The 144179-nt window shown below is 42.9% G+C and overlaps 1 protein-coding gene and 1 gene segment (V, D, J or C); both read left to right on the plus strand.

Annotated features, from left to right (window-relative positions):
- The first annotated feature begins 6697 nt into the window (after positions 1–6697).
- Positions 6698–108806, plus strand: LOC311103325 (immunoglobulin heavy constant mu). 4 transcript variants are annotated; one of them, XM_084144877.1, is made up of 8 exons: positions 103620–103805; positions 103949–104022; positions 105493–105792; positions 105960–106244; positions 106375–106692; positions 107031–107348; positions 108243–108397; positions 108739–108806. In XM_084144877.1, the coding sequence occupies exons 3-8, from the start codon at positions 105525–105527 to the stop codon at positions 108748–108750; spliced, it is 1356 nt and encodes a 451-aa protein (XP_084001003.1). In that variant the 5' UTR covers positions 103620–103805; positions 103949–104022; positions 105493–105524; the 3' UTR covers positions 108751–108806. The 4 variants fall into 4 exon arrangements, with proteins under 4 accessions (XP_084001002.1, XP_084001003.1, XP_084001001.1 ...); XM_084144876.1 differs by lacking the exons at positions 103620–103805; positions 103949–104022; positions 105493–105792 and adding exons at positions 6698–7002; positions 7974–8273; XM_084144875.1 differs by lacking the exons at positions 103620–103805; positions 103949–104022 and adding an exon at positions 104465–104548.
- LOC311103326 (immunoglobulin heavy constant mu-like) lies at positions 9659–11322 on the plus strand. The segment is given in 3 exons: positions 9659–9896; positions 10786–10940; positions 11282–11322.
- Positions 108807–144179: the final 35373 nt, after the last annotated feature.

Raw genomic sequence — 144179 nt, forward strand, 5'->3', positions numbered from 1 at the left:
GACACAACTGTCTATCACTGTGTCAGATATAATTACACACAGTGGTGTGAAGCAAAGCATGACCTGTACAAAAACAACAAAAATGTATATTGCAGGAAACCATCGTTCCTTAAGGACAACACAGTTCATATTGTCACAGTCAAAATTGACACTTCCTGGGAATGTGAGATAAACTGTCTAAGCTAGCTAGCTAACCCACCACCGGGACTAGCTGGCGAGTAGCTATTAGCAACGGTATAGTTATGTCACGCCTGAGAGTGCCTGTAATTACGCCAGCTGGCTGCCTACAATAATTACATACAATAATTGCCTACCATTCAGCTGTTTCCTAACCTCATTGTCTGAACCGTTAACGTTAGGTAGCAAGTGGCTACTGTGCTTGAAATATTAGCTAGCTTGTTGCTACCTGGATAGCTACTAGTAAACAATAGCTGGAACGACCGTGTGAACAGACGCGAACTGGCTGAGTCAATTCAGTGGCTAGCTTTGCACTTGGCTAGCTAACAGTAGCTGCTAGGGGTAAGTCATAACCTACATTTGTTTAGTTTTTTACATATTGATAGCCCAAGTCGTTCAAGGAATTTGGGACATGGGTGACTAGTTAACGTTAGTTTGGCTCTCTCTGTGTGTTCGTGCCGTGAAAGGAGGGGTTCTTCTTTGTCTGAAAGCAATGGCTAGCTAGTTTGCTAACTATTCTAGCTAACTAACTGGCTGAATAAGTTGACGACGGACTCGCTCAAGCTGTCGGGACTAACCCACAACGTTAGACACGGACACGGACGATCTGCTTGCGTGTTGATACACTGGTGGTTTGTTGTGGCAGAGTATTGGCGCTAAACCGTGTTGCTGGAGTCCGGCATGCTAGCTGGCTGTGGCGTCATATGACTTGATTCCCGGACGATTTTCACGGAATAATACTGCACCTAGTTAGCTAGCTGAATAAACTGAGTAAGTCTATTCCTAGAAACATTGAACCGCTGTAGTTTACAACAATTATAGTTTCTGAGGTGGAAGTTGGGAGAGTTATATTTGGGAGTTGTGCTGAGGGAGGCCCCGCTCTCTCCTTTCCCAGATGTTTAGTTCATTTCATTCCGATCTCCTCTGCATTATTGTAGCCATTTGCTGCAGCCTGTCAACTATGCCTCTGCCTATCCCTGTTCTCTCCTCTCCGCACAGGCTACACAAACGCCTCACATCGCGTGGCTGCTGCCTCTCTAACCTGGTGGTCCCTGCACGCACCACCCACCTGGAGTTCCAGGTCTCAGGCAGCCTCTGCAACTGCCGTTCTGCTGCCAACAAGGCAGACTTCATCCCAGCCTATGCTACCCTCCCGTCCCTCGACTTCTTGGCGCTGACGGAAACATGGATTACCACTGAAAACACTGCTACTCCTACTGCTCTCTCCTCGTCTGACCATGTGTTCTCGCATACCCCGAGAGCATCTGGTCAGCGGGGTGGTGGCACAGGAATCCTCATCTCTCCCGTGGACATTCTCAATTTTTCCCCTAACCCATCTGTCTATCTCCTCATTTGAATTCCATGCTGTCACAGTCACTAGCCCATTTAAGCTTAATATCCTTGTCATCTATCGCCCTCCAGGTTCCCTTGGAGAGTTCATCAATGAGCTTGACGCCTTGATAAGTTCCTTTCCTGAGGATGGCTCACCCCTCACAGTTCTGGGGGATTTCAACCTCCCTATGTCTACATTTGACTCATTTCTCTCTGCCTCCTTCTTTCCACTCCTCTCCTCTTTTGACCTCACCCTCTCACCGTCCCCCCCTACTCACAAGGCAGGCAATACGCTTGACCTCATCTTTACTAGATGCTGTTCTTCTACTAATCTCACTGCAACTCCCCTCCATGTCTCCGACCACTACTTTGTATCCTTTTCTCTCTCGCTCTCCTCCAACACTACTCACTCTGCCCCTACACAGATGGTAATGCGCCGTCGCAACCTTCGCTCTCTTTCTCCCGCTACTCTCTCCTCTTCCATCCTATCATCTCTTCCCTCTGCTCAATCCTTCTCCCACCAATCTCCTGATTCTGCCTCCTCAACCCTCCTCTCCTCCCTTTCTGCATCCTTTGACTCTCTATGTCCCCTATCCTCCCGGCCGGCTCGGTCCTCCCCTCCAGCTCCGTGGCTTGATGACTCATTGCGAGCTCACAGAACAGAGCTCCGGGCAGCTGAGCGGAAATGGAAGAAAACTAGACTCCCTGCGGACCTGGCATCTTTTCACTCCCTCCTCTCTACATTTTCTTCATCTGTTTCTGCTGCTAAGGCCCCTTTCTACCACGCTAAATTCCAAGCATCTGCCTCTAACCCTAGGAAGATCTTTGCCACATTCTCCTCCCTGCTGAATCCCCCCCCCCCCTCCCTCTCTGTGGATGACTTCGTCAACCACTTTGAAAAGAAGGTTGACGACATCCGATCCTCGTTTGTCAAGTGACACTGCTGGTCCTGCTCACACTGCCCTACCCTATGCTTTGACTTTTTTCTCCCCTCTCTCTCCAGATAAAATCTTGCTACTTGTGACTGCAGGCCGCCCAACAACCTGCCCGCTTGACCCTATCCCCTCCTCTCTTCTCCAGACCATCTCCGGTGACCTTCTCCCCTACCTCACCACGCTGATCAACTCATCCTTGACCGCTGGCTATGTCCCTTCCATCTTCAAGAGAGAGAGAGTTGCACCCCTTCTCAAAAAACCAACACTCGATCCCTCTGATGTCAACAACTACAGACCAGTATCCCTTCTTTCTTTTCTCTCCAAAACTATTGAGCGTGCCGTCTTTAGCCAACTCTCTTGCTATCTCTCTCAGAATGACCTTCTTGATCCAAACCAGTCAGGTTTCAAGACTGGTCATTCAACTGAGACTGCTCTTCTCTGTGTCACGGAGGCTCTCCGCACTGCTAAAGCTAACTCTCTCTCCTCTGCTCTTGTCCTTCTAGACCTGTCTGCTGCCTTTGATACTGTGAACCATCAGATCCTCCTCTCCACCCTCTCCGAGCTGGGCATCTCCGGCGCGGCTCACTCTTCGATTGCGTCCTACCTAACCGGTCGCTCCTACCGAGTGGCGTGGCGAGAAGCTGTCTCCGCACCACGTGCTCTCACCACTGGTGTCCCCCAGGGCTCAGTTCTAGGCCCTCTCCTATTCTCGCTATACACCAAGTCACTTGGCTCTGTCATATCCTCACATGGCCTCTCCTATCATTGCTACACTGACGACCCACAACTAATCTTCTCCTTTCCCCCTTCTGATAACCAGGTGGCGAATCGCATCTCTGCATGTCTGGCAGACATATCAGTATGGATGACGGATCACCACCTCAAGCTGAACCTTGGCAAGACGGAGCTGCTCTTCCTCCCGGGGAAGGACTGCCTGTTCCATGATCTCGCCATCACGGTTGACAACTCCGTTGTGTCCTCCTCCCAGAGTGCGAAGAGCCTTGGCGTGACCCTGGACAACACCCTGTCGTTCTCCGCTAACATCAAGGCGGTGACCCGATCCTGTAGGTTCATGCTCTACAACATTCGGAGAGTACGACCCTGCCTTACACAGGAAGCGGCACAGGTCCTAATCCAGGCACTTGTCATCTCCCGTCTGGATTACTGCAACTCGCTGTTAGCTGGGCTCCCTGCCTGTACCATTAAACCCCTACAACTCATCCAGAATGCCGCAGCCCGTGTGGTGTTCAACCTTCCCAAGTTCTCTCACGTCACCCCGCTCCTCTGCACACTCTACTGGCTTCCAGTTGAAGCTCGCATCTGTTACAAGACCATGGTGCTTGCCTATGGAGCTGTGAGGGGAACGGCACCTCCGTACCTTCAGGCTCTGATCAGTCCCTACACCCAAACGAGGGCATTGCGTTCATCCACCTCTGGCCTGCTGGCTCCCCTTCCTCTGCGGAAGCATAGTTCCCGCTCAGCCCAGTCAAAACTGTTCGCTGCTCTGGCACCCCAATAGTGGAACAAGCTCCCTCACGACGCCAGGACAGCGGAGTCACTCACCACCTTCCGGAGACATTTGAAACCCCACCTCTTTAAGGAATACCTGGGATAGGATAAAGTAATCCTTCTAGCCCCCACCAAAAAAAAAAAAAAAAAAACAACAACATTGTAAAGTGGTTATCCCACTGGCTATAAGGTGAATGCACCAATTTGTAAGTCGCTCTGGATAAGAGCGTCTGCTAAATGACGTAAATGTAAATGTAATGATTAACAGACTTGTACATGTAAGTTCAATACTGTTTAATGTTTATAAGCAGGTTATAAGCAGGTTTTTCTTATAAAGTGATACTATGTGTTTTCTTCGTTATTTTAGTGATAGAAATAATGAATATCCAAATGCACCAAAGGGGCTGGAGTGCCTAGTATTAAACAGAAAGGTTAAACCATTCATTCATAATGATGCTGACTAAATAACAACTATTAAAGGTTAAACCATTCATAATGATGCTGACTAAATAACAACTATTAAAGATTAAACCATTCATAATGATGCTGACTAAATAACTATTAAAGGTTAAACCATTCATAATGATGCTGAATAAATAACAACTATTAAATCTTAAACCATTCATGATGACGCTGACTAAATAACAACTATTAAATCTTAAACCATTCATGATGACGCTGACTAAATAACAACTATTAATGGTTAAACCATTCATAATGATGCTGACAAAATAACAACTATTATAGGTTAAACCATTCATGATGATGCTGACTAAATAACAACTATTAAAGGTTGAACCATTCATAATAATACTGACTAAATAACAACTATTAAAGGTTAAACCATTCGTAATTATGCTGACTAAATTACAACTATTAAATGTAAAACAGTTCATAATGATGACGATTAAATATCAATTATTAAAGGTTAAACCATTCATAATGATAATGACTAAATAACAACTATTCATGGTTAAACCATCCATAATGATGCTGACTAAATAACAACTATTAAAGTTAAACCATTCATAATGATTCTGACTAAATAACAACTATTATAAGGTTAAACCATTCATAATGATGCTGACTAAATAACAACTATTAATGGTTAAACCATTAATAGTGATGCTGACTAAATAACAACTATATTAAAGGTTAAACCATTCATAATGATGCTGACTGAATTACAACTATTAAATGTTAAACCGTTCATAATGATGCTGACTAAATAACAACTATTAAAGGTTAAATCATTCATATTGATGCTGACTTTGTAACAAATATTAATAAAGGTTAAACCATTTATACAAATTTTGACTAAATTATTTTGAGTGAGTTGAAAATTAAAATATTATAAAGCTCATTAATAAAAAGTCTCATAGATGTTTTTAAAGGTTGTAAAGCACTGTACCTGCAGGATTTAGGTAAAATGTTCTAATTTTAAAGAATACTTAAATCATGTTATAATATATAATATTTTAAAATATTCAAAAATATTTGAAGAAATAATAGATATGTGTGTTATTACCTATCCACAACCATCTGAATGTGTTGCTATCCTCATAGAGCAGGTGTGTGGTACTGGTGGGAGGTTTTTGCTATGGTGTGTATCACTGTGACTATACAGTTATGGTTTGGGTCTACGGGGGCCACAGTGATATTACGCCGTACAAAAACCCCTTTGCTCCTGTATGGACACATCAACACTGAACAGGTCAAATAAACACCCCCCACGACAATGGTACCAATGTAAACCTAATGAAACCTCACCATAAACATGATTTGGCCATAGCCATGATATTGGATTTTGTACTGTGACATAAATCCATACATTTGCAAACAACTGTCACAAACTGACAATGGATACACCTTTAGTCACAAACAATAATAACAAACATTGAAGATTAATCCACCAACTCATGGAGAATATAATACTGTAAGAATCTGTAGTAATGCTACAATGTATAGTTTTAGCCATGGTTTTATGTTTCTTATACCTGACTGAGAGCAGACAGAGTCATATGGAATCCCTATGGAGATGTGAAGGAGGTGTTTTTGTGCTGGGGTATATCACTGTGATATGGGGTGGGGTACACAGTGAAATGAGGCTGAACAAAAACCTCAGAGACAGAACTTGCATTATATCTGCCTGAGGATAGGGAAAATGGGGAGAAACCATACAATATTCTTCAAATGATCGTCTGATATTGATATAACCCCATTGTAAATTGTTTTAAATTTTTTAAAGTATGTTTTGATGGAGTAAGTGATGTCATGACATGGACCTGAGCATCAGTTTTTAAAAGGTATACAAAACTGAATTCACAACGTATGTCCTTAAGAAATCAGGTGTATAATTATATTACGATATTGCGTTATATCTTCATGTCTGTTGGATTCAGTGTCATGACTTTAAAGCTGCCTATTGAGGTGCAGGGTTTTTGTACAGGCAGTGAATGGAGACATAGCACTGTGATGCTTTTGACTACTGGGGTAAAGGGACACAAGTCACCGTCTCAACAGGTAAGCAAACTTACATTTATTACTTCCATCAAATGTTTAATTTTCCCATTCTATTTTCTGTGTAGAAATAACATATGTAGTCTTGTGCGTTTTTCAGATGCAAAACGTCATTGAATAGACCTGTTCATGGTCCACTAAAGAAATTGTTTACTTATTTCCTTGAAAGTCAAATAGTTCCTAAATTTCTAGGTTCTGCTGTTGTAGAATAATGCAGAAGTTTGTTTCCTAAAGTCTTATAAATAGAAAACCCTTCGTTCCTTAGAAAAAAATGACAGTCTAAGAGAAAATGATCCATATTGTGGAAATATATTGTTGACCAAGTGTGACTATGTTAGAATGTAGTATCTATTTAGATTTTTTTTTACAAACCAAATTACTTTGGTTTAGTGATGAAGTTATCAAGATTAGTTGAAACCAATTGCTGTAAAGAGGGTAGTTTTTGTATTGCTTGGCATACGCCCTTGTCACACTGTGTTCAGCTACTTTGACTATTGGGGGAAAGGGACAATGGTCACAGTATCATCAGGTAAGCCATTGTTTTGTGTCTTTTTTACGCAGTTAAATTGCTATAGTTTGTAGATAAATCATTGTTTTATGGAGGAAAGTTAAAATTATGACTTGGATATTGTTATTAGCGTAGTACACCTAGGTAGGGCAGTATTGTTTGTTCATCTCCTCACATACTTCTTTCACTGTTTGCGATTGGTGTTGAATTGGTTAATTATGTAGGCTTTGCTTTAAGTCAAAAATGACCCTATGAAAATGAAAATGTGGGAGTCAAACACATAAACCAAATGAAGGGTAAGATAATATGAGCAGAGTTCATCTTAGCCCATATTGAATTGAGTGTTAATTGGCATCACCTTAGTCCATATAAATCATTTAATTAAAATGATTTCAATTAATTGGTATTAGAGGAACAGCATGTTTTATTTTATGGTTGTTTTCACTGGTAAATGTGTCTGCAATTGAATGAGTTAATGTGTACTTAATTGTTCCTTCCTGTATTATACCTTTTCAAAAATGTTTTTTCTATTCTACTGAGCCAGTTACTTAATGTTTGTATTCTTATATTTTATTATTTCTTATTGTTGTTGCATTGTTGAGAAGGAACCTGCAAGTAAGCATTACATTAGACGGTGCACACGATGTGTATCCTGTACATACGACTAATAAAATATTAAACTTAGTGGTAGTTATATATCAAAGAATACAAGACAACCAACTACATAGAACTAAATGGTGCCTTATAGTGCAAGATTAAATGAACATGTAGTTCTTAGGTTATAACTGTGTAATGACCATTTTACCACGGTAATTCCTAGTAGTTACCATGTCATTTCTGTACATTCAAATAAAGTGTTACATTTCTTTCTTTCTTTCTTTCTTTCTTTCTTTCTTTCTTTCTTTCTTTCTTTCTTTCTTTCTTTCTTTCTTTCTTTCTTTCTTTCTTTCTTTCTTTCTTTCTTTCTTTCTTTCTTTCTTTCTTTATTGCAGCAACCACAGCCCCCTCTGCTCTGCTCACTCTTATGAACTGTGGAACCCCTACTAACAACGTCTACAGCATCGGTTGTGTCGCTACCGGGTTTTCGCCTTCCTCACTCACCTTCAAATGGACAGACGCCAGCGGGAGTGCGCTGACGGACTTCATCCAGTACCCGGCGGTCCAGAGCGGGGAAACCTACACAGGAGTCAGTCAGCTCCGCGTGGATAAGAATGTCTGGAAAACCTCAACGACTTTCACATGTTCCGTGGAACATCCTGGAGGTGAAAAGACAGCAGACATCAAAAAACCAGGTAAGATGTGGTCATTATATTATATTGAAGTTGGCTCTATTTTTCTAAAGATTGCATTTGAATGTTTGTGATGTAAACTATTAATGTTTAGAAAACCTGCTATAGAATGATTATTGGTTTTTACCCTGGATTTCTTTGAAAATATCAGTATTATTTCAATAAGGGGTTAAACTAACATGTGCCCATTTCTTTTACCTCCCACCTCTCAGTCTTACTTCCAACAGTGTCTTTGCTGTCGGCGCCCATTGGAACCACCCAGTACCTGATGTGTATGATTGAACATTTCGCCACAACGAACGTCACTGTCACCTGGAAGAAGAATGACAAGGAGGTGGAGGGCCCGACCCCTACTGTAGGCCAACAGCAGTCAGGCCTCTTCTCAGCCAGCAGTCTGCTGAAGGTCATCAACACTGACTGGAACAACAAGGTCCAGTACAGCTGTGTGGTGCAGGACCAGGAACAAAACATCACCAAGACGATCTCCAAAACAGGTCTGTACATAGGAGTAGACTGTACTACAATTGATGTCATGCACACACACAGGATCTCTATTATTTAGTGTAGTTCCTCATCAGTAACATTAACATGTCATGCTTTCCCACTGCTTCCCTCCCCTTTCAGAACCACTGACGGTGACTCTGAACCCACCGAGTGTGAAAAAGTTTTTCTTGGACAACCAAGCAATGCTGGACTGTGTCATCACTGGTACAGACAAGGACACAGTGTCTGGTACCACTATCACCTGGCAGGTCAACGGACAGGCCACGACGAATGGCATCCATCTGAAACCTATTGAATCAAAGGGCAACCTGAACAGCAGGGTCAGCACTCTGACCATAGACCAGCCGAAGTGGACCAATGTGAACAAAGTCCAGTGTTCTGTCATGAAGAGCGGTGAAGTCACACCGGTCATTCAGGACCTCAGCTTCACCAAAGGATGTAGGTCACTGAGACATCTCAATGTGGTTGTGATAAGTGGTCACATGCTCCAGGTTCTGGAGTGGAAGCCACAGGATGTGCAGACTTTTGCTCCAGCCCAGCGCTAACACACCTGAGTCAGCAAATCAACTAATCATTAACTAATCATCACCTTTGCTTAGTTGAATCCGGTGTGTTAGTGCTGGGCTAGAACAGAAACCTGCACACCCCTGTGGTGCTCCAGAACTAGGGTTAAGGACCACTAGGTTGGATTTTAAACTGATATTCACACACTGGTTTTCATAGGTGCCTACACGTACATGAGTGTAACGTTTCTCCTTAAAATCAATCCTCTTGCAGGTCGAGCCCCTTCAGTGTCCGTCCACCTTCTCCCGGAGGAAGACACGAAGGAGGAGGTGGAAGTGACTCTCACGAAGGAGGAGGGGGAAGTGACTCTGGTGTGCCTGGTGGTCAGCCCGTCTCTCTGTGACGTCTTCATCATGTGGAAGGTGGAAAGCGGCGAGTACCAGGAGGGGCTCACCAGCCGTCCTCAGAAAACCCCGGAAGGCAACGACTCTGTTACCAGCGTCTTCACCACCACCAAGAATGAGTGGCAGAGAAACTTGCATTTCACATGCGCCGTCAAGTACGCCGGCTCGGACAACAACACCGCACCTAAGGAGAGGAGTGTGTCGAAGTCCATGGGTAACTCATGTGAAGACAAGTGATTTTAATCTGTGTGTGTTGTGTCGTTGTGTCTCCTTATTGACTCCTCTGTGGGTCAGAATAGCCAATTACTAGGTGTGTCCACTAATGTCATCTTTGTTGTCCTTGTTGAGTTAAAGTTAACATGTTAGTGTTGTCATTGTTTTGTTGACTGTAGACATGTATATTGTTTAATGTGATATTGTCCAGTCTATTGTGTTGTAAGATGTCAGTCCTATTGCACAGTCTTGTGTTGCCATTGTTGTCCTTTGTCATTGTTCAATGTGCCTTCCTAATGTGGAGGCTGGCTAATAAACAATATCGCATATGAGATCACATGGTTCCGTGTTCCTATATCAATTACTTCAAGTCTTAGAAAATATACTGGTCTATTGTACATATAAAACAGAATGAAGACAATTGTTTTGGCATGAAAAGACACAACAGTACTGAATAGCCTACATAGTAGTACTGTGCTTCCAGTAAGGTGGTCATGGATGTACTATTTTGTGTATAGGTGTAGTTTGACATAAATGTGAGAGGATGTGCATGTTAACATTAGGCCAAGATAGAAGTCTGCACAGCTCAGTTTCATGTGTTCTTTGTGTGTTGATGTGTGTGTCTGTGTGTGTCCATATAATTTGAACTCATGTAGCTGTATTTGTTAGAATATGATAAAGACTAATACAGGTGTACAATACACATACAAACATGAACACACACACACACGCAAACACGCAGACACACATGAACACACACACACACACATACGCAGATACACATGAACACACACACACACACACACACGCAGACACACATGAACACACACACACACGCAGACACAAGCGTATGTCCGTTCTTCACCACCTGTCTCTCTCCCTCTTCTCAGAGAACATCCTACTGACTGAGCCTGAGGCGGGCTTCGCTCTGAGCTGCACGGACAACGATGAGGATGAGTTTAGCAGCCTGTGGTCCACCACCTCCTCCTTCATCATCCTCTTCCTTCTCTCCCTCACCTACAGCACAGTGCTCAGCCTGGTCAAGGTACTGACACCGCTTATTTCATGTGATTGTAGACTTCTGATGAAGGCCATTGGCAGCTGAAACGTCACGATTTTAAATGAAAAATAAGGTATCAAGTGTTTAATTGAACACAAGCATTTCGCTACACCCTTAATAACATCTGCTAAATATGTGTATGTGACCAATAACATTTGATTTTATTTTATTTTATTGTGAGCGAGGGTTGCTCCTTTCTCTTCCAAATATGATTATATACACGGAGGAGAGGTGAGAAACTCTTTGTGGGCTAAAGGTAACCTGCGTTTTTCCACTTCGCTGTCTGTTTATTGTAATAACCTGTGTCTGTCTCTGCCTCTTTTCAGATGAAGCAGTGAAGAACACATGATGGACTGCAGAGATAGACGTGTCTAGATTAGAAAGGAAATGGTCTAGAATGGTTATAGCATAGTGTTCTTTAGTAATAATGTTATGTATATATCCAATACGTTATTGATTATGATTGATTAGTATTGTTGTTCTCGATATTATACAAGCATTGTGGTAATATGTTATTTTTCATTCATTGATTTATATTGTATCCTGTGTATCCTGTGATGTTTGTGTGTCCTTTTTCACTTTAATAAAGTCTAACTTTTAGTTGTTGTGTTTTTACCGAGACATCGACTGGATTGTAATTGAAGGACACATCCTATATCCAAAGACATTACTGATTTGAGTGTTTCTGCTTGGCAGAGTTATCTATGGAGCCAATTTACGGCTGTTGTCCCTCCCAGGACAGATGAAAACAACGTTGGGCTATATCTGTAATACTCAACTAAAACTTCAACATTCTGTTATCAGTTGATCTGAGGTGGTTTCTTGGTTCTCTAACTTGTCTAATAATAGTGTCGTGCAAAAGCAGCTTCCTCTCTCTCTATCCCCTTGATACCACACCTGTGGAACTGAAACTGTCCAGCAACTGCCAGGAACACAAATACACTTCCTTGAAAGAAGAGAAACACTGCTTGTATGAAAGCAACGCATGCACGCACACACCCACACAAGCACACACCCATCTACAGTATATAAATATATATATAAACAAAACCCAAAGTATTTTTGTGCTTTGATTTTCCTATGTATGTCGTATGGTCGCGTGAACATGGGTGTGTTGCTTTGTATTTCTATAATTGGGCTACCACGCACACAATATATATTATCTTATGTCATAAAAGTCATTAATTTCGTTCAAATGTAGGTTTCTTTTCTAAGTTGTTGATTATTTGGTAACTTAGATCAGTGGTTCCCAATCGATGTGCCGCCACACACTGGTGTGAGTTGAGGAACTCTCAGGTATGCTTAGAAACTTTTCCTAATCTAGTTTTTTTTAAATGAAACACTCAATAAATGAATAAATACATAATTTGGACTTAGGAGCACTAGTGGCGGTCAGATAATACATTAAATGGCACAGGGTTACATCTGTATCGTTGTTTCAAGTCCAGTGCCCTCTGGCTATTGAGGGGCAACCAACAAGGGCAAAGTCATTTGAATCATTTCACTTTGTCTGTGAAAACCATTTAAGCACAGGAAAGTATGATTAGGTTTAGCCAGAGTATTTTATTTCTATATGGCTCTGGGCTTAACTATACCACAGCCTCTGCCATAGATAAAAATGGAGCATGGCTTTAGGTACGTGGTTGTGCCTTTACAATGCAGAAAACCGCTTGTCTCTAGCTCAAACCATTCAAAACCTATTTTACTGGAGCTAAAAACATATATTTCAGGAGCAGATTCGTGGACACTCTTCACCCTAAAAGTTTAAGCCTTAGGGAGGGTGGGGGTGGGAGTGGGGGGGGTTCCACTAACATATGGAATTGTTTTAAGATGGTCATAACATGGATCATTTATCTATTTGATTTGGAATTTGAGGACCCCTTCTGGTATCAACAAAAATAAATAAACAAATTACTGTATTTCATAAAATAGTAAATTTGGCCTTTATAAACATTTATAAATGGCAAAACAGACAAATCTATCAAAAGTAATACGGTTTTTAACTGTCTATCCTATATCTAAAGATATGAGAAAGCTCAGGATATTTTATTTACAAACCGGTACCGGGTTTATGATACCACTGGGGGTTGTAGGACAAAACAGAGAACACCATTGTGTTTGTGAGAGTCTCATCCTGTTGGCCAATCCATTCAGACACTACAGAATTTCATGAGAAGACCGATTTTCGAGATGTCCCCTGGTCTGGCAAACAGCGCTGTAGCTCTGCCACTTTCCACCGCGGATGTTGAAGGCAGCCCATACACAAAACAGATATATCCCTAGCTTAAACTGACAGATTTAGATTTAGATTTTTGTTATTATTTTAGTTACGTTTACACGGGACTAATCAACGTTTAAGGACAAATTAACCATAATGAGTAAGAAAATCATTTAGTATGAAAAAATAAAAATAAAAGTGTATTACCTCATTAACTGTAAGTCGCTCTGGATAAGAGCGTCTGCTAAATGACTAAAATGTAAAAAAAAATGTAAAATGTAGTGGAAATCTGAAGTCACACCATGAAGGAAGTCTTTTTTACTGTAATAAGAGACGGGCCCTCATCTCAGCTATATATAATACAATAAGTATTTTTCAGAGAGAATGATGTTGAATAGTGCTGGAGATCAAACCAAATCAAAGTTTATTGGTCGTGTATATGATTCGCAGGTGTTATGGCAACTTTGATTTGATCTCTAGTGCTATTCAACATCATTATTTTTGAATATGGAATGAAATGATGGAAAATATGGAAAAGGTCTATCCTATGCAGCATTTGGTAATAAATGGTAAGTCTATTCAGTGACAGGTGTAGAACCTACAGGAGATAAGTTAAATAGCCCAGTGCCAGTTGTGGCCAACCTCCAGAGGGAGAGCTATGCTAACATACTTCCCTTCCCCTCTGTATATAAAGCAGCATGTTGCCAACTCATCACTCAACTCATACAATAGTTATTAGAGTTATATGACATTTCAGAAACCAGAATAATTTTGAACAGCTGTAGGTTTGTTATTTTCACACTAGCATGCATATAGGGTGAGTATGAAGCCAGTACATTTTCACCAGAAAAGTTACATCTGTTGAATTAATAATTTACTACATGAACTGGATAAGGCAGAAACCAGGCAAAGCTCTGGAGTGGATTGGGAGAGTTGACTCTGGTTCAACAGATGCTCCAGACTACTCAGACTCCCTGAAAGGCCAGTTCACCCTGACTGAGATTGTCTCCACAAGCACACAGTTCTTAGAGGCCAAGAGTCTGAGATCAGAAGACTCTGCTGTTTAATAATAATAATAATATGCCATTTAGCAGACACTTTTATCCAAAGCGACTTACAGTCATGCGTGCATACGTTTTTGTGTATGGGTGGTCCCGGGGATCGAACCCACTACCTTGGCGTTACAAGCGCCGTGCTCTACCAGCTGAGCTACAGAGGACCACTTTGATTGTTATTGTGCTTGAGAGACAACTTGACTGAAATTGCTGGGGCAGCTGCACCAAAACTACCCAGCCAAAACTATGCCACATACGCACACGCAATACCTCTGTGGCCCACCTAGGGGTCACTGCCCCGTCTTAAAATACCACTGTTCTACAGTATGATGTCCCAATACTGTACCATAATATGTAACACTCTCCACATTCTTACAAATTCCATTCATATTCCTGTAGTGCAAAGAGCATTTATTTGACAACCTAAAGAGATGCTGCATAACTCACTATAAGATGTATTATTATCCATGCTCATCTGTGCACTCTCTCCTTCAAACGCAACGGCCTGTGAGAATGGAATGGATTGGCATTTTTTCATATACACTCGGATTATAAAATCTGGCAAGATCAACTCTACTGGCTAAAGACACATTTCCAAGGTAAAAATAAGATCATTCATTGAATCAGAGAGACTTGTGATGACTCCAGGGAAATATGACAGGTCCCTGATAGATGTACTGGTCTCTGGTGTGTGGAGAGGTTTTTGTATGGGTGTGCGTCATCGTGATAACTAAGGGCGCACAGTGGTAAACGCCATAACAAAAACCACTGTGGTGGAATATGGCTACATACTTAGTCTCAAACGCAATTACAAGAGAAAACATTTAAACAGCTACTCCAATTATTGGATTCTGACAACAGAATGTATTTGTTAAAAATATATATACATATATTTTTCACTTTAAATAAGAACAAAAAATTAACTTAATTACTGTGTATAAAACTGTCCGCAGCAAGGTTCTTCAATCATTGTCATGGTCAAAATGCCTGACAGGTGAAAAGCTGAAAGCCCAAACTAATCAAAGAGTTATTAATAAGTAGTAAAACATAATGTTCATCAGATTAAAATCAATAGATAATGTTATGGTTGTTGTGAAAAGTTGCACATGTTTATTCCAGCTTTGGCCCTGCACAGAGTGGTGGGGAGGTTTTTGTACAGGGTTAAACCACTGTGCCATATAGCAGGTCACAATGATACAGTCCATGACAAAAACCTACCACCTCTACCAAGCACAGAGTGTGAGAGTGCTGACACCAAAGGCACACAGGCATATACATTCTGATTGTCTACAGGTAGCTAACCTAAATGTGCTTGTACGTTTCTACACATTATCAACTCAAACAAATGTCCATACTCTTTAGGCCTGTTTCAGAGAAAGAACTCTCATCATTAAAAACTTTAAAACAGACACACTGGGGAACAACTATTTTCGGTACACTGTAAATCATGTGATCTACAAATTAGCTTGAATTGAACTTCAATGGTTGTTGTAAATGACACAGGATTGGAAAATGCATGGTCCACATGGAGACATTGGAGGTTTCAGTGAGTTTTACTGAGAGGATACCGTGGCTGTGTGTGACACACAAGCGCTAGCACACACACTCTACACATACGTACAGTGTAATATTGTTGGATGGTGGTATTATACATTTTGTTTTGTAGATATGTAGTGGTGTAATAATGCTATATGATGTACTGCTTTATCTTTTGTTTTATATGTAATGTAAGTGCCTTAATGTGTTTGGACCCCAGGAAAAGTAGCTGCTGCCTTGGCAGGAACTAATGGGGATCCTTAATAAATACAAATACAAATACATCGGTTTTTGTAATGGCATGAGTCACTGTGTACCTGAGTGGCCACAGTGATAAACATCAATACAAAAACCTCTCCATGGACATGAGGGTTGACAGGATTTTACTCTCTGCACACTGCACACTGACTGCACTCTGGACCCATATGGGAGATAATTTCACTGCTATGAATCTGAATGTTCATATTCTCATCTCCATTCCATTATTGGTTGCTATTCTGCTATTGTGTCCTATGTTTCTGATTTCATACTGATTTCTACTGTGCTGTTTTTAGCCAAATTATTGAATGACAATCATGTTTATTTTTCTGACATTCCTGTCAACATAAATATTTAGTCTAGCACCCTTTCAAGGTGGTCTATCCTGACATTAAATATGTAACAATCAAGGTTATCATGTTGCCAGACATATAGCTTAATTTACAGGAGGTATTGACATTTTGGAACAAAACCCATGCCCTGTTAAGTAGAACCAATGAATTGTGAACATGTAGAGACTTGTTAACTAAACTTAAGGCCCAGTCTATCCTGTCTCAGGTGCCAGATTTATTATGGACAGAGCACTCCATCTTCAGTGGACTGTTACTTTTCAAACCGTTATTATGCTTTAAGACATGCAAATATACAGAAAATATGAAAATGCAGATAGTTTCAGCTACAGTTGTGGTCTGTAGCACCACCAAGGACTATTCAATGACGTAGACCCTCTGAGAAAACTCAACCAGGAGAACATTACCTTGTAAGAATCAGATTTTCTGGACCTGAGATATTGAAACTGTAATGTCATATTTAAGAGGTAAAATGTACAAGTAGCCAAATAGTCACAGATTCTGACCAAATTTACTGAACATATCAAAATAAACTGACTATTTATTCGTACATACTTAGAGTATGGAATAAACATATTTATAGCTACTTATGTCGTAATTATTATGCTTTAAGTCAGAGAAACAGCATCATTTCCATTATTTTGGTCAAACTGTATGAGAAGTAACTATTATTGCATCCATTCCATAGTCTAAGGGTTTATGTTTGATAATCCATTCCGTTCCACACTGTCACGCCCTGGCTCTAGGGACTCTTGTATGTTGATCCAGGGCGTTCGTTTCTTTGTGTAGTGTCTATGTTTCGTTTTCTCAATCAGAGGCAACGAGAATCAGCTGTTGCTTGTTGTCTCTGATTGGGAACCATACTTAGGCAGCCTTTTGTGCACTTGTGATTCGTGGGATCTTGTTCCGTGTTGGTTTGTGTTATGACCGAGGACTTCACGTATCGTTTTTGTTATTTGTTGAAAGTACCTATTAAAGTATGTACTCATATCACGCTGCGCCTTGGTCCGCTCATTATGACGATCGTGACAGAAGATCCCACCAATACAGGACCAAGCAGCGTGTCCAGGAGCACACGCAGGAGCTAACATTAGTGGATGTCCTCCTCGGTTGGGGGCAGATCACGGAGGAGGAGGCCGTCCGTTACCTGAGGGCTATGAAGGGGGAGACCCAGGCAGGAGAGGAGAAGCGGCGCCAACCGGGCCGTCGTCGGACAGGCGAGAGGCACCCCCAATAAAAAATGTTGGGGGGGGGGCACATGGCATGGACGATGGGGCTGCTGGAGGCAGATAAAGGGCGAGTTTGTGGACATGGAGAGAAGGCCACCAGGTTACGGGGGCCATTGGTCATTAGAGGGAAGGAAAGTGTAGAGGCACGGCGAGAGGTACTGAAGTGTGTTCCCAGTGCGGTCCGGCCTGTTCCTGTCCCTCGCACCAAGCCTGTGATGCACGTCGCCAGCCCGGCCCGGCCTGTTCCTGCCCCTCGCACCAAGCCTATGGTGCACGTCGCCAGCCCGGCCCGGCCTGTTCCTGCTCCCCGCACCAAGCCAATGGTGCATGTCGCCAGCCCGGCCCGGCCTCTTCCTGCTCCCCGCACCAAGCCTATGGTGCGGGTCGCCAGCCCAGCCCGGCCTGTTCCTGCCACTCTCACCAAGCCAATGGTGCGCGTCGCCAGCCCGGCCCGGCCTGTTCCTGCTCCTCGCACCAAGCCAATGGTGCGCGTCGCCAGCCCGGCCCGGCCTGTTCCTGCTCCCCGCACCAAGCCAATGGTGCGCGTCGCCAGCCCGGCCCGGCCTGTTCCTTCTCCCCGCACCAAGCCAATGGTGCGCGTCGCCAGCCCGGCCCGGCCTGTTCCTGCTCCCCGCACCAAGCCTATGGTGCGCGTCGCCAGCCCGGCCCGGCCTGTTCCTGCCCCTCGCACCAAGCCAATGGTGCGCGTCGCCAGCCCGGCCCGGCCTGTTCCTGATCCTCGCACCAAGCCAGTGGTGCGCGTCGCCAGCCCGGCCCGGCCTGTTCCTGCTCCCCGCACCAAGCCAATGGTGCGCGTCGCCAGCCCGGCCCCGCCTGTTCCTGCCCCTCGCACCAAGCCAATGGTGCGCGTCGCCAGCCCGGCCCGGCCTGTTCATGCTCCCCGCACCAAGCCTGTGGTGCGCGTCGTCAGCCCGGACTGGCCCGTTCCTGCTCCCCGCACCAAGCCAGTGGTGCGCATCGTCAGCCCGGTCCGGCCCGTTCCTGCTCCCCGCACCAAGCCAATGGTGCGCGTCGCCAGCCCGGCCCCGCCTGTTCCTGCTCCCCGCACCAAGCCTGTGGTGCGAGTCGTCAGCCCGGTCCGGCCCATTCCGGCCCATTCCGGCTCCCGCACCAAGCCTGTGGTGCGCATCGTCAGCCCGGTCCGGCCCGTCCCTGCTCCCCACACGAAGCCTGTGGTGCGCGTCGTCAGTCCGGCACAGCCCGTGCCTGTTTCACCGGTGCCTGGTCAGGTACCGGTCAGCTGCTCCACACCGGAGCCTAAGCAATCCGCTCCACCGATGTCCAGTCCAGCTCCAGCCAGCGGGACCAGACCAGGGGCGCTATGCAGGGGTTGTTAGAGGGTGGTGGTCACGCCCGGAGCCGGATCCGCCTCTGAGGCGGAATGCCCACCCGGCCCCTCCCCTGTTGGGTTTATGTTGGCGCGGTCGCAGTCCGCGCCTTTGGGGGGGGGGGGGGGGGGGGGTACTGTCACGCCCTGGCTCTAGGGACTCTTGTATGTTGAGCCAGGGTGTTAGTTTCTTTGTGTAGTGTCTATGTTTCGTTTTCTATGTTCTGTTCTAGGTTATGTGTTTCTATGTTGGCCGGGGTGGTTCTCAATCAGAGGCAACGAGAATCAGCTGTTGCTTGTTGTCTCTGATTGGGAACCATACTTAGGCAGCCTTTTGTGCACTTGTGATTCGTGGGATCTTGTTCCGTGTTGGTTTGTGTTATGACTGAGGACTTCACGTATCGTTTTTGTTATTTGTTGAAAGTACCTATTAAAGTATGTACTCATATCACGCTGCGCCTTGGTCCGCTCATTATGACGATCGTGACACACACAGGCCCTGCTCTCCTTTTATCAGTTGTGTCTGTTTCTCTCACACACCCCACCCCTCACTCTTCCCCTCTGTGACCCTCACAGCTGTGTGGCACCACGCCTGGTGAACTCCAATCTGTCACCTGAGCATTTCAGGGACCCAGTTTAGCATCTCTGATGATTCAGATAGACAGTTAAAGCAGTTAAGTAGCCCAGGGACTGCAGGGACTGTCCCTATAAACTTTCAAGATCTAATTCTCACTACCTTGTTTCAGTTGAGGAGAAACATCCTTTTGCATAAACCAGCTGGTGGCTGGTAACCATAAAATGTTTCAACCACATGAACACGATTTGCATTTGGTTTGAATAAATGGTGAGATTAATAATTTAATCACTATTTCATTTATATTATAGGCCATTGTCAACAGTTGTATTAATTATATTATTTAATATTCTCAGTCATTCACCGCTACTCATCACACACAACTTTATTGACAGACCATATTCATGGTTTGTGTTTGTAATAAATATAACACACTTTTCAAGAATTGCATTAAACAATGAGTCCTTCTCTAAAATAACAAATTCCTCTATGTGGTTTCTCATAGCTGTCCTGGGCACCTCCCCCTAAATACTTTAGTATGTCTTGATTATAATTGTTTATAGGGGAGAGAGTTTAAGAATGTGTTTTTATAAGGCATCTATCAAAATGAGTGTTGAGCGCAGTAGTTCAAAGCTACCCAAGCATGACTTCTACCCCATGATGCACCTGTACTCTGATAAATCAATTTCCCTGATATAGTATATTGATTAACCCTAAAAATGGACCAATGTATCATTGTAAAAGTGCAGTAACACATTTAAAAACTAAATAGATTCACTGTTGCTATCGAACTCATTCCAAATGGTAGGTTTAACAGCGCAAATGATATGTGACCATACTTTCATATGATAGGGAAGCTAATCAAAACGTTGCAGAGAGCCTTTCTCTTAGAAAAATATATAAATCATTGGAACCAAGATTTAAAAATAACAGATATTTTCACAAGATGGAGGGAATGTTGGAACATAACTAACGAGATTACAGTTAACTCAAATGTAGGCTTAATCAAGTATACATTAATGTATAGAATGTACAAAAATCACTAATTTTACAGCACAAGGGCAGAGTCATGTCTGAAGTGTAAAACTAATTATTCATGCCTTTTAGGAATGTTAAAAAGTCCAAAAGTTATGGGCAGAGTTGGAAAGATGGCTGTCAGAAGTATTACACTCTAAATGTAATTAAGTCTACTTATTTCAAGACATGGAAAATGAGGGTGCAGTGAGAGACCCGATGGGTTGGACAATACTTTACCCATCAATCACCTTAAAACAACTGTATACTTAAAAACTGGAAATCAACCAATTGTCCGTCGTTCACGCAATGGAAAGGTAAAATGCTTTACAATCATAAAATTGAAAGTGCGTGGGAGCGACGGGGAGAAACAGAATCGTGAAGTTTGAGGCCCTGTGGGAGAAAGTGATCCGGGAGCTGGAGATAGGGGTGAGGGCTAGTGGGTCTGAGCAGGTGTGACGTTGTTTGTATGTGTATGATTTGTATTTTTGATAAGAGATAACATGCATAGGCCATCTGCAGGTCTGTGGAGATCTTCACAATTGCACCAGCATTGATCACTTGCACCATGTATTTTTTATGTAATCTCAACTGCAATGAAGCACAGTAATATCACATTAATCTGTTGTATAAATAAGCAAAATATCTGACATTGTATTCCCATTTGAACTTCGCTATGCTTTTAGATGGTTGAAAGCATAGTGATTACACATTGGAAATTCAACTAACTTTTGGCTGTCTTTTTCAGAGGGTGAATATATGTTGTAATCTCATTGATCAACGTCTCAACCAAATATTACCCAATTCTGCACGTTGAAATGACGTAGTGCGCCCAGTCGGTTCAGTTTAGCCATCTAAGGCAAGTAGTTTGGTGACAGTTGCTGACCATGTGACGTTGAAACAATAGGAACACATTTCAGGGGACATTGCATCAGGATGTAAATTGTACTTTTTTTTGTCTTGTTTTATGTGTTTAATAAAAAGTTTAAACATTTTCAGGTATTTTCTGACTATTGAATAGATAGAGAGAGAGAATGACAGTGATAAAAGACAGAGAGAGGTTGTGTCAAAGGGCAGTAGGCCGGATTCAAACCTATGCTGATAACGTGACAAGATACCGCAATTTCTTTAAGGCACCACTTGTATGAATGTGTTTGTGATATTGTTGTGATAATATTAAAGTGCAATATTATTAAATATAAATTATTTAATGACTGTTCTTGATGTTAATTGTTGAAAAATACACAAAAAAACTACGACTTTACTGTCTGAGCAATACAGAAAATGTTTGCTGATCGACAGTAAACGCTGATGTCTGGCGTTGTCTTAGAATTGAATATTTACTTTGAAACCTCTTTTATATGCATGTGACATAATACCACCCAACCACGGTTGTCATGCAAATTATGTCTCCCAAGTCTGTGTACTTATATGATGTTTTCTACAATGGGTGAATTGTCTTCCAACCTGAAAAGATGACAGGCAAACTACACCTCCTCCTGGTCTTGCTGGGCCTCTGTAGTATGTACTCAATAATCTAGCAATTTATTGGAACAAAGTATTTTACGTATAGAGATAATGATCATATCCATTGAGTTAACATATTAGTGATCTATTGTCTTCATTCTCTTTTCTCTATTAGGGGTGTATGGTCAGAGTCTGGAGGCCATTCCCTCCAGTCCAGTCCTGAAAAAGCCTGCAGAACCTCTCAGCCTCTCCTGTAAGGGATCTGGATTTACATTTAGTAGCTACAACATGGCCTGGATACGTCAACCTGCAGGACGAGGACTTGAATGGATAGGCATTATATGGAATGATGCTAGTGGAACTGCATATGCAAAAAGTGTTGAAGGACGGATTGAAGTCACCAGAGACAATTCTAACAGCATGGTGTATCTGAAGCTGTCTGGTCTGAGAGCAGAGGACTCTGCTCTGTATTACTGTGCAAGAGACACAGTGGTGTGAGTGAGAGGAGGATCTGTACAAAAAACCCTCAGAGAATCTAACTGCCAGCAGAGTCAACAGAGGGCAGTAGAGCATCAGTACAACAGCCTGTAAAAACTGCACATATTCAACTGAGAACATAGCAACCAGTAAACCATCAACTAAACTACTATTAAACTGAGCATTGTCCTATAGGCAAGAGTAGAAAGTTAGAAGTTAGAAAAAATGATTAAAGTGTCACTCCACAATATATACTGATATATTAATTGATCAATGCCTGCTGACAGTTCCATCTGAAAATGATCACTGCACCTCCATAAGAATATCATGTTCATGTTGCTGTCCGAATCGTCTCTTGTATTTATTTCAACTTGCACATTATTTCCCCTTGCTTCCAGCCTAGCATTTAGTTTGGTATAGTTAATATAAGCCTAACTTTCTGCCTATCAGACCTCAGAAGATTTGTTTTACTTTTGAAATGCAAACTCCCCTGTAGAGAGAATGGTCGCGTTCCCCTGCTCAGACGTTGCATGCATCAACCAATGGTTGCGTGCCACATCATTGACTGTGTCATCGACTGACAGATTGCCATAGAGATTCTATCACATTTCTAATTCCTAGTTCTATGCAGATTGCAATAACACACAATGTGGTTAGCTGATAGGTAAAATACCTATCCAGGTGTTGTAAGATTTGGTAGGCGTCAGCAACGCCTGGGCTATCGCTTCGGGCCAAACAACGCCATTTAACTGTGACTGAAGGTAGCACATAGCACAGACAACAAGTCCCTTACTGCTTCATTACATCATCTATACACATGTATGCAGAAACAAAACAAAGTACAGGCTATGTGAGGTGATGCATCTTATTAAGCTGTGTTCATTCATGACATAATGTATAAATGTAAAACATAATCTTTTTTTGTAATGATTGATTTTGCTTAACTGCCTCCTTGGAGACATGTCGTGTGAATACTAGTGTACTGTTTTTGTCACCCATGCCTTTTATGTATATGATTTTCAATACTTTAATTATTTCCTTGACAAATGGATGTTTATACAGTATATGCCATTTAATTGAACCCGCAATAAATTGAAATCATGAAGGTTCTCAATATTTAGAAAATTATCATGTTCCCCACAGTTCCTCTAGTCCTTGAGTCAGTTATGTGTGTGGTGAGTAGGCCCTGGAGGTTTTTCTGACTAAGTGACCTGACCAGGAAAAACTCCTGGCACTACTGATGAGCCATAAATTGACCTCTGACCTCAGAGTAATCAGCCCCTCCCCCATGACATCATGATGTAAATCCAGATCCCTCAGAGTTCATATATACTTATGTTCTGCTGCTGACTTGTTGTCTTGTTGTCTTGTGTGGAGCAGCTGAGTTCATATCTCCACCCTCAGTATGACGGGCAAACTCTACCTTCTGCTGCTCTCTCTCTGTCTGCCCTGTGAGTTCTGCAGTCACCTACTCCTTTATCAACTACTTTTACTATGAGGAATGACTGAACATTGACATTATTTTGTTATAACCTCAATTTCTTTAATATCTCTTTCTCTCCATCAGGTTTAAATGGCCAGAGTCTGGAGTCCATTCCCTCTGGTCCAGTCCTAAAAAAGCCTTGATAAATTGTCAGTATCTCTTGTAAAGGATCTGGGTATACCTTTAGTGGCCATGGCATGCGCTGGATAAGACAACCAGCAGGAAAAGCTCTAGAATGGATTGGCGCTATATGGAGTGGTGCTAGTAGAACTGCATATGCAAAAAGTGTTGAAGGACGGATAGAAGTCACCAAAGATCATTCTAACGGCATGACACACTTGAAGCTGTCTGGTCTGAGAGCAGAGGACTCTGCTGTGTATTACTGTGCGAGAGACCCAGTGGTGTGAGTGAGTGGAGGATCTGTACAAATCCCCTCAGAGAAGTAGAGCCAACAGAGGGTAGTAGAGGATCAGTGTGTTCCATCCCCCCTCCACACACAAACTGCACACCTTCCCCTGAGACCCAAAACAACCAGTACACTACACCATCAACTGAACAACATCAACGCAAGGAGTACATTTTCCTGGAGAGTTGTTGTAAAGAGAGGGACATTATCATAAGTGGAATCGGTCATCAGACCCAAAACACGTTTTCATGGTACTTCAAGCTAGATGAAACGTGTCAGTGAGCAACTATTAACCTGGTGATTGGTGGGCACAAGGGGTTCCTCCCCCATGACATCATGTAAATCTAGATCTCTCAGAGTTCATATATACTTATGTTCTGCTGCTGCCTTGTTGTCTTGTTGTCTTGTGTGGAGCAGCTGAGTTCATATCTCCACCCTCAGTATGATGGGAAAACTCTACCTTCTGCTGCTCTCTCTCTGTCTGCCCTGTGAGTTCTGTTTGGTTTTACTCCGTATCAACTGTTCCTATGCTGAGCAAAGACATACGATTTTCCATTGTAACCTCTATCTCCTTCATGTTTTTCCTCAATATTCAACACTTCTCCTTTCTCCCCTCACCTTGTTTCCTCTCTCTCTTTCTCTCCTTCAGGTTTAAATGGTCAGACTGTTGTGTCCCTTCCTTGTGAGTCATCTTTTACAATGGCAAGGATTTTGCTCTAGCCCCAATCTAACTCAATTAATCAAATCAGCTGCCCATAAGGACCTTGACTGTCCAAATCAGATTTGTAAAAGCCTGCACACCCAGTAGCTCTCCTGGAAGAGGGTTGGCCAACCTTGACTTAACAGGATGGAACCCAGTGACAACCTCTGAATTGTGAAAATCAATTTTATTTAATAACAAAATGACATTTGACAACATTCCTAACTGAAGATAATGTAAGACTTTTTCATAATTAGTTGTGATACTCGAATTGAAAGAAGAGTGCTACGATTCTATAAAATCACACAGAAGTATTTGCTGAGCATGGATTCTACAGAAAGGTTTTTAACAGGGTGATCCTGGAAACAGTAAAAACAGTGGGGGATTCCAAACTCAGAGACCACCAAGCAGGGTTCTACCAAGATCTCTCTTGGAAATAACCTTCAGACAGAAGACACAGCTGTGTTTTATTGTGCTGGTGGCCACAGTGATACAATGCAGCACCAGACCTGTACAAAAACCCATTATCTGGGGATAAACTGTATAAGAAGCTGTTTATAACCACACAAACTTTAAAACACACATATTTTACGTACACTACCTACTCATTCAAGGGTTTTTCTTAATTTTTACTATTTCCTACATTGCAGAATAATAGTGAAGACATTAAAACTATGAAATAACACATATGGAATCACTTAGTAAACAAAAAGTGTTTAAAAAATCTAAATATTGTCACGCTCTGGCTCCGGGACTTTGTATTTTGAGCCAGGGTGTGTTCGTTTTGGTTGTGTTTTGTTTTGGTTGGGTGGTCATTGGTTTTGTGTTTCCCTTATTTGGTCAATGACTCCCAATCGGAGGTAACGAGTGTCAGCTGTCGGCTCGTTATCTCTGATTGGGAGCCATATTTAAACTGTCTGTGTTCACCTTGTGTTTGTGGGATTTTGTTCGTGTGGTTTCATGGTGTACCATAGACGTCACGTTTTCGTTGTTTTGTTCGTGTGTACGTTTAAATAATAAATATGTTCGCTCGTAACGCTGCGCCTTGGTCCTCTCTCATCGACGATCGTGACAGAAAATCCCACCAAGACCAGACCAAGCAGCGTGTCCAAGAGCCATCGCTAATAGATCTCCGTGGCAGCTTCGATTGGGTCAAGCCCATGGAGGAGCTGAGTGAAGAGGGTTGGAGACAGAGGAGCGAGAGATGGGAGAGAATGTTGGAGGCCTGGAGAGACCCCCAGAAAATTTTTAGGGGGGGGGCTCACGACGTCGGGACAGCAGGAGGCCGCTATGGAGTGGTCCAGCGGGGTTGCAGAGGAGGCCGCCAGGTTACGGGGGCCACTGGTAGAAGAGGGGATGGTAGGTGTAGAGGCACGGCGAGAAGTACTGGCGTGTGTTGCCAGTCCGGTCCGGCCCGTTCCAGATCCCGGTGTAGAGCCAGTGGTGTGTGTCCCCAGTACGGTCCGGTCTATTCCTGCTCCCCGCACCAAACCTACGGTGTGCGTCGACAGCCCAGCCCGGTCCGTTCCTGCGCTCCGCACCGAGTCTGTGGTGCGCGTCGCCAGCCCAGCCCGGCACGTTCCTGCGCTCCGCACCGAGTCTGAGGTGCGCTTCGCCAGCCCGGCCTCTTCCTGCTCCACGCACCAGACCTGCGGTGTGCGTCGCCAGCCCAGCCCGGCCTGTCCCTGCTCCACGCACAAAGCCTACGGTGTGCGTCGTCAGCCCGACCCGGTCTGTTCCTGCCACTCGCACCAAACCAGGGGTGCGAGTCGTCAGCCTGGTCCAGCCCGTTCCTGCTACTCGCACCAAACCAGGGAAGCGAGTCGTCGGCCTGGTCCAGCCCGTTCCTGCTACTCGCACCAAGCCAAGGGTGCGAGTCGTCAGCCTGGTCCGGTCTGTTCCTGCTACTCGCACCAAGCCAAGGGTGCGAGTCGTCAGCCTGGTCCGGTCTGTTCCTGCTACTCGCACCAAGCCAAGGGTGCGAGTCGTCAGCCCGGTCCAGCCCATTCCTGCTACTCGCACCAAGCCAGGGGTGCGAGGCGTCAGCCTGGTGAGGTCCGTTCCGGCTCCACGCACCAAGCCTAGGGTGCGTATCGTCAGCCAGGTCCGGTCCGTTCCTGCCTCACGCGCTAAGCCAGGGGTGCGCGTCGTCAGTCCTGATCCAGCCAGCTGGGTCAGATCGGATCGGGGCCGTTATGCGGGGATTGAAGTAGGGTGGTGGTCAAGCCCGGAGCCGGAGCCGCCTCCGAGGAGCAACACCCACCCAGCCCTCCCCTATTTGGGGTTTTGAGGCGCGGTCGCAGTCCGCGCCTTTAGGGGGGGGTACTGTCACGCTCTGGCTCCGGGACTTTGTATTTTGAGCCAGGGTGTGTTCGTTTTGGTTGTGTTTTGTTTGATATAATTGAAGTGTCAAAAGTCAATATGGTTCACAGAGTTTTCTGAAATGTTTTATTGAGAGGGCTAAGTTATTATGATATACTATTTAAATGTCCTATGGCTGTTTTTCTAAACATTCTATAGTATAGAGTTCCATCCCATAAGTGAAGCGTCAAAAGTCAATATGGTTCCCAGAGATTTCTGAAATTCCCAACCCTGTCATACTGTACCTGCCTTCTTATGCAAATTACCTATAGCTCCTCTCTTTCATCTCTCTTCCTCTGCCTTATATAAACAGTCTCTCTGTGTGAATCACATCTCTCTCTCTGAGTCCTGGAGAGTAAAGAAGGTAAACTTCAGCTTCAACACAAACCATGTTCCATGCATCCCTGCTGCTGCTGGCAGCTGCCTCCTGTGAGTCTCTCTGGATTTAAAGCAAGTTTATGATTAATAAATTGGCCCATTAGGTTAATGATTTTGTTTTGACAACATGTGTGCTTTCTTTCAACAGGTGTTCAGGGTCAGACATTGACTGAGTCTGGACCAGTAGTTAAAACGCCTGGAGAATCACACAAACTGACCTGTACAGCTTCTGGGTTCACATTCAAGGACTACTGGATGGGTTGGATAAAACTGGCTCCTGGGCAAGGACTGGAATGGATTGATTGTATACATGGTACTACTGCTTACTACTCCCAGTCAGTCCAGGGTAGATTCACCCTCTCCAGAGACGACTCCAGCAGTAAGCTGTACCTTCAGATGAACAGCCTGAAGAGTGAGGACACAGCAGTGTATTCCTGTGCCCGATGCACACAGTGAGAGAGAGCGGTGGGAGAGCTGTACAAAATCCACTTCCCCATTCAGCACAAGCGATCTCAGTTCAAAAGTTTTGAGCACAAAATGGTCAGCCATGGATATACACTTTCCATAATCCCTTGTTGGATATTAGGAATAGAAAAATGCAAGCACATATCCATATCATGTTATTCCCATAGGGTGTTTTTCCTAACAGTATTAAAGAGTTCCTTCTCCTATAAGAGTAGGTTCACTACATACAGATCCTATTAAATCACTAGAGGGGTTATATCAGATATCCTAAAAGTTCAATAATGGGGAGAAAATGGCAACCTTCTTGGTCAGGGAGAAATCCAAAACCAGTCTAATTGGAATGAATGGCAGTAGAGGCATAGGTGATGCATTTTCTGCTTTTACTTATGCAGGAAAATATAAGTAAGGCATGTGATGTATCATAAATTGTGTAATGGAATTATAGTCAACCTAAAATATTGTCATATTATCATAAATATAGTTTATATGGGGTTTATACGAACTGTCTGTATAAATAGCCTCTAAAAATATATATAAACAGAACATAAATGTCTCAGTTTTTGTTTTCTTGGAAAGCTGTGAGTGCTATTATATGATACAATATCAGTAGTTGTTGCATTTCCAACTTGTCTAAATCCTATCATTAACTGATTTGAGCCAGTGTATGGCTGTGGATTGACAGCAATGTTTGAATGGAATGTTGGCATATTGGCAGTTAATTTGAAAAATTAATGAAATCCTTCCTCTAAAACTGGCTGGTTCCAAGCTAACACACATACAGTGCAGATAAATTATTCACATTCATTGTTTTACAAAATATCTTATCACAGCACTGGCAAAACAAAGTTGACAAAGTCCTTGACCAACATGGCTGACCTGTGGCCCATCATCAGAAGGTTAATGTCCATTCAAGTATTCTAAATCCTAATGCTATGCTATGGTTCACTACCTCTCTGTATAGTTCTCTGTATAACAAAATATACAGGGGCCTTCTCACAATTCATTGTTGTGATACATATTGGAAAACTGTATGAAACATAGTATCAGTCAAAAGCCTCTAATCTAATATTATCCACCACCAATCATTTACAAGAGTAATATATTCAAGTGTTATTGTCAAAGCTTTTTCATTATAATTTTTTTATTCCCACTTTCATACCGTATGTGTTTCCTTTCCTTATGCAAATGTTCACCTCTATTCCTTTCACTCCCTCTCCCTTATAAACAGCCTCACTCTGTCTGTTGGTCCTAGTAAGTGACGTCTCTGGAGAGTAGAGAAGAGCAGCTCCCTCCAGTTCAGCTTCAACATAAACCATGTTCCCTGCATCTCTGCTGCTGCTGCTGGCTGCTGCCTCCTGTGAGTCTCTGAATTTGGGGGGAACAACAAAATAATTAGTGATGGCTTTAGTTTTGTTAAAACTCTATGATGCTATTGGGCGGCGCACAATTGGCCTAGCGTCGTCCAGGGTAGGGGAGGAAATGGCCGGCAGGGATGTAGCTCAGTTGATAGAGCATGGCGTTTGCAACGCCAGGGTTGTGGGTTCGATTCCCGTGGGGGACCAGTATGAAAAATAAATAAAAAAATGTATTCACTAACTGTAAGTCGCTCTGGATAAGAGCGTCTGCTAAATGACTAAAATGTAAATGTCTATTGCAATGGGTAATGTTTTAAATGCTTTGTCCACAGGTGTTCACTGTGAAGAGCTCACTCAGCCAGCCTCTATGACTGTCCAGCCAGGTAAACCACTGACAATCTCCTGTAAGGTTTCGTACTCTGTAGGTAGCCATTACACAGCTTGGATTCGACAACCTGCAGGGAAAACACTGGAGTGGATTGGAAGCATATATACTGGAGACACTTCCTACAAAGACTCCCTGAAGAACAAGTTCAGCCTCACTTTAGACTCCTCCAGCAATACTGTGACTTTAACAGGGCAGAACCTACAGACTGAAGACACAGCTGTGTATTATTGTGCCCGAGACTCACAGTGATACAAACCAGGGCCAGACATGTACAAAAACTCACTCATCCCTTAAACAGCTGGAGTTATGTGTATCAATCAGGAGGGGGCGATATTAACCTTCTGGCTGGAGGTAAGTAGGGGTTAGCTACATGTAGTGTTGAGTAAAGCTTAACCATGTATTAGATCGTAGGTAGGTAGTTAGCTGTAGTTAGGTATTGTATTTATTGTAGGTTAGTATTGTTGTTATTGTAGCTTTCCGTGGGTAATTTGTGGGTTAGTATCGAGGCATGAGGCTAGCTAGCTAGCGGGTAGCTATTGGTAACGATTAGCAACGCTGGAGAGCTGGTTCCAACGGTAATGTACTCCTACCCAACGTTTAACTTTTGCTTAACCATGTATTAGATCGTAGGTAGGTAGCTAGCTGTAGTTAGGTATTGAATTTATTGTAGGTTAGTATTGTGGTTGTAGTAGCTTTCCATAGGTAATTGTGGATTAGTATCGAGGCACGAGGCTAGCTAGCTAGCGGGTAGCTATTGGTAACGATTAGCAACGCTGGAGAGCTGGCTCCAACGGTAATGTACTCCTACCCAACGTTTAACTTTTGCTTAACCATGTACTAGATCGTAAGTAGGTAGTTAGCTGTAGTTAGGTATTGTATTTATTGTAGGTTAGTATTGTTGTTATTGTAGCTTTCCGTGGGTAATTGTGGGTTAGAATTGAGGCACGAAGCTAGCTAGCTAGCGGGTAGCTATTGGTAACGATTAGCAACGCTGGAGAGCTGGTTCCAACGTTTAATTATTATTATTATTTATTTTATTTTTTTTTAATTTTTTTTTTTTTTTTTTTTGCTGCGTTGTGAAGGGAACTCGACACGGACTTGAATTGTCTGTTTGGTGTGCTGACACACTCTTGGCAGTTTGTTGTGGCCAGGTGTTGATGCTAAGTTGTGTGTTAATGGATGCTAGCTTGCAGGTTGGCTACGGCGTCATAGCTAGGCTTCGTGGGTTGTTGTGGGTAGTTACTGTGTCTTGGCAGTGTCCTCGGCCGTGCCAGCTGTAGCACGAAGCTAGCTAGCTAGCCGTTCTTCAAACAGAGTCGACACAGTGGCCATTGCTAGCTACCCAACATGACCATTTGGCTGTACTGAAGTAGCTAACCACAATTTACTTGTCCTAGCTAGCCAACGTCTAATCATTGCTGCGTCATGTAAGGAACTTGACACAGACACGAATGATCTGTTTAGTGTGTTATCACAATATTGGTGGTTTGTTGTGACCAAGTGTTGGCGCTAAACGGTGTGTTATTGTTATTGGATGCTAGTCTGCTAGTTGGCTATGGAGTCATAGTTGGCTAGCTGAACAAAGTGGGTTGAGTCTACTCCTTTAAACATTGAACCGCTGTGGTTCACAACAATTCTGATTTCCAAAGGCGGAAGTTGGGAGAGTTTTTTCTTCGGGTGGTTCAGTGAAACAATTTTAGTTTCCGAGGTAGAAGTTTTGGTGAGGGAGGCCCTGCTCTCTCCACTCCCAGATGCTTAGCCCATTTCATTCCGATCTCCTCTGCATTTTTGTAGCCATTTGCTACAGCCTGTCAACTATGCCTCTGCCTATCCCTGTTCTCTCCTCTCTGCACAGGCTACACAAACGCACCACACCGCGTGGCTGCTGCCTCTCCAATCTGGTGGTCCCTGCACGCACCACCCACGTGGAGTTCCAGGTCGCAGGCAGCCTCTGGAACTGCCGTTCTGCTGCCAACAAAGCTGACTTCATCCCAGCCTATGCCAACCTCCAGTCCCTCGACTTCCTGGCGCTGACGGAAACATGGATCACCACTGAAAACACCGCTACTCCTACTGCTCTCTCCTCGTCTGACCATGTGTTCTCGCATACCCCGAGAGCATCTGGTCAGAGGGGTGGTGGTACAGGAATCCTCATCTCTCCCAAGTGGACATTCTCAATTTTTCCCCTAACCCATCTGTCTATCTCCTCATTTGAATTCCATGCTGTCACAGTCACTAGCCCATTTAAGCTTAATATCCTTGTCATCTATCGCCCTCCAGGTTCCCTTGGAGAGTTCATCAATGAGCTTGACGCCTTGATAAGTTCCTTCCCTGAGGATGGCTCACCCCTCACAGTTTTGGGGGATTTCAACCTCCCTATGTCCACATTTGACTCATTTCTCTCTGCCTCCTTCTTTCCACTCCTCTCCTCTTTTGACCTCACCCTCTCACCCCCCTACTCACAAGGCAGGCAATACGCTTGACCTCATCTTCACTAGATGCTGCTCCTCCACTAATCTCACTGCAACTCCCCTCCAAGTCTCCGACCACTACTTTGTTTCCTTTTCTCTCTCACTCTCCTCCCACACTACTCACTCTGCCCCTACACAGATGGTAATGCGCCGCCGCAACCTTCGCTCTCTCTCTCCCACTACTCTCTCCTCTTCCATCCTATCATCTCTTCCCTCTGCTCAATCCTTCTCCCTCCAATCTCCTGATTCTGCCTCCTCAACCCTCCTCTCCTCCCTTTCTGCATCCTTTGACTCTCTGTGTCCCCTATCCTCCCGGCCGGCTCGGTCCTCCCCTCCAGCTCCGTGGCTTGATGACTCATTGCGAGCTCACAGAACAGAGCTCCGGGCAGCGGAGCGGAAATGGAAGAAAACTAAATTCCCTGCCGACCTGGCATCTTTTCACTCCCTCCTCTCTACATTTTCTTCATCTGTTTCTGCTGCTAAGGCCACCTTCTACCACTCTAAATTCCAAGCATCTGCCTCTAACCCTAGGAAGCTCTTTGCCACATTTTCCTCCCTCCTGAATCCTCCCTCCCCCCCCCCCCCCTCCTCTCTCTCTGTGGATGACTTCGTCAACCACTTTGAAAAGAAGGTTGACGACATCCGATCCTTGTTTGTTAAGTCTAATGACACTGCTGGTCCTGCTCACACTGCCCTACCCTATGCTTTGACTTCTTTCTCCCCTCTCTCTCCAGATAAGATCCTGCGACTTGTGACTGCAGGCCGCCCAACAACCTGCCCGCTTGACCCCATCCCCTCCTCCCTTCTCCAGACCATCTCCGGTGACCTTCTCCCCTACCTCACCTCGCTGATCAACTCATCCTTGACCGCTGGCCATGTCCCTTCCGTCTTCAAGAGAGCGAGAGTTACTCCCCTTCTCAAAAAACCAACACTCGACCCCACTGATGTCAACAACTACAGACCAGTATCCCTTCTTTCTTTTCTTTCCAAAACTATTGAGCGTGCCGTCTTTAGCCAACTCTCTTGCTATCTCTCTCAGAATGACCTTCTTGATCCAAACCAATCAGGTTTCAGGACTGGTCATTCAACTGAGACTGCTCTTCTCTGTGTCACAGAGACTCTCCGCACTGCTAAAGCTAACTCTCTCTCCTCTGCTCTTGTCCTTCTAGACCTGTCTGCTGCCTTTGATACTGTGAACCATCAGATCCTCCTCTCCACCCTCTCCGAAATGGGCATCTCCGGCGCGGCTCACTCCTGGATTGCGTCCTACCTGACCGGTCGCTCCTACCAAGTGGCGTGGCGGGAAGCTGTCTCCGCACCACGTGCTCTCACCACTGGTGTCCCCCAGGGATCGGTTTTGGGCCCTCTCCTTTTCTCCCTTTACACCAAGTCACTTGGCTCTGTCATATCCTCACATGGCCTTTCCTATCATTGCTACGCTGACGATACACAACTAATCTTCTCCTTTCCCCCTTCTGATAACCAGGTGGCGAATCGCATCTCTGCATGTCTGGCAGACATATCAGTATGGATGACGGATCACCACCTCAAGCTGAACCCTGGCAAGACGGAGCTGCTCTTCCTCCCGGGGAAGGACTGCCCGTTCCATGATCTCGCCATCACGGTAGACAACTCCGCTGTGTCCTCCTCCCAGAGTGCGAAGAGCCTAGGCGTGACCCTGGACAACACCCTGTCGTTCTCCGCCAACATCAAGGCGGTGACCCGCTCCTGCAGGTTCATGCTCTACAACATTCGGAGAGTGCGACCCTGCCTTACACAGGAAGCGGCGCAGGTCCTGGTCCAGGCACTTGTCATCTCCCGTCTGGACTACTGCAACTCGCTGTTGGCTGGGCTCCCTGCCTGTGCCATTAAACCCCTACAACTCATCCAGAATGCCGCAGCCCGTCTGGTGTTCAACCTTCCCAAGTTCTCTCACGTCACCCCCCTCCTCCGCACACTCCACTGGCTTCCAATTGAAGCTCGCATCCGCTACAAGACCATGGTGCTTGCCTTTGGAGCAGTGAGGGGAACGGCACCCCTGTACCTTCAGGCTCTGATCAGTCCCTACACCCAAACGAGGACATTGCGTTCATCCACCTCTGGCCTGCTGGCTCCCCTTCCTCTGCGGAAGCACAGCTCCCGCTCAGCCCAGTCAAAACTGTTCGCTGCTCTGGCACCCCAATGGTGGAACAAGCTCCCTCAAGACGCCAGGACAGCGGAGTCACTCACCACCTTCCGGAGACATTTGAAACCCCACCTCTTTAAGGAATACCTGGGATAGGCTAAAGTATTCCTTCTAACCCCCCCCCCCCCCCCCCCCCCCCCCAAATTGTAAAGTGGTTATCCCACTGGCTATAGGGTGAACGCACCAATTTGTGAGTCGCTCTGGCTAAGAGCGTCTGCTAAATGACGTTAATGTGCCCTTGAGCAAGGCACTTAACCCTAATTGCTCCTGTAAGTCGCTCTGGTTAAGAGCGTCTGCTAAATGACTAAAATGTAAAATGTAAAATGTTAATAAACACAAGTCAAATCATTCATTATTGGATTACTTTTAAATTAAAAAATGATGTTTGCAAAACAATACATTGTGGCACCTTTCTGTTTTCTCAATGACATTCAATTAATCATTGAAAAAAACACGCAAGTTGAAGTTTGTTCCACCTGAGTGAGTCTGACCACAAGTCAGAGACCACTATGATGACACACCAAATGTGTTTGATGGATCCTTTTTGTCTTCTTCTAATACCTCTTAAGGGGAAAGTAATGCTTAAGTAACTGAAAGTAATCAGATTACGTTACTGAGTTTGGGTAATGCAAAAGTTACATTACTGATTACAATTTTGGGCAGGTGACTCGTAACTGTAACGGATTCCATTTAGAAAGTAACCTACCCAACCTTGTCTGTCATTGTAAAGCTCCAACCTGTTATTTCTCCATAATATACTATATATTGAAAAGTTCCAAACTGTGGACATGGACCCTCTCATTAAGACATGATACGAGCTTCAGTATGCCCACCTCTACAGTAAACCCCCTCTCCTCTCTCCCCACCCCCTCCATCTCTCTACCTCAATACAAACCCTCCCTTCTTTCCCTACTTAAACAGTGTCTGTCTGTCTGTCCTAGTTGGAGAGTAGAGAAGAGCAGCTTCAACACAAACCATGCTCCCTGCATCTCTGATGCTGCTGGGGGGTCGGGGGACACTGTACTTAGTTACTGGCACTTGGACAGCTTGGATTCGACAGTATGGAGGGAAAACACTGGAGTGGATTGGAATTAAATATACTGGAGGCACGCACCACAAAGACTCCCTGAAGAACAAGTTCAGCCTCACAGTAGACTCCTCCAGCAATACAGTGATTTTAACAGGGCAGAGTCTGCAGACTGAAGACACAGCTGTGTATTACTGTGCTCGTCTCCAGAGTGATACAAACCAACACTAGACCTGTACTAAAACTCCCTCCTAACTTGTACAGTTGAAGTGAAATGTATCTACACAGGAGGGGGCGATCTGAGTCTGAATCTCAAACCTCCCATGATCTAATGACTACATGAAGTTTGTTCATGAGATAACATATGATAAGCATGGTATATAAAACAAGAAAACAAGAAACACAAACCTCCACTTCATTATCATATAACCTCAGAAACTGTCACAGCGGAAAACAGCTTATTGAAGGTGATTGTCAACTTACATTTACTGTAACTCCTGTCATCAAAGATAACGAAATACACTTATCCACATTAAAGGTATATATCCTGAACAAAAATATAACCGCAACATACAACAATTTCAAAGATTTAACTGAGTTACAGTTCATATAAAGAAATCAGTCAATTTCAATAAATTCATTAGGCCCTAATGTATGGATTTCACATGACTGGGAATACAGACATGCATCTGTTGGTCACAGATACTGTACCTTACAAAAAAGGTAGGGGCGTGAATCAGATAACCAGTTAGTATCTGGTGTGACCACCATTTGCCTCATGCAGCACGTCACATCTCCTTCTTGATTAGGCTGTTGATTGTGGCCTGTGGAATGTTGTCCCACTCCTCTTCAATGGCTGTGAGAATTTGCTGGAAATTTGGGCGGAACTGGAACACGCTGTCGTAAACGTAGATCCAGAGCATCTCAAACATTCTCAACGGCTGACATGTCTGGGGAGCATGCAGGCCATTGAAGAACTGGGACATTTTCAGCAAAGATTTGTTTCATTGTTCTATCTGTGTTTTCAGCTTCCAGGAATTCTGTACAGATTGGACCGTGCATTATCATTCTGAAACATGAGGTGATGGCGGTGGATGAATGGTACGACAATGGGCCACAGGATCTCGTCACGGAATCTCTGTGAATTCAAATTGCCGTCGATAAAATGCAATTGTGTTCGTTGTCAGTAGATTACTACATCATTCCATATGTGTTATTTCATAGTTTTGATGTCTTCACTATTATTCTACAATGTAAAAAATAATTTAAAAAAAAGAAAAACCCTTGAATCAGTAGGTGTGTCCAAACGTTTGACTTGTAGTGTATGTACACATTAAAATACAAAAACACAGACATGGGAAGCACAAATCAAACATCACAAATCACCCAGAAAAACAGTTACATTCCTCAACCAATAAGTCCCTAATTAATTATTTCAATTGTCCAAAAGTGCACCAGAACATCAAGACAAAATCTATTTTGAATTTAGCGTTCTAAGGCACTGCATCGCAGTGCTAGAGGCATCACTACAGACCTGTGTTCGATCCCAGGCTGTATCACAACCGGCCGTGATCGGGAATCCCATAGGGCAGTGCACAATTGGCCCAGCATCATCTGGGTTAGGGGAGGCTTTGGCTTTACTTGGCTCTTCGCGCTCTAGCAACTCCTTGTGGCGGGCCGGGTGACTGCAGGCTGTCGTCAGTTGAATGGTGTTTCCTCCGACACATTGGTGTGGCTGGCCTCATGGTTAAGCTAGCGGGTGTTAAAAAGCGTGGTTTGAGGGGTCATGTTTCGGAGGATGCATTACTCAGTTTTTTTGGATTTTTTAAACAAATCAACCCATTCGTTTTACATTTACATTTACATTTACATTTTAGTCATTTAGCAGACGCTCTTATCCAGAGCGACTTACAGGAGCAATCAGGGTTAAGTGCCTTGCTCAAGGGCACATTAACGTCATTTAGCAGACGCTCTTAGCCAGAGCGACTCGCAAATTGGTGCGTTCACCCTATAGCCAGTGGGATAACCACTTTACAATTTGGGGGGGGGGGTTAGAAGGAACACTTTATCCTATCCCAGGTATTCCTTAAAGAGGTGGGGTTTCAAATGTCTCCGGAAGGTGGTGAGTGACTCCGCTGTCCTGGCGTCGTGAGGGAGCTTGTTCCACCATTGGGGTGCCAGAGCAGCGAACAGTTTTGACTGGGCTGAGCGGGAGCTATGCTTCCGCAGAGGAAGGGGAGCCAGCAGGCCAGAGGTGGATGAACGCAATGCCCTCGTTTGGGTGTAGGGACTGATCAGAGCCTGAAGGTACAGAGGTGCCGTTCCCCTCACTGCTCCATAGGCAAGCACCATGGTCTTGTAGCGGATGCGAGCTTCAACTGGAAGCCAGTGGAGTGTGCGGAGGAGGGGGGTGACGTGAGAGAACTTGGGAAGGTTGAACACCAGACGGGCTGCGGCATTCTGGATGAGTTGTAGGGGTTTAATGGCACAGGCAGGGAGGCCAGCCAACAGCGAGTTGCAGTAGTCCAGACGGGAGATGACAAGTGCCTGGATTAGGACCTGTGCCGCTTCCTGTGTAAGGCAGGGTCGTACTCTCCGAATGTTGTAGAGCACATATGTCAGAGTCAAGGCCCGCGGGCCACATCCGGCCCGCGAGAAGGTTTTTTACGGCCCCTGGGATGATCTTGATTTATTATTAGAACCGGCCCGCAGACCGCAGCAAGCCGGCAGCCCGCAGATCTTTTACACGCACCAATACTACATTTCCCACAATGCAACGGTGACGCACCGAGCAGTAGGCTGCTTCATTTCAATATTTATTGGCACAGCAGTCGTCAGCATCACAGTAAAATTAACTTTCAGATACCCATCAAAAATGGCAAAACGGAAGGTGGACACTGAGAACCGGGGGTTTCAAACAAGGTGGGAGTCGGAGTATATGTTCACGGAGGTAGCTGGAAAACCTGTGTGTCTTCTGTGTGGAGAAAGTGTGGCGGTACTGAAAGAGTATAATCTGAGACGACATTATGAAACGAAACACGCGGACAAAAACAAGAATATGGACATGGAACAAAGGCTACAAAAGGCAGAGGAATTAAAACGAGGCCTCAAATCTCGACAGGCTCTGTTCAAAAAAGCCAAATCACAAGGCCAGGCTGCTGTCAAGGCCAGTTTTATTTTGGCAGAAGAGATCGCTAAATCAGCCCGGCCATTTACGGAGGGGGATTTCATCAAAAACTGCATGATTAAAGTTTGTGACGAAGTTTGCCCAGAAAAAAGGCAACTCTTTTTAAATGTGAGTCTGAGCAGAAACACCATTGCCGAGAGAGTAGACCAGTTGTCCATCAATCTAAAAGAGCAGCTTGTGAAAAAGGGAAAAGATTTCATTGCATATTCCTTGGCTGTGGATGAGAGCACCGACATTTCTGACATTGCCCAGTTGTCAATTTTCATCCGCGGAGTGGACTCCAGCCTAAGCGTGACAGAGGAGTTTTTGGCTTTACGTCCTATGCATGGCACAACTACGGGGCATGATTTGTATGAAGAGGTGTCAAGATGTGTAAATGAGATGGAGCTGCCTTGGGAAAAACTCGTGGGTTTGACAACCGACGGAGCACCTGCGATGTGTGGACACAGGAGCGGACTGGTGGCGAAGATACGGGAAAAGATGCAAGAGGAAAACGCGACAGGTGAGCTGACAGCTTATCATTGTATCATACACCAGGAAGCGTTGTGCGGTAAAGCCTTGAAAATGGAGCATGTAATGAGCATCATCACGCGCACAGTTAACTTTATCAGAGCCAAAGGTTTGAATCACCGCATGTTACTTCTCCTTAAACAAAGTGTTGTTTTTGATTAATAGATTTTTGCACTTTATTTTATTGTATTTCAATCCAATTATATTTTAAAAATATTTCAGTTGAGTGGATGATAGAAAATTGCTATTATTGTTTTTTTCTTTGAAGTAAATTTAGCCCACTTTTGCTAAAATAGAAAATATAGGCTACTGATGGTGCCTTGAATACCGGTTTCTTTCATTTAATGTTCATGTTATGGGGATTTTTATATAAAGGAAATTTGTCTTTTGTGTCTGTTGAAAATTAAAGATTACTGACAGAGCCATAAGAAAATATTGCTTTATTTATCTGATCATATTGGAATATATTTGTTAGGTTTTCAGTAGGTTCAATTAGGTTCACTAGACTATATGCGTCATTTAAAAATTTTTCAATGAACATTCGAACAGTCCGGCCCTCGGCTTGTAGCTAAATTTTTTATTTGGCCCTCCGTCCATTTGACTTTGACACCCCTGTTGTAGAGCATGAACCTGCAGGAGCGGGTCACCACCTTGATGTTGGCGGAGAACGACAGGGTGTTGTCCAGGGTCACGCCTAGGCTCTTCGCACTCTGGGAGGAGGACACAGCGGAGTTGTCAACCGTGATGGCGAGATCATGGAACGGGCAGTCCTTCCCCGGGAGGAAGAGCAGCTCCGTCTTGCCAGGGTTCAGCTTGAGGTGGTGATCCGTCATCCATACTGATATGTCTGCCAGACATGCAGAGATGCGATTCGCCACCTGGTTATCAGAAGGGGGAAAGGAGAAGATTAGTTGTGTATCGTCAGCGTAGCAATGATAGGAAAGGCCATGTGAGGATATGACAGAGCCAAGTGACTTGGTGTATAGGGAGAAAAGGAGAGGGCCTAGAACTGAGCCCTGGGGGACACCAGTGGTGAGAGCACGTGGTGCGGAGACAGCTTCTCGCCACGCCACTTGGTAGGAGCGACCGGTCAGGTAGGACGCAATCCAGGAGTGAGCCGCGCCGGAGATGCCCAGCTCGGAGAGGGTGGAGAGGAGGATCTGATGGTTCACAGTATCAAAGGCAGCAGACAGGTCTAGAAGGACAAGAGCAGAGGAGAGAGAGTTAGCTTTAGCAGTGCGGAGAGTCTCCGTGACACAGAGAAGAGCAGTCTCAGTTGAATGACCAGTCCTGAAACCTGATTGGTTTGGATCAAGAAGGTCATTCTGAGAGAGATAGCAAGAGAGTTGGCTAAAGACGGCACGCTCAATAGTTTTGGAAAGAAAAGAAAGAAGGGATACTGGTCTGTAGTTGTTGACATCAGTGGGGTCGAGTGTTGGTTTTTTGAGAAGGGGAGCAACTCTCGCTCTCTTGAAGACGGAAGGGACATGGCCAGCGGTCAAGGATGAGTTGATCAGCGAGGTGAGGTAGGGGAGAAGGTCACCGGAGATGGTCTGGAGAAGGGAGGAGGGGATGGGGTCAAGCGGGCAGGTTGTTGGGCGGCCTGCAGTCACAAGTCGCAGGATTTTATCTGGAGAGAGAGGGGAGAAAGAAGTCAAAGCATAGGGTAGGGCAGTGTGAGCAGGACCAGCAGTGTCATTAGACTTAACAAACGAGGATCGGATGTCGTCAACCTTCTTTTCAAAGTGGTTGACGAAGTCATCTACAGAGAGAGAGGAGGAGGGGGGGGGGGGGGGGGTTCTGTTCTGTTCCGACAACATCTGTAATTTGTTTCAACAGGTGTTCATGGTAAGACACTGACTGAGTCTGAACCAGTGGTTAAAAAGCCTGGAGAATCCCACCAACTGACCTGTACAGCTTCTGGGTTCACATTTGGTAGCTTTGAGATGAGCTGGATCAGACAAGCTCCTGGAAAATAACTGGAGTGGATTGCATATATTAGCACACAGAGTAATCCAATCTCTTACTCCCAGTCAGTCCAGGGTAGATTCACTATCTCCAGAGATGACTCCAGCAGTAAGCTGTACCTACAGATGAACAACCTGAAGAGTGAGGACACAGCCGTGTATTACTGTGCTTGAGAGTTCCAGTGGTAAAACTAATGGGAGTAGCTGTACAAAAACCACTTCCACATTCAACACAGACAACTTCATTTCTTTCTGATGAATGTTTTAATAGCTAAATGTTCACAATCACCAATATACATGAGTCTTTAAAAGAATAACTTGATTCTACAGTATAGGATTACCAATAATAAGAAAACAAAGTTTATCCTTTTTACAGTTTCATCTCCAGTAAGTGTAGTGTTAAAAACTGACACATTATCACATCATTTCCCCCCGTTTTGCACTGATATTCCATGTCCTTTATACCTGATTGTCATTATGCAAATGTTAATTAATTGCTACGTTAATTATCCTAGCCTGCTGCATAAGTTCTCCTAACCTGCTATGAAAAAGTCAGTAGCTGTGTACCACCCATTCAAAACCCATTAACACTTCTGGGTTATAATAAAAATGAAATGGCAGATTGTAAAACTCATTGTATCACAGTCCTGCCTAACATTATCCTCCAGTAGCTGTCTGGCTTTTTACATGGACAACACAGAGTATGTATAGCTTGCAAAGTTATCAAATAAATGTTGGTTATACGTGCACTAGTAGTACATACACTGTAAACTCACTAAAGAGCAAGATCAGTTCTAGATATGACAGCTCCAGCAGTACAGTGTTTCTACAAGGGAACAACTTCCAGATGAAGAGACAACTGTTTATTACTGTGTCCGTGAGATACAGTGATACAAACCATGACCAGAGCTGTTTACAAACCCATCCTCCAGGGATTCATTGTATAATAGGACTCATTACAATTAAAATAGAACAGAGATGCTTCTCAATATCAAATTTGTAAATTAAAATAAGCCCTACTTATCACTGGCTGTGCAGTAAATGTATATCTGAATTGTTTGCCAATTATACTTCTTCCAGCCTGATAAGACTACAGACCTTGATGGTATTCTAATTGTCTATCAAACATTCAATGAAGTAATTCATGATCCATTATTTTATATTGTAATAATTCATGTGATAAAGGTGGCCAATACCGAACAAGAAGGTCTAAGCTCTTTACTATCTAAAAGAAAAAAATATTTAATATTGTGATACAGTATAAATAAAAATATATGCAACTTAATATTAACCTCTACGGAATCGGTGTCCTGTATACAGGACGGTTGAGCTAACGTGCGCTAATGTAATTAGCATGACTGTTGTAAGTAACAGCAAACTTTCCAGGACATAGACATGTCTTATACGGGCAGAAAGCTTAAATTCTTGTTAATCTAACTGCACTGTCCAATTTAAAGTAGCTATTACAGTGAAAAAATACCATGCTATTGTTTGAGGAGAGTGCACAACAACAAAAAACGTATCACGGCAACTGGTTTGATACATTCACCTCTAAAGGTAAATAATGTACTAACATTCAGTAATCTTGCTCTGATTTGTCATCCTAAGTGTCCCAGAGATAAAATGCAGTGTAGTTTTGTCAATTTTTGTCAATAAGAAAACAACGTTTAACCATTTTACAGTTTCATCTCCAATAAGTGTAGCGATAAAAACTGCCATATTATCGCATAATTTCCCCCCATTTTGCACTGATATTCCCAGTCAGGTTAGGTCACATGAAGGGGAAGGAACAGTTTATTACCCACATCACTTAACTTCCTGCCTAGCAACAAAGATGTCATGTTTAGAGAAAAGGAGGAGACTCCACCTAAAGTAGTGTATATATACTTGTGCTGGTGGGAACATGTCTTTGTCTTGCAGCTGTTTGACCCATTGGGTGAATAAACTTGGTTTGAGCTTTTCTTAGTCGTCCGTGAGTTTTTACTTTGTTTATTTAGAATCTAATAGTTGGCGCTGTGAGCAGGGTTCACCATGATTTACAGTCAAACTACAGAGTCTGAATCAGTGAAACAGGAGCTGGCACCAAAAACAAGGCAGGCACAGTTCCTACACCTGTTACCACTCATTCTGACATCTTGGGGAGATGAGAATTGTAGGCTGAACAATAATAGAATACCGACCTAGAAAGCCTGAGCTTATTCAGAAGTCCCATTGTGTTACGACCAGTCGTAGATAAAGGGTCAGTCCCGAACAGGGTAGTCACTGTGGAGGGTAAATCCCGAGAGGGTAAGTCCTGAACAGGGTGGTCCTGTGGAGGGTAAATCCCTAGTGTAGCGGTTTATCGGCCAGACCCGTAAGGAGGGTGAAAGCCCAGCCACGGTTGCCGTGAGGCAGTAGAGTGTGTGTGGATGGATAAATTGTCATGCTTGTGTACTAGTATAAAAGGTTGCGTATACGTTTTGGAGAAGAGCCTCATCCATGGTTAGAAAATTACAAAGATATTCAAACATTGTTTGAACATGATTTGAGTGTATTAGCAGTAGTGATAAAGAGAGAGGTTGGTTTATGCCCTATTGGGGCGGGGAACCATGACAGATTATGTGGAAATAGGAAGACAACTGTGGATCATTTTGGTAATGTGTGTTTTTAACAACAGTGATATTTGAGGCGTACCACTGGTATAAGACATTAGGTCACCCGTATTCTCCAGTAGTAAATTGGCAGAAGCTTCAGTATTGTTTCTAATACAAGGTATCAGGTCCAGTGACCAAATTATTAGGTACCGAAACCGTAACTATATCTCTGGGAAGTGGGATAACTATAATATATATATATATATATATATATATATATATATATATATATATATATATAGAGAGAGAGAGAGAGAGAGGAGAGAGAGAGAGAGAGAGAGGAGAGAGAGAGAGAGAGAGAGAGAGAGATTAAAATTGCCCCGAGTATTACAGCAGTGGGTGAAGAAATCTAAACACTCTGGACACAGTCGAGAGAGGCGTCGGAATAATAACTATTGAAATGGCGGCCGGCGGCCCTGATTCTTCCTGTAAAGGGGGTTACAGGAAGAAGAAAAGTTTAATAAAGTAATGGATGCGCTAAAAGAAGCGCACAAGCATTCTACCAATTCGGCTCGGATAGGGGAAAACTTCAGCAAACTGGATAAAATTGCTCAGCATTTTTCGTGCTGACGGAAAATTCCAATCAAATAAAGAACTCAGAGATGCTGTTGTGGTCTGGCACAATGACATCAGTGAGAAATCGCAAACTCAATATACAAGCGTTTTGATTTCGGCGTTTATCAACAAAAGAGTATAACCAATTAAGCTGAAATTAAATAAATGCAGGGTCATCTTGTCCAGGTGACTGACAAGTATGAGGCAACTAATAAAACAATTAGAAATAGCAGATGGGTGGGCTCATGAATTACATGAAAAGAACCAGGACCTCACGAGGGCTCTGTAAAATAATCTAAATAAAGTCCAACAACTTAAGGCTGTCCTCCAGCAGAGTCAGAGCACCTCTGGGGGGGTGGGGGTATATAATCTTGCCACTTCCCCACCGTTCGCCCCGAGATATCATGTATCCCAGGCTAAACAGATAATGTCTCTGCCATATTCCTCTCATATAGAGGAAAAAAGCGTTACGGGTATAGAGAGGCATGTATCACAATTCCAGACTAAAGCAGTTCCGTACTGAATCATAGATCCAAGGGATTTCAGAAACCATAGAGAGGTGCGCCTGGTTAGTACATTTTACAATTTACATTTTTAGTCATTTAGCAGACACTCTTATCCAGAGCGACTTACAGTTAGTGAGTGCATACATTATTATTTTTCCATACTGGCCCCCCGTGGGAATCGAACCCACAACCCTGGCGTTGCAAACGACATGCTCTACCAATTGAGCTACATCCCTGCCGGCCATTCCCTCCCCTACCCTGGACGACGCTGGGCCAATTGTGCGCCGCCCCATGGGTCTCCCGTTCGCGGCCGGCTACGACAGAGCCTGGATTCGAACCAGGATCTCTAGTGGCACAGCTAGCACCACTAATGCAGAAACTCACAGAGGGAGGGAATCCAATTCCTGCTGATGGCCAAAATATAACACGATTCCAAATTCAACACCAACTGCTTAGTATTGGTGAAATGCGCAGCATAATTAAAGATGATAATGTTGTACGTTATGTGCCAATATTGCCGAGAGCAATATTGGCACATTAGTCGGAAACTATCGTACTCCTGCCTGGTCGTCCTCTTGTGAGGCATGTGACCCAGCGACATGGAAATATTTTGTTCTGCCCTAACATTTACAAATTAGTAAATGCACTCAGTGTCAAAATTAGGGGGTACGTGAGTACACTGATAGAATGTGTACGTCTGCTTTGATGGCAGATTTGAAACCTGTTATCAAAACGGCTTTTGCGGGGATGGTTGACCAACATTTTCATTGGGATGAAATATATTTACATTTTATTTTGTCTTATTCTGACATAGATTTATAGAATTGACGAAAGGGAGGAGGGGTCACGAGAAATTAGATTGCTGTTAGTATTGTGAGTAATTGTTAGTTGAGTTTTGAAAGAAGCAACTCTTTCAAGCGACAGCATTGGGGTTAACAAACTTAAAATGACCTTTTAACATTTTTGTCATGGACATGAAGGGCATTATGGTGCGGTGGATAAGGTAAATCATGGAGAAAAGAGAGACCAGTCATATATGGGAGTAAATCGTTAGACTCAGTGGTGAGAGAAATGGCGCCGTGTCTAAGGGTAGTACATGCTGAATAAAGGGTACATAAGCGTTGTGATGGATTAAAACAAACGACTAATGATTGAAGGGAGGACAGTGGACTTATCATTATCATGTTTTGTTTGTAATTCAAACTTTTGGGTTGCTGATTAAGATGTAGCATAGTGAATACTAATGTAAAGTACACTGTCTCTTCCAGGAGAGGATGAAATGTCATTATCTCTCTCTTTTAAATGTTTCCAGAGGCTGTTGTCTTGGGAGAGCAGTTAGTGAAATTCTGCAGTTTTATAAAGTATAAAGGTATCCGGAGCCGGCCGTAAAGGGAGATCCTAGATAAGTAAGGCCTGGCCATTTGTGTCTTTTTGCCCTACATTTTACCACACACACCAGCAGGCACACACAACTCACCGGTTATGAATAGTTGTTAGTGGTGTTAATACCGTGTTTCATTTATTGTGTGGGATCTTTTTTATTTGGTTATAAACTGGGAACGCTGAATGATGAAATGTTTTAAATGGTTTTAAATGGTTTCTGAAGAACAGGGAAAGAAAAGGGAAAGAAAATACTTAATGGTGTTGAATGACCTTTGTCCTGATTTTCTGGTGAGGCCTGATCAACCTCACTAGAAATGATAGAGACATTAGGTGAGATTTAAGAATAATATGAATGAGGGACACCAGTCTCTAGTCTATTTTACCATTACCTTATGGGATACAATTATTTCCTTATGGAGTTATCAAGGGGTGTAATTCTAATTCTATTTGTTATTCTGATTTGTTTATTTTTTATTTAACAGGCAATGTTGTTTTTGTTTTTTTATACGCATGAATCACGATGTGAGTCATATATCCAAAGGGGAAATTACCAGTTCCCTGGGGCCCTGGGCCTTTGGTAAATATGCAAATTGATTTTATTCAGTATGCATATAAAAGGAAAATATATGTTGATAATGGTTGACAGTTACTCCAAATGGTTTTGAGGTTTCCCCCACCTTGAGTGATATATGTGTATTGCTGTTGTTGTTTTAGTTCTTGTTTTTGTCTTTGTTTCGATACAAATCTCACCAGATTGGCTCTTCTGTACTGTCGGGATTTCTCCCTAAGGGTTAGCGCTCTAACTCTCTGACCCTGTAACTCTGCGGTGAGGTCGCCAGTATGATAAGGGAGTATAAGGCAATTCGGAAAATGGTTTCAACAGTGTGTTGTTATGCTCTTGGACATTTGTCTTAGAGATTTTGGTATTAAGAAAATTGGGAATGTAATAATTTGTCATACGGTGAATAGATGGTCTGGATTTACAGAATCAGAAATGTCTTAAACTGTTGTTTTGCTGTGTCCTCTCTCGAGTTATGGCGAAGGTGAACACAGATGGTGTCTTGATGCATGGAAGTGATAATTTGACCAAGAACAGTGTGAACCTCAACCCCCCCTAAACTGCTGAAGAAATACCGTCAAAGGCGTTCACTACAACCTTGTCTTTCACCACTCCTATCTGAGACCTGAGTCCGAGCTAGCAACCTGTGTACGAGTGGTAGGAGCGCGGCATGAGTCCTGAGACCGTGCATGTGGGGTTAGCATGGAGAGAGATCACGTTCAAACTCCTCTCATGCTGCTGGTGCACTGGTGGGAAAATGGACCAGACAGAATGGACTCTTACAGAATGGTGGTGGCGGCTCAGGTGAGAGATTCGTGGGCTCTGGAAAATCCGATTATTCCCCAGATATTGAAATCGGGACATTATCATGGGCATCAATTGTAACAGGCATGAGTTACATACGTGCCGTTGGGAAGATGAACTGTAACGCTATCTGAAGAAGAACATGCAGATACGCCAGAAGATGAGTGCCGGGAAGAAGGGGGGGGGGGTGGTCAACTGTGATTTAGGGTTGCCCTAAACTGTTTATTTGGGGTATCAGGTTGATTGTGGCGGTCTACACACTAGGAAATTCATGGTAATTTAGGTTAAAATGCATTGAGATACCGATCTGTCATTAACATGCCACTCGCTACAGTAAAACAGGGACAAACAGGGGCCGTAATGAGACAATATAATATCTGTAATATAAGTAGTACATATTGTTTATATATTTTCCCTGTTTGTAAAAGTACATTCTAAAAGTGTAAGTTGAGAGTCTCGAATTCGAGTGATAGACTCAACCTGAAGCACTAAGGACTGTCATTGTAAAATTGGTTTGGATAATGAATCAAGTGTTTCGTAAAGGAGATAAAGAGCACTACCCTAAGCTGTGAGGAGAGCACATTTTAGTCATTTAGCAGACACTCTTATCCAGAGCGACTTACAGTTAGTGAGTACATACTGATTTTTCATACTGGCCCCTCGTGGGAATCTAACCCACAACCCTGGCGTTGCAAGCGCCATGCTATAGCAACTGAGCTACAGGAGGGTGCACAAAGTAAGGGGGGAGGGTGCACTGCTCGAATCTATTGAGTCTAGGGAGGGTTTCCTCCTAGGAAACCTTATCTTCTCGTCTCCTACGAGAGGGAGGTTATTAGAGAACCCACTAGATGATAGCTTGGGCTAACCATGAGAGTAGGGTTTCGTTTTACCATATAACCAGAATCCTAATGTTAAAGTGCATCAATACATATGGCTTGCTGGAGGATACACTATAATTAATTACGTACAAGACTCATAGTGTGTGTCTTGTTTTGACACCCGAGGATGAGGCTGAAGGAGACTAGCATTCCATTGGCATAGAACGGATGGACGGTTCTTTCCCCAGTCTTATTCACTTCAAGGGTGGTGTGAAATTATTAAACATGTATTTTCTCTCTTCCGTGTTCAAGTCACTATGTTTTCTAGGTGTCGTGGAACATGAGAGTGATCATTGTTCCAGAGGAGGGATTGTTGGAAATTGACTAAATGACTTGAGTATGTTTTAGTAGTGACTAACGTGTTATGGGTTAGATGGAAGGATTATCATGGATTGGGAACACCTCTTGGAGCCTGTGGCCTGACAGGGAGAAGTCTGGGTGAAAGCATGAGGAGGTTTTTTAGGGCCTTCATTTGTGTGGAACCCAGCAGAAAAAGTATCCCGAAGGCATAGAGTCAGGCGAAGAGAGAGTGGGAATCGTCATGTTATCAAACTTTGGTTTTTCTTTGCATATATAATTATGCATAGCTTAACACATTATTAAGACTTCTTATGTTTTGTGTTTCTTTTTGCTTTTCAAGTCTTGTGCTATCACTCTCATAGGAACCAAAAGGAGGAAATATAGAAAGTCAAAAGCTCCAGCTGAAATGTGATTCTCAGTTGTCCGACGAGAGATGGAAATAGGAGTGTACATAGTGTGTTTATAGAACAGAGGCCATAAGTCTGAACTGCGAATGTTAATCATGTTTTATAAGTAATTTCCAAGTTTATATAATTTTGAACAGTATGGAGTTATTGTTCAAAAGGGGGGACTGATGGGTTCTGACTTCTAAACTGGATATATGAATATCCTTATTCATGTTACAGAGGGAGAGAGGGGAATGCAGAACATTTACATTCTGTCAGATCATGTTATTGTTAGACATCAGGTAGCCTATGGATAGGAGAAGGGCCGAAGTCTGGTTTCAGTTGTTGGGTTGTAATTTGAAATACTTGCTACACCAGAAGTTAATGGTTATATCAAGTAGGAATGTCGGGGCGGCAGGTAGCTTAGTCGTTAAGAGCGTTGTGCCAGTAACCGAAAGGTCGCTGGTTCTAATCCCCGAGCCGACTAGGTGAATAATCTGTTGATGTGCCCTTGAGCAAGGCACTTAACCCTAATTGCTCATGTAAGTCGCTCTGGATAAGAGCGTCTGCTAAATGACTAAAATGTAAATGAATGTATATGGTTGGGTCAGATAAGGGTGGATTGGTGTGGAATGGGGGCCTAGGTCACATGAAGGGAATGAAAGGAATAGTTTATTACCCACATCACTTAACTTCCTGCCTAGCAACAAAGATGTAATGTGTAGAAAAAAGGAGGAGACCACCTAAAGTGGGGTATATATACTTGTGCTGGTGGGAACATGTCTTTGTCTTGCAGCTGTTTGACCCATTGGGTGAATAAACTTGTGTAGTGTATTGACAATATGATGGTGTTAAATGTTTTTAAATGGAACTGAAAGAATGTTGATTTTTGGTATCAAGGGGGAAGGTTTTAGCGTGACGCCACATATGACAGACAGGAAGTGGGTTGTAAGATACGGGGATTGAACAGTAGAGGGAGCCATTCAACTCTTGGAAGGCTATATAAAGGGGGGAAGAACGGCGGAGAGTTAGAACGTAGTAAGATTTATTTGGGACTAGTTCTCCGGACAACGCGGGTCTGTACTTATGCTGTAACTCGTGGTATTAATAAAAGTCTCTAGAACACGATACAGTCTAAGGGGATTCTTTGATCGACAGCAATACCCAACAGCATTCGACGCGATACCACAAATGGAGGTCCTACCGAGATTCTGATTGCATTGTGCTGTTTCCTGCCTGAGACGCGAGGTGACTACTGTCCAAGCCGGCTAAAGGTGAGATTACTCACAAAATTTGGGCATTAGTGATTTCGTTGATTGGGGAGAGGACAGTGAAGGTGTACAGATTAAAAATACTTGGATCGTTGTTGATGTGGGGTGTTGCGGTCGATTACGGGTCTTTAAAAATATTCTAAAATATATTTCATTGGTAACGGGTGGCAATGACAAATTTAGAGCAAAAGGAATGATACGTTTATATTTCATTGGTAACGATAGACAATGATAGGTTTATAGGTTTATATTTCATTGGTAACGATAGACAATGATAGGTTTATAGGTTTATATTTCATTGGTAACGATAGACAATGATAGGTTTATAGGTTTATATTTCATTGGTAACGATAGACAATGATAGGTTTATAGGTTTATATTTCATTGGTAACGATAGACAATGATAGGTTTATAGGTTTATATTTCATTGGTAACGATAGACAATGATAGGTTGAAGCGCAGGATGTGTGATTGTGTAGTAGGCCGCAGTTAGCTAGAGGCTAAGGCTAATGCTGGATTGTTTTGGGCCATGTGGTACCTCGTGGCTAATGCTTGATTGTTTCAGGCCACGTGGTACATCGTTGCTAAGGCTAATTTTTTTAATGCTAGAGTGTGAATCATGCTACATTCTACATGGTGGCTGAGGTTAATGCTAATGCTAATTGTGTTGTGTGCTACATGCTAACGTATCCTTGGAGGGCCATTGCGATGGATTCAAGCCTCTTAAATTTGTTTGCATTTGGGTGGAATTCAGAGTTCTACGCAAATGTAAGGTCTGTTGTGTAATTGTCTGATTGTAAGTGTAAAATAGAGAAACTGAGGTAGGATGCTGGCGTTCTATTGGCGTTCTATTGTGTGGTAAGCATGGGCTTGAATGGATGTGCGCCTGCGCTTGATTTTACAGGGCTAAAACTACGACATGCGGTCGCGCTGAGCCTACAAAACAAAATGGTGGCTTTGGGGTTTCCTTGCAGGGGTTTAATAGCTACCAAGAAGGAAAGGGGGACACGAATCTTTTAAAATCGTTAAAGTAACTGTTATTTGAACGTTAAACTATTTGTTGAGATGTAGTACATTTATAAATTAAATATATGTTGACGAAGTATAATGCATTGAATTGAATGACGGATTAAAATAAAATTAAAATGTTTTGAGCGATCTATTTATTCCTGGGTTCAGTTTGGTAGCAAATATGCGTGGGGAATATTGAATGTGAATAACTTGGTTAAGTGTAAACTTTAAATGCTTGTCTGTATTGTTTTCTTCCCTTGTTATATGAGGCTATAGAACGGACCAAAGGAGAGAGAGGGGGGCTAACGTGTGCGTGACGTGACGTGACAAGGTGTGACGCAGGCAGAGGATCATTCAAAATCAGGCTAGTGCTTTTTTGTCTACAAAATCTTTCCCTAGGATGTTGGATGCAATGACACTCTCTTAGACGCTTGGCAACGGACTGATCAGTGAATAAAAGTTACAGTTTTGGGTCTCTGTGCATTACTGGGCCTGACTGGAGGGTTCGGTTGGAAAGCAGGTACTGACATTATTCTGTGATATTGAAATATTTGGGTTCATATTAAACAAGGGAATTTATTGGTGTGGTATTGTTGTAGATTGGGAGTTCTTTATTCTGTGATATTAAAATACTTGGGTGCATATTAAACAATGGAATTTATTGGGGTGATAATGTTGTAGATTGGAATTCCATGTTGTTTGGATTACTGTGGAGTTGACTACTGGTATTCACTTTCCGGAGGGGTTAAGGTAAGTGGGCCATTAATTGATTAATTGGTAAAATAGGTGTAAAAGTAAAAGTTGGTCTTAATTATTCATAATTATTCATAGGTTTTAATTGAAATTTTAATTGATTTTTTAAATGATATTTCTGATTGATATTTTTATTTTTTGAATAATTTAATTGATTTTTTGGGTATTTTTTTATTTTTGATAAAAATAAAATAAAATAAAATTGATTAAAACAAATTTTTTTTTTTATTAGAATTTTTTTTTTTTTATTGAGAATTAAATTTTTTATATTCATAATTTTTTTTTTTTTTTAATTATATATATTTTTTTTATATATTCATATTTTTCGGGGGAAAAAAAATTGTTTTCTCTCTCTGTTTTTTTCTCGGGTTGTTTAGGTTATATTAATAATTAAAGGGGGGGAAGCCATAGGCTATATAGGCTAAAATAAAATAAAATAGTTCACAATAAAGGAATAATAAAAGAGTACTTACAATGGGGAGAAAGGATAGCAAGGCTATCAAAGTTATTACACCGGTTAATATAGTGGAACATAGTAATCCTTTAGTTAAGGGTATTGCGACATTATCCGGCAAATGGAACAAACGTTGGCCTGACATTGAACAACCCTGGCCAGTGGAAGGGACGCTTAATCCGGATGTTATCAACATCATGAAAGTGCTTCTGTCGATTTACAAGGCAGATCAGAAGAAGGGACAACAAAAGGAACGACGTAAAGAGAAGAGACAAAGGGAGCTGGGTGTTCTTAAATTATTTGAAGATGAAGGACAAAAACTGATGAAAGATACCAACGACAAGGGAAGTAAAGGTATGGAGAAAAGGCTAAAGGAAGAGACGTCGACAGAGAAACTGAGGGTAGAGGTTGGTATACCTTTCTCACATACGGATTCGGCGAGAAGACCCCCACCTTATGAGAAGGAAGTCGAGCTTAGGGATGCTTATCCTCAGCTTCCAGTGATCCTCCAGCAGGGTGATTATTACATCAGAGATGAAGATGAACAAATAATAGAGAGAGGACAAGCAGAAACGACCATAAAAATGCATCCAAGCACCAAAGGTGGAAAGAAAACGAGAAGTCTGAAAACTAAGGGTGGTATGAGGTTAAGTAGGATGGAACTGGAGAAGGACGATGATGATCAGAGTGATTTAGAGGGGATCATGGGTGGATATGATCCGGTCATCAAACGGAGGTTGGCCAGAACGGAGAGAAGGGGTAAGGAAGGTTTGAAGAAGAAGGATACAAGATATTACAGTGCTGAGGAAGATTCGAAGAAGAAGGATACAATATATTCGAGTGCTGAGGGAAGCAAAGATGAAGACAGCGATAAAGAGAAGACTGAAGGTGCTGCGTATTCGAAAGGAGTTTGTCCTGCAAAGACTGTCGCAGAAGAAATAGACGGAGATATAGACCAATGCTTATCAGAACTGAAGAGTGCAAGGACTGCAGGAGAAGTAAGAGAGTTACAGGAAGAACTTCAGACGCTGACCATACGGAAGGAGAGACAGCTGAGAAGAGAATCTGAAAAAGATGAGACAAAATATGCATTAAGGTCAAGGAAAGATACCCCGAGCAAAATGGTACCAGTTATCATTCGAGGTCAAAACTTTGAATATAAGCCGTTGCAAAATACCGATATGTCGAACATACTTGAGAAGCTGCCTATTCTTCAGAATGGGGCTTATCCTTGGATTTCGAAATTGGAAGAAATTACGGTGGGAACACAGTCTGCCATAGGAGACGTTAAAAGACTGTTGGCTAATCTCATTGGGATTCCAGATATGGAAGAAGTCTTCCAGAGGGCTGGACTCATGAGATATGTTGGGACGGCAGTGAACGATCCTGAATTGTTGGCTGCAAGTAGGAATCGTCTGTGGAGAGCATTGAAAGATACATTTCCAACAAATGTGCATCCTGATAATATTCTGATTGACCCACTAGGACAACAAGAAAATCCGAGAGCCTATGTGTCAAGAGTTCATCAAGTGTGGAGAAATATTACTGGAAATGATCCAGATGTGAGTCAAATTGAGCAGTCAATTTTGAGAGCTAAACTGCAAATGGGACTGCCCGCACCAGTAAGAAACAAACTGGCAGAAGTGGTTGGACTTGGAAGCATGACAAAAGGTGTCTATACCGATCACATAGCTCATCAAGTGGATCTGTACATGAAAAAGGAACTCAACCAGAAAGAGCAGGACGAAGAAACTCTCAGGAAACTCAATCAACTACAATTGGGGGAGAATAAAAAGGATAAGAAACAAGCTGTGGTGATGCAGAGTCAGTATGCACCAAACCAACAATCACTGCCACAGCTTCAATCAGAACAGTTCCAACCGCAAGTGTATCAGCCACCAAGGACGGCACCAGTTGATTCATATTCACAGCCAATTTCTGGACAGACACAAAATTGGAGAGGAAGAGGACGAGAAGGCTTCGAAGAAAGAGGAAGGTTTCAGCAACCCTTCCAGCAATCTCAAGATGTGTGTTATAATTGTGGACAGGATGGTCATTATGCCAGGCACTGCAATTGGTCAGGAGGAAACATCAGAGGGAATTTCAGAGGAAGATACAGGGGTCAGTCAAAATCATCTAGAGGACCGGTGAACCCCTACAGGGGTCCGGAGCCAGGATTCTAGAGGTGCCTAGATGATCCGAAAGGGGGGTGTCAGCTGGTAGCGTCAGGATCGGAAAGAGATCCAACAATTGAGGTGAAAATAAACAACCGACCATTGGAAGTAATGGCGGATAGCGGAGCAGCGTTCACCTGTGTTCGACCTGAAGATGCTACACATCTCCCTATGTCCAATCAACTTGTTAGGACAATCGGATTTGAGGGAGTAAAACAGCTGATTCCTCTTACGGAACCAATTGAGCTCTGCTATAAAGATCAGAAAATTACAATACCCATACTGGTATCAGAACATACACCTGTTGCATTATTGGGAAGAGATGCATTGTGTAAGTTGAACTGTACAATAAGATGTACACCAGACGGCTGTCTGATAGAAATGCCAAAGGAAAAGGTTTATCAGTTGTCGATGATGACGGAGATGGATTCGTCTTCAGTATTCTGGATTGGAAATCTCAGTGAAGATTTTATGAAGCAGGCTAAGATATGGGAAATATTTATTGTTGCAAATATGCCGGATGCGAAGCTTCCGGAATATCCATTCCATTGTACGCTCAAATATTTCAAGAATGCTGCTCAACCACACTCAGAGGAATGGTTGAGTCATCAACCGAAGAATGTTCAACTTAGCTCAAGTTGCATTATTTTAGGACCACAAGGAGCAGCTATGAAGATAAACACAGACGATTATCTGAATAGAGAATTTGATATTGAGAAGAGTGTGCCACATGTTACCTTGTTGGTTTCGGAAGGCTATGAGCAAAAGCAAATAGGAGAAATGATGACAGAAGCAGAGAAACTTTGTTTCAGACCAATGAAAGACAATTTGGCGATCTGGAGAAGTGAAGATCAACAATTTCTTAAAATAATGATTTCGGCTCAAGGACAAGGAGAGCCACAGGCTGTAGGAATGACACATGAATCTATTTGCCATATGAAAATTGATTCAGATCCTATGAAAGAGGAGATGTTGCAACAAGTTCCAGAAGGGTTGTGGTCTCAACATAGTACTGATATTGGACTTGTGAAATCAGCCCAACCTGTGAAGGTTGAACTTCGACCAGGAGCCAAACCTCCATGGAAAAATCAGTATCCATTGAAAGAGGAAGCAATCAAAGGAATTGAACCACAAATTGATGGACTTTCGACAGCAGGGGTTTTAAAGACAACAAAAAACCCTCGGAGTAACACGCCTTTGTGGCCTGTAAAAAAACCAGATGGAAGTTATCGTGTAGCTCATGATTTGAGAGCAGTAAATGAAATAGTGATTGACTTTCCAGCAGAAGTGCCAGATCTTCATACCTTGTTAGCTCAAGTTCCTCCAGATGCGACACATTTTACAGTACTGGACTTATGTGGAGCATTTTTCAGTGTTCCACTTAGTGTAGAGAGTCAGGATTTATTTGGGTTCACCTATAAGGGACAGTTCTATGAGTACAATAGAATGCCACAGGGGTACCGGCATTCGCTGCATATCTTCAATAAAGTACTGAAGGAAGATTTGGTAGGGATAGAAAAGATATTGCAGAGCACTGTCATTCAGTACGTGGATGATATAATGGTTTGCTCACAAAATAAGGAAACATGTCATAGGGACTCAATTAAATTACTACAGGTATTGGCAGAAAAGGGGCACAAGGTGTCACAGAAAAAGTTGCAATATTGTCAGGAGAAAGTTGTATATTTAGGTCAACACATAACTCATGGCCACAGAAACATTTCGGACAAGCAGGTGGAAACTATTCGTAAGGCTCCAAAGCCTAGAACAGTCAGAGAAATGATGACATTTCTGGGTATTGCTGGTTATTCCTCAGCTTGGGTAGAGGATTATACTAGTTTGATGGCACCATTGAGGGCTATGGTGAGGGGTACTGAGAGTGGTCAACTCCATAGCAATCTTTCCTGGACACAGGAAGGCCATGTGGCATTTGAAACGATCAAACAGAGGTTGCAGGAGGCACCTGCACTGGCACTACCAGATTACTCAAAGAACTTTTTGCTATATGTGTCTACTTCTACTGGAGGTAGATATGCGTGTGCGGTTCTTTGTCAACCGACAGGCATGGGGACGAATCCTCAGCCTATTTCCTATTACTCTACTGCTTATTCAGAGGTAGAACTAGGGTTACCACTGTGCTACAGAGCAATGGTGGGGGTATATTCAATGTATGACAAAGCATCATCGGTCACGATGGGCTACCCCGTGACAATTCTTACCCATCATAGTCTCAGAAATCTTCTGAACTATGGGAAATATACATTGACTATGCCTAGGCTCAGAGACTATCATAGACTCTTAGAGCAGGAGGATGTCACCCTTGTGAGATGTGATACAGTAAATCCAGCCGAGAGTTTACCAACTTCCGAGGATGGTGAGCCACATGATTGTGTCCAAGAAGCAGAGAGATATTCAAGGCTTCGATCAGATTTACAAGCCTTTCCATTACGTGAGGCAGACCTGGAGTATTGGACTGATGGGTCTTGCTATCGGGTGGGAGATAAGTTATGTGCTGGTTATGCAGTAGTTAGAGGCAGAGGGACGGGATTTGTTGTGGAAAAGGCTGAAGTTATACCACAGCCTGCATCGGCACAACTTGCTGAACTTGTGGGGCTAACAGAAGCATGTTTGTTAGCAGAAGGTAAGCGAGTAACCATATACACTGATTCAGCATATGCACATAGTGTATGTCATTTGTTTGGGGCTGTATGGAAAGGTCGAGGGTTCAAGAAAACGGATGGTTCTCCGATACAACATCATGCACAAATAATGAAACTGTTGCATGCTATGATGAAACCTACAGAGATAGCGATAGCTAAGTGTGCAGCTCACAAGACAGATATGTCCAGAGTGACACAAGGGAACAAAGCTGCTGATGAAGCTGCAAAAGCCGTCGCAGGAGCGGATAAATTGGGGAAAGTTTTGCTGGTCACTCATGTAGTGGACTTGGAAGACAAAATTATGCTTCGAGATGTAATTTTGATGCAAGAAGCCGCTTCTATGATCGACAAACAGCTATGGCTAGACCGAGGAGCGGTCAAAGATGCTACTGGTCTGTGGAGAAACCATGAGGGGTTGATAGTAGCGCCTCTAGACCTTTTAGGTCTGATGATTCAAGAAGCACATGGGTTAGCTCATGTTGCGAGGGGGGAGGTTCACAGAAAGATCACAAAGGAATATGGTTTTTGGGCTCCATATTTGTTTGAACAAATTGATTATTTGATAGGAAGATGCACTATCTGTCTTAAAAATAATGTTCGAAGAGGGATACCTGTTCATCCAGGTTACATTCCTACACCAAGGGGTCCTATGCGTGAGTTGGTCATTGACTTTGTTGATATGATACAACCAGTTGATGGGAAAAGATACATGTTGGTGGTTGTAGATAGATTTTCACGATGGACGGAAGCTTGTCCAACCAAGCGTAAGGATGCTCAGTCGGTTGCCAAGAACTTATGTAAAGAAGTCATAAGCAGGTGGGGATTACCCGATCGAATATCCTCAGACAATGGAAGAGAATTTGTGGATAAATCAGTAAAATTGATGTTGCAAAAATTGGGAATTAAGCAACGTCTTGGAGCAGTTTATCACCCACAAAGTCAGGGGATGTGTGAAAGAATGAACGGTGTCTTGAAAAATCGCATTGTGAAAATTTGTCAACATACAGGTCTAAACTGGATAGCGGCGCTTCCTTTAGCACTAATGGTGTGTCGCTCAAGTGAGTTACGTGATCTACGTATGACACCACATGAGTTGGTAACCGGAAGAAGGATGCCAACGCCTTGTTTGCGAACAAGCGGAAAGGGTCCAAGCTTGGCCCTGTTGGAAGATGAAATGAGAGCGTACGTTACATATATGGCCAATTTTCATAAAAAGTTGTCCACATATGTTTCTGACAGGCAAAGACAAGAAGAGGTGCAGAAGGCGCCTGAGGAGGATAAGAGGAATACAGTACAACCGGGAGACAAAGTATTCGTAAAGGTATTCAGAAGGAAGTGGTATAACGAACGTCGTGAAGGACCATTTGAAGTGGTTCGTAGTACTGGAACAGCTGTCCAGGTTAAGGGGTCTCCTACGTGGTATCATTTGTCACATTGTGTTAAAGCACCTACAGAAGAGGTGCCACGCGCAGAGAGAGAGGATGGAGATAGGGGAGAACAGGAAGAGGGAGAGATTGTCAGTGTTGGGGGTAACGTTGATAATGGTGACACTTCTGATGATGCCAGAGATGACTATGCAGGAGATGGAAAGGAATGAGGATTTGGAGAAATGTATTTCCAATACGTCCCAGAAGCAACAGGGAATATTTCAGTGGGATGTGAAGCAGCAGAGGCCACCAAGGGCAACTCTGTTAAAGGAGAAGCTAGTGATTCGGTTGGACAAAATAGGCCTAGACCAGTTAGGAGAAAAGTCAGACCAAAACGTTACGAAAACTAGGAATGAAGTAACAACAATAACACCAACACGTCAGTCTGTTATAACAACAGTAGGAAGCAATTTAACTCTTTCAACATTGACAGTTGGTAAAGCCATAAATATATCGCATTCGATTACAAGGGATCCAATAGTGTCAGCACCAATTTTAGAACAAAAAACATCAACTAAATCAACTACTTTAATGGTAACTTTGAAAAGATTTAAGGGTACGACGGCAATAACAAATGTAGGAGGTATGATACCGACACCGACAACAACTTTTCTAAAAATAAACGATGTAACGGAAATGACTCAGCAAATAGTGGTAGAGAACAATATAGGTTCATCTGAAATAGTACATGATAATATAATGGAAGTACAGGAGGAGTTCTTTGGGGTCAACCTAACATCAGAAGATACATCTGATCTATATCGCTCGGTAGGGAAAAGAGACGCTAAATGGAAAGCATATGGATTTGATTCGGCTGTTTTGAAAATTAAAGATCAATGGGCAGGGAGAAATCTTTGGTTCCAGCAATTAACTCATGCTGTAAGATCAGTGAGGAATCTTGAGGGTCCATGTCTGTTGAGAATTCCAGCACCAGAGACGTGGGGTTCAATTTTACAGACGGTCGCGCAACCATTGTCGGGTGGGTGTCAGGCCTATGCGTTGAGATGGCTGTTGTATCATCAACGAGCATTGACAGATAAAGACATGTCGTTGTCACAACATTTGTATAAGCCTAGGTATAAGTGTTCTTGGTTAAGTGAATTTCCCTATGTGAATATGTTGGATGGTAAAGAAAGTCAGGTGACAGCGATCCCTGAAGCATTTGAGGTGAGAGCAGTGAGGGCTAAAAGTTGTGTTTGTTCTAATAATACAGAGGAGGTAAATGGTATGTTCATGGGAATATCAGATTGTGATAGTTATATGATGACTTTGGATAAACATGGACAAAAGGTTAAAGTTGACCAATATAATGTAACTTTTTATGCACCAGGTAGTAAGAAGGGCAGGACTTTGATGGTGAGAGATCAATTTTTCATTATGAATGTAACTATTGGGAATTTTAGAGATATTTGGTGGGTTTGTGGGGATAAAGCCTATATATTCTTACCCTATGGATGGAAAGGATGTTGTTACATGTCAACGTTGAAGCTTCCATATGAGGTTTTTACAATTAGAAGAGGAGTAGCACCGAACACAGATCAATCTGAAACTACTGTTGAAAATAGGGTTAAAAGAGACATGGCTAAATTTACTAATCTTGAAGCCTACCATTGGAGAATAAGTCTGGGAGAGAAGTGGGGACTTGGTCTTTTTCCATGGTATGGTGTAACATTTTTAGCAGATCATATTGATAATATTACATATACGTTGCAGGGGTTTGCGAATGAAACAATAAGAGGGTTTCACCTTCTGTCAAATACTCAAAGAAGTCACAGACTGACGTTGTTGAAACATGACATGGCTCTTGATTATATTTTGGCGAAACAAGGTGGATTATGTTTGGCTATGAATCTGACGGGGGATGATTGTTATACTTTGATCCCAGATAGTTCCGATAATATCACGAGTGTTATAGATGCCTTGAAGAATATAAGGGATGCATTTGGGAGATCTGAGAAAGCTGGATGGTCAGCGAAGTCGTGGTTGCAAGATCAGTTAGGCCCAATAGGAGCAGTGATGGTTCAGATTTTAGTCGCAGCTCTGATAGCGTTGTGTGTCATGTTTTGCTTTTGTACTTTGTTACTGACCTTTGCAAAAGCTATGATATTAAGATGGGTTGGTGTTGTGATGCCTGGAGACAACGCTCAGATGTCGTTGTTGATTGTTCCTGATCTGGACGAAGATGGACGAGGGGATCTAGATGGACTACTGATGGATAAATATCCTTTTTGATTATTTGATCATGTTTCAATTTTTTTTTTTCAATATTAGTGTGATTTTTTAGTATGATTTTATGAATGAAAGGGGGGAATGGGTTTATGTGATTCATGCATCATTTATATATCATTTTTAGATTCTTAGTGGATATTGATGTTTAATTTGAAAGTGTTTTTTTTGGAAAAGATACTGTTTGGTCTTTTTCTTTTTCTTCCAGAAGCATTTGGGGGAACATGTGGAGATTGAAATACTCAAACAAAGACAATATGACTGGAGGAGATGAAACAAGGAGGGTGTGGCCGATTCCATCATCAACAATCCATTGGAAGAGGACACTACAGGGAGATGAAGTGTAGTGGACTACATTCCAGTGTTTGCAATGAAATATAGACATGTGTAATACATAATTGTGTCATATTTTTAGGTATAAATTTTTGTAGAATGATGTTTGATGTTATTGACTACATGTGAGGATCTTAGATGTTTTTGTTTATTTCGGTGAATGCTTAGGGACAGAAAGTCTAGGTAGGGAGAGTTCCACTTTTGAGGTCCAATGGGTTGACCAGCCTTTAGAGTGGATGTTTTTGGATAGGATTTTGTTTGCAGGGGCTTACATGTGTATTTAGTTGCATCATACTTTCAAATGCATTTACATGAGTTATGAGGTTATCTGGAGTACCGAATGGTGGTTGCCTGGGGCAGAGGGACCGTGAGAGAATTTTACTGTCTTGATTGATGGATGGATATCTGAAAAGATGGCTGCCGGACAGTTTTTCGCTCTTACACTCCATAGAGATTTCTTCATATGTCATAGTAATGTATTCCCACTTCATAAACAGTTATTGCATAGAAAGGTATTTACACTCTAGAGAATAATGTTTTTGGTTTAATGTTAAAGATACTCAATAAGATAAATTGTTACTTGTTATAATCCTATTCTGTTTGGTTTCGAGACGTTTAGGTTGTCTCGAAAGGGGGGAATGTAGTGTATTGACAATATGATGGTGTTAAATGTTTTTAAATGGAACTGAAAGAATGTTGATTTTTGGTATCAAGGGGGAAGGTTTTAGCGTGACGCCACATATGACAGACAGGAAGTGGGTTGTAAGATACGGGGATTGAACAGTAGAGGGAGCCATTCAACTCTTGGAAGGCTATATAAAGGGGGGAAGAACGGCGGAGAGTTAGAACGTAGTAAGATTTATTTGGGACTAGTTCTCCGGACAACGCGGGTCTGTACTTATGCTGTAACTCGTGGTATTAATAAAAGTCTCTAGAACACGATACAGTCTAAGGGGATTCTTTGATCGACAGCAATACCCAACAGCATTCGACGCGATACCACACTTGGTTTGAGCTGTTCTTAGTCGTCCGTGAGTTTTTACTCTGTTTATTTAGAATCTAACAGTATCTTATCAAATCAAAATTAAATTGTATAGGTCACATACACGTGTTTAGCAGATGTTATTGTGGGTGTAGCGAAATGCTTGTGCTTCTAGCTCCGACAGTGCTGTAATGAATACTCGGACAGAGTGGTAAGATCCAATCGCAGAATAGCGATGCTTTATTAGAGTACAGACGAGGGAATAGCTTAATCGTGGTCGGGCGGGCTGTGGTCAAAACCGGGCCAGGCATAGACAGGCAGAGGTACCAATGGAGCGGGCTTCGTCGTAGTCGAGGGCACAGGCACAGGATCAGAGGACGGTAATCACTGGGGTAGACAAGCAGAGGATTAAGCAATTCGGGGAGTCAAACAACAAGGCACAGGTCGGATACACGGGTAATCAAAAACAACAAACTCTCTCTCTGAACAAAACGCTTAGCAAGTCACAATGGAACAACACCTCGCACCGACTGAACTTCTGAGCACACCTTATATCCTACCCTAATTACGGACAGGTGTGCTCAGAACTCAGGTGAACCAGATCGAGTCTGATGACTCCCCCTCTCTGTAGATCGGGGAAGTGTCAGACTCTGTCTAGAACCAGCCAACCCCCGATCCCTAACAAGTGCAGTAATATCTAACAAGTAATATCTAACAATTTCACAACATATACCCAATACACACAAATCTAAGTATGGAATGAATTAAGAATACATATATGGACGAGCGATGTTAGAGCGGCATGGACTAAGATACAGTAGAATAGCATAGAATACAGTATATACATATCAGATGAGTAATGCAGATATGTAAACATTATTAAAGTGGCTAGTGATTTCTAGTCTATGTCTATAGGCAGCAGCCTCTAATGTGCTAGTGATTGCTGTTTAACAGTCTGATGGCCTTGAGATAGTACGTCCCTCTGAGTCCTGAAGAGCAGAGAAGAGCAGCCCCCACCAGTTCAGCTTTGACAAATAACATGTTACCTCATGTTTCAGCATGATAATGCACAGCCCCATGTCGCAAGGATCTGTACACAATTCTTGGAAGCTGAAAATGTCCCAGTTCTTCCATGGCCTGCATACTCACCAGATATGTCACCCATTGAGCTCATATGGGATGCTCTGGATCTACGTGTACGACAGTTTGTTCCAGTTCCCGCCAATATCCATCAACTTCGCACAGGCATTGAAAAGGAGTTGGACAACATTCCACAACCCACAATCAACAGCCTGATCAACTCTATGTGAAGGAGATGTGTCGCGCTGCATGAGGTAAATGGTGGTCACACCAGATACTGACTGTTTTTCTGATCCACGCACCTACTTTTTTTTAAGGTATCTGTGACCAACAGATGCATACTGTATTCCCAGTCATGTGAAATCTTCCTAATGCATTTCTTTCAATTGACTGATTTGCTTATATGAACTGTAACTCTTTGAAATAGTTTCATTTTGCGTTTATATTTGTGTTCAGTGTAGTAGTCCAACCTCTCAAACTCTCAGTCAGCCCAGGGTAGATTCAACATCTCCAGAGACGACTCCAGCAGCAAGCTGTACCTACAGATGAACAGCCTGAAGAGTGAGGACACAGCAGTGTATTACTGTGCTAGAGAGTCATTGTGGTAAAACTAATGGAAGAAGCAATAAAAAAACACTTCCCCATTCAGCACAGACAACCTCATTTTTTAAAATGCTTTAATAGTAAAATGTTCACAAGCACCGCCATGAATCTGTTTTTAAAAGAATACGCACTGTGCACACACTGGTTGAAACAACTTTGAAATTACGATGAACCAACATGGAATAGACGTTGAATTGACGTCTGTGCCAGTGGAGTCTCCTCAGAGGAGAAAGGGAGGACGATCCTCCTCAGTGAATTTAATAACAATTAAAATAGTGAAACATTAAAACAGTTATCCTTTTAAGATAAAACTATACTAAATATAGTCACATGTCACCAAATAATTGATTAAAACAGACTGTTTTGCAATGGTCTACACTAGTCTCAGCAACACTCGGGGTAGGGTAGCACCATGGTGTAGCCGGAGAACAGCTAGCTTCTGTCCTCCCCTGGGTACATTGACTTCAATACAAAGCCTATTTTTATTTTTACAAAATTCACTGAGGAGTATGGTCCTCCCCTTCCTCCTCTGAGGAGCCTCCACTGATGAAAACAATTTCCGTTTGATTTGATGGTGAGATGGATAAAGAAATCAGACAATTGAAATAATTTTATAGACCTTGACAACAGTTGTATTAATTATATTATTTTCAGCCATTCACTTACATTTTAGTAGACACTCTTATCCAGAGCGACTAGTGTTAAGTGCCTTGCTCAAAGGCACATGAACAGACTTTTCACTTATTCAGCTCGGGGATTTGAACCAGCAACCTTTCGGTTATTGGACCAACACTCTTTTTGTTTTAGTTTTTACCCCTTTTTCTCCCCAATTTCGTGATATCCAATTGGTAGTTACAGTCTTGTCCCACTGCTGCAACTCCTGTACGGACTCGGGAGAAGTGAAGGTCGAGAGCCATGCGTCCTCCGAAACACGACCCTGCCAAGCCGCACTTCTCGCTTAACCCGGAAGCCAGCTGCACCAACGTGTCGGAGGAAACACCGTACAACTGGCGACCGAAGTCAGTGTGTATGCGCCCGGCACGCCACAAGGAGTCGCTAGAGCGCGATGGGACAAGGACACCCCGGCCAGCCAAACCCTTCCCTAACCCGGACGACGCTGGGCCAATTGTGCGTCGCGGCCCGCTGCAACACAGCCTGGGATTGAACCCGGGTCTGCAACGCAGTGCCTTAGACCGCTGCGCCACTTGGGAGGCCGTGGTCCACCAGGCTACTCATCACACACACTTTTTTGGACAGACCATATTCATGGTTTGTGTTGGTAATAAATACAACACACTTTTTAAGAATTGCATTGAACAATGAGTCCTTCTCCAAAATAGCAAATTGCTCTATGTGGTTTCTCATTGCTGTCCTGGGCACCTCCCCCTAAATACTTTAGTATGTCTTGATTATAACTGCTTATAGGGGAGAGAGTTTAAGAATGTATTTTTATCAGGTGTGTCTATCAAAATGAGTGTTAGCACACTAATTCAAATCTACCCAAGCATGACTTCTACCCCAGGATGCACCTGCACTCAGAGCATAGTAAGACCAATGTATCGTTGAAAAAGTGCTGTAACACATTTAAAAACAACACACAACAGTCATGTATTGCAGATGTCGGAGAAAATGACTTATCCACCAGGCACATACTAGTTACATCAACATTGTTTCAATTAAATTTGTCAATGTATTGTGATGTGGAATCTACATGGAAAATACATTGGAAGTTATAATTTCAACCACAGGATTATGTCATCATGGTAACCACATTTCAGTTTCAAATATGTTCAATTTGTACCTTTAAAACAAGGTCACTAATTTTCCCATTATATAATTATACAGTATATATCCTCTTTCACCTAGCCCCACTTCCTTTTTCTCCCTCTCCCTCCTCCTTATATAAACACCTCTCTGTATCTGAGAGTCCTAGTACGTCCCTCTGAGTCCTGCAGAGTAGAGCAGCTTCAACACAAACCATGTTCCCTGCATCTCTGCTGCTACTGTTGATAGCTGCATCCTGTGTGTCTATTTTTTAAAAAGGTTTATGGTGAATAAATTGACTAATTAAGTTTTAGATTGATTTCTTTCAACAGGTGTTCATGGTCAGACATTGACTGAGTCTGGACCAGTAGTTCAAAAGCCTGAAGAATCCTACCAACTGACCTGTATAGCCTCTGGGTTCACATTCAGTAGCTACTACATGGCTTGGATCAGACAGGATCCTGGGAAAGGACTAGAGTGGGTTGCTTATATAGGCACATCTAGTAGTCCCATCTCTTACTCCCAGTCAGTCCAGGGTAGATTCACCATCTCCAGAGATGACTCCAGCAGTAAGCTGTACCTACAGATGAACAGCCTGAAGAGTGAGGACACAGCATTGTATTACTGTGCTAGAGAGTCACAGCGGTTAAACTAATGGGAGAAGCCATACAAAAACCAATTCCCCATTCAGCACAGACAACCTCATTTCTTTTTCATTTTTCATTTTTTTGAGGGAGGGGAGCTTAGCTTAATATTGCAGATAGATTTGGGGTTCAATCAATTTAATTGTTAGCATCATTTATAATCCCCCTTACTTAAAAAAAAAACATTCCAATAAATGCTTTAATAGCTAAATGTTCACAAGCACTGCCATACATTTGTTTTTACAAGAATAACTTGATTCATACAGAATAGTATTACCAGTAATAAGAAAACAATGTTTAACCATTCTAGAGTTTCATCTACCATAAGTGTAGTGTTAGAAACGGACACATTATCATATAATTTCCCCCCATTTGCACTGATATTCCCAGTCCTTTTATACATGATTATCTTCATTACGCAAATGTAATCTTACCTCTCTCTCTCTCTCTCTCCCTGTCCCTCTCCCTTATATAAACAAGCTCTATATGTCTGTCCTAGTACGTCCCTCTGAGTCCTGGAGAGTAGAGAAGAGCAGCTCCTACCAGTTCAGCTTCAACACAAACCATGTTCACTGCATCTCTGCTGCTGCTGCTGGCAGCTGTTGTCTGTGAGTGTCTGTATGGGGACAGTTTACAATTTTAGAATAAGGCTGTAACATAACAAAATGTGGAAAAAGGCAAGGGGTCTGAATACTTTCCGAATGCACTGTATGTACAGTATGTGCATATATTATGATATATTATGCATACATAATGCATCCAGTGATGTATCAGACACCTTTCTTTATAGGATGGAGAGTATGCAAATAAACCCCCTCCCTCTGCTTTATCAATGCCCTGTTCTGACACAACTTTCATCACTGCAACCACCCTGTTTGTTAGTAACCAGACCGACACTGCCAGAGATCCAACAGAGAAACATGTTTCTTACACCCCTACTCCTCCTGGCATTCCTGCAATGTAAGTGGGGGGATTTTAGTCTCTTTGAATAGAGGACATCAAACATTGTGTTTGTCAGTTGATTTGCCAGTGTTTTAGTCAGTTGTTTTCCCATTGTGTTAGTCAGTTGTTTTGCTATTGTGTTAGTTGTTTTGCTATTGTGTTAGTCAGTTGTTTTGCCATTGTGTTAGTCAGTTGTTTTGCTAATGTGTTAGCCAGTTGGTTTGCTATTGTATTGGTGAGTTGTTTTCCATTGTGTTAGTCAGTTGTTCTGCTATTGTGACATTGTTTTTGATGAACTATTTTACTCTAAATGGAACACTCTATGGTCATAAATTCAACACTCCATAGTTAATTTAACACTGATGAATAAACCATTTGTTGTTGATAAGGGTAAAATATTACGATTGCTAAAAATAGTCCTATGGTTGTTTTTCTAAACATACTATAGTCCCATCCCATAAGTGAAGCGTCAAAAGTCAATATGGTTGACAGAGTGTTTTCTGAAATTCCTAACCCTGTCATATTGTACCTGCCTTCTTATGCAAATTACACATAGCTTTCTAACTTTTTAAGTCTTTCATCTCACTCTCTCTGCCTTATTTAAAACAGTCTCTCTGTGTGAATCACATCTCTCTATCTCTGAGTCCTGGAGAGTAAAGAAGGTAAACTCCCACCAGTTCAGCTTCAACACAAACCATGTTCCCTGATTCTCTGCTGTTGATGTTGGCAGCTGTATCATGTCTCTCAGGATTTGGGTGTTTAACAGACTTATAACATGTTTAAAGGAATATATTATGTAATTCATGCTTACATAGCTTTAAAATAGCAGTACATTTGAGATTGTTCTATATGATATGATGATGTTTCTTAACAGGTGTACACTGTGGTCTTGAGCTCACCCAGCCAAGTTCAATGGTTATAAATTCTGGAGAGTCTTTGGTAATCACAGTGCCTTTAATAGGACAGAGTCTGCAGACTGAAGACACAGCTGTCTATTACTGTTCTCGATACCACAGTGATACAAACAAGCCCCAAACCTGTACAAAAATCCCAACAGTAGTGGGTAGAAAACAAACTCAATCATACTGTATTTTCCCCACCAGAAATACTGTTGTACCATTCATATATGTCTACATAGTAAATCAAGGACGAAAATACACAAACTAAATGATGAAATCATTCCTCTGTACATTTTACTTTACATGGTGTGTTGTATCTTATTTGCGATATAAGAGGTGTCAATGTTCAAGTAAATACAGAGTTCATACTACCAATCTATAGTTAACCATCGTCACTTCACTGAAAATATCATCAGCAAACAGAATAAAATCTGTAAGTAATAATCTAAATAAAATGTTAATATCAAGTAAAAAAGAGTAATGGTCCAAGTATTTATCCTTGGAGGACACCAGCCATTACATTCTGACACTGATTCTGTGTATAACATGTCACTATGATACAAGTAACATCTTCTTTCACTCTATGCAAAGCAACTCTCCTCTCTTGTATATAAAGAGGAATATCTCTCTCTCGTTCACTCAGTTAGCATAAGTGCAGTTACATTTTACATTTACGTTTTACATTTTACATTTAAGTCATTTAGCAGACGCTCTTATCCAGAGCGACTTACAGTTACTGAGTGCATAAATTTTTTCATACTTATATTATAGTTACCATCAGTTCATCTTCAACACAAACAATGTTCCCTGCATCTCTGCTGTTGCTGCTGGCAGCTACATCCTGTGAGTTTTGGGGGACTGATACATCAACAAATACCAGGTGTGTTCTGTCAGACTGAGCTCACACAGCCAGGCTCTAAGAACCTGCAGCCTGGACAGCCTCTGACCCTCTCCTCTAAGGTATCTGGGTATTCTTTAACCAGGACCAGCTACTGTACAGGGGTGAATCGCTAACCTACAGGAAAAGCACTGGAGTGGATCGGATTCATTTGTCACAATGGTAGCTCATATTACAGTTATAAACTGAATAACAAGTTTAGCATCACAAGAGACACGTCCAGCAGCACACTAATTTTAAAAGGACAGATTCTGCAGACTGAAGACACAGCTGTGTATTATTGATCACGTCACACAGATGAATAACAGAATGTAAGGTTCTGTATTTATTTTCTTAGTCATCCTTGTGTTCTTGAACGTAGCCCTGTTTCTTTGTGTTCTTGAACGTAGCCTATGTCTTTCATTTTTGTTCATTGATTTCACCTGTGTTAGTTACTCACCTGGTCTCATCAGCTCCTTATTTAGTTCAGTTCATCCTGTTTGTGCCTTGTGAGATATTGTTCGTTTTGACTCTACTAAGCCTTTTCCTAGCTCGTTTGTGAGAACCAGTTTTAGCCTTCAGTCCTAGTTTTGTTTCACCTGCCTGTTTGCCTTCCTGTGTATGACCATTGCCTGCCTGTGACCACGATTCCTGCCTTCTGCGAAGGCGAAATAAACACCTGCCGCACTCTGCGCGTGAATCTATACCTTTTTCTCCCTGAGTACTCATTACACAGAACACACACACAGCCTATTTGATAGTGCAACCCTAAGTAACAGTACAGATGAAAAATTATCAGGCCTACTATACATCTTACTGTATAAAGTATTGTTGAAAGAAAGCCTTGGTTGGAACTGTTGCTGTTAAAATACAAAACATATTTTTTATTCTGAACTGGAATAAACTGATTGATCACATCACACAGATGTAGACCAGAAAACACACACAGTCCTAATGAGAGGTGTGTGGCTGGTTGAAAATTTCAACAAGCATTGAGACTGTTTCTGTACTTGTCTTTTAAGTATGTCAGAGTTGAGAACCCTGACTCGCATTGGTATGTGGTGCCAAACTGGATCAGAACATTTACTGCTTTCAGGCAGGAGACTGCTTCCTGCTGTAGATGAGCAACCCAGAACTGTGTGAGTGTGTTTGCCTCAAAAAGCATCTTGCTTCAATCAGTTTATTCCAGTTCAGAATAAAAATTATTACTTGTATTTTAATTTTCAACAATAATTTCTACAGTAAGATGTACAGGAGGCCTGATCATGTTTCATCTTCATCTGTACTGTTACTAAGGGTTGCACTATCAGTAGCTAGCTTGATTTGGCTAATGTTAGATATTAGCTGTGTACAAGGCCAGGGGATTGTTTGAAAGAGAAACTCGCATCTACTACTATGAGAGTTAGTACTCCCTTATTTCTGCTTATCATCACCTGTTATAAAATGACAACAATGCCTTGCTAGCTGACTTACTTTTCCACGGTCGAAGCACTGTTTCCTGAAGCATTCTGCCCTGTTCTGAAAGAACTCCCTGGGTTTACCGTCATGCTGTGGATGTTTGGTCAGGACGTGTCGTTTTATTAATTTGTTCATTTTGAGAGACTCATTACTAATCACTTCCCCGCACAAAAACACATTGTGGGCGCTCCTCGTTATTTCTCAAAGTTTGTATGAAACTAAGAGAAAGAAACGAATCGCTGTATTTGCGTTTCATTACAATTGATCTCAGTCAGAACTTGTGGCTAGCATGAGTCCATTTGATGACTGCAGTGAGTGATGGCGAATGGGAAAGACAAGTCAGTGGCTGACAGCGCATCATCTGCTGCTGAACGGCAACGATGCATCGTGTGTGTCGCGGAGTGATCTTCAAGAAAACTGCAGAAAAAAGATCTGGTAAACCTCGAAGCACACAGGCATCTCCCTCTCCCACTCGCGCAGCTGCCAAACTGAGCAGAGACAGCTGCTAAGCAGAGAGCGCACTGAATAAAGAGCGCAGATGCACTTGGCCAAATCAATTCCAGTAACTCATGAGATAATAATACATTTACTCTGACACGTCGCGACCCACCATTAACAGGTCTGCGATTAAGAAAGGCTGCCCTAATCTATGGATTTAACATGACTGGGAATACAGACATGCATCTGTTGGTCACAGGTACCTTAAAAAAAAGGTAGGGGTGTGGATCAGAAAACCAGTCAGTATCTGATGCGACCAGAATTTGCCTCATGTAGTGTGACACATCTCCTTCTGTATAGAGTTGATCAGGCTGTTGATTGTGGCCTGTGGAATGTTGTCCCACTCCTCTTCAATGGCTGTGCAAAGTTGCTGGATATTGGCGGGAGCTGGAACACGGTGTCATACACGTTGATCCAGAGCATCCCAAACATGCTCAATGGGGGACATGTCTGGTGAGTATGCAAGCCATGGAAGAACTGGGACATTTTCAGCTTACAGATCCTTGCAACATGTGGCCGTGCATTATCATGCTGAAACATGAGGTGATGGCGGCGGATGAATGGCACGTCGATGGGTCTCAGGATCTCGTCACGGCATCACTGTGCATTCAAATTGCCATCGATAAAATTAAATTGTGTTAGTTGAAAGTTGCTTATGCCTGCCTATACCATAACCCCACCGCCATCATGGGAAACTCTGTTTACAACATTGATATCAGCAAACCACTTGCCCGCACAACACCATACACGTGGTCTGCGGTTGTGAGGCCGGTTTGAGGTATTGCCAAATTCTCTAAAACGATGTTGGAGGCAGCTTATGGTAAAGAAATTAACATTCAATTCTCTGGCAACAGCTCTGGTGGACATTCCTGCAGTCAGCATGCCAATTGCACACTCCCGCAAAACTTGAGACATCTGTGGCACTGTTGTCACGGTTTCGGCCGAGGCTGCTCCTCTTCCTTGTTCGGGCGGACTTCGGCGGTCGTCGTCTCCGGAGTACTAGCTGCCACCGTTCTGTGTTTCTTGTTCTTTTGGTTTTGTCTGTTCATAACACCTGTCCCTTATTTGTGTCTTGATTGTTCCCCTTATTTAGTTTGTTTGTTTGGGTCAGGTGTTATGCGTGATTGTTGTTGTCAGCCTGCCTCTTGGAGTTTTGTTCTCTCGTTGTGTTTTTTACGAGAGCTCGCACTGTGTGCGCATTTCCTTGTTTTATCGCACTGTGTATTTTCGTGCGTAATTGTTCGCGCCACCCGGTTGGGTTGGCGACGTATACTGGTGTTTTGGACTGAGTAAAGTTCTGTTGACGTCCTCCTGGTTTCCTGCGCCTGATTCCTATCATCCACCTACACCACTCTGACAGAATCACGCATCCAAATGGAATCAGCAGGAGCGACCGCGCCGACCACCGATATGGACGAACGTCTTCGTGGTCAGGAGGACCGAATGAACCAGGTCTGTCACGCCCTAGAGAGGGTGATGAACACTCTCCACCGATGGGAGACCAGCGGGGTGCCCACACCTCCAACCGCCGACCCAGCTCCAGCGGTCAGCCCTCCGGTTTCATCTCCGGAACCCAGTGGGATTCGGCTCTCGCTCCCGAGGGCGTACGACGGCTCCACCGCCGGGTGTCAAGGGTTCCTGCTGCAGGTGGAGCTCTACCTCGCCACCGTACACCCGGCGCCCTCGGGACACGAGAGCGTCTCAGCCCTCATCTCCTGTCTCACCGGCAAGGCGTTGGAGTGGGCCAACGCCGAGTGGAGGAGAATGGACGCCGCAACCACGAACTATGCGGAGTTCTCCCGCCGCTTCCGTGCGGTATTCGACCATCCACCAGAAGGGAAGGCGGCGGGGGAACGTCTGTTCTACCTCCGACAGGGGATGAGGAGCGCACAGGACTTTGCCTTAGAGTTCCGGACCCTAGCGGCTGATGCAGGGTGGAATGAGCGGGCCCATATTGACCATTTCCGCTGCAGCCTCCGAGAGGAAGTCCAGCGAGAGTTGGCGTGCAGGGACACGTCGCTAACATTCGACCAACTGGTCGACATGGCCATCCGGCTGGATACCCTGCTCGCCACCCGTGGGCGTTCCGGAGGGGGGGGTTCGCCCATTCCACTCTCCAGCGCCTCCGAGCCGAGTCCTATGGAGCTCGGGGGTGCTGGCGCTAGGGAAAGGAGGAGGAGGAGCCCACGGGGACCCGGCCCTTGCACCAACTGTGGTCGTGGAGGGCACACTGCGGCTAGGTGCTGGGGCGGGTCCTCCAGGGGAGGAGATGGCAGGTCTAGCATTGGGGGGTCCCCCCAGGTGAGTAGGCGCCCTGCTTACCCAGAGCTTTCTGTCGTGCACCTAACCTTGCCTGTTTGTTTCCCACAGGTTGCACCTCGTTCCCAGCATAAGGCGCTGGTAGATTCAGGCGCAGCTGGGAATTTTATAGATCGCCAGTTCTGTTTAGAGTTAGGGATTCCCCTTCTTCCAGTGGATAAGCCTTTCCCCGTCCATGCCCTAGATAGCCGTCCGTTAGGGTCTGGGTTGATTAGGGAGGTCACAGCGCCACTTCAGATGATGGCGCAGGAGGGTCATGAGGAGAGAATTCAGCTTTATCTGATTGACTCTCCTGCGTATCCGGTGGTGCTGGGTCTTCCCTGGTTGATGACTCATGACCCTATTATTGGGTGGCGAGAGAAAGCTCTTAAAGGGTGGTCTGCTCAATGTGAGGGGCGGTGTCTGGGTGTTTCCATAGGGGCGACCTCGGTGGAGAGTCCGAATCTAATGCCAGCACTGCAGATTCCCCCCGAGTATGAGGATTTGGCATTGGCGTTCAGTAAGACTAGGGCTGCGCAGCTGCCGCCTCATAGACGGGGGGATTGTGCGATAGAGCTCCAGTCAGGCGCAGCTCTCCCGCGGAGCCATGTGTATCCCTTGTCTCAAGAGGAGAAGAAATCTATGGAGACATACATCTCTGAGTCTCTTGGACAGGGATACATACGGCCCTCCGTTTCACCCGTTTCCTCAAGTTTCTTTTTTGTGAAGAAGAAGGATGGAGGTCTGCGGCCGTGTATTGATTACCGCGGTCTCAATCAGATCACAGTGAAGTACAGCTATCCACTTCCTCTGATTGCGACTATGACGGAGTCACTGCACGGTGCGCAGTTCTTTACAAAATTGGATCTGAGGAGCGCATATAACTTGGTGCGCATCCGAAAGGGCGATGAATGGAAGACAGCGTTTAGCACGACTTCCGGGCACTACGAGTATCTAGTCATGCCATATGGGTTGATGAATGCTCCCTCAGTCTTCCAATCCTTCGTTGATGAGATTTTCCGGGACATGCAGGGACAGGGAGTGGTTGTGTACATCGACGACATTCTGGTGTATAGTCCTACCCGTGCTGAGCATGTAGCCCTGGTGCGCCGAGTATTGCGGAGGCTGTTGGAGCATGACCTATATGTCAAGGCAGAGAAATGTCTGTTTTTTCAGAAGTCGGTCTCCTTTCTGGGTTACCAGTTATCTGCGTCAGGGGTGAAGATGGAGGTAGACCGGGTGTCAGCTGTGCGTAATTGGCAGACCCCAACCACTGTGAAGGAGGTGCAACGGTTCTTGGGTTTTGCGAATTACTACCGGAGGTTTATCCGGGGTTTTGGACAGGTGGCAGCTCCCATAACGTCTCTGTTAAAGGGGGGTCCGGTGCGCTTGCGGTGGTCAGCTGAGGCGGACAGGGCATTTGGGAGACTGAAGGACCTGTTTACCTCGGCGCCGGTGTTGGCGCATCCGGATCCCTCTTTACCGTTCCAAGTAGAGGTGGACGCGTCAGAGGCCGGGATAGGGGCCGTTCTTTCCCAGCGTTCTGGTACTCCACCTAAACTCCGTCCCTGTGCGTTCTACTCGAAGAAGCTCAGTCCGGCGGAGCGGAATTATGACGTAGGAGACAGGGAGCTGTTAGCCGTGGTACAGGCCCTAAAGGTGTGGCGGCATTGGCTCGAGGGGGCTCAACACCCTTTCCTCATTCAAACTGACCATCGTAACCTGGAGTACATCCGGGCAGCTAGGAGACTGAATCCTCGCCAGGCTCGTTGGACTATGTTCCTGGCCCGGTTTGTGTTTAAGATCACATACATCCCGGGGTCCCAGAACGGGAAGGCAGATGCTCTGTCCCGGCGGTATGACGCAGAGGAGAGGTCAGTTGAGTCCACGCCCATACTACCGGAGTCTTGTCTGGTTGCTCCGGTGGTGTGGGAGGTTGATGGTGAGATCGAGCGGGCGTTACGCACCGACCCGAGTCCTCCTCAGTGTCCAGTGGGTCGGACGTACGTTCCGCTCGAGATACGCGATCGCCTCATTTGTTGGGCTCATACGTCCCTCTCCTCTGGCCATCCGGGTATCGGCCGGACAGTGCACTGCCTTAGCACGAAGTACTGGTGGCCAACGTTAGCTAGGGATGTGAGGATTTATGTCTCCTCCTGTTCGGTGTGTGCCCAGTGTAAGGCGCCCAGACATTTGCCCAGGGGTAAGTTACAACCCCTGCCTATTCCACAACGACCCTGGTCCCACCTCTCGGTGGATTTTGTTACCGACCTTCCCCCCTCACAGGGGAATACTACCATCCTGGTCGTTGTGGATAGGTTCTCGAAGGCCTGTCGTCTCCTTCCCATGCCGGGTCTACCCACTGCCCTGCAGACCGCTGAGGCTCTGTTCACCCATGTCTTCCGGCATTACGGGGTACCCGAGGATATAGTGTCTGACCGAGGCCCCCAGTTCACCTCTAGAGTGTGGAGGGCATTTATGGAACGGTTGGGGGTGTCGGTAAGCCTTACCTCGGGTTACCACCCGGAGAGTAATGGGCAGGTTGAACGTGTCAACCAGGATGTGGGTAGGTTTCTGAGGTCATACTGTCAGGGCCGGCCGGAGGAGTGGGCGAGATATGTGCCCTGGGCCGAGATGGCACAGAACTCTCTTCGCCACTCCTCCACCCAACTAACCCCGTTTCAGTGTGTGTTGGGGTACCAGCCGGTGCTGGCACCATGGCATGAGAGCCAGATCGAGGCCCCCGCTGTGGATGAGTGGGTAAGGCGCTCGGAGGAGACGTGGGACGCTGCACACGTCCATCTGCAGCGTGCCATACGTCGACAGAAGACGAGCGCCGACCTACACCGCAGTGAGGGGCCAGTGTACGCACCTGGAGATCGAGTCTGGCTCTCAACCAGAAACCTGCCCCTCCGCCTGCCCTGCCGGAAGCTGGGTCGGCGGTTTGTGGGGCCGTTTAAAGTCCTGAGGAGATTGAACGAGGTGAGTTATAGGTTAGAACTACCTGTTGACTACAAAAATATTAACCCCTCGTTCCATGTGTCTCTCCTCAGGCCGGTGGTAGCTGGTCCACTCCAGGACTTTGAGATTGAGGAGACTCCTCCGCCCCCGTTGGACATCGAGGGGGCTCCGGCGTACACCGTGAGGTCCATCCTGGACTCTAGACGCCGGATGGGGGGTCTTCAATATCTCGTGGAGTGGGAGGGGTACGGTCCGGAGGAGCGGTGCTGGGTGCCAAGGAGGGACGTGTTAGACCAGTCCCTACTGACCGATTTCCATCGGGGTCATCCTGCGCGCCCTGCTCCGCGTCGTCCGGGTCGTCCTCGAGCTCCGGGTCGGCGCACGGCTGGAGCCGCGCGTCAGGGGGGGGGTACTGTCACGGTTTCGGCCGAGGCTGCTCCTCTTCCTTGTTCGGGCGGACTTCGGCGGTCGTCGTCTCCGGAGTACTAGCTGCCACCGTTCTGTGTTTCTTGTTCTTTTGGTTTTGTCTGTTCATAACACCTGTCCCTTATTTGTGTCTTGATTGTTCCCCTTATTTAGTTTGTTTGTTTGGGTCAGGTGTTATGCGTGATTGTTGTTGTCAGCCTGCCTCTTGGAGTTTTGTTCTCTCGTTGTGTTTTTTACGAGAGCTCGCACTGTGTGCGCATTTCCTTGTTTTATCGCACTGTGTATTTTCGTGCGTAATTGTTCGCGCCACCCGGTTGGGTTGGCGACGTATACTGGTGTTTTGGACTGAGTAAAGTTCTGTTGACGTCCTCCTGGTTTCCTGCGCCTGATTCCTATCATCCACCTACACCACTCTGACAACTGTGTTGTGTGACAAAACTGCACATTTTAGAGTTACCTTTTATTTTCCCAAGCACAAGGTCCACCTACGTAATGATCATTCTGTTTATTCAGCTTCTTGATATGCCACACCTGTCAAGTGGATGGATTATCTTGGCAAAATGAGAAATACTCACTATCAGGGATGTAAACAAAAAATTTGAGAGAAATAAGCTTTTTGTGCGTATGGAACATTTATTTGATATTTTATTTCAGCTCATGAGACATAGGATCAACACTTTACATGTTGCGTTTATATTTTTGTTCAGTGTCTTTATGTTTTGGGGTTATTATATATATTTTTTACCTTATTTCCAGATGTCTTCTAAACTACCCACAATGCACTATTTTCCAACGTCATTTGGAGAATCTACTCTGTGCTACTGAGTTCGTATGCTAGCTCGGTAGCTAGCTCAAGTTGGTTAACTTTAGCATCCTCATGCTCTTCACTGAATTTGTGGTTGTCTTATCTAGTGGGAACCCATTAGCACGGCATGCTCTGGTGCCTTCTTGGCATGGGCTCAAAACAAAGAGAAAATCATTCCTGCTTGCTCTAATGGTGTAGTACCTCATCAGTTCTCCTTTTTGTTTTGTCAACTTTTCGGCATGTTATCTGTGAAGATTGGCTACGGGAGTTTTGTAACTTTTCCCACCTTGGCCTAGTGCTAGCACACTAGCTGACTGACGTCTGGAATCTATATTTCTTTGATTTTTCTCGCTATATACAGTCGTGGTCAAAAGTTTTGAGAATGACACAAGTATTGGTCTTCACAAAGTTTGCTGCTTCAGTGTTTTTAGATATTTTTGTCAGATGTTACTATGGTATACTGAAGTATAATTACAAGCATTCCATAAGTGTCAAAGGCTTTTATTGACAATTACATTAAGTTTATGCAAAATGTCAATCTTTTCAGTGTTGACCCTTCTTTTTCAAGACCTCTGCAATCCGCCCTTGCATGCTGTCAATTAACTTATGGGCCACATCCTGACTGATGGCAGCCCATTCTTGCATAATCAATACTTGGAGTTTGTCAGAATTTGTGGGGTTTTGTTTGTCCACCTGTCTCTTGAGGATCGACCACAAGTTCTCAATGGGATTAAGGTCTGGGGAGTTTCCTGGCCATGGACCCAAAATGTCGATGTTTTGTTCCCCGAGCCACTTAGTTAATACTTTTGCCTTATGGCAAGGTGCTCCATCATGCTGGAAAAGGCATTGGTCGTCACCAAACTGTTCTTGGATGGTTGGGAGAAGTTGCTCTCGGAGGATGTGTTGGTACCATTCTTTATTCATGGCTGTGTTCTTAGGCAAAATTGTGAGTGAGCACACTCCCTTGGCTGAGAAGCAACCCCACACTTGAATGGTCTCAGGATGCTTTACTGTTGGCATGACACAGGACTGATGGTAGCGCTCACCTTGTCTTTTCCGGACAAGCTTTTTTCCGGATGCCCCAAATTATCGGAAAGGGGATTCATCAGAGAAAATGACTTTACCCCAGTCCTCAGCAGTCCAATCCCTGTACCTTTTGCAGAAGATCAGTCTGTCCCTGATGTTTTCCTGGAGAGAAGTGGCTTCCTCGCTGCCCTTCTTGACACCAGGCCATCCTCCAAAAGTCTTCGCCTCACTGTGCGTGCAGATGCAGTCACACCTGCCTGCTGCCATTCCTGAGCAAGCTCTGCACTGGTGGTGTCCCGATCCCGCAGCTGAATCAACTTTAGGAGACGGTCCTGGCGCTTGCTGGACTTTCTTGGGCACCCTGAAGTCGCCTTCACAACAATTTAACCTCTCTCCTTGAAGTTCTTGATGATCCGATAAATGGTTGATTTAGGTGCAATCTTACTAGCAGCAATATCCATACCTGTGAATCCCTTTTTGTGCAAAGCAATGATGACGGCACGTGTTTCCTTGCAGTTAACCATGGTTAACAGAGGAAGAATAATGATTCAAGCACCACCCTCCTTTTAAAGCTTCCAGTCTGTTATTCTAACTCAATCAGCATGACAGAGTGATCTCCAGCCTTGTCCTCATCAACACTCTCACCTGTGTTAACGAGATAATCACTGACATGATGTCAGCTGGTCCTTTTGTGGCAGGGCTGAAATGCAGTGGAAATGTTTTTTTGGGATTAAGTTCATTTTCATGGCAAAGAGGGACTTTGCAATTAATTGCAATTCATCTGATCACTCTTCATAACATTCTGGAGTATATTCAAATTGCCATCATAAAAACTGAGGCAGCAGACTTTGTGAAAATTAATATTTGTGTCATTCTCAAAACGTTTGACCACTACTGTAGCTATTGGATTTCCCTTACTGACTCTCCCTCGGCCCGATGAAATGCCCGCCTCCCACTCGCTTTGGTAGCTATCTCAGACTGCAATCTTTTAAAAGTTTTACCATCGGATGGGCCCCATCCATCAATCTGTAAGTCTCTGCTCTCTTTTTGCTTTTGATCTGCGGTTATGTTTTACTTCTGTTGTGTTAGTTGTGTTCTAGCTGGTCTGCAGTTGCTGTGCTCTGGCTTTGCCAACCATAACAATGGTGGTTGGCTAGGCTGGCTAAGCTAATAGTTGACTAAATAGCTAATATTAGCTGGCTAGCTGGCTTGCTTGCTGGCTAAGATAACTGCATATACATGTAGCTAACATTCTTTGATTACGTTAGATGATAACTGGTTGGATGGCATTATGTATTTCCAAAACTTTCGTTTACTTGAATGTAGCTGTAAGCTATGTGTTGTTAGCAGGCTGGTAGGGCTAACGTTAGCGGGCTAGTAGAGCTAACATTAGCAGGATAGTTGGCTAGCAACCTTGAAAGTTGTTTTGTAACAATACATTCATAAAGTATTTGCTTGTAAATTATCTGAAAATGTAATTGAAACCAGTAGTCATGAGTGCAAACAATTTGGTTTAAGTTGAATTTATAGATTTGAAGTTATTTCTGTTGGAGTTTACATTATAGGGAATAGGCTGGCTTGCTGGGTCTTCCATATTATATCACACCCTGGAAAAAGCTTTTCTGATATGACTTCGGCATTCTTCGGAATTCTGATTGTTTCATGTAATAACTCAAAAATGTTTGCAAATCCATATGTTACATGTGGTTGCTAATGCAAATACATATGTTACATGTGGTTATTTTTATGTTACCTAGCCTTGAACTATGATTAGCATCATGTTTCCCTTTTAATAGGCGATATGCACATGACGTATTTTCGGTTAAATCTCAGGATGGATGTAAACTTCCGGTTATCGTAGAATGCTGTGCTACCGTATGCTAGCATTGAATGCGTGTCGTCAAAAAAATCCGAAACTGTTAATTTTCGTCGTTGTTGTTGTTTATCTTAATGTTTATGTTAATGTTTTTACTTTTAATACTTCGTCTTGACTTATAACACAATGACGTGTAAACGTACGAAAGTGTCCTTTCAAAAACGGGATGACAGCTCTTCCAGCCATCACTGATGTGTGCCGCAATGTACAGTGTCTGCCAGATGCAATTCTTCTGTTAGTTTTTTTGATTTTTCTCAAAGACAGTGAATTACATAAACGGTGGGTGATTAACATTCGACGAGTCAACTTTCTTACAACAAACACACGAGTCTGCAGCCGACACTTTCTAAGTGAAGATGTGATAGAGCCTCCGACTCCAGCTGAGCGCAGACGTCTGAAGAAGGGAGCTGTTCCAGTGCTGTTTCAATGGAACAATTTCAGTCTTCCAGCCCCACGGCCCGGAGTTTGGGAAAGGACCGAGCGTCCCAACACAGAAACCATGAATGATCCGATGATACACCAGAATCTAACAGCGATTAATAACATTTCTTTCGCAACACATTGTAGTCTGCCTATTTAATTGGACTCTGCATACCTAATTCCGCTTGCCGGAGTAGCATCTGGTTTGGGCTTCACTACAACCATGGCATCCACAGGTCCTGGCTTCACTCCCTATTTATTTATGAGATGGTATTAGGAGAGATGCTAGTATGCATGTGACACAACTGTCTGGTATTGAAATGATACAAACCATTGTTCGTGGTTTATGCCACTTCTGCTCTGTTTCAGTGCACGAAAGTACAGGAGGGACGACAGACATGCCACATTCAGAGTAATGGGCAGTCTGATATAGTAATGCAACCAAATGATTGCATATCCAACACCCAGCCACACAGGAACAGTAGCTTTTAACAAGCACAACTGGCTGTGAATCACGCAATGTCATCTGAAATACACAGAAGCATAATTTAATGGGTTTTGAAAGACGAGGGTCTACAGCAGCAGGAGTAGGAGCAAAACTTGTTCTTTCTACTTTTTACTGGTGTAAGCAACTTATCTACTGTCTCGTGTCACTTTTGTGCTTTCTGCATCACTTTCCTACTGTCTTGCACCACTTGGCTATACTGTCTCCCACCACTTACCTATTGTATTGTGCCATTTACCTACCTTCAAACAGTATTGGCAGAGCAGTAGGTGAGTGGTGCAACATTGTAGCCTAGTACCAATAACAACAGTAGAGTGAAGGTTTTGCTCCTAATTCCTCTTGAAAAGTAGAAACATCAAGTACAAAAGCAAGGAAGTTGGGCCATATGTTTATAAAGAAAGAAGTAAAGATGACAGGACGGTTTTGAGTAGAACATCAGCAGTTTGAAGAATAGCTGAGTGGAATATGTTACTGTCATTGCAGTCATCAAGTCAGGAAAAAGTAGTAATCTCATTATTGTTTACATTTCAAACCAAACTCCAATTTGTTTACAACAGACCCAAGAACAAAGCATGGCAATTCCCACTCAGCTACCCTGGTCTGTATTAGGCTACCACTGTTGTCGTGAAAACCTGAGTGGCGTAGTGGTCTAAGGCACTGCATTGCAGTGCTAGCTGTGCCACTAGAGATCCTGGTTTGAATCCAGGCTCTGTCGTAGCTGGCTGTGACTGGGAGACCCATGGGGCGGCGCACAATTGGCCCAGCGTCGTCCAGGGTAGGGGAGGGAATGGCCAGCAGGGATGTAGCTCAGTTGGTAGAGCATGGCGTTTGCAATGCCAGGGTTGTGGGTTCAATTCCCACGGGGGACAGTATAAAATAATGTATGTACTCACTAACTGTAAGTTGCTCTGGATAAGAGCGTCTGCTAAATGACTAAACATTTTAAAAATGTAAATGTTCTAAAGTGTTCTCTTAGCAATGGCAATCAAAGCTGTGGTAACATTAAACGAGTAAAACATGTGTTGAACAGAACCTTGAACAAGTTCAACAGAACTTTGAACATGTCACTTAATCTAGTCCTACTCTCAGCTGGGGTGGTGGCTTTAGTTTCTTCATTGAGTGGTAGCAGTGGGCTCTCACAGAGATCTCATTTGTAGCCCTGTTTTTACCTGATACTTTCATAAAAGTACAAACACATGAAGTGAGAGGTATATACACATGATTAAACTTTATTTAAAGCATGATTAACCTGAAGCAGACTTAAAACACCAAAGCAAGGCTTCTAGCTCAGGCTAGCTAGCGTTAGCATATTACCTTCAAAGTTGCAAAGAAAATAAGAAACTTAAAATTTGAAGCCTTTATCCAGTTTGCTACGTGGTGTCGTACTGGATGTCCGGACGACCCTCCGTATATCATTAACAGATACTTTAGGCAACTCCAGCAAACACCTTGTAAACTTAATCTCTGCCATCATAACGGTTTACTGTCACTGTCTAATGTTTTTTTTCCGGTAACCGGAAATGCCCAAGCATCCTTACGCCAATGCGGAAGTGATGCGTGCATAGAGCCTATTGTGTGGTGTATTCTGTCTGTATGTATGCAGTACAGATTAACTAATCACCCCTCCTTTTAACCACTAGAGGGCGATCTAGGTTAAGGTGAACTGAATGGTTTTTATTATATTAGGGATCAATATACTGTAATTCATTCACCCTTATTAAAATGTAAATTAACTCACTGTCACGATAAGTGAAGTTTTCAGTTCAAATGAACCTGTTCCCAATCTCTGACTCTCCATCTTCCCACCCTGTGAGGAGGAGTCAATGCAAAACTCGGACCTCTTCCATCACTACTTATCTCACTGCAGAGTGGAGGAGAGGGACTGAAGCACTGACTAGACTGAAGAACAGGGACACACCATAACTTCTGACAGTTCATGATGAAATATACTATTGCTTTACTACTGATGATTATAGGTTTGACAGGTAAACACTTTAAGACTGGTTTTATGTAAACAATTTGTTTTTGAGTCAAGGTATTATCTCTATGTTGCTTTGTCTCCGCAGGTGTTCATGGTCAGACACTCCTCACTCAGTCTGAATGTGTAGTTATGAAACCTGGAGAATCACACAAACTGACCTGCACATATGCTGGATTTGGTGGCAACCACTGGAATTATTGGATCAGAAAGGCTCCTGGGAAAGGACTGGAGTGGGTTGCAGCTATTAACGATGGTGGTGGCAAGACTTACTACTCCCAGTCAGTTACGGGTTGGTTCACCATCTCCAGAGACAATAGCAAGCAGCAGGTGTATCTCCAGATGAACAGTCTGAACACTGAAGACTTATTGTGCTCAAGAGACACAGTGACACATGGAGGCTGCAGCACTGTTCAAAAACTGGTGGACACTGATCTTAGTATGAACGTTTCTAGGGGGTGGTTTTTCAGACACAGATTAAGCCAAGTCCTGGACTGAAAAGCATTCTCAATAGAGAAGCTCAATTAAAAGTGCTTTTAAAACTTTAAAAGTGCTTTTTAGTCAAGGATTAGGCTTAATCTGTGTCTGGGAAACTGGCCCTGTGATTCTATGTTCCACTCATGGCATCAACAACACACATTGGTTAACATATACCATGTCATACGCATGTTATACTCTCAATTCAATCTAAAATAACACCTGCCACTTGGATAAGAATATGAAGTAAACTTAATAATACACATTTAAATATGTAATGGGCCGAGTATAGATCCTTGAGAGACACCAACATTTAGATTACTATATTCTGTGACATTTCAAGACACACTGATGACAATAATAATTGTGTTGATTTTAATAACATAATGTAAATAAAGAGACAGTACAAAGTTCACTGAATTTTGTATTTCATTTCAGTCAGTAATAAAGGTTGATGCAGTTTATAACAAATATACACAATTTAGATTTTTTTCTTCTTGTTCCTCTTATACCAACTCCCTCACCTCTATGCAAATAAGCTATTTTCTGTATATAAGGAGGTGTGTCCTTCATTCAGTTGGAGAAGAAAAGTTGCAGCTTCAACATAAACCTTGTTACAGTGCATTCGGAAAGTATTCAGACCCCTTGACTTTTTCAACATTTTGTTACATTGCAGCTTTATTCCAAAAATGGATTAAAGAAATACAAATCCTCATCAATCTACACACAATACCCCATAATGACGAAGCAAAAATAGTTTTTTAGAAATTTATGCAAATGTATACAAAATTTAAAACAGATACCTTATTTACATAAGTATTCAGACCCTTTGCTATTAGACTCGAAATTGAGCTCAGGTGCATCCTGTTTCCATTGATCATCCTTGAGATGTTTCTACAACTTGATTGGAGTCCACATGTGGTAAATTCAATTGATTGAACATGATTTGGAAAGGCACACACCTGTCTATATAAGGTCCCACAGTTGGCTGTGCATGTCAGAGCAAAAACCAAGCCATGAGGTCGAAATAACTGTCCGTAGAGCTCCGAGACAGGATTGTGTCGAGGTACAGATCTGGGGAAGGATACCAAAACATTTCTGCAGCATTGAAGGTCCCCAAGAACACAGTGGCCTCCATCATTCTTAAATGGAAGAAGTGTGTAACTACCAACACTTTTCCTAGAGCTCGCCGACCGGCCAAACTGAGCAATCGGGGGAGAATGGCCTTGGTCAGGGAGGTGACCAAGAACCCGATGGTCACTCTGACAGAGCTCTACAGTTCTTCTGTGGAGATGGGAGAACCTCCAGAAGGACAACCATCTCTGCAGCACTCCACCAATCAGGCCTTTATGGTGGAGTGGCCAGACAGAAGCCACTCCTCAGTAAAAGGCACATGACAGCCCGCTTGGAGTATGCCAAAAGGCACCTAAAGGACTCTCAGACCATGAGAAACAAGATTCTCTGGTCTGATGAAACCAAGATTGAACTCTTTGGCCTGAATGCCAAGCGCCACATCTGGAGGAAACCTGGCACCATCCCTACGGTGAAGCATAGTGGTGGCAGCATCATGCTGTGGGGATGTGTTTCAGCGGTAGGGACTGGGAGACTAGTCAGGATCAAGTGAAAGATGAACGGAGCAAAGTACAGAGAGATCCTTGATGAAAACCTGCTCCAGAGCGCTCAGGACCTCAGACTGGGGCGAAGGTTCACCTTCCAACAGGACAACAACCCTAAGCACACAGCCAAGACATCGCAGGAGCGGCTTCGGGACAAGTCTCTGAATGTCCTTCTGTGGCCCAGCCAGAGCCCTGACTTGAACGTGATTGAACATCTCTGAAGAGACCTGAAAATAGCTGTACAGCAACACTCCCCATCCCACCTGACAGAGGTTGAGAGGACCTGCAGAGAAGAATGGGAGAAACTCCCCAAATACAGTTGTGCCAAGCTTGTAGCGTCATACCCAAGAAGACTCGAGGCTGTAATCGCTGCCAAAGGCGCTTCAACAAAGTACTGAGTAAAGGGTCTGAATACTTATGTAAATGTGATATTTAAAAAACTAATAAAAAACAGTTTTTTCTTTGTCATTATAGGGTATTGTGTGTAGATTTATGAGGGGAAAAAAACATTTAATCCGTTTTAGAATAAGGCAGTAACGTAACAAAATTTGGAAAAAGTCAAGGGGTCTGAATACTTTCCTAATGCATTGTATATAAAGAGGAGTATCTAGCTGTCCTTCACTCAGTTGGAGTAGATAAGAGCATCTTCCACCAGTTCAGCTTCAACACAAATCATGTTCCCTGCATCTCTGCTGCTGCTGGCAGCTGCCTCCTGTGAGTCTCTCTCCATTTGGGCGGATAGAAACACACAAATAAGAAGTTAATGATTATTATTTCAAAAGCCCAACTAATTAGTAATGCTGAGTTACTTTGGATCGTCGTCAATTGTTTTCTTTTTCACAGGTGTGAACTGTGGTGTTGAGCTCACCCAGCAAGGCCCAAACGCCATAGAGCCTGGACAGTCTGACCCTCTCCTGTAATATCTCTGAGTACTCTTTGGAGTACTCATATTTGGGGTGGTGGAACGATTAGATTCAAAGATTCACTAAAAAACAAGTTCAGCATTTTCAAGACCCTGCTAGGAGCATAGTGACTTTAACAGGTCAAAGTCTGCAGACTGAAGACACAGCTGTGTATTACTGTGCACGGCTCCACAGTGATACAAACCAGGGCCAGACCTGTACTAAAACCCTTAGCCCCTTATGAACATAAAATGTTAGCTGGCAGAAATACTTATACTAATATCACAGTATTAGCACAGAACTAGTGATATTGAACTAGTGATGCAATGATATAATTTAGTAGCATTCTTCTCGTTTTATTTGTTTGTTTCCATTGGTTTGACTAATCATCCCTAATCAGGCCACTAGATGGCGAGCTAGGTTTATCTGGATGGTTGTTATGGCATGAAATACAGTATAATTGCATGCTTGTTAGCAGAACATGTGGTGTTTACTAGGCAGCATCATTATGAATCCAGTATGTCCAGATTTTACATACTAAAGAAGTACTTGGTCAAAATACCCTATACAACCCTATACCCTATACTAAGAATATTTAAATAATTGTGATAAACATTTTATGAAGTAAGTTAAACGCTTAACAATCATCTAGATGTACAATACAGTGCCCCTTGAGTAGTGAAGTAATCCATGGACTGTATAAACTCTATGTGATCTTCCCATGCTGTGAGGAGGAGTCAATGCAAAACTCTGAGCTCTTCCATCACTACTTATCTCACTGAAGAGTGGATGAAAGGCACACTGACTAGACTGAGGAACAGAGACACATCATACTGAGTTCATCATGACATTTACTACTGTGTGTCTACTGATGATAATAGGCCTGACAGGTGGAAACTTTAATATTGCTATAAGAAAACCTTCAGATTGTTATTATGTGAGATTTTGAGTCCAGATATTAACTCTAATGTTACTTTCTTTCAACAGGTGTTCAGAGTCAGACGCTGATTGAGTCTGGATCAGTGGTTAAAAAGCCTGGAGAATCCCACCAATTGACCTGTACAGCCTCTGGTTTAGACATAAATGGCTACTGGATGGTTTGGATCAGACAGGCTCCTGGGAAAGGACTAGAATGGGTTGCAGCTATTACTCACAGTGATGGTGGTAGCACTTACTACCCCCAGTCTGTTCAGGGTCGGTTCACCATCTCCAGAAAAAATAGCATGAAACAGGTTTTTCTCCAGTTGAACAGCTTGAAGACTGAAGACTCTGCTGTTTATTATTGTGCCAGAGACACAGTGACACAAGAGGCTGCAATGCCACACAAAAACTGGTCAACACTGATCTCAGTATGTCTCTAAAAAGAGTCTATGGTCCACTCTGTCAGCATCAACACCATGTCATCAACAACATACACACTGGTCGACACATACCATACTCTCACATACAGGTCATATGCTCAATTATATCTAAAATAATAAAATATTAAAACATATACTTATTGAAAATAATATAAATATCTCACAAATGAAAATGTAATTGGCCGAGTATAGATCCTTTAGGGACACCAACAGTTAGATTGCTATATTCTGTGCTATTGCAAGAAACATTGATGACAATGATAATTGTTTTTATAGTAATAAGATGCTTTAAACAAAGTGAGATTCCAAAGTTTGTAATGCAGGTTGTTGCAGCTCATACCAATCAATCTACTCAATATGTCAGTGTGATACTAGTTGATTCACTCTCTTCTTATACCAACTCTCTCAACTGTATGCAAAGTTCCACCCCTTTTCTCTCTGTATATAAAGAAACGTGTGTTTCTGTGTTTCATTCAGTCGGAATTAACAAGTGCAGCTCCCACCAGTCTAACTTCAACACAAACCATGTTTCCTGCATACCTGCTGGTGCTGCTGGCAGGGGCCTCCTGTGAGTTTTGGGGAGCGACATACGAACAAACAATAGAGTAATATTCAGTAAAATAATTGGAAAATATGATTCACTAAAAGTTCTATACTGTTTTGTTTGTTTTGTTTTACAGGTGTGTTCTGTCAGACTGAGCTCACACAGCCAGGCTCTATGACCCTGCAGCCTGGACAGCCTCTGACCCTCTCCTGTAAGGTCTCTGGGTATTCTTTAACCAGCAGCAGCTACTGTACAGGTTGGGTAGGACAGCCTGCAGGAAAAGCACTGGAGTGGGTTGGAGAAATATGCGGCAGTGGTAACATATATTATAGTGATAAGATGAAAAACAAGTTCAGTATCTCCAGAGACACGTCCAGCAGCACAGTAACTTTAACAGGACAGAGTCTGCAGACTGAAGACACAGCTGTGTATTATTGTGCTCGAAGACCACAGTGATACAAAACAACACAGGACCTGTACAAAAACGGAATACCCTTGTGAATCAACGAAAAGCACCACATATGACCCTCTGTGTTTCAATAGAATATAATCATATGAATAAAAAAAAAAGCTCTATAAAAATAAATACATTGGGAATAAATATATACATTGCCAATAAAGAGCAGTGTACACCTTGAGGTGTTATAATATTTCTTTACAACAGTGCCAACATACAGTGCCTTCAGAAAGTATTCATACCCTTTGACTTATTCCACATTTTGTTGTGTTACAGCCTTTCATTTTCTCACCCATCTACACACAATACTCCATAATGACCCCCAATTTTAATGTTTTTATTTTACACATTTATTGATAATGAAATACAGAAATATCTCATTTACATAAGTATTCAAACCCCTTTGATCTTGAGATGTCACTACAACTTGATTGGAGTCCACCTGTGGCCAATTCAATTGTTGGACATGAAGACCAAGGAACTTGTAGATCTCCGAGATAGAATTGTGATGAGGCATAAGGCTTAAAACTGTTTCTAGAGTGTTTAAAGTTTCCAAGAGCACAGTGGTCTCAATCATTGGGAAATTGAAAAAATATGGAACTACCCAGACTCTGCCTAGAGCTGGACATCCGACCAAACTGAGCAACCGGGCAAGAAGGACCTTGGTCAGGGAGGTGACCAATAACCCAACGACCACTCTGACAGAGCTACAGAGTTCCTTGCCTGAGATGGGAGAACCTGCCAGAAGGACAACAGTCTCTACAGCACTTCGCCAATCTGGTGAATGCCTGCAGTCTCTACAGCACACCTGGAGTTTGCAAAAAGGCACGTGAAAGACTCTGAGATCATAAGGAAAAAGATTATGTGGTCGGATGAGACAAAAATTGAAATCTTTGGACTGAATGCAAAGCGCTATGTCTGGAAAAAGACAGGCACAGCTAATCACCTGTCTAACACCATCCCTACCGTGAAGCATGGTGATGGCAGCATCATGCTATGGGGATGCTTTTCAGCGGCAGGGACTGGGAGACTGGTAAGAATAGAGTTAACAACGCATGGAGCCAAATACAGGCAAATCCTTGATGAGAACCTGCTTCAGAGTGCAAACGACCTCAGACTGGGGCAAATATTTCCATCCCAACAGGACAATGACCCCAAGCATTTAGCCAAAGCAATGATGGAAAGCAATGATGGAAAGGCTTCAGTCCTTGAGTGGCCCAGGCAATGCCCAGACTTGAAACGAATTGACAAACTAGGGAATTACTGGAAGATTGCTGTTCACTGCCGCTGTCCATCTAACTTAACAGAGCTTGAGAAAATCTGGAAGGAAGAATGGGAGAAAATCACCAAATCCAGATGTGCAAAGCTGATACAGACATACCCAAGACAACTCAAAGATATAATTGCGGATAAATGTGCTTCTACAAAGTTTTGACTCAGTGTGAATGCTTATGTAAATTAGATTTCTGTATTTCATTCTCAATACATTTGCAAGAATATCTAAAAACATGTTTTCACATTGTCACTACACACAATATTCATTGTGTGTAGATGGGTGAGAGAAAAAAAATATTTAATACATTTTGAATTCAGGCTATAGCACAACAAAATGTATAATAAGTCAAGGGGTATGAATACTTTCTGAAGGCACTGCATGTAGTATTTAGACCAATTCTAAGGGAAAAACCATTTAACACCATAGAGATGCAAATGTGTTCTGTGTACCATGATCGAATGTCTCCTCCCAATCCAATAGTCTGCTATAATAACTGAACTCCACAGACCATCTACCCTAGTCACAACTGCCACTCACAGTCTACTAATTTGCTTCCAGAATCTTAGAACTTCCCCACAATGAAACTTCTAGAATGTGTGTTCCTCCTGGCTCTCATCTCAGGTGAGTTAACTGGAGTTATTTCTGTCCAGTGTAGGAGAGAGGAGAGGAGCTGTGCTACTTGACTGGTGGCTCACAGTCATCTAAACTCAGTCTGTTTTTCAGCTGTTCAGGGGCAGTCACTCACCTCCTCTGAGCCAGTGGTGAAGAGACCTGGAGAGTCAGTAACACTGTCCTGTACTGTGTCTGGATTCTCAATGGGTAGCTACTACATGCACTGGATCCGTCAGAAACCAGGGAAAGGACTAGAGTGGATTGGATACATTGACGGTGGAACCTCTGCTTATTATGCCCAGTCTCTCCAGGGTCAGTTCACCATCACCAAAGACAACTCCAAAAACCAGCTGTACTTAGAGGTGAAAAGCCTGAAGACTGAAGACTCTGCTGTTTATTATTGTGCCAGAGACACAGTAACACAGGATGCTGCAGCGCCGTACAAAAACTGATCAACACTGATCCCAGTATGAGAGGCAATGAGGCATGTCTGTTCTTTAAACACACACACACACACTACTCAACAGTAGTGGAAAACACACTGTCCACTGATATCAATGTTATCCACATAAAACATCCACAAACATTATAAACAGTGAAAAGCACACAATTTACATTAACAAAGAAGTAAATTTTTTTGCAATTCAGACTTCATATTAGCTATTATGTTTTGAACATCTTTATCAGACAGAAATATATTAATGTGATCAGCAAACAGAAATACACTAAACTAAAAACAGTAATAAACCAATTATAGACCCTTGAGGAACTCCACAATAGACTCCCAAGAGGAGATACTAGTTATATGGTCTCACATAGGCAAATATTATTGTTTCTGTGCTGTTCAGCATTTTATAAAAGACTAAACATATCTAGTCTGAACATCCCATAAGAAACATCTGAAACACAGAGAGAAGAATGAAGGATATGGAGGGTATCAATGAATAGAGCAGAATATATATACAGATGTTGATCATTTTCATGCCAACCTGTAGCGTATTCAAGGTTTAAAAAGGCTTTTCAAGTTTTACATTTCCACTTTAAAATGTCAGACTTGATTTGCCCTAACAGAAAATGTATCACCCCAACAAAAAATGTCCATTAATTGCAATCAACATAATAATTCATATTTCCTGTTGCTGCAGGATTATTTTCCTGCTGTAGAAAACTGGCTCAAATTAAGATCCTACGTCTGTATCTCTCTCAGTCTGTATTTAAACCTCTTGAGGACGGTCTATGCAAAGTCTCCCTCCCATTCATCCCTTTATAATCAGACACTCAGCTCTGACATTCTCATTATAGGCAGCTTGGACTGATATTACAACAAGTCCTGTATTAACTAATACTGAGCAATGGAACAGATGATTATCTGCAGTTTAGTTCTCATGGTGATGTCCATACACAGTAAGTAAAACATTACACATTGGTGACTGAAGAATGGCTGAGTGGTTAAACTCGAAATCAGTGTAAATACCACATCTTCAACAGAGTGTTTTTCTTGCAGGTGTTTGTTGTGATATAAGGCTGGATCAGTCTCCTCCTCAGGTGAAAAGACCTGGAGACACTGTTAAACTGTCCTGTACAATCTCTGGTTTCTCAATGAGTGGATACTGGATACACTGGATGAGGCAGAACCCAGGCAAAGCCCTGGAGTGGATCGGGAGAATGAATAGCAATTCTCCAGTCTACTCAGACTCCCTGAAAGGCCAGTTCTCCCTGACTGAGGACGTCTCTACAAGCACACAGTTCTTAGAGGCCAAGAGTCTGAGATCAGAGGACTCTGCTGTTTATTATTGTGCTCGAGATAAACACTGACCGCAGATGGTGAAGCAGCTGTACAAAAACCCACACCCCCTAACAACATGGATAGCTGGTGTACTATTTCCTCTCTTTGTGTCACACTAGAATAATACTCAGTATTATTACTGTAAAGAATACAACAACAATATCTCAAAACACTACACAATAAAAGAGTCCAGCTCTAACATTCAAATTACACAACCAAACTATATTTTGTCCAGTCTGGTCAAGCTTCTTATTGTCACATGAACAAGTATTTAAAGGCCCAGTCAAGTCAAAAACATGATTTTCTTGTGTATTATATATATATATATATATATATATATATATATATATATATATATATATATATATATATATATATATATATATATATTTCCACACTATGAGGTTGGAATAATACTGTGATATTGTGAAAATGATGATAATGCCATTTTAAAACACTGCCTGAAACCTCAGCCTGTTTTGGCGGGAGGGAGTTGTGGCCTTCCATGGTGACATCACCATGCAGTAAATTAGTTAATAGATCAATAAGTTCCAAACCTCTGCCAATAACAGCACATTTTCTGTTTTCCCAAAATTCTTGCCTGAGAAATTGCTCTTTGCTATGAAGCTATTTTAGATTTGTTTTATTGAAAACAATCACAGTATGTTACTTAATTGTTACCCAGAAATGTGATAATCATATTGAGATAAAAACGGCTCCATTGGACCTTTAACAAACTATTCAGGCCTTATGAAGCTGTTCCCCATTTCTGAATTATATACTTAATCCCTGTGTGATCGTCCCACCCAGTGAGGAGGAGTCAATGCAAAACTCTGACCTCTTCCATCACTACTTATCTCACTGCAGAGTGGAGGAGAGGGACTGAAGCTCTGACTAGACTGAGGAACAGGGACACACCATAACTACTAATAGTTCATCATGACATTTAATATTGTGGTTCTACTGATGACAATAGGCTTGATAGGTGAACATGTTTAGACTGATTTTATTTGTAAAATCATGTTTGCTGAGGTTTTGAGTCAAAGTATTTTATCTAATGATACTTTGTCTCCACAGGTGTCCAGGGTCAGACACTGACTGAGTCTGGACCAGCGGTTAAAACGCCTGGAGAATCACACCAACTGACCTGTACAGCTTCTGTGTTCACTTTCAGTAGCTACTGGATGGCTTGGATCAGACAGCCTCCTGGGAAAGAACTGGAGTGGGTTTCCTATATTAGCAGTGGTAGTAGTTCCATCTACTACTCCCAGTCAGTTCAGGGTCGGTTCACCATCTCCAGAGACAACAGCAAGCAGCAGATGTATCTCCAGATGAACAGCCTGAAGACTGAAGACTCTGCTGTTTATTATTGTGCCAGAGACACAGTGACACAGGAGGCTGCAGTGCTCAACACTGATCTCAGCGTTATGAGCAATGAGATGAGTCTGTGCTCCACATGGCATTAACAAAACACACACTGGTCAACACATATCATACTCCCATAGACAGGTGATATGCTTAGTTATTACTAAAATAATATATTAAAGACATACCTGCCATTTTTATATAAGAATATGAATAAAAGTCATGAAACTCAACAATATAAATTAAAATCTTAAATATTTATAGAAACTTGAGGCACACCAACAGATAGATTGCTATTCTGATTTTGTGCCTTTCAAAGAAACATTGAAGACCATAATAATTGTGTTAATAATAATAATGTTCAGAAAACAAAAAGAGAATCCAAAGTTCAATCAATGTTGTATTTAATTTAATTGTTCATGTTGTAGGTTAATGCAGCTTATAACAGTCATACTTACTCAATCTACTGAATGTGTCACTGTGTTACAGTTATTTGAGTTTTCCTTCTTACACAGTACCAACTCTCTCACCTTTGTGCAACATGTCTCTTCTCCCTGTATATAAAGAGGAATATTTGTCTCTTCACAGTAGGAGTAAACAAGTGCAGTTCCCATAGGTTCAGCTTCAACACAAACCATGTTCTTTGCATCTCAGCTGCTGCTGCTGGCAGCTGCTTTCTGTGAGTTTTTGGGACTGATACATCAGTTATAATCAGGACAATAATAGACAGTAAAATGTGATCGATAGATAGGCAATATAATTTAAATAGCTAAATACTGTACTATACAGTATGTAAACGTACTATACAGCAGGGTTCCCCAACTGGGGAACCTCAGGATGAATTGTGGGTTATTATATTTGACTCCCAAGATTTCTGGGCAACAAAGAAAGAAAAACGATTTAAAAAATAGTACTTTTTTATTTTTGGGACATAAAATATTGTAGAAACACCCACAAATCAGCTCCAAGTGATTTTAACTTTTCCAATGTATTCCCAAGCATAATAGAGAGCTGCATAATAGCGAGATGTATGTGATCGTATACAAATGTAAGAAGGTTTGCAATGATTATGTTTTAGTCAAATATGATATCTGTTTGGGCTTCTTGCGGTCAATTTGCAGTCTACAAATTATTTGTAATTATGTTCCGGCCCCTGACCATCTGCTCAAACGTTGTGTGGGGCTTTGGGGAGGGTTGCATGGTTTCTTATTGGGTACAGGGGAGGGTAGTGCACATTTTCCCTGGTTTACATTCAGTCTTTTGCAGGTTTTACTGTATAATTTCATAGCAAATTTCCTCATCTGCTTGCATGCACCTCCCCTATATCAAGGTGTTTTGGTACTTCCCTTATGCACTACACTTTTCTGCATGCTAACTTTTACTATACCACAGGTCAATATAGTCTACCAGTCTAACTGTCCATCCTCCCCTCTATCCACCATTCATAGTGACGTAGTGGTAGGTGGATCATTTGTCCAGATCTGCAATACGTTAACAAGCAATCATACCACACATGAAAGCATTCAAAGCGGCATACATTTTCAATATGAATCCACAAGAACAAACAGGAATAGCTGACAGGCAGCGGAGAGGCCAGGTGCATTATTGCACATGAAGGAAGAAGACATGAGACACGCAGCTCAAAATGTTCCAATACTAATCTTGTTTAGGGACAATACAATTATCCTACCTAGACTGGCAAAATTCTACTCTAGGCTGCAGTGAAAATGCCATTTGAATAACGGCGCAGAAGCCCTGTGATTTGAATGTTTCATTCCATTTGGATCAGTTGTGGGTCTACTCTAGACAGTTTATACGTTATAGAAAGGCACAGTAGCAGGCCAGTCTGGATGTATTTTTACTTTTGATACTGAGATGCGCTGTCTGTTGCAGATCATCATTCTCCCAAGTAGTCCTAGAATAATGTTGCTACATATGCTCCTGGCAGGCCCAGTTATTCAGGAAAGCTTAATGCATGCTCTGTCTCCTCTCCAATCCATGCAGCTATATAATAAAATTAACCAGGTTTCCATCCAACCTTTTTATGCAAGTAAAGTCCATGTCGGATAACAAATGTCACGACATCATGGGAAAGCATGCAGTTTATTAGGGTACAGATGAAATAAGTTGTGATGAACTTCACAGGGTGGTGAAAGTGAACGGATGAGCTTGATGCTCCTTTCAATAAATATTGAGGGTCTTATTCTGGTGACATGATGATCGATGCTTGGTGCCGTTTGACAAATAAAATTAATCTTGCACTTTGGTCCATAATAACCAATAATAACCATAGGCTATACACACAATGTATCTGCGAGCTGTTGACTAGAGCACACGTGCCAATACCAGAGTTGGCCACATTCGCTATACCTACTCAACATCTCTGAATTCCCACCCAGTGAAGAGGAGTCAATGCAAAACTCTGAGCTCTTCCATCACTACTTATCTCACTGCAGAGTAGAGAAGAGGGACTGAAGCTCTGACTAGTAGACTGAGTGATAGACATTGACAATAGTCTAACATGTTTAACAAAGATTACATAATAGGGCTACTGCTACTGGTTATAGGACTGTCAGGTAAACACTTTGTTTTTACTTTCAACAGATGGTTGTGTGTCCTTAAAAACTTTTGTTAAAGTTTGAAATACTCTCTTTTTATCAACAGGTGTTCAAGGTGAGACACTGACTGAGTCTGGACCTGTGGTTAAAAAGCCTGGAGAATCCCACCAACTGACTTGTACAGCCTCTGGTTACTGGATGGCTTGGATCAGACAGGCTCCTGGGAAAGGACTGGGTTGCAATTATTACTGGCAGTGATGGTGGTATCACTTACTACTCCCAGTAAGTTCAGGGTCAGTTCACCACCTCCAGAAACAATAGAAAGCTGCAGGTGTATCTCCAGATGAACAGTCTGAAGACTGAAGACTATATGCTGTTTATTATTGTGCCAAAGACACAGTGACACAGGAGTCTGCAGCACCGTACAAAAACTGATCAAGCACATCTGTGAGACAAACACACTGAGTATCCAGCATAAATTCCTAGTGTATTCAAAGCATCTCTTTCCTAATCAAGCTCAATGCCGTTTAAACCACTCCTCTGCCCATGTGCTGTTAACCAGTCAATATCTTTCAGAAAGGAAACACCATGTGTACGTTTATCCATTTATTCGAAAAGATCACAAAACATAATCTTAGTGTTAGGCTCTGCTCCTTCAGGGTAGCTAACTGCAAGAGTGAAACATCATATGAAGATGATAATAGAAATACAGGCAGTGAGTACGATATGCTATATCAAATCCCCTGAAGGAAGAAGCACAGAACCAACAGGTGGCGGCTGGGGTGGTGGTGGGATATCAGAAACATCAATCATAGCGAGTAACAGCTAGTTACAGCAGGACGGCAGCAAGATAAACCAGCGCATGGGAGCACTTCACATCCGACATTGAGGAAGCATGTGCAGAACTAGTAAAGTTAAATAGACCATATGTAATTAAAGTGTGAATCCAATTGGTGCAATATCTGCTGAAGCAATCAGCTAATGCCACCACAATCTGGCTTCCCTTCTGAACTGGCACCGCTTTTGTCACGATCGTCTGAAGAAGCGGACCAATACGCAGCGCGTGGAGTGAACATGATGACTTTTATTTAATAAAGCAACCACGAAAAACAACAAATGACGATAGTGAAGTCCTCTGTAACACTGACAGAAACATGGAACAAAAACCCACAAACCAAGGAGAAACCACACAGTTTAAATATGGCTCCCAATCAGAGATAACGAGCCGACAGCTGACACTCGTTACCTCCGATTGGGAGTCATATGACTAATCCTAGAAATAAACGTGACAGAAATGCAACCATAGAAAATCACCCAAAACCCAACATAGAAATACACCCAAACAATGAAAATGAACAACCCTGGCTCAAATAATCAAAGTCCATGGAGCCAGAGTATCACAGTACCCCCCCCTTAAAGGTGCGCACTCCGGGCGCACCAGCATACAGTCTAGGGGAGGGTCTGGGTGGGCGTCTGTCCATGGTGGCGGCTCTGGCCCAGGTCGTGGTCCCCACCCCACCTTAGTCACTATCCGCTTCCGTAGGCCCCTCCACCTGACCACCCCCCAATTAAACCCCACTGGATTAAGGGGCGGCACCGGACTAAGGGGCAGCACCGGACTAAGGGGCAGCACCGGACTAAGGGACAGTACCTGACTAAGGGGCAGCACCGGACTGAATGGCGGATCCTGGCTGGCTGGCTCTGGCGGATCCTGGCTGGACGGCTCTGGCGGATCCTGGCTGGACGGCTCTGGCGGATCCTGGCTGGCGGAAGGCTCTGGCTGATCCTGTCTGGCGGAAGGCTCTGGCTGATCCTGTCTGGCGGAAGGCTCTGGCTGATCCTGTCTGGCGGAAGGCTCTGGCTGATCCTGTCTGGCGGAAGGCTCTGGCTGATCCTGTCTGGCAGAAGGCTCTGGCTGCTCCTGTCTGGCGGAGAGCTCTAGCGGCTCCGGTCTGGCGGACGGCTCTGAAGGCTCATGGCAGACGGGCGGCTTTGCAGGCTCTTGGCAGACGGACAGTTCAGACGGCGTTGGGCAGACGGACAGTTCAGGCCCCGTTGGGCAGACGGGCAGTTCAGACGGCGTTGGGCAGACGGACAGTTCAGGCCCCGTTGGGCAGACGGCAGACTCTGGCCGTCTGAGGCGCATCGTAGGCCTGGTGCGTGGTGCCGGAACAGGAGGTACCGGGCTGAGGACACGCATCTCAGGGCTAGTGCGGGGAGAAGCAACAGGGCATGCTGGACCCTGGGGACGCACCGTAGGCCTGATGCGTGGTGCCGGAACTGGAGGTACCGGGCTGAGGACACGCATCTCAGGGCTAGTGCGGGAAGCAGCAACAGGGCATGCTTGGCCCTGGGGACGCACCATAGGCCTGATGCGTGGTGCCGGAACTGGAGGTACCGGGCTGAGGACACGCATCTCAGGGCTAGTGCGGGAAGCAGCAACAGGGCATGCTTGGCCCTGGGGACACACAGGAGGCTTGGTGCGTGGTGTCTGCACTGGTGGTAAAGGGCTGGAGACACGCACCATAGAGCCAGTGCGTGGAGGAGACACAGGGCTCTGAAGACGCACTGGAAACCTGGTGCGTGGTGTAGGTACTGGTGGTACTGGGCTGGAGCGAGGAGGTGGTACCGGAAATACCGGACCGTGCAGGCGTACTGGCTCCCTTGAGCACTGAGCCTGCCCAACCTTCCCTGGGTTGATGCTCCCCGTCGCCCGACCAGTACGGGGAGGTGTAATAACCCGCACCGGCCTATGTGGGCGAACCGGGAACACCATGCGCAAGGCTGGTGCCATGTACGCCGGCCCGAGGAGACGCACTGGTGACCAGCTGCGTGGGACCGGCTTCATGACATCCGGCTCAACACTCAATCTAGCCCGGCCGATACGTGGAGCTGGACTGTACCGAACCGGGCTATGCCTGCGTACAGGAGACACCATGCGCTCAACTGCGTAACACGGTGTCTGCCCGTACTCTCGCTCTCCACGGTCAGTCCAGGGAGTAGGCGCAGGTCTCCTACCTGACTTCGCCACACTCCCTCTTAGCCCCCCCCCAAGAAATTCTTGGGTAGTACCCACAGGCTTCCAGTCTTGCCTCCGTGCTGCCTCCTCATATCGCCGCCTCTCGGCTTTAGCTGCCTCCAGCTCTTCACGAGGACGGCGATATTCTCCCGGTTGTGCCCAAGGCCCCTTACCATCCAGAATCTCCTCCCATGTCCATGAATCCTTTATGGGTGGATATAAATCCTGTGTAGGTGGATCCTGTTGCCGCTTGACACGCCGCTTGGTCCTTTTATGGTGGGTTTTTCTGTCACGATCGTCTGAAGAAGCGGACCAATACGCAGCGCGTGGAGTGAACATGATGACTTTTATTTAATAAAGCAACCACGAAAAACAACAAATGACGATAGTGAAGTCCTCTGTAACACTGACAGAAACATGGAACAAAAACCCACAAACCAAGGAGAAACCACACAGTTTAAATATGGCTCCCAATCAGAGATAACGAGCCGACAGCTGACACTCGTTACCTCCGATTGGGAGTCATATGACTAATCCTAGAAATAAACGTGACAGAAATGCAACCATAGAAAATCACCCAAAACCCAACATAGAAATACACCCAAACAATGAAAATGAACAACCCTGGCTCAAATAATCAAAGTCCATGGAGCCAGAGTATCACAGCTTTATATCTTTTTTGATGACAGTTTATTTACATTCACCTGTATATCAGCCTAATCCAACTCAGAGTTTGAATTACTGGTAGATATAAATTAATGTCGTCATTGAGCATACTGAAATATACAATGAAGAAAAATACGCAACATGTAAAGTGTTAGTCCCATGTTTAATGAGCTGAAATAAAATATCCCATTTGCACAAAAGGCTTATTTATCTAAAATGTTTTGCACACATTTGTTTACATCCCTGTTAGTGAGCATTTCTCCTTTGCCAAGATAATCCATCTACCTGACAGGTTCGGCATATCAAGAATCTGATTAAACAGCATGAACATTACACAGGTGCACTTTGTGCTGGGGACAACAAAAGGCCACCCTAAAATGTGTAGTTTGTCACCTAACACAATGACACAGATGTCTCAAGTTTTGAGGGAGCGTGCAATTGGCATGCTGACTGCAGGAATGCCCACCAGAGCGGTTGCCAGAGAACTGAATGTTCATTTCTCTACCTTGAGCAACATCCCATGTCGATTTAGAGAATTTGGCAGTACGTCCAAATGGCCTCACATCCGCAGACCATGTGTATGGCGTCGTATGGGTGAGCTGTTTGTTGATGTCAACATTGTGAACAGAGTGCCCCATGGTGGCAGTGGGGTTATTGGACGGCCAGGCATAAACTATGGACAACAAACTGTTACGTTAATTATTTAACAAACTATTTCAGTGTCTCTGTGCGTCTCCCAAAAGGTTGTAAGTCTTTTGGATTTAAGAAACGGACAGAGTCCCGGTCTGCATAGTCAGAGATGTTTATTCATTGAGAATTCTGCCATTACAATTTCAGAGTCCATCTTTTATACTCACATGTCATACAAAAATCCCTCCTCTCTGTAGGCGGGCTGTAGTTTTCCACTTTAAAACTGCTCTCCTGACCATCAGTACACACACACACGCACACACTCTTCCAAGCCTAACAGTTTCTCTCCTCCCTAAATTCCTCAGTTATCTTGGTTTCTCAGTTGCCTGTAGACAGTTCTCCTTGCCCTTTGTTGTCTGGTCTAACTCTTGCTCACATTGCTAAATAGTAGCACAATATCATAATCTTTACTGGTCCTACACTCACACATTACCAGGTAGTAGATTCTAACACATCTCACACAGTTTCAGAGTATAATAATTAGTCACTACTAAGAAAGTACTAATCATACTTAAAACAATAACATTTCACAACTATATTTAAGGGTGGAACATTTAGTCATTATTTTTAACCTGTATATATTCTAATTTCTATATCACAAACATAATAGCATTTTATCGATGGAGATACCGTGACGAGAACCTAATGCCCATTGTCACGGATGCCGCCGAGGCTGCTCCTCCTCCTTGTTCGGGCAGGCTTCGGCGTTCGTAGTCCCCGGAGTACTAGCTACTGCCGATCGATGTTTCGGTGTTTGTCTTGTGTTGTCTAGTTTGTACACCTGTTTCTTATTCTGTATTGATTATGTAACATATAAGTTCCCTTGTTTTATGTTTGCCTTTGTGTGTTATTGTCCTTGTGTTTTGTTCGTATGTTCGGCATTGCTAAGCTCGTACTTTACGCACTCCGCGTGTTACTCCTGTTGTGTTTGGAGGCTTTTGTTTTTGTGCGTAATATTTGGAAGTAAAGTAGTCATTCCTGATCCTCTGTGTCCTACCAGTTCAGCTTTCTCACAAACTATGTTCCCTGCATCTGTGCTGCTGGTGCTGCTGGCAGCTGCCTCCTGTGAGTTCCTTTGAGGGATTAGGAGTTTGAACACAAAACAGAAAATTCTATGTTTTTTAAAAGTATTACAATAATATAATCAAACTGAATATTTGATTTGCCTCTCCAGGTGTGTGCGGTATTGTTGACCCAGAACTCACCCAGCCAAGCTCAATGGTTGTAAAACCTGGAGAGTCTTTGAGCATCACCTGTAAGGTCACTGGGTATTAATGGTTAAACCATTCATAATGATGCTGACAAAATAACAACTATTATAGGTTAAACCATTCATGATGATGCTGACTAAATAACAACTATTAAAGGTTAAACCATTCGTAATTATGCTGACTAAATTACAACTATTAAATGTAAAACAGTTCATAACGATGACGAATAAATATCAATTATTAAAGGTTAAACCATTCATAATGATAATGACTAAATAACAACTATTAATGGTTAAACCTTTCATAATGATGCTGACTAAATAACAACTATTAAAGTTAAACCATTCATAATGATGCTGACTAAATAACAACTATTAATGGTTAAACCATTAATAATGATGCTGACTGAATTACAACTATTAAATGTTAAACCGTTCATAATGATGCTGACTAAATAACAACTATTAAAGGTTAAACCATTCATAATGATGCTGACTAAATAACAACTATTAAAGGTTAAATCATTCATATTGATGCTGACTTTGTAACAAATATTAATAAAGGTTAAACCATTCATACAAATTTTGACTAAATTATTTTGAGTGAGTTGAAAATTAAAATATTATAAAGCTCATTAATAAAAAGTCTCATAGATGTTTATAACAGTTGTAAAGCATTGTACCTGCAGGATTTAGGTAAAATGTTCTGATTTTAAAGAATACTTAAATCATGTTATAATATATAATATTTTAAAAATATTCAAAAATATTTGAAGAAATAATAGATATGTGTGTTATTACCCATCCACAACCATCTGAATGTGTTGCTATCCTCATAGAGCAGGTGTGTGGTACTGGTGGGATGTTTTTGTTATGGTGTGTATCACTGTGACTATACGGGGGCCACAGTGATATTACGCCGTACAAAAACCCCTTTGCTCCTGTATGGACACATCAACACTGAACAGGTCAAATAAACACCCCCCATGTCAATGGTACCAATGTAAACCTAATGAAACCTCACCATAAACATGATTTGGCCATAGCCATGATATTGGATTTTGTACTGTGACATAAATCCATACATTTGCAAACAACTGTCACAAACTGACAATGGATACACCTTTAGTCACAAACAATAATAACAAACATTGAAGATTAATCCACCAACTCATGGAGAATATAATACTGTAAGAATCTGTAGTAATGCTACAATGTATGGTTTTATGTTTCTTATACCTGACTGAGAGCAGACAGTCATATGCAATCCCTATGGAGATGTGAAGGAGGTGTTTTTGTGCTGGGGTATATCACTGTGATATGGGGTTTGGGGGGCACAGTGAAATGAGGCTGTACAAAAACCTCAGAGACAGAACTTGCATTATATCTGCCTGAGGATAGGGAAAATGGGGAGAAACCATACAATATTCTTCAAATGATCGTCTGATATTGATATAACCCCATTGTAAATTGTTTTAAATTTTTAAAGTATGTTTTGATGGAGTAAGTGATGTCATGACATGGACCTGAGCATCAGTTTTTAAAAGGTATACAAAACTGAATTCACAACGTATGTCCTTAAGAAATCAGGTGTATAATAATATTACGATATTGCGTTATATCTTCATGTCTGTTGGATTCAGTGTCATGACTTTAAAGCTGCCTATTGAGGTGCAGGGTTTTTGTACAGGCAGTGAATGGAGACATAGCACTGTGATGCTTTTGACTACTGGGGTAAAGGGACACAAGTCACCGTCTCAACAGGTAAGCAAACTTACATTTATTACATCCATCAAATGTTTAATTTTCCCATTCTATTTTCTGTGTAGAAATAACATATGTTGTCTTGTGCGTTTTTCAGATGCAAAATGTCATTGAATAGACCTGTTCATGGTCCACTAAAGAAATGGTTTACTTATTTCCTTGAAAGTCAAATAGTTCCTCAATTTCTAGGTTCTGCTGTTGTAGAATAATGCAGAAGTTTGTTTCCTAAAGTCTTATAAATAGAAAACCCTTCGTTCCTTAGAAAAAAATGACAGTCTAAGAGAAAATGATCCATATTGTGGAAATATATTGTTGACCAAGTGTGACTATGTTAGAATGTAGTATCTATTTAGATTTTTTTTTACAAACCAAATTACTTTGGTTTAGTGATGAAGTTATCAAGATTAGTTGAAACCAATTGCTGTAAAGAGGGTAGTTTTTGTATTGCTTGACATACGCCCTTGTCACACTGTGTTCAGCTACTTTGACTATTGGGGGAAAGGGACAATGGTCACAGTATCATCAGGTAAGCCAATGTTTTGTGTCTTTTTTTACTCAGTTAAATTGCTATAGTTTGTAGATAAATCATTGTTTTATGGAGGAAAGTTAAAATTATGACTTGGATATTGTTATTAGCGTAGTACACCTAGGTAGGGCAGTATTGTTTGTTCATCTCCTCACATACTTCTTTCACTGTTTGCGATTGGTGTTTAATTGGTTAATTATGTAGGCTTTGCTTTAAGTCGAAAATGACCCTATGAAAATGAAAATGTAGGAGTCAAACACATAAACCAAATGAAGGGTATGATAATATGAGCAGAGTTCATCTTAGCCCATATTGAATTGAGTGTTAATTGGCATCACCTTAATCCATATAAATCATTTAATTAAAATGATTTCAATTAATTGGTATTAGAGGAACAGCATGTTTTATTTTATGTTTGTTTTCACTGGTAAATGTGTCTGCAATTGAATGAGTTAATGTGTACTTAATTGTGCCTTCCTGTATTATACCTTTTCAAAAATGTTTTTTCTATTCTGCTGCGCCAGTTACTTAATGTTTGTATTCTTATATTTTATTATTTCTTATTGTTGTTGCATTGTTGAGAAGGAACCTGCAAGTAAGCATTACATTAGACGGTGCACACCATGTGTATCCTGTACATACGACTAATAAAATATTAAACTTAGTGGTAGTTATATCTCAAAGAATACAAGACAACCAACTACATATAACTAAATGGTGCCTTATAGTGCAAGATTAAATGAACATGTAGTTCTTAGGTTATAACTGTGTAATGACCATTTTACCACGGTAATTCCTAGTAGTTACCATGTCATTTCTGTACATTCAAATAAAGTGTTACATTTCTTTCTTTCTTTCTTTCTTTCTTTCTTTCTTTCTTTCTTTCTTTCTTTCTTTCTTTCTTTCTTTCTTTCTTTCTTGCTTTCTTTCTTTCTTTATTGCAGCAACCATAGCCCCCCCTACTCTGCTCACTCTTATGAACTGTGGAACCCCTACTAACAACGTCTACAGCATCGGTTGTGTCGCTACCGGGTTTTCTCCTTCCTCACTCACCTTCAAATGGACAGACGCCAGCGGGAGTGCGCTGACGGACTTCATCCAGTACCCGGCGGTCCAGAGCGGGGAAACCTACACAGGAGTAAGTCAGCTCCGCGTGGATGAGAATGTCTGGAAAACCTCAACGACTTTCAAATGTTCCGTGGAACATCCTGGAGGTGAAAAGACAGCAGACATAAAAAAACCAGGTAAGATGTGGTCATTATATTATATTATTACATTATATAACTATTTATGTTTAGAAAACCTGATTATAGAATGATGCTTGTTGTTTACCCTGTATGAAAATATCAATATAATTTCAATAACGTGTTAAACTAACATGAGCCCATTTCTTTTACCTCCCGCTATTCAGTCTCACAGATTCCAACAGTGTCTTTGCTGTCGGCGCCCAATGGCACCACCCAGTACCTGATGTGTATGATTGAAGATTTCGCCCCGGAGAAAGTCACTGTCACCTGGAAGAAGAATGACAAGGAGGTGGAGGGCCCGAAACCTACTGTTGGCCAACAGCAGTCAGGCCTCTTCTCAGCCAGCAGTCTGCTGAAGGTCGTCAACACTGACTGGAACAACAAGGTCCAGTACAGCTGTGTGGTGCAGCACCAGGAACAAACCATCACCGAGACGATCTCCAAAACAGGTCTGTACATAGGAGTAGACTGTACTACAATTGATGTCATGCTCACATACAGGATCTCTATTATTTACTGAAGTTCCTCATCAGTAACATTAACATGTCATGCTTTCCCACTGCTTCCCTCCCCTTTCAGAACCACTGATGGTGACTCTGAACCCACCGAGTGTGAAAGAGATGTTCTTGGACAACCAAGCAGTGCTGGACTGTGTCATCACTGGTACAGACAAGGACACAGTGTCTGGTACCACTATCACCTGGCAGGTCAATGGACAGGCCAAAATGGATGGCATCCTTCTGAAACCTATTGAATCAAAGGGCAACCTGAACAGCAGGGTCAGTACTCTGACCATAGACATGAAGGAGTGGACCAAAGTGAACAAAGTCCAGTGTTCTGTCATGAAGAGCGGTGAAGTCACACCGGTCATTCAGGACCTCAGCTTCACCAAAGGATGTAGGTCACTGAGACATCTCAATGTGGTTGTGATAAGTGGTCACATGCTCCAGGTTCTGGAGAGGAAGCCACAGGATGTGCAGACTTTTGCTCCAGCCAGCGCTAACACACCTGAGTCAGCAAATCCACTAATCATTAACTAATCATCACCTTTGCTTAGTTGAATCAGGTGTGTTAGTGCTGGGCTAGAACAGAAACCTGCACACCCCTGTGGTGCTCCAGAACTAGGGTTAAGGACTACTAGGTTGGATTTTAAACTGATATTCACATACTGGTTTTCATAGGTGCCTACACGTACATGAGTGTAACGTTTCTCCTTAAAATCAATCCTCTTGCAGGTCGAGCCCCTTCAGTGTCCGTCCACCTTCTCCCGGAGGAAGACACGAAGGAGGAGGGGGAAGTGACTCTGGTGTGCCTGGTGGTCAGCCCGTCTCTCTGTGACGTCTACATCATGTGGAAGGTGGGCAACGGCGAGTACCAGGAGGGGGTCACCAGCCGTCCTCAGAAAACCCCGGAAGGCAACGACTCTGTTACCAGCGTCTTCACCACCACCAAGAATGAGTGGCAGACAAACGTGCATTTCACATGCGCCGTCAAGTACACCGGCTCGGACAACAACACCGCACCTAAGGAGAGGAGTGTGTCGAAGTCCATGGGTAACTCATGTGAAGACAAGTGATTTTAATCTGTGTGTGTTGTGTCGTTGTGTCTCCTTATTGACTCCTCTGTGGGTCAGAATAGCCAATTACTAGGTGTGTCCACTGTTGTCATCTTTGTTGTCCTTGTTGAGTTAAAGTTAACATGTTAGTGTTGTCATTGTTTTGTTGACTGTAGACATGTATATTGTTTAATGTGATATTGTCCAGTCTATTGTGTTGTAAGATGTCAGTCCTATTGCACAGTCTTGTGTTGCCATTGTTGTCCTTTGTCATTGTTCAATGTGCCTTCCTAATGTGGAGGCTGGCTAATAAACAATATCGCATATGAGATCACATGGTTCCGTGTTCCTATATCAATTACTTCAAGTCTTAAAAAATATACTGGTCTATTGTACATATAAAAACAGAATGAAGACAATTGTTTTGGCATGAAAAGACACAACAGTAATGAATAGCCTACATAGTAGTACTGTGCTTCCAGTAAGGTGGTCATGGATGTACTATTTAGTGTATAGGTGTAGTTTGACATAAATGTGAGTGGATGTGCATGTTAACATTAGGCCAAGATAGAAGTCTGCACAGCTCAGTTTCATGTGTTCTTTGTGTGTTGATGTGTGTGTCTGTGTGTGTCCATATCATTTGAACTCATGTAGGTCTATTTGTTAGAATATGATAAAGACTAATACAGGTGTACAATACACATACACACATGAACACACACACACACACACACGCAAACACGCAGACACACATGAACACACACACACATACACAGATACACATGAACACGCAAACACACGCAAACACGCAGACACACATGAAAAAACACACACACACGCAGACACAAGCGTATGTCCGTTCTTCACCACCTGTCTCTCTCCCTGTTCTCAGAGAACATCCTACTGACTGAGCCTGAGGCGGGCTTCGCTCTGAGCTGCACGGACAACGATGAGGATGAGTTTAGCAGCCTGTGGTCCACCACCTCCTCCTTCATCATCCTCTTCCTTCTCTCCCTCACCTACAGCACAGTCCTCAGCCTGGTCAAGGTACTGACACCGCTTATTTCATGTGATTGTAGACTTCTGATGAAGGCCATTGGCAGCTGAAACGTCACGATTTTAAATGAAAAATAAGGTATCAAGTGTTTAATTGAACACAAGCATTTCGCTACACCCTTAATAACATCTGCTAAATATGTGTATATGACCAATAACATTTTATTTTATTTTATTTGATTGTGAGCGAGGGTTGCTCCTTTCTCTTCCAAATATGATTATATACACGGAGGAGAGGTGAGAAACTCTTTGTGGGCTAAAGGTAACCTGCGTTTTTCCACTTCGCTGTCTGTTTATTGTAATAACCTGTGTCTGTCTCTGCCTCTTTTCAGATGAAGCAGTGAAGAACACATGATGGACTGCAGAGATAGATGTGTCTAGATTAGAAAGGAAATGGTCTAGAATGGTTATGGCATAGTGTTCTTTAGTAATAATGTTATGTATATATCCAATATGTTATTGATTATGATTGATTAGTATTGTTGTTCTCAATATTATACAAGCATTGTGGTGATATGTTATTTTTCATTCATTGATTTATATTGTATCCTGTGTATCCTGTGATGTTTGTGTGTCCTTTTTCACTTTAATAAAGTCTAACTTTTAGTTGTTGTGTTTTTACCGAGACATCGACTGGATTGTAATTGAAGGACACATCCTATATCCAAAGACATTACTGATTTGAGTGTTTCTGCTTGGCAGAGTTATCTATGGAGCCAATTTACGGCTGTTGTCCCTCCCAGGACAGATGAAAACAACATTGGGCTATATCTGTAATACTCAACTAAAACTTCAACATTCTATTATCAGTTGATCTGAGGTGGTTTCTTGGTTCTCTAACTTGTCTAATAATAGTGTCATGCAAAAGCAGCTTCCTCTCTCTCTATCCCCTTGATACCACACCTGTGGAACTGAAACTGTCCAGCAACTGCCAGGAACACAAATACACTTCTTTGAAAGAAGAGAAACACTGCTTGTATGAAAGCAACGCATGCACGCACACACCCACACAAGCACACACCCATATACAGTATATAAATATATATATTAACAAAACCCTAAGTATTTTAGTGCTTTTCCTATGTATGTCGTATGGTCGTGTGAACATGGGTGTGTTGCTTTGTATTTCTAGAATTGGGCTACCACGCACACAATATATATTATCTTATGTCATAAAAGTCATTAATTTCGTTCAAATGTAGGTTTCTTTTCTAAGTTGTTGATTATTTGGTAACTTAGATCAGTGGTTCCCAATCGATGTGCCGCCACACACTGGTGTGAGTTGAGGAACTCTCAGGTATGCTTAGAAACTTTTCCTAATCTAGTTTTTTTTAAATGAAACACTCAATAAATGAATAAATACATAATTTGGACTTAGGAGCACTAGTGGCGGTCAGATAATACATTAAATGGCACAGGGTTACATCTGTATCGTTGTTTCAAGTCCAGTGCCCTCTGGCTATTGAGGGGCAACCAACAAGGGCAAAGTCATTTGAATCATTTCACTTTGTCTGTGAAAACCATTTAAGCACAGGAAAGTATGATTAGGTTTAGCCAGAGTATTTTATTTCTATATGGCTCTGGGCTTAACTATACCACAGCCTCTGCCATAGATACAAATGGAGCATGGCTTTAGGTACGTGGTTGTGCCTTTACAATGCAGAAAACCGCTTGTCTCTAGCTCAAACCATTCAAAACCTATTTTACTGGAGCTAAAAACATATATTTCTGGAGCAGATTCGTGGACACTCTTCACCCTAAAAGTTTAAGCCTTAGGGAGGGTGGGGGTGGGAGTGGGGGGGGTTCCACTAACATATGGAATTGTTTTAAGATGGTCAAAACATGGATCATTTATGTATTTGATTTTGAATTTTAAGACCCCTTTAGGTCTCAATAAAAATATATAAACAAATTACAGTATTTGATAAAATAGTGAACTTGGCCTTTACTGCTATATAGTCCACAGAAATGCATTCATTGAATAACACATTTATAAATGGCAAAAAAGACAAATCTATCAAAAGTGATATGGTTTTCAAGTGTCTGCCCTATATCTAGGAGATATGAGAAAGCTCCGGATATTTTATTATCAAACCGGTAGTGGGTTACCTTCATGATACTTCTTTGGGTTGTAGGACAAAACGGAGAACACCATTGTGTTTGTGAGAGTCTCATCCTGTTGGCCAATCCATTCAGACACTACAGATTTTAATGAGAAGACCGATTTTCGAGATGTCCCCTGGTCTGGAAAACAGCACTGTAGCTCTGCCACTTCCCACCTCAGATGCCGAAGGCATCTCATACACAAAACAGATATATCCCTAGCTTAAACTGACAGATTTAGATTTAGATTTTTGTTATTATTTTAGTTACGTTTACACGGGACTAATCAACGTTTAAGGACAAATTAACCATAATGAGTAAGAAACTATAAAAACTATGAACATATTTATCATAAACCCTAAGTAATTTATTACTAAAAAATATTTGTCACAAGAAATAGATGATTTGTAGAATGGATCAGATGAGATGGAGGTCGTTACCACTAAATTAATTAATAGGGAAAGTTTACATGTGCCACAGAATGTTATATACCATCACGGTTGTGAACCACTGACTTAGATAAAGGTCACTTTCTAGGTGTGCAAATACTACTGGAGACTAACAGGCTGCCAGGCATCAGAGCTGCTATCCACAGCAACACTTATATTCAGTGCATGAGGCTACTTCTGCTAACAATTACAGGGAGCTTGAGGACAGCAGCTCTTGTTAAGCAGCTAAACACTATCATTTAGTATGAAAAAATAAAAATAAAAGTGTATTACCTCACTAACTGTAAGTCGCTCTGGATAAGAGCGTCTGCTAAATGACTAAAATGTAAAAAAAAATGTAAAATGTAGTGGAAATCTGAAGTCACACCATGAAGGAAGTCTTTTTTACTGTAATAAGAGACGGGCCCTCATCTTAGCTATATAGAATACAATAAGTATTTTTCAGAGAGAATGATGTTGAATAGTGCTGGAGATCAAACCAAATCAAAGTGTATTGTGTATATGATTCGCAGGTGTTATGGCAACTTTGATTTGATCTCTAGTGCTATTCAACATCATTATTTTTGAATATGGAATGAAATGATGGAAAATATGGAAAAGGTCTATCCTATGAAGCATTTGGTAATAAATGGTAAGTCTATTCAGTGACAGGTGTAGAACCTACAGGAGATAAGTTAAATAGCCCAGTGCCAGTTGTGGCCAACCTCCAGAGGGAGAGCTATGCTAACATACTTCCCTTCCCCTCTGTATATAAAGCAGCATGTTGCCAACTCATCACTCAACTCATACAATAGTTATTAGAGTTATATGACATTTCAGAAACCAGAATAATTTTGAACAGCTGTGGGTTTGTTATTTTCACACTAGCATGCATATAGGGTGAGTACGAAGCCAGTACATTTTCACCAGAAAAGTTACATCTGTTGAATTAATAATTTACTACATGAACTGGATAAGGCAGAAACCAGGCAAAGCTCTGGAGTGGATTGGGGGTATTGACTCTGGTTCAACAGATGCTCCAGACTACTCAGACTCCCTGAAAGGCCAGTTCACCCTGACTGAGATTGTCTCCACAACACACAGTTCTTAGAGGCCAAGAGTCTGAGATCAGAGGACTCTGCTGTTTGTTATTGTGCTTGAGAGACACCTTGACTGAAATTGCTGGGGCAGCTGCACCAAAACTACCCAGCCAAAACTATGCCACATACACACACGCAATACCTCTGTGGCCCACCTAGGGGTCACTGCCCCGTCTTAAAATACCACTGTTCTACAGTATGATGTCCCAATACTGTACCATAATATGTAACACTCTCCACATTCTTACAAATTCCATTCATATTCCTGTAGTGCAAAGAGCATTTATTTGACAACCTAAAGAGATGCTGCATAACTCACTATAATATGTATTATTATCCATGCTCATCTGTGCACTCTCTCCTTCAAACGCAACGGCCTGTGAGAACGGAATGGATTAGCATTTTTTCATATACATTCGGATTATAAAATCTGGCAAGATCAACTCTACTGGCTAAAGACACATTTCCAAGGTAAAAATAAGATCATTCATTGAATCAGAGAGACTTGTGATGATTCCAGGGAAATATGACAGGTCCCTGATAGATGTACTGGTCTCTGGTGTGTGGAGAGGTTTTTGTATGGGTGTGCGTCATCGTGATAACTAAGGGCGCACAGTGTTAAACGCCATAACAAAAACCACTGTGGTGGAATATGGCTACATACTTAGTCCCAAACGCAATTACAAGAGAAAACATTTAAACAGCTACTCCAATTATTGGATTCTGACAACAGAATGTATTTGTTAAAAAAATATATACATATATTTTTCACTTTAAATAAGAACTAAAAAGTAACTTAATTACTGTGTATAAAACTGTCCACAGCAAGGTTCTTTAATCATTGTCATGGTCAAAATGCCTGACAGGTGAAAAGCTGAAAGGCCAAACTAATCAAATAGTTATTAATAAGTAGTAAAACATAATGTTCATCAGATTAAAATCAATAGATCATGTTATGGTTGTTGTGAAAAGTTGCACATGTTTATTCCAGCTTTGGCCCTGCACAGAGTGGTGGGGAGGTTTTTGTACAGGGTTAAACCACTGTGCCATATAGCAGGTCACAATGATACAGTCCATGACAAAAACCTACCACCTCTACCAAACACAGAGTGTGAGAGTGCTGACACCAAAGGCACACAGGCATATACATTCTGATTGTCTACAGGTAGCTAACCTAAATGTGCTTGTACGTTTCTACACATTATCAACTCAAACAAATGTCCATACTTTTTAGGCCTGTTTCAGAGAAAGAACTCTCATCATTAAAAACTTTCAAACAGACACACTGGGGAACAACTATTTTCTGTACACTGTAAATCATGTGATCTACAAATTAGCTTGAATTGAACTTCAATGGTTGTTGTAAATGACACAGGATTGGAAAATGCATGGTCCACATGGAGACATTGGAGGTTTCAGTGAGTTTTACTGAGAGGATACCGTGGCTGTGTGTGACACACAAGCGCTAGCACACACACTCTACACATACGTACAGTGTAATATTGTTGGATGGTGGTATTATACATTTTGTTTTGTAGATATGTAGTGGTGTAATAATGCTATATGATGTACTGCTTTATCTTTTGTTTTATATGTAATGTAAGTGCCTTAATGTGTTTGGACCCCAAGAAAAGTAGCTGCTGCCTTGGCAGGAACTAATGGGGATCCTTAATAAATACAAATACAAATACATTGTTTTTTGTAATGGCGTGAGTCACTGTGTACCTGAGTGACCACAGTGATAAACATCAATACAAAAACCTCTCCATGGACATGAGGGTTGACAGGATTTTACTCTCTGCACACTGCACACTGACTGCACTCTGGACCCATATGGGAGATAATTTTACTGCTTGAATTTGAATGGTCATATTCTCATCTCAATTCCATTATTGGTTGCTATTCTGCTATTGTGTCCTATGTTTCTGATTTCATACTGATTTCTACTGTGCTGTTTTTAGCCAAATTATTGAATGACAATCATGTTTATTTTTCTGACATTCCTGTCAACATAAATATTTAGTCTAGCACCCTTTCAAGGTGGTCTATCCTGACATTAAATATGTAACAATCAAGGTTATCATGTTGCCCAGACATATAGCTTAATTTACAGGAGGTATTGACATTTTGAAACAAAACCCATGCCCTGTTAAGTAGAACCAATGAATTGTGAACATGTAGAGACTTGTTAACTAAACTTAAGGCCCAGTCTATCCTGTCTCAGGTGCCAGATTTATTATGGACAGAGCACTCCATCTTCAGTGGACTGTTACTTTTCAAACCGTTATTATGCTTTAAGACATGCAAATATACAGAAAATATGAAAATGCAGATAGTTTCAGCTACAGTTGTGGTCTGTAGCACCACCAAGGACTATTCAATGACGTAGACCCTCTGAGAAAACTGAACCAGGAGAACATTACCTTGTAAGAATCAGATTTTCTGGGCCTGAGATATTGAAACTGTAATGTCATATTTAAGAGGTAAAATGTACAAGTAGCCAAATAGTCATAGATTCTGACCAAATTTACTGAACATATCAAAATAAACGGACTATTTATTCGTACATACTTAGAGTATGGAATAAACATATTTATAGATACTTTTGTCGTAATTATTATGCTTTAAGTCATAGAAACAGCATATTTTCCATCATTTTGGTCAAACTGTATGAGAAGTAACTATTAATGCATCCATTCCATAGTCTAAGGGTTTATGTTTGATAATCCATTCCGTTCCACACTGTCACGCCCTGGCTCTAGGGACTCTTGTATGTTGAGCCAGGGTGTTCGTTTCTTTGTGTAGTGTCTATGTTTCGTTTTCTATGTTCTGTTCTAGGTTATGTGTTTCTATGTTGGCCGGGGTGGTTCTCAATCAGAGGCAACGAGAATCAGCTGTTGCTTGTTGTCTCTGATTGGGAACCATACTTAGGCAGCCTTTTGTGCACTTGTGATTCGTGGGATCTTGTTCCGTGTTGGTTTGTGTTATGACCGAGGACTTCACGTATCGTTTTTGTTATTTGTTGAAAGTACCTATTAAAGTATGTACTCATATCACGCTGCGCCTTGGTCCGCTCATTATGACGATTGTGACACAGAAAGGCCCTGCTCTCCTTTTATCAGTTGTGTCTGTTTCTCTCACACACCCCACCCCTCTCTCTTCCCCTCTGTGACCCTCACAGCTGTATGGCACCACGCCTGGTGAACTCCAATCTGTCACCTGAGCATTTCAGGGTCCCAGTTTAGCATCTCTGATGATTCAGATAGACAGTTAAAGCAGTTAAGTAGCCCAGGGACTGCAGGGACTGTCCCTATAAACTTTCAAGATCTAATTCTCACTACCTTGTTTCAGTTGAGGAGAAACAGCCTTTTGCATAAACCAGCTGGTGGCTGGTAACCATACAATGTTTCAACCACATGAACACGATTTGCATTTGGTTTGAATAAATGGTGAGATGGATAATTTAATCACTATTTCATTTATATTATAGGCCATTGTCAACAGTTGTATTAATTATATTATTTAATATTCTCAGTCATTCACCGCTACTCATCACACACAACTTTATTGACAGACCATATTCATGGTTTGTGTTTGTAATAAATATAACACACTTTTCAAGAATTGCATTAAACAATGAGTCCTTCTCTAAAATAACAAATTCCTCTATGTGGTTTCTCATAGCTGTCCTGGGCACCTCCCCCTAAATACTTTAGTATGTCTTGATTATAATTGTTTATAGGGGAGAGAGTTTAAGAATGTGTTTTTATAAGGCATCTATCAAAATGAGTGTTGGGCGCAGTAGTTCAAAGCTACCCAAGCATGACTTCTACCCCATGATGCACCTGTACTCTGATAAATCAATTTCCCTGATATAGTATATTGATTAACCCTAAAAATGGACCAATGTATCATTGTAAAAGTGCAGTAACCCATTTAAAAACTAAATAGATTCACTGTTGCTATCGAACTCATTCCAAATGGTAGGTTTAACAGAGCAAATGAAATGTGACCATACTTTCATATGATAGGGAAGCTAATCAAAACGTTGCAGAGAGCCTATCTCTTCGAAAAATATATAAATCATTGGAACCAAGATTTAAAAATAACAGATATTGGCACAAGATGGAGGGAATGTTGGAACATAACTAACGAGATTACAGTTAACTCAAATGTAGGCTTAATCAAGTATACATTAATGTATAGAATGTATTATACAAGAGACAAAAATCACTAATTTTACAGCACAAGGGCAGAGTCATGTCTGAAGTGTAAAACTAATTATTCATGCCTTTTAGGAATGTTAAAAAGTCCAAAAGTTATGGGCAGAGTTGGAAAGATGGCTGTCAGAAGTATTACACTCTAAATGTAATTAAGTCTACTTATTTCAAGACATGGAAAATGAGGGTGCAGTGAGAGACCCGATGGGTTGGACAATACTTTACCCATCAATCACCTTAAAACAACTGTATACTTAAAAACTGGAAATCAACCAATTGTCTGTCGTTCACGCAATGGAAAGGTCAAATGCTTTACAATCATAAAATTGAAAGTGCGTGCGAGCGACGGGGAGAAACAGAATCGTTAAGTTTGAGGCCCTGTGGCAGAAAGTGACCCGGGAGGTGGAGATAGGGGTGAGGGCTAGTGGGTCTGAGCAGGTGTGATTTAGTTGATGTTTGTATGATGTCGTTGTTTGTATGTGTATGTTTTGTATTGTTGATAAGAGATAACATGCATAGGCCATCTGCAGGTCTGTGGAGATCTTCACAATTGCACCAGCATTGATCACCTGCACCATGTATTTTTTATGTAATCTCAACTGCAATCCAGGCCATTTGGTTCTGATATTAGATGAAGCACAGCAATATCACATTAATATGTTGTATAAATAAACAAAATATCTGATATTGTATTCCCATTTGAACTTCGCTGTGCTTTTTGAATGGTTGAAAGCGCAGCGATATCCATTTGGGTGACAACCAAACCAAAAATCTGACATTGTTTTTTCCATTGGAATTCGGTTGTGCTTTTAGATGGTTGAAAGCATAGTGATTACACATTGGAAATTCAACAAACTTTTGGCTTTCTTTTTTCAGAGGGTGAATATAGGTTGTAATCTCATTGATCAACGTCTCAACCAAATATTACCCAATTCTGCACGTTGAAATGATGTAGTGCGACCAGTCGGTAGCCATCTAAGGCAAGTAGTTTGGTGACAGTTGCTGACCATGTGACGTTGAAACAATAGGAACACATTTCAGGGTACATTGCATCAGGATTTTTTGTCTTGTTTTATGTGTTTAATAAAAAAAATTAACATTTTAAAGGTATTTTCTGACTATTGAATAGATAGAGAGAGAGAATGACAGTGATAAAAGACAGAGAGAGGTTGTGTCAAAGGGCAGTAGGACGGATTCAAACCTATGCCGATAACGTGACAAGATACCGCAATTTCTTTAAGGCACCACTTGTATGAATGTGTTTGTGATATTGTTGTGATAATATTAAAGTGCAATTTGATTAAATATAAATTATTTAATGACTGTTCTTTATGTCAATTGTTGAAAAATACACAAAAAAACTACGACTTTACTGTCTGAGCAATACAGAAAAAGTTTGCTGATCGACAGTAAACGCTGATGTCTGGCGTTGTCTTAGAATTGAATATATACTTTGAAACCTCTTTTATATGCATGTGACATAATACCACCCAACCACGGTTGTCATGCAAATTCTGTCTCCCAAGTCTGTGTACTTATATGATGTTTTCTACAATGGGTGAATTGTCTTCCATCCTGAAAAGATGACAGGCAAACTACACCTCCTCCTGGTCTTGCTGGGCCTCTGTAGTATGTACTCAATAATCTAGCAATTTATTGGAACAAAGTATTTTACGTATAGAGATAATGATCATATCAATTGAGTTAACATATTAGTGATCTATTGTCTTCATTCTCTTTTCTCTATTAGGGGTGTATGGTCAGAGTCTGGAGGCCATTCCCTCCAGTCCAGTCCTGAAAAAGCCTGCAGAACCTCTCAGCCTCTCCTGCAAGGGATCTGGATTTACATTTAGTAGCTACAACATGGCCTGGATACGTCAACCTGCAGGAGGAGCACTTGAATGGATAGGCATTATATGGAATGATGCTAGTGGAACTGCATATGCAAAAGGTGTTGAAGGACGGATTGAAGTCACCAGAGACAATTCTAACAGCATGGTGTATCTGAAGCTGTCTGGTCTGAGAGCAGAGGACTCTGCTGTGTATTACTGTGCAAGAGACACAGTGGTGTGAGTGAGAGGAGGATCTGTACAAAAAACCCTCAGAGAATCTAACTGCCAGCAGAGTCAACAGAGGGCAGTAGAGCATCAGTACAACAGCCTATAAAAACTGCACATATTCCACTGAGAACATAGCAACCAGTAAACCATCAACTGAACTACTATTAACATGAGCATTGTCCTATAGGCAAGAGTAGAAAGTTAGAAGTTAGAAAAAATGATTAAAGTGTCACTCCACAATACATACTGAGTTCCATCTGAAAATGATCACTGCACCTCCATAAGAATATCATGTTCATGTTGCTCTCCGAATCGTCTCTTGTATTTATCTCAACTTGCACATTATTTCCCCTTGCTTCCAGCCTAGCATTTAGTTTGGTATAGTTAATATAAGCCTAACTTTCTGCCTATCAGACCTCAGAAGATTTGTTTTACTTTTGAAATGCGAACTCCCCTGTAGAGAGAATGGTCGCGTTCCCCTGCTCAGACGTAGCATGCATCAACCAATGGTTGCGTGCCACATCATTGACTGTGTCATCGACTGACACATTGCCATAGAGATCCTATCACTTTTCTAATTCCTAGTTCTATGCAGATTGCAATAACATACAATGTGGTTAGCTGATAGGTAAAATACCTATCCAGGTGTTGTAAGATTTGGTAGGCGTCAGCAACGCCTGGGCTATCGCTTCGGGCCGAACAACGCCATTTACCTGTGACTGAAGGTAGCACATAGCACAGACAACAAGTCCCTTACTGCTTCATTACATCATCTATACACATGTATGCAGAAACAAAACAAAGTACAGGCTATGTGAGGTGATGCATCTTATTAAGCTGTGTTCATTCATGACAGAATGTATAAATGTAAAACATAATCTTTTTTTGAAATGATTGATTTTGCTTAACTGCCCCATTGGAGACATGTCCTGTGAATACTAGTGTACTGTTTTTGTCACCCATGCCTTTTATGTCTATGATTGTCAATACTTTAATTATTTACATTTACATTTACATTTTAGTCATTTAGCAGACGCTCTTATCCAGAGCGACTTACAGTTAGCACATACATTATTTTATCGAACCCACAACCCTGGCGTTGCAAACGCCATGCTCTACCAACTGAGCTACATCCCCTGCCGGCCATTCCCTCCCCTACCCTGGACAACGCTGGGCCAATTGTGCGCCGCTATTTCCTTGACAAATTGATTTTTATACAGTATATGCCATTTAATTGAACCCGCAATAAATTGAAATCATGAAGGTTCTCAATATTTAGAAAATGATCATGTTCCCCACATTTCCTCCAGTCCTTGAGTCAGTTATGTGTGTGGTGAGTAGGCCCTGGAGGTTTTTCTGACTAATTGACCTGACCAGGAAAAACTCCTGGCACTACTGATGAGCCATAAATTGACCTCTGACCCTAGAGTAATCAGCCCCTCCCCCATGACATCATGATGTAAATCCAGATCCCTCAGAGTTCATATATACTTATGTTCTGCTGCTGACTTGTTGTCTTGTTGTCTTGTGTGGAGCAGCTGAGTTCATATCTCCACCCTCAGTATGACGGGCAAACTCTACCTTCTGCTGCTCTCTCTCTGTCTGCCCTGTGAGTTCTGCAGTCACCTACTCCTTTATCAACTACTTTTACTATGAGGAGTGACTGAACATTGACATTATTTTGTTATAACCTCAATTTCTTTAATATCTCTTTCTCTTCATCAGGTTTAAATGGCCAGAGTCTGGAGTCCATTCCCTCTGGTCCAGTCCTAAAAAAGCCTGGATAAATTGTCAGTATCTCTTTTAAAGGATCTGGATTTACCTTTAGTGGCCATGGCATGCGCTGGATAAGACAACCAGCAGGAAAAGCTCTAGAATGGATTGGCGCTATATGGATTGATGGTAGTGGAACTGCATATGCAAAAAGTGTTGAAGGACGGATAGAAGTCACCAAAGATAATTCTAACGGCATGACACACTTGAAGCTGTCTGGTCTGAGAGCAGAGGACTCTGCTGTGTATTACTGTGCGAGAGACACAGTGGTGTGAGTGAGAGGAGGATCTGTACAAAAACCCCTCAGAGAAGTAGAGCCAACAGAGGGTAGTAGAGGATCAGTGTGTTCCATCCCCCCTCCACACACAAACTGCACACCTTCCCCTGAGACCCACAGCTACCAGTACACTACACCATCAACTTAACAACATCAACACAAGGAGTACATTTTCCTGGAGAGTTGTTGTAAAGAGAGGGACATTATCATAAGTGGAATCGGTCATCAGACCCAAAACACGTTTTCATGGTACCTCAAGCTAGATGAAACGTGTCAGTGAGCAACTATTAACCTGGTGATTGGTGGGCATAAGGGGTTCCTCCCCCATGACATCATGTAAATCTAGATATATACTTATGTTCTGCTGCTGCCTTGTTGTCTTGTTGTCTTGTGTGGAGCAGCTGAGTTCATATCTCCACCCTCAGTATGATGGGAAAACTCTACCTTCTGCTGCTCTCTCTCTGTCTGCCCTGTGAGTTCTGCTTGGTTTTACTCCTTTCTTAACTGTTCTTATGCTGAGCAAAGACTGAAGACAATTTTCCATTGTAACCTCTATCTCCTTCATGCTTTTCCTCCATATTCCACCCTCTCTCCTTTCTCCTCTCCCTCTGTTTCCTCTTTCTCTTTCTCTCCTTCAGGTTTAAATGATCAGACTATGGTGTCCATTCCCTCCTGTCCACTCCAGAAAAAGCCTGGAGAAATTCTCAACCCCTCCGGCAGAGGAACTGGGTATACCTTTACAACATATGATATGAACTGGATTTGCCAACCTACAGGGAAGCCACTGGAATGGATGGGCTGGATCAACACCAATACTGGAGCAGCAGGCTATGCCAAAACCCTGGAGGGGTGGATTGAACTGACCAAACAGAGCTCAGTGAGCATGACACATCTGAAACTGTCTGGTCTGAAGGCAGAGGACTCTGATGTGTATTACTGTGTACGCTGGGTCCAGTGATGTGAGTGGTGGTGGAGCTGTTCAAAAACCCTTCAGACATAGATAGAGACAGTCTGTGGAACATGTACAGAAGCACACACTTCATTATCCTTCTCTGTAAACAGCGGGATAGACAACCTTATACTTTAATATGAGAGCTCCCCACCTCAGAAACACTGTCTATGCTTCATGAATAAGGCCTCTGAGTTTTTCAGAGTTTTACCTTACTTTCTTTTGAGAAAGAGCAGAAAATACAGTAAATATGTAGGGTAGGTAACAACACATCTGCCACACTGATCCTCAACACGGGGGCCCCTCAGGGGTGCGTGCTCAGTCCCCTCCTGTACTCTCTGTTCACCCATGACTGCATGGCCAGGCACGACTCCAACACCATCATTAAGTTTGCCGACGACACAACAGTGGTAGGCCTGATCACCGACAACGATGAGACAGCCTATAGGGAGGAGGTCAGAGATCTGGCTGTGTGGTGCCAGGACAACAACCTCTCCCTCAACGTGACCAAGACAAAGGAGATGATTGTGGACTACAGGAAAAAAAAGAGGACTGAGCACGCCCCCATTCTCATCGACGGGGCTGTAGTGGAACAGGTTGAGAGCTTCAAGTTCCTTGGTGTCCACATCACCAACGAACTATCATGGTCCAAACACACCAAGACAGTCGTGAAGAGGGCACGACAAAGCCTATTCCCCCTCAGGAGACTAAAAAGATTTGGCATGGGTCCTCAGATCCTCAAAAAATTCTACAGCTGCACCATCGAGAGCATCCTGACTGGTTGCATCACCGCCTGGTATGGCAACTGCTTGGCCTCCGACCGCAAGGCACTACAGAGGGTAGTGCGTATGGCCCAGTACATCACTGGGGCAAAGCTTCCTGCCATCCAGGACCTCTATACCAGGCGGTGTCAGAGGAAGGCCCTCAAAATTGTCAAAGACTAAAGCCACCCTAGTCATAGACTGTTCTCTCTGCTACCGCACGGCAAGCGGTACCGGAGTGCCAAGTCTAGGTCCAAAAGACTTCTCAACAGCTTCTACCCCCAAGCCATAAGACTCCTGAACAGCTAATCATGGCTACCCGGACTATTTGCACTGCCCCCCCACCCCATCCTTTTTACGCTGCTGCTACTCTGTTAAGTATTTATGCATAGTCACTTTAACTCTACCCACATGTACATATTACCTCAACTACCTCAACTAGCCGGTGCCCCCGCACATTGACTCTGCAACGGTACCCCCCTGTATATATAGCCTCCCTACTGTCGCTTTATTTTACTTCTGCTCTTTTTTTCTCAACACTTTTTTTGTTGTTGTTTTATTCTTACTTTTTTTTGTTTAAAATAAATGCACTGTTGGTTAAGGGCTGTAAGTAAGCATTTCACTGTAATGCCTGCACCTGTTGTATTCGGTGCATGTGACCAATAAAATTTGATTTGATTTGATTTGATTTGATATGTACAAGTAATTGTGTGTAGGAGTCATCTTTTACAATGGCAAGGATTTTGCTCTAGCCCCAATCTAACTCAATTAATCAAATCAGCTGCCCATAAGGACCTTGACTGTCCAAATCAGATTTGTAAAAGCCTGCACACCCAGTAGCTCTCCAGGAAGAGGGTTGGCCAACCTTGACTTAACAGGATGGAACCCAGTGACAAACTCTGAATTGTGAAAATCAATTTTATTTAATAACAAAATGACATTTGACAACATTCCTATCTGAAGATAATGTAAGACTTTTTCATAATTAGTTGTGATACTCGAATTGAAAGAAGAGTGCTACGATTCTATAAAATCACACAGAAGTATTTGCTGAGCATGGATTCTACAGAAAGGTTTTTAACAGGGTGATCCTGGAAACAGTAAAAACCGTGGTGGATTCCAAACTCAGAGACCACCAAGCAGGGTTCTACCAAGATCTCTCTTGGAAAGAACCTTCAGACAGAAGACACAGCTGTGTTTTATTGTTCTGGTGGCCACAGTGATACAATGCAGCACCAGACCTGTACAAAAACCCATTCTCTGGGGATAAACTGTATAAGAAGCTGTTTATAACCACACAAACTTTAAAACACAAATATTTTACGTACACTACCTACTCATTCAAGGGTTTTTCTTAATTTTTACTATTTTCTACATTGCAGAATAATAGTGAAGACATTAAAACCTCTGTAGCTCAACTGGTAGAGCACGGCGCTTGAAACGCCAAGGTAGTGGGTTCGAGCCCCGGGACCACCCATACAGAAAAATGTATGCATGCATTACTGTAAGTCGCTTTGGATAAAAGCGTCTGCTAAATGGCATATTATTTATTTATTTATTTAAAACTATGAAATAACACATATGGAATCACGTAGTAAACAAAAAGTGTTTAAAAAATCTAAATATATTATATTTTTGAGATTCTTCAAATAGCCACCCTTTGCCTTGATGACAGCTTTGCACACTCTTGGCATTCTTTCAACCAGCTTCACCTGGAATGCTTTTCCAACAGTCTTGCTGCCTTGTGAAGGGAACTAGACACGGACACAAATTATCTGTTTAGTGTGTTAACACACTCTTGGTGGTTTGTTGTAACCAAGTATTGGTGCTAAACTGTGTGTTGTTGGATGCTAGCATGCTAGTTAGCTATGGCGTCATAGTCAGGCATCGTGGGCTGTTGTGGGTAGTTATTGTAGGTAGCACGAAGCTAGCTAGCTAGCCGTTTTCCAAACAGGGTCAACACAGTAGCCATTGCTGGCTAGCCAACACGACCAGCTAACTGTACTGTAGCAGCAAAATACAATATATCTGTGCTAGCTAGCCAACGTAATTCGTTAACACACAAATTATCTGTTTAGTGTGTTAACACACTACTGGTAGTTTGTTGTAACCAAGTATTGGTGCTAAACTGTGTGCTGTTGGATGCTGGCATGCTGGTTAGCTATGGTGTCATATTTGGCTAGCTGAATAAAGTAGGTTGAGTCTATTCCTTGTAACATTGAACCGCTGTAGTTCGCAACAATTCTGATTTCTGAGGTGGAAGTTGGGAGAGTTTTTTGTTCGGGTGGTTCAGTGAAACAATTATTGTTTCTGACGTGGAAGTTTTGGTGAGGGAGGCCCTACTCTCTCCTTTCCCTGATGTCTGGTTCATTTCATTCCGATCTCCTCTGCATTATTGTGGCCATTTGCTACAGCCTGTCGACTATGCCTCTGCCTATCCCTGTTCTCTCCTCTCCGCACAGGCTACACAGACGCCTCACACCGCGTGGCTGCTGCCTCTCTAACCTGGTGGTCCCTGCACGCACCCCACACCTGGAGTTCCAGGTCTCAGGCAGCCTCTGGAACTGCCGTTCTGCTGCCAACAAAGCTGACTTCATCCCAGCCTATGCTAACCTCCATTCCCTCGACTTCCTGGCGCTGACGGAAACATGGATTACCACTGAAAACACTGCTACTCCTACTGCTCTCTCCTCGTCTGACCATGTGTTCTCGCATACCCCGAGAGCATCTGGTCAGAGGGGTGGTGGCACAGGAATCCTCATCTCTCCCAAGTGGACATTCTCAATTTTTCCCCTAACCCATCTGTCTATCTCCTCATTTGAATTCCATGCTGTCACAGTCACTAGCCCATTTAAGCTTAATATCCTTGTCATCTATCGCCCTCCAGGTTCCCTTGGAGAGTTCATCAATGAGCTTGACGCCTTGATGAGCTCCTTTCCTGAGGATGGCTCACCCCTCACAGTTCTGGGGGATTTCAACCTCCCTACGTCTACATTTGACTCATTTCTCTCTGCCTCCTTCTTTCCACTCCTCTCCTCTTTTGACCTCACCCTCTCACCGTCCCCCCCTACTCACAAGGCAGGCAATACGCTTGACCTCATCTTTACTAGATGCTGCTCTTCTACTAATCTCACTGCAACTCCCCTCCATGTCTCCGACCACTACTTTGTTTCCTTTTCTCTCTCGCTCTCCTCCAACACTACTCACTCTGCCCCTACACAGATGGTAATGCGCCGCCGCAACCTTCGCTCTCTCTCTCCCACTACTCTCTCCTCTTCCATCCTATCATCTCTTCCCTCTGCTCAATCCTTCTCCCTCCAATCTCCTGATTCTGCCTCCTCAACCCTCCTCTCCTCCCTTTCTGCATCCTTTGACTCTCTGTGTCCCCTATCCTCCCGGCCGGCTCGGTCCTCCCCTCCAGCTCCGTGGCTTGATGACTCATTGCGAGCTCACAGAACAGAGCTCCGGGCAGCGGAGCGGAAATGGAAGAAAACTAAACTCCCTGCCGACCTGGCATCTTTTCACTCCCTCCTCTCTACATTTTCTTCATCTGTTTCTGCTGCTAAGGCCACTTTCTACCACTCTAAATTCCAAGCATCTGCCTCTAACCCTAGGAAGCTCTTTGCCACATTTTCCTCCCTCCTGAATCCTCCCCCCCTCCCCCCCCCCTCCTCTCTCTCTGTGGATGACTTCGTCAACCACTTTGAAAAGAAGGTTGACGACATCCGATCCTCGTTTGTTAAGTCTAATGACACTGCTGGTCCTACTCACACTGCCCTACCCTATGCTTTGACTTCTTTCTCCCCTCTGTCTCCAGATAAAATCCTGCGACTTGTGACTGCAGGCCGCCCAACAACCTGCCCGCTTGACCCCATCCCCTCCTCTCTTCTCCAGACCATCTCCGGTGACCTTCTCCCCTACCTCACCTCGCTGATCAACTCATCCTTGACCGCTGGCCATGTCCCTTCCGTATTCAAGAGAGCGAGAGTTGCTCCCCTTCTCAAAAAACCAACACTCGATCCCACTGATGTCAACAACTACAGACCAGTATCCCTTCTTTCTTTTCTTTCCAAAACTATTGAGCGTGCCGTCTTTAGCCAACTCTCTTGCTATCTCTCTCAGAATGACCTTCTTGATCCAAACCAGTCAGGTTTCAGGACTGGTCATTCAACTGAGACTGCTCTTCTCTGTGTCACGGAGGCTCTCCGCACTGCTAAAGCTAACTCTCTCTCCTCTGCTCTTGTCCTTCTAGACCTGTCTGCTGCCTTTGATACTGTGAACCATCAGATCCTCCTCTCCACCCTCTCCGAGCTGGGCATCTCCGGCGCGGCTCACTCCTGGATTGCGTCCTACCTGACCGGTCGCTCCTACCAAGTGGCGTGGCGAGAAGCTGTCTCCGCACCACGTGCTCTCACCACTGGTGTCCCCCAGGGCTCAGTTCTAGGCCCTCTCCTTTTCTCCCTATACACCAAGTCACTTGGCTCTGTCATATCCTCACATGGCCTCTCCTATCATTGCTACGCTGACGATACACAACTAATCTTCTCCTTTCCCCCTTCTGATAACCAGGTGGCGAATCGCATCTCTGCATGTCTGGCAGACATATCAGTGTGGATGACGGATCACCACCTCAAGCTGAACCCTGGCAAGACGGAGCTGCTCTTCCTCCCGGGGAAGGACTGCCCGTTCCATGATCTCGCCATCGCGGTTGACAACTCCGTTGTGTCCTCCTCCCAGAGTGCGAAGAGTCTTGGCGTGACCCTGGACAACACCCTGTCGTTCTCCGCTAACATCAAGGCGGTGACCCGATCCTGCAGATTCATGCTCTACAACATTCGGAGAGTACGACCCTGCCTTACACAGGAAGCGGCACAGGTCCTAATCCAGGCACTTGTCATCTCCCGTCTGGATTACTGCAACTCGCTGTTGGCTGGCCTCCCTGCCTGTGCCATTAAACCCCTACAACTCATCCAGAACGCCGCAGCCCGTCTGGTGTTCAACCTTCCCAAGTTCTCTCACGTCACCCCCCTCCTCCGCACACTCCACTGGCTTCCAGTTGAAGCTCGCATCCGTTACAAGACCATGGTGCTTGCCTATGGAGCAGTGAGGGGAACGGCACCTCTGTACCTTCGGGCTCTGATCAGTCCCTACACCCAAACGAGGGCATTGCGTTCATCCACCTCTGGCCTGCTGGCTCCCCTTCCTCTGCGGAAGCATAGTTCCCGCTCAGCCCAGTCAAAACTGTTCGCTGCTCTGGCACCCCAATGGTGGAACAAGCTCCCTCACGACGCCAGGACAGCGGAGTCACTCACCACCTTCCGGAGACATTTGAAACCCCACCTCTTTAAGGAATACCTGGGATAGGATAAAGTAATCCTTCTACCCCCCCCCCCCAAAAAAAAAATTGTAAAGTGGTTATCCCACTGGCTATAGGGAGAATGCACCAATTTGTGAGTCGCTCTGGATAAGAGCGTCTGCTAAATGACGTAAATGTGCCCTTGAGCAAGGCACTTAACCCTAATTGCTCCTGTAAGTCGCGTCTGCTAAATGACTAAAATGTAAATGTAAATGTTGAAGGAGTTCCCACACATGCTGAGCACTTGTTTGGCTGCTTTTCCTTCACTATGCGGTCCAACTCATCCCAAACCATCTCAATTGGGTTGAGGTTGGGCGGTTGTGGAGGCCAAGTCATCTGATGCAGCACTCCATCACTATCAATTCCACTCATTTTCTTGAAAAATAAATGTTTTATCCATAACATACTAAATAAGAATATCTAGCCTATCTTCTTTGTTAATAAATCAGAGGAGAAATAGTCAATATATCAAATACACCTCAAATAACAGAGGACAACTTATACTAAATTGTGTTGCAAAATATTGACTGGCCTTGTCACCAGGTTCTGTAACAATACATGGAGTAGAATACCACAATTACTGAAATTATACATGTGACAAGCTATAGGACACAGCCATTCATCTTCCCTGGCCAAAAGACGGTGCCATTACAACACAGTTACTTACTGCCACAACTGGCACTCATTATTTACATATACAAAATGTATGCATGTATGTATGTATGTATGTATGTATGTATGTATATATGTTTACTTGTTTATTTTGTTTGTTTATTTAGATCACCATTACCTTTTACAGAGGCAGCAGCTATTCTTCCTGGGGTCCACAAAAAAACACAAAACATTAGAAGTAACAAAACATTGATAGACAAGGCCATTCACACAAATGTAAAATAAAACGATGTACAGCAATACAATAAATACAAATGTACGTACGGATGGATAGATGTGTATATATTATGAGTACATTATGCATATAGAATGCATCCAGTAACGTGTCAAACACCTGTCTTTGTAGCACAGATAGTACACACCCTCCCTCTGCTATATCAATGACCTGTTCTGACACAACCTTCATCACCACAACCACCCTGTCTGTTAGTACCCAGACAGACACCGTCTGCCATACAACAGAGAAACATGCTTCTTACATCCCTCCTCCTCCTGGCATTCCTGCAATATAAGTGGGGGGGGGGGGGGGATTTTAGTCTCTTTGAATACAGAACACAAAACATTGTGTTAGTCAGATGTTTTGTGATTGTGTTAGTCAGTTGTTTTACCATTGTGTTAGTCAGTTGTTTTACCGTTGTGTTAGTCAGTTGTTTTACCATTGTGTTAGTCAGTTGTTTTGCTATTGTGATATCGTTTTTGATGAAGGCCTCTCATCTCTCTTTCTCTACACTCCCATCTCTTTCAGATATACATTTACATTTTACATTTACGTCATTTAGCAGACGCTCTTATCCAGAGTGACTTACAAATTGGTGCATTCACCTTATAGCCAGTGGGATAACCACTTTACAATATGTTTTTTTATTTTTTATTTATTTGGGGTGGGGTAAGGGGGGGTAGAAGGATTACTTTATCCTATCCCAGGTATTCCTTAAAGAGGTGGGGTTTCAAGTGTCTCCGGAAGATGGTGAGTGACTCCGCTGTCCTGGCGTCGTGAGGGAGCTTGTTCCACCATTGGGGTGCCAGAGCAGCGAACAGTTTTGACTGGGCTGAGCGGGAACTGTGCTTCCGCAGAGGTAGGGGGGCCAGCAGGCCAGAGGTGGATGAACGCAATGCCCTCGTTTGGGTGTAGTGACTGATCAGAGCCTGAAGGTACGGAGGTGCCGTTCCCCTCACAGCTCCGTAGGCAAGCACCATGGTCTTGTAGCAGATGCGAGCTTCAACTGGAAGCCAGTGGAGTGTGCGGAGGAGCGGGGTGACGTGAGAGAACTTGGGAAGGTTGAACACCAGACGGGCTGCGGCATTCTGGATGAGTTGTAGGGGTTTAATGGCACAGGCAGGGAGCCCAGCCAACAGCGAGTTGCAGTAATCCAGACGGGAGATGACAAGTGCCTGGATTAGGACCTGTGCCACTTCCTGTGTAAGGCAGGGTCGTACTCTCTGAATGTTGTAGAGCATGAACCTACAGGATCGGGTCACCGCCTTGATGTTAGCGGAGAACGACAGGGTGTTGTCCAGGGTCACGCCAAGGCTCTTCACACTCTGGGAGGAGGACACAACAGAGTTGTCAACCGTGATGGCGAGATCATGGAACAGGCAGTCCTTCCCCGGGAGGAAGAGCAGCTCCATCTTGTCGAGGTTCAGCTTGAGGTGGTGATCCGTCATCCACACTGATATGTCTGCCAGACATGCAGAGATGCGATTCGCCACCTGGTTATCAGAAGAGGGAAAGGAGAAGATTAGTTGTGTGTCGTCTGCGTAGCAATAATATGAGAGGCCGTGTGAGGATATGACAGAGCCAAGTGACTTGGTGTATAGCGAGAATAGGAGAGGGCCTAGAACTGAGCCCTGGGGGACACCAGTGGTGAGAGCACGTGGTGCGGAGACAGATTCTCGCCACGCCACTTGGTAGGAGCGACCGGTCAGGTAGGACGCATTAGTTATACACAGCATTAGTTTGACCTCCTCCCCTGCTCAACTCAAACCTCCTGGACAGTCAGTGAAACTATCTTGGCAAGTCTCTGGCTATGCCCTGACGGACTATGGTACAGGTTGGATATGACAGCAGCCATGGAAAACACTGGAGTGGATTGGGATCATCTGGGGTGGTGGATCCATCAACTCTGGAGCCTCTTTTAAGAGCAGATTCACCATCTCCAGAGACAGTAGTAATGTACTGTACTTAGACATCACCAGTCTGCAGGCTGAGGACACAGCTGTGTATTATTGTGCAAAAACTGGAGGCACAGTGCAACAGCTCAATGGAAGACCTGTACAAAAACATCATACTAACATACAGCCTACTGTAAGAACAACAGAGTATGATAGAATGACAGCTTTAAGAGCTAAATGTTCAAAATCACAAACAGTGAAATTCAATATACAACAAATACACAGTAAATTGTTCTGTCGATTTTTCAGTGTGAAAGTTGCACAGTGTTGATTTCTAAACTATTTGACTCTAAATGGAACACTCTATGGTCATAAATGCACCACTCCCAGAGTTAAGTTAACCCTCATGAATGAAATAAGCCATTATTTTAATTTTTTTGTAAAGGGTAAACATTATGAGTCCTATGGCTGTTTTTGTAAACATTCTATAGAGTCCCTTCCCTATAATTGATATAATTGAAGTGTCAAAAGTCAATATGGTTCACAGAGTTTTCTGAAATGTTTTATTGAGAGGGCTAAGTTATTATGATATACTATTTAAATGTCCTATGGCTGTTTTTCTAAACATTCTATAGTATAGAGTTCCATCCCATAAGTGAAGCGTCAAAAGTCAATATGGTTCCCAGAGATTTCTGAAATTCCCAACCCTGTCATACTGTACCTGCCTTCTTATGCAAATTACCTATAGCTCCTCTCTTTCATCTCTCTTCCTCTGCCTTATATAAACAGTCTCTCTGTGTGAATCACATCTCTCTCTCTGAGTCCTGGAGAGTAAAGAAGGTAAACTTCAGCTTCAACACAAACCATGTTCCATGCATCCCTGCTGCTGCTGGCAGCTGCCTCCTGTGAGTCTCTCTGGATTTAAAGCAAGTTTATGATTAATAAATTGGCCCATTAGGTTAATGATTTTGTTTTGACAACATGTGTGCTTTCTTTCAACAGGTGTTCAGGGTCAGACATTGACTGAGTCTGGACCAGTAGTTAAAACGCCTGGAGAATCACACAAACTGACCTGTACAGCTTCTGGGTTCACATTCAAGGACTACTGGATGGGTTGGATAAAACTGGCTCCTGGGCAAGGACTAAAATGGATTGGTTGTATACATGGTACTACTGCTTACTACTCCCAGTCAGTCCAGGGTAGATTCACCCTCTCCAGAGACGACTCCAGCAGTAAGCTGTACCTTCAGATGAACAGCCTGAAGAGTGAGGACACAGCAGTGTATTACTGTGCCCGATGCACACAGTGAGAGAGAGCGGTGGGAGAGCTGTACAAAATCCACTTCCCCATTCAGCACAAGCGATCTCAGTTCAAAAGTTTTGAGCACAAAATGGTCAGCCATGGATATACACTTTCCATAATCCCTTGTTGGATATTAGGAATAGAAAAATGCAAGCACATATCCATATCATGTTATTCCCATAGGGTGTTTTTCCTAACCGTATTAAAGAGTTCCTTCTCCTATAAGAGTAGGTTCACTACATACAGATCCTATTAAATCACTAGAGGGGTTATATCAGATATCCTAAAAGTTCCATAATGGGGAGAAAATGGCAACCTTCTTGGTCAGGGAGAAATCCAAAACCAGTCTAATTGGAATGAATGGCAGTAGAGCCATAGGTGATGCATTTTCTGCTTTTACTTATGCAGGAAAATAAAAGTAAGGCATGTGATGTATCATAAATTGTGTAATGGAATTATAGTCAACCTAAAATATTGTCATATTATCATAAATACAGTTTATATGGGGTTTATACCAACTGTCTGTATAAATAGCCTCTAAAAATATATATAAACAGAACATAAATGTCTCAGTTTTTGTTTTCTTGGAAAGCTGTGAGTGCTATTATATGATACAATATCAGTAGTTGTTGCATTTCCAACTTGTCTAAATCCTATCATTAACTGATTTGAGCCAGTGTATGGCTGTGGATTGACAGCAATGTTTGAATGGAATGTTGGCATATTGGCAGTTAATTTGAAAAATTAATGAAATCCTTCCTCTAAAACTGGCTGGTTCCAAGCTAACACACATACAGTGCAGATAAATTATTCACATTCATTGTTTTACAAAATATCTTATCACAGCACTGGCAAAACAAAGTTGACAAAGTCCTTGACCAACATGGCTAACCTGTGGCCCATCATCAGAAGGTCAATGTCCATTCAAGTATTCTAAATCCTAATGCTATGCTATGGTTCACTACCTCTCTGTATAGTTCTCTGTATAACAAAATATACAGGGGCCTTCTCACAATTCATTGTTGTGATACATATTGGAAAACTGTATGAAACATAGTATCAGTCAAAAGCCTCTAATCTAATATTATCCACCACCAATCATTTACAAGAGTAATATATTCAAGTGTTACTGTCAAAGCTTTTTTATTATAATTTGTTTATTCCCACTTTCATACCGTATGTGTTTCCTTTCCTTATGCAAATGTTCACCTCTATTCCTTTCACTCCCTCTCCCTTATAAACAGCCTCACTCTGTCTGTTGGTCCTAGTAAGTGACGTCTATGGAGAGTAGAGAAGAGCAGCTCCCTCCAGTTCAGCTTCAACATAAACCATGTTCCCTGCATCTCTGCTGCTGCTGCTGGCTGCTGCCTCCTGTGAGTCTCTGAATTTGGGGGGAACAACAAAATAATTAGTGATGGCTTTAGTTTTGTTAAAACTCTATGATGCTATTGGGCGGCGCACAATTGGCCTAGCGTCGTCCAGGGTAGGGGAGGGAATGGCCGGCAGGGATGTAGCTCAGTTGATAGAGCATGGTGTTTGCAACGCCAGGGTTGTGGGTTCAATTCCCACGGGGGACCAGTATGAAAAAAAATAATGTATTCACTAACTGTAAGTCGCTCTGGATAAGAGCGGCTGCTAAATGACTAAAATGTAAATGTCTTTTGCAATGGGTAATGTTTTAAATGCTTTGTCCACAGGTGTTCACTGTGAAGAGCTCACTCAGCCAGCCTCTATAACTGTCCAGCCAGGTAAACCACTGACAATCTCCTGTAAGGTTTCGTACTCTGTAGGTAGCTATTACACAGCTTGGATTCGACAACCTGCAGGGAAAACACTGGAGTGGATTGGAAGCATAATTACTGGAGACACTTCCTACAAAGACTCCCTGAAGAACAAGTTCAGCCTCACTTTAGACTCCTCCAGCAATACAGTGACTATAACAGGACAGAACCTACAGACTGAAGACACAGCTGTGTATTATTGTGCCCGAGACTCACAGTGATACAAACCAGGGCCAGACATGTACAAAAACTCACTCATCCCTTAAACAGCTGGAGTTATATGTATCAATCAGGAGGGGGCAATATTAACCTTCTTAATAAACACAAGTCAAGTCATTCCTTATTGGATTACTTTTAAATTAAAAAAGGATGTTTACAAAACAATACATTGTGGCACCTTTCTGTTTTCTCAATGACATTCAATTAATGATTGAAAAAAACACGCAAGTTGAAGTTTGTTCCACCTGAGTGAGTCTAACCACAAGTCAGAGACCACTATGATGACACACCAAATGTGTTTGATGGATCCTTTTTGTCTTCTTCTAATACCTCTTAAGGGGAAAGTAATGCTTAAGTAACTGAAAGTAATCAGATTACGTTACTGAGTTTGGGTAATGCAAAAGTTACATTACTGATTACAATTTTGGGCAGGTGACTCGTAACTGTAACGGATTCCATTTAGAAAGTAACCTACCCAACCTTGTCTGTCATTGTAAAGCTCCAACCTGTTATTTCTCCATAATATAATATATATTGAAAAGTTCCAAACTGTGGACATGGACCCTCTCATTAAGACATGATACGAGCTTCAGTATGCCCACCTCTACAGTATACCCCCTCTCCTCTCCCCCTCCATCTCTCTACCTCAATGCAAACCCTCCCTTCTTTCCCTACTTAAACAGTGTCTGTCTGTCCTAGTTGGAGAGTAGAGAAGAGCAGCTTCAACACAAACCATGCTCCCTGCATCTCTGATGCTGCTGGGGGGTCGGGGGACACTGTACTTAGTTACTGGCACTTGGACAGCTTGCATTCGACAGTATGGAGGGAAAACACTGGAGTGGATTGGAATTAAATATACTGGAGGCACGCACCACAAAGACTTCAGCCTCACAGTAGACTCCTCCAGCAATACAGTGATTTTAACAGGGCAGAGTCTGCAGACTGAAGACACAGCTGTGTATTACTGTGCTCGTCTCCAGAGTGATACAAACCAACACTAGACCTGTACTAAAACTCCCTCCTAACTTGTACAGTTGAAGTGAAATGTATCTACACAGGAGGGGGCGATCTGAGTCTGAATCTCAAACCTCCCATGACTACATGAAGTTTGTTCATGAGATAACATACGATAAGCATGGTATATAAAACAAGAAAACAAGAAACACAAACCTCCACTTCATTATCATATAACCTCAGAAACAGTCACAGCGGAAAACAGCTTATTGAAGGTGATTGTCAACTTACATTTACTGTAACTGAAATAAACTTATCCACATGAAAGGTATATATCCTGAACAAAAATATAAACGCAACATACAACAATTTCAAAGATTTTACTGAGTTACAGTTCATATAAAGAAATCAGTCAATTTCAATAAATTCATTAGGCAATAATGTATGGATTTCACATGACTGGGAATACAGACATGCATCTGTTGGTCACAGATACTGTACCTTACAAAAAAGGTAGCGGCGTGAATCAGATAACCAGTCAGTATCTGGTGTGACCACCATTTGCCTCATGCAGCACGTCACATCTCCTTCTTGATTAAGCTGTTGATTGTGGCCTGTGGAATGTTGTCCCACTCCTCTTCAATGGCTGTGAGAATTTGCTGGATATTGGGCGGAACTGGAACACGCTGTCGTACACGTAGATCCAGAGCATCTCAAACATGCTCAACGGCTGACATATCTGGGGAGTATGCAGGCCATTGAAGAACTGGGACATTTTCAGCAAAGATTTGTTTCATTGCTCTATCTGTATTTTCAGCTTGCAGGAATTCTGTACAGATTGGGCCGTGCATTATCATTCTGAAACATGAGGTGATGGCGGCGGATGAATGGTACGACAATGGGCCACAGGATCTCGTCACGGAATCTCTGTGCATTCAAATTGCCGTCGATAAAATGCAATTGTGTTCGTTGTCAGTAGATTACTACATCATTCCAAATGTGTTATTTCATAGTTTTGATGTCTTCACTATTATTCTACAATGTAAAAAATAGTAAAAATAAAGAAAAACCTTTGAATCAGTAGGTGTGTCCAAACTTTTGACTTGTAGTGTATGTACACATTAAAATACAAAAACACAGACATGGGAAGCACAAATAAAACATCACAAATCACCCAGAAAAACTGTTACATTCCTCAACCAATAAGTCCCTAATTAATTATTTCAATTGCCCAAAAGTACACCAGAACATCAAGACGAAATCTATTTTGAATTTTGTTCCAGCAATACGTTGCATTAATACTAAAACAGAATACATCCTCCCGAGTGGCGTAGCGTTCTAAGGCACTGCATCGCAGTGCTAGAGGCGTCACTACAGACCTGGGTTCGATCCCAGGCTGTATCACAACCGGCCGTGATCGGGAATCCCATAGGGCAGTGCACAATTGGCCCAGCGTCATCCGGGTTAGGGGAGGCTTTGGCCGGGGGGGCTTTACTTGGCTCATCGCACTCTAGCAACTCCTTGTGGCGGGCCGGGTGACTGCAGGCTGTCGTCAGTTGAATGGTGTTTCCTCCGACACATTGGTGTGGCTGGCCTCATGGTTAAGCTGGCGGGTGTTAAGAAGCGTGGTTTGACGGGTCATGTTTCGGAGGATGCATTACTCAACCTTTGCCTGTGGTGGAGTTGCAGCGATGAGACAACATCGAAATTGTGGAGTCAAAGGGGGTTAAAAAAATTAAAGTAGAATACATAACTCATTACTGCTGTTTCAGTACCTCCCTATCAGGTCTCCATATATTCTCCTCCCACCATCTCTCTACGTCAATGCAAACCCACCCTCTGGTTCTTTCACTACTTAAATAGTGTCTGTCTGTCCTGAGAGGCCCTCTGCGTCCTGGAGAGTCGAGAAGAGCAGCTCTCACCATTTCAGCTTCAACACAAACTGCATCTCTGCAGCTGCCTCCTATGAGTCTTTTTGGATTTTTTAAACAAATCAACCCATTCGTTTTAGATTCTGTTTCGACAACATCTGTAATTTGTTTCAACAGGTGTTCATGGTAAGACACTGACTGAGTCTGGACCAGTGGTTAAAAAGCCTGGAGAATCCCACCAACTGACCTGTACAGCTTCTGGGTTCACATTTGGTAGCTTTGAGATGAGCTGGATCAGACAAGCTCCTGTAAAAGAACTGGAGTGGATTGCATATATTAGCACACAGAGTAATCCAATCTCTTACTCTTACAAGTATTTGATACACTGCCGATTTTGCAGGTTTTCCTACTTACAAAGCATGTAGAGGTCTGTAATTTGTATCAAAGGTACACTTCAACTGTGAGAGACGGAATCTAAAACAAAAATCCAGAAAATCACATTGTATGATTTTTAAGTAATTAATTTGCATTTTATTGCATGACATAAGTATTTGATCACCTACCAACCAGTAAGAATTCCGGCTCTCACAGACCTGTTAGTTTTTCTTTAAGAAGCCCTCCTGTTCTCCACTCATTACCTGTATTAACTGTACCTGTTTGAACTCGTTACCTGTATAAAAGACACCTGTCCACACACTCAATCAAACAGACTCCAACCTCTCCACAATGGCCAAGACCAGAGAGCTGTGTAAGGACATCAGGGATAAAATTGTAGACCTGCACAAGGCTGGGATGGGCTACAGGACAATAGGCAAGCAGCTTGGTGAGAAGGCAACAACTGTTGGCGCAATTATTAGAAAATGGAAGAAGTTCAAGATGACGGTCAATCACCCTCGGTCTGGGGCTCCATGCAAGATCTCACCTCGTGGGGCATCAATGATCATGAGGAAGGTGAGGGATCAGCCCAGAACTACACGACAGGACCTGGTCAATGACCTGAAGAGAGCTGGGACCACAGTCTCAAAGAAAACCATTAGTAACACACTACGCCGTCATGGATTAAAATCCAGGAGCGCACACAAGGTCCCCCTGCTCAAGCCAGCGCATGTCCAGGCCCGTCTGAAGTTTGCCAATGACCATCTGGATGATCCAGAGGAGGAATGGGAGAAGGTCATGTGGTCTGATGAGACAAAAATAGAGCATTTTGGTCTAAACTCCACCCGCCGTGTTTGGAGGAAGAAGAAGGATGAGTACAACCCCAAGAACACCATCCCAACCGTGAAGCATGGAGGTGGAAACATCATTCTTTGGGGATGCTTTTCTGCAAAGGGGACAGGACGACTGCACCGTATTGAGGTGAGGATGGATGGGGCCATGTATCGCGAGATCTTGGCCAACAACCTCCTTCCCTCAGTAAGAGCATTGAAGATGGGTCGTGGCTGGGTCTTCCAGCATGACAACGACCCGAAACACACAGCCAGGGCAACTAAGGAGTGGCTCCATAAGAAGCATCTCAAGGTCCTGGAGTGGCCTAGCCAGTCTCCAGACCTGAACCCAATAGAACATCTTTGGAGGGAGCTGAAAGTCCGTATTGCCCAGCGACAGGCCCGAAACCTGAAGGATCTGGAGAAGGTCTGTATGGAGGAGTGGGCCAAAATCCCTGCTGCAGTGTGTGCAAACCTGGTCAAGACCTACAGGAAACGTATGATCTCTGTAATTGCAAACAAAGGTTTCTGTACCAAATATTAAGTTCTGCTTTTCTGATGTATCAAATACTTATGTCATGCAATAAAATGCAAATTAATTACTTAAAAATCATACAATGTGATTTTCTGGATTTTCCGTCTCTCACAGTTGAAGTGTACCTATGATAAAAATTACAGACCTCTACATGCTTTGTAAGTAGGAAAACCTGAAAAATCGGCAGTGTATCAAATACTTGTTCTCCCCACTGTACATGAGTCTTTAAAAGAATAACTTGATTTTACAGTATAGGATTACCAATAATAAGAAAACAAAGTTGAACCATTTTACAGTTTCATCTCCAGTAAGTGTAGTGTTAAAAAATGACACATTATCACATAATTTCCCCCCGTTTTGCACTGATATTACATGTCCTTTATACCTGATTGTCATTATGCAAATGTGATCTTAACCCTCTCTCTCCCTCCCTCTCTCCCTCTCCCTTATATAAACAAGCTCTATATGTCTGTCCTAGTACGTCCCTCTGAGTCCTGGAGAGTAGAGAAGAGCAGCTCCCACCAGTTCAGCTTCAACACAAACCATGTTCCCTGCATCTCTGCTGCTGGTTGTGACTAGATGGAATAGAGCTACAAATGGAAGGGACTTTTCGTAGCAGGTTAGGAGAGCATTTGAGCTAACCCTAACCCTTTTCCTAACCTTAACCTAATTCTCTTAACTTGCCATGTTAATTATCCTAGCCTGCTGCGTAAGTTCTCCTAACCTGCTACGAAAAAGTCAGTAGCTGTGTACCACCCAGTCAAAACCCATTAACACTTCTGGGTTATAATAAAAAAGAAATGGCAGATTGTAAAACTCATTGTATCACAGTCCTGCCTAATATTACATGGACAACACATTACAGTATTTATAGCTTGCACAGTTATTAAATATTTTTTTATCTTCTGATATTCCCATTAATTTTATATATCCTCTCCTTATGCACATTTCAACTAGCCCCTCTTCCTTTCTCCCCCTTCCTGTGAGTGTCTTTTTTTTAAAGGTTTATGGAGAATAAATTGACTAATTAAGTTTTAGATTCCGTTTTAACAACATCTGTGATTTCTTTCAACAGGTGTTTATGGTCAGACATTGACTGAGTCTGGACCAGTAGTTCAAAAGCCTGGAGAATCCCACCAACTGACCTGTACAGCCTCTGGGTTCACATTCAGTAACTACTACATGGCTGATGAATGTTTTAATAGCTAAATGTTCACAATCACCGCTATACAATAGTCTTTAAAAGAATAACTTGATTCTTATGTTACGCCCCTGAAAAAGGGGAGAAATAATCACGAGAGTGATGCAGTTATGTTTCCTCACTGAAAACTTTAGTATCATCCTTTTACAAAAATACCACATTTTACAGAACAACAGATCTACAGGAACCAGAGTTTTGTAGGGTACAAAGCTTATTCAAGTCACAACAGCATAAACTGTAATTCACTAAAACATATACAAATGTTTCAATATAACTGTCAAACACAAAGTAGCTTTAGCTCAGTAACCCATAACTACATTTATCAACCATGTCAACAAAGTATTCGAAACACATTATACAAATAACCCCAAATATATTATTAACAGCGCACATGCTCATTCACAATTAACATAAAATGGCAGCTACTCTCAGTACGAAGCTATTCTTCGCTGCAACCAAGTGTCACCGTTTCGGCCGAGGCTGCTCCTCCTCCTTGCTCGGGCAGGTTTCGGCCGTCGTCGTCCCCGGAGTACTAGCTGCCACCGTTGTATGTTTCATGTTCGTTTGGTTTGGTCTTGATGTTGTACACCTGTTTCTAGTTAGTCTTCATTAGTGTCCTATTTAGTTCTCGTTGTGTGTGTCAGGTGTTGTGTGTGATTACGCTTCTGTTTGGTGTTCTGTGCTACGTGTTTCCCTCCGTTGTTTGGAGAGGTTTTTCGCACATGTTAGTGCGCCTTTTGTTTGACGCCTGTGTGCGCCTTTATTTCGCCTCCGGGCTTGTTGGGCTCGTGTACTACGTGAATATTTCACTAAAGTCTTTTGGACTTCGTTTCTGCGTCCTGCGCTTGATTCCTGCACCACACCCACCTTCAGCACCCGTGACACCAAGTAGGTTTCACTCACACACGCACCTATTACTCTCTTCAACTTAACTCTAACTTACTCAAGATGTTACTAACACATACCTTAAACTCTCTTGACATGTTAGCAAGTTATTACATTCAAATTAAATCGTTTTATATCAATAACGTACCTGAAAAAGGGGAGAAATAATCACGAGAGTGATGCAGTTATGTTTCCTCACTGAAAACTTTAGTATAATGAGAAAAAAGACCGCGATTTCCCCAGAAAGTTGGGTGGAGACCAGAGCAATCGATCTCAGGCTCATAGATTAAGAGCATTTAGTAGATCACAGATTAACACTTTTACCCTTAAATTAGGCACCACAAAATAAAGTAGTCAATCTAACGTTTACACATTCCTCTTACAATATTTACCCTTTGTACACTTGACGGATTTTAACACAATTATGAATTTTATCAATCTCTATGAACTAGTACTGAATGCATGATCTTTTTAACCTTAGATATTTTAAGATCCTTACATACCATGAACTTACTAATACGTTTTAGTGTATAACAGGCTATGAATATGTCCTTTAACCTGTCACACTCTCCCCGACAAAATAAATGTTGTGCCAACATTACCAACATTGTCTTCTTAAACAGTCTATAAGCACTGGACGTAGAAAATCCTCTTCTGTAAGCTAGTCCTTGAGCAGAGGTCAAAGTTCACGGTTCAAATAGAACCAAGAAGTTATATTCACAGTCCATATCTGTTGACCAGCTGTATAAACAGTCCATAAGCAGTCTTTTCTCATACTATTGTCAACAGTCCATCAGTTTTAATGATCTATATGCATAGTCTGCTAATTGTCTCGTGAAAGTCTGTGAAATCAGTCAGTAGTCCATGGTCAAACATGTCAACTCTGTAGCCTCAAGTTTGCCGAAGTCCATACATGTAGGGTGGCTGAAGGTAATATCGCTGTAGTGATGGCAGCCATGGAACCAGTCCTGGTGCAGGGTAGACAGGGAACAACTGTGGCTGTGGCTGAATACTGTAGCAGGAAGGGATACCAAGCTGATCATAGGTGATACGTCTTGGAGGGTGTCTCTCTCTTTGTGGCAGCTGGTAAGCTGGTTCCTCAGGTTCAGCAGCAGCAGTTAATGAAGGAAAGGCACTTAGTGGACGATCATCAAGCACATTTTCAGCAGGCAAGTTCATCTCCTCAGCAGGCAGTTCTTTAACTGTTGTTTTCTCCTCCAGCTGATTTTCAACAAGAGGCTGTGCTGGTAGCGTATCAGGAACTGGCACCGCAACTGTCTGTTTCACTGGTGGGGGCCTGTTTTCCGACTCTCTCGCTGGTTCAGCATACCTCTCAGGTACTGTAGGAGATGTGGGGACCTGTAGCGGCTCATGATGAAGGTCATATTCATCCCCGCTGTCTTCATCAGAATCTAGAGGCTGTGATACAGGCTGATGTCTCTTTTTCTTACTTTTGTCATCTTTAGTCATTTCTGGTTGTCTCTCAAACGGTAAGTGGTCACAGGACATGAGCAGGTTTCTGTGCAGGACCCGGGAGCGTCCCCTACCCTTTTCTGGTCTCAACTCATAAATCGGCAGGTCTGAACCTATTTGTCTCACTACTGTGTGAATTTGATCTTCCCAATAGTTACGGAGTTTGCCTGGTCCTCCTCTTGGTGTCAGGTTTTTAATCAGAACTCACTCACCAGGCTGTAGCACTGAACTCCTAACTTTAGTGTCATAGTACTTCTTACTTCTTTCAGCAGCTTTCTGAGCATTTTCATTTGCAATGGCGTATGCTTCTTCCATTCCTCGTTTCCAGTTCTCCACGTAGTCTCGCTGGTTACTGGAACCTGCCTCTGTGCACAATCCAAAGAACATATCAACTGGAAGCCTGGGTGATCTCCCAAACAGAAGATAAAATGGTGAGTAGCCAGTCACTTCGCTACAGGTGCAGTTATAGGCATAAACCAGTTTGTTTAGAGACTCCTTCCAGTTTGACTTTTGTGTCTCAGTTAGTGTCTTTAGCATTTGCAACAATGTTCTGTTCATTCGTTCCACTTGACCGTTCCCCATCGGGTGGTAGGGTGTTGTTGTGGACCCCGCCATGCCACTGAGTTTCTTTAACTGATGGAACAACTGATTTTCGAATTCTCCGCCTTGGTCATGGTGGATGCGGGAGGGGAACCCAAACTTCAGGGCAAAGTCATTGAAGATGAGATTTGCAGCAGTTTTTCCTGACTTTGATGTGGTGGCGTAGGCTTGAGTGAAACGTGTAAAATGATCAACAATCACGAGGATGTACTCATATCCCCCTTTGCATCTGTCGAGATGGAGGAAATCTATACATACCAGTTCAAATGGCTGTGTTGTCACAATGTTTGTCAGAGGAGCTCTTGTTTCATGGCCTGGCTTTTTCTGCTTGACACAGCTACAAGTTTTAGTCACATAGTGCTCGATGTCAGATTGCATATATGGCCAGAAGAAGCGGTCACGTACTAGTGATACAGTACGGTCAGTACCTTGGTGTCCCATGTTATTGTGCAACTCTTCCATCACTTTACCTTTGTACTGCTCTGGTAGAACTAACTGCTTGCGGGCTGTAGTGATTCTGTAAAGAATACCATCACAGTCGATTGTCAATTTGTCCCATTCTCTGAATAGGCATTTTGTCTTTGGACTGAATTCCTTTTGCTCTTTAACTGGCGGTTTGGAACCAGACAGCTTGAAATCGAGTACGGGACGGATGACCGGATCAGACTCTTGTGCCTCTCTTATCCCCTCTTTTGGGATCGAGCTGATTGTTGCTGTAGTTGTCTCACCTTCAGCTGATACTGACATAGATGCAGCTGAAATTGTCCAAGGCACAAAAGGCTCTTTCTGTACCTCTACTGCTTGTATCGTGGCGGCAATGGTGTCTGGTGGAAGCTCCTCAGAACATTCTCTCATCAGTGACTCTACATCCAGTGGCATCCTCAACAAAGCATCTGCATCACTGTTCTCTCTGCCTGGCCTGTACTTTATTGTAAAGTGGAAATCAGCCAATTCTGCCACCTGGAAGTGGTTGCGTTCAGTTTGGCAGTAGACAGAATGTAGCTGAGCGGGTTGTTATCGCGGTATACAGTGAAGGTCGGAGCATAGTACAAATAATCATGGAACTTATCAGTGATTGCCCATTTTAGAGCTAGAAATTCTAGCTTTCCAGAGTGGTAGTTATAGTTCTTCTCAGCTGCTGTTAAGGTTCGAGAGCCATAAGCAATGACCCTAAGCTTCCCATTTTGCTCTTGATAAAGAACTGCTCTCAAGCCTTGGTGTGACGCATCAGTGTGTACAACAAATGGCTGAGTGAAGTCAGGGAAACCTAAGACTGGTGGGTGAAGCAGACACTCAATCAGCTGTTCAAGTGCCTGTTGATGCTGGTCAGTACACAGGATTGGCTTGTTTGAGGGCACCACATGACTTACTTTCTTTGTTTTTGCTTTCCGTGGGTGGTCAGGTAATTTCTCTGAATCTGCTTTCAGGAGGTCATACAGACAGCTGGCCCTCCTAGAAAAGTATTTGATGTACTGTCTGTAGTAAGTGAGTAAACCAAGCATTTTTCTGAGCTGGCCCACAGTCTGTGGTCTGATCTCTTTCAATGCTCTTACTGCTTCAAAATCGGCTGGGTCAACTTTGCTGCCGTCTGCAGACACTATTCTGCCCAAATAACGGACCTGGGGTTTAAAGAGATCACACTTACTTGGCTTGAGTTTGATGCCATACTCTCTGAGACGCTGCAAAACCTTTTGCACATCATTCACATTGCTGTCAAAAGTTTTACTGAAAACTAGCGTGTCGTCCAGATAAGGAATGCAGATGTTGTCCCGGAGCCCTTCCAAACATTCCTCCATACAACGCTGAAAAGCTGCAGGAGTTCATGAGGCCGAATGACATACGTATCCACTCATAGAGTCCCCATGGGGTCACAAATGCTGTCAGTGATCTGCTTTCTTCAGAGATGAACCCTTGGTGATATGCTTTTCCCTGATC

The sequence above is a fragment of the Coregonus lavaretus genome (assembly GCF_964263955.1).
Source record: "Coregonus lavaretus genome assembly, chromosome: 28".
Taxonomy (NCBI): domain Eukaryota; kingdom Metazoa; phylum Chordata; class Actinopteri; order Salmoniformes; family Salmonidae; genus Coregonus; species Coregonus lavaretus.

Bases quoted from the DNA above. Each gene is read 5' to 3' on its own strand.
- LOC311103325 (XM_084144876.1), top strand. The intron at 106,245-106,374 runs GTCTGTACATAG...CTCCCCTTTCAG, and splicing joins CGAGACGATCTCCAAAACAG to AACCACTGATGGTGACTCTG. The intron at 107,349-108,242 runs GTAACTCATGTG...CCCTGTTCTCAG, and splicing joins GAGTGTGTCGAAGTCCATGG to AGAACATCCTACTGACTGAG.